At 40.5% G+C, this 144,179-nt stretch overlaps 1 protein-coding gene across 4 annotated transcripts; it reads left to right on the top strand.

Annotated features, from left to right (window-relative positions):
- The first annotated feature begins 46,582 nt into the window (after positions 1 to 46,582).
- On the top strand, positions 46,583 to 121,395 carry gask1a (golgi associated kinase 1A). Of its 4 annotated transcripts, XM_085422078.1 has the most exons (7): positions 46,583 to 46,911; positions 47,713 to 47,803; positions 79,749 to 80,858; positions 82,745 to 83,182; positions 107,337 to 107,459; positions 115,583 to 115,686; positions 120,229 to 121,395. In XM_085422078.1, exons 3-7 carry the CDS (start codon positions 79,827 to 79,829, stop codon positions 120,431 to 120,433), a joined length of 1,902 nt encoding a protein of 633 aa, XP_085278204.1. In that variant the 5' UTR covers positions 46,583 to 46,911; positions 47,713 to 47,803; positions 79,749 to 79,826; the 3' UTR covers positions 120,434 to 121,395. The 4 variants fall into 4 exon arrangements, with proteins under 4 accessions (XP_085278204.1, XP_085278203.1, XP_085278202.1 ...); XM_085422077.1 differs by lacking the exon at positions 47,713 to 47,803 and having other exon boundaries at positions 79,846 to 80,858; XM_085422076.1 differs by lacking the exon at positions 47,713 to 47,803.
- Positions 121,396 to 144,179: the final 22,784 nt, after the last annotated feature.

The following is a 144,179-nucleotide window of genomic DNA, read 5'->3' as shown; positions in this document are numbered from 1 at the left end:
TGTCAAAAATAAAACTATGAAGACACTCAAAATAAATTTCCTGTGGTGGGAAACTATTTTGTGCAACTTTTTTGTATTTACAGTTTTGAGGGATAAGCCTCTTAAATTTCTCTAACTAGAAATATATGTTATATGCTGATTCACTGATTACTTTTAAAAAACAGCTAAAAACACATCTTTTTAAAATTGCATTTTGTTAACTTTTGATTGTACTTCGTCTTTTTAATCTGTGTCTATACCTTGTAAAGCACTTTGTGATCCCTTATCTAGAAATGTGCTATATAAATAAAATTTTACTTACTTACTTACTTAAAAAAGCAAAAACGATTTTAAATTTTTTGTGGTTTATTGCACTTTTTTGCAATTTATGTAATTACTATGCACTTAATGCATACATATTATTAAAATCTGGGCTATAATTGTTTTATTGATGTATAGCAACTTGAAATGCTCCCAAAAATGGCACTACAGCATGTAAAAATATAATATAAGCTCTGGCGGACATGGTTCTATGGTAGGTCTTAAAGGGTTAAAGGGCAACCACTTGTTCTTGCAGGAATTATCAAGAATGCACTTCCATGTCCTGCAATGCACGTACCATAAACTTACATTAATAAACACACACACATTTTTTCTAACCCATTAGAAGGTGTCACGGTTCTGGGTCAGTTTGACCCAGTATTTTGAGTTGTTATGTTTTGGTGTGTTTTTGCATTTTGGATTATTTTCTTATGATGATGATGATGATGATTATGAATCTATGTTTCAGTTATTCTTGTTTAGGGATTAGTTCGTAGGTTTTGTGTTCTCATGTTTATTGCAGGTTTAGTTCTAGTTCCATGTGTCATTTTCTGTCTGTCTCTCAGTGTCGTGTTTGCGTCCTTGTGTAGTGTTTTCTTGTTTCCTGTTTTATTGTGAAGGTCTGCGTCTCATTTGAGTGTGTTCAGTTTTACCGCCCTTGTCTCGTCTTGTTAATTACTCCCAGCTGTGTCCACCACCTGTGTTTCTATGTGTGTATTTAAGTTGCGTCTTCTGTCATTGTAGTTGCTGGTCTGTCTGTGTATCCACCGTGCTCCTTCTGTGTGTTATCCCTGCTGTCATCCGTCGTCATTCTCCGCTGCTCATCCTCCTTCATGTTCATGTCCTGGTTTGTGTTCACTAGTTTAGTTGTTCTCAGTTTAGATAACCTTCTGTTCCTTTTTGCCGTTTGCCCATTTTTATTTTGTGTTTAATAAACCTCCCTCACACCTTTACAAGTACCTGTGTTTGGATCCTCCTTTTCTTTCTTCCACATGGCTCACTCAACTCGCCGTGACAGAAGGAGCCTGAGTTAGTGCTTGAGGGTGAGAGGTACCAACTAGATATAGTCGGGCTCGCCTCAAAGCACCACTTGGGCTCCAGAACCAGTCTCCTGGAGAGGGTCTGGACAAATGTTCCCTCTAAGCTGCGTAACGTAATTGCGCACTGCTGGCATGGTCTCTGCGCACAGAAAATCTGAGTTGCACACAAAAAAAAATCTAACCTGAATTGAAATTAAAATAAATACTTTAAGATGGCGCCGCCATTGCATGCAATAGGTCGGCAGCCTTATGAAATTTCCCCTTGTGGGACTAATAAAGGTATATCAAAAATAATTCTGTTTTGCAGTGTTAGTCAGTAAGTGACTGGCTGCTCCCGTATGGGATTAGAACAATGCCACCTTATCCCATAGTCCAGCCAATGATGGGATTCACATTTGTATATACGCAGCTAATCAACGTCGTTGACAGGCTATGACAGCGTCCTTATGTGCCGACACCGGTGTTTTAGCTAGCAAAGTGGCGTGGCTGATGTGGAGTGAAGCCAACCATTGGAGATGTGAGCAGGACAGACGGAACAATTGATGGGAAAAGTGTGGACTTTATACCAGTTTTTAAATTGTGTTGATAGGCCACGTAAAACCAGAGTTGTGATAAAAATATCTGCAGTGTTTGTTTTTCTTCCTGAATCCTATCATTGTTTATATTTACTGCGGGAAGAAACGGTAAAAACAGCGTTTTATAAGGAAAACGCTCCAAAACACTCTCCGCCTGTGAGCAAAACCAAAAAACCCCAGCCTTTCCTATTGGTCGAAAAATGTACCATGTCGACCAATCAATACTTCCAATAGTGTTAACATACTACACAGGTCATGAACAAGATTTTTTTTTTAATTTTCGTTGTAAGTGGTCTGGACTCTGTCTCAGTCTGGAGTTGCCCTTAGCGGCGGACTGGGGTGGTTATCTTAGTATCCCCTCGGGTTTCTACCTATATGTTGAGGTTTTCCCCTTGGACTAGAGGGTTTTTGTCCATTCGCCATTGGATGAGGGAATGGGACCTGACTGTCTATGCGCCGAACGACAGTTCAGATTACCTGGCCTTCTTGGAGTCCCTGAGTGGGTTGCTTGAGGGTGCTCCACCTGGGGACTCTGTCATCGGAGGCAGCTGATAGGTACCAACAGGGCAAGCGGAACATGGCTGAAGCATAAACTCGAGTGTGTGAGGAGTTCATAGAAAAAGACCTTTGGACTGTCTTGAAAAGATTCTGGCAAACCGTCAGGCACTTCAGGATAGGAAAGAGGTGCTCTATCTGCACTGTTTATAGTGCAGGTGGAGTGCTGCTGATTTCGACTGAGGATATTGTTGGGTGGTGCAAGGAATACTCCGAGTACCTTCTCAATTCCACTGACACGTCTTCCGTAGATGAAGCAAAGTCTGGGGTTGAGGGGGATGTCCATCTCCTGGGGTGAGGAAGTGTTGGGGAGTAACAGAATACATGTACCGCCGTTACGTATTTAAAATACAAAATATGAATAAATGTATTCCGTTAAAGTTATTGTTTAAAAAGGTGGTATTCAAAATACAATTACTTTGTTGAAATAAAGGAATTACACGGCAGGCTTTTCCTGTTTCATATGTTAGGCTATGCCCTCTCTATTTTAGGTAATTCCACGCCGGTGGAAACCCAAACAAAACACGCATTAAGAGGCTCCAATGCCTACAGTGGGGCAAAAAAGTATTTAGTCAGCCACCGATTGTGCAAGTTCCCCCACTTAAAATGATGACAGAGGTCAGTAATTTGCACCAGAGGTACACTTCAGCTGTGAGAGACAGAATGTGAAAAAAAAATCCATGAATCCACATGGTAGGATTTGTAAAGAATTTATTCGTAAATTAGGGTGGAAAATAAGTATTTGGTCACCTCAAACAAGGAAAATCTCTGGCTCTCACAGACCTGTAACGTCTTCTGTAAGAAGCTTTTCTGTCCCCCACTCGTTACCTGTATGAATGGCACCTGTTTGAACTCATCATCTGTATAAAAGACACCTGTCCACAGCCTCAAACAGTCAGACTCCAAACTCCGCCATGGCCAAGACCAAAGAGCTTTCGAAGGACACCAGGAAAAGTATTGTAGACCTGCACCAGACTGGGAAGAGTGAATCTACAATAGGCAAGCAGCTTGGTGTGAAAAAATCAACTGTGGGAGCAATCATCAGAAAATGGAAGACATACAAGACCACTGATAATCTCCCTCGATCTGGGGCCCCACGCAAGATCTCATCCCGTGGGGTCAAAATGATCATGAGAACGGTGAGCAAAGATCCCAGAACCACACGGGGGGACCTGGTGAATGACCTGCAGAGAGCTGGGACCAAAGTAACAAAGGTCACCATCAGTAACACACTACAATGGCAGGGAATCAAATCCCGCAGTGCCAGACGTGTTCCGCTGCTGAAGCCAGTGCTTGTCCAGGCCCGTCTGAAGTTTGCCAGAGAGCACATGGATGATACAGCAGAGGATTGGGAGAATGTCATGTGGTCAGATGAAACCAAAGTAGAACTTTTTGGTATAAACTCAACTCGTCGTGTTTGGAGGAAGAAGAATACTGAGTTGCATCCCAAGAACACCATACCTACTGTGAAGCATGGGGGTGGAAACATCATGCTATGGGGCTGTTTTTCTGCCAAGGGGACAGGAGGACTGATCCGTGTTAAGGACAGAATGAATGGGGCCATGTATCGTGAGATTTTGAGCCAAAACCTCCTTCCATCAGTGAGAACTTTGAAGAGGAAACGAGGCTGGGTCTTCCAACATGACAATGATCCAAAACACACCGCCCGGGCAACAAAGGAGTGGCTCCGTAAGAAGCATTTGAAAGTCCTGGAGTGGCCTAGCCAGTCTCCAGACCTCAACCCCATAGAAAATCTGTGGCGGGAGTTGAAAGTCCGTGTTGCTCGGCGACAGCCCCAAAACATCACTGCTCTCGAGAAGATCTGCATGGAGGAATGGGCCAAAATACCAGCTACTGTGTGTGCAAACCTGGTAAAGACCTATAGTAAACGTTTGACCTCTGTTATTGCCAACAAAGGTTATGTTACAAAGTATTGAGTTGTATTTTTGTTATTGACCAAATACTTATTTTCCACCCTGATTTACGAATAAATTCTTTACAAATCCTACCATGTGGATTCATGGATTTTTTTTTCACATTCTGTCTCTCACAGTTGAAGTGTACCTCTGGTGCAAATTACTGACCTCTGTCATCATTTTAGGTGGGGGAACTTGCACAATCGGTGGCTGACTAAATACTTTTTTGCCCCACTGTATGTCTCAATCAAAGTCACCTCTACTTGCGGCCCGCATAATGACATGAAGACATATTTTTTTAAATTATTGTTCAAAAAATGATTTAATATGAAGGCAATAGGCAGAGTTTTACAGGCATAGCCCTAAAGAATGTAGCCTCATGGGCAGTGTAGCCCAGTTGTAAGTAAGCTGTTAAGACTCGACTGTGTTCGTGTTTTCCTCCGAAACAATAAGTTCCGTTGGAGCAGCCTTTCAACGCCTCTTTCTGTCTCTCGCTACCAAAGTTGACCCAGACAACAAAGTAAAGCTAGTTTTTGGCTACGAGCCCGACATAGAACCCAGTGTATTAGCCAGAGGTCCCTTTACTACGGTTCAGAGCCGCGGACCTGTTTTATATACGCGTGGATTCATTTTCTATACGAGATCGCTGCAAAAAGTGCAGCCTCACCTAATGTCCACCCAACTGTTACTCATTTTATATTAAGATTTAAAAATCTAGTTGGTATTGGTATGGTGAGTAACCTTCAGTAATAGTAATAAATCACACAGCAATAGTACATTCATGTAGTTGTAAAAAGCTTGATAATGTATTAAGTAATCCAAAGTATTCAGAATACGTTACACTCATTGAGTAACGTAACGGAATACGTAACAAAATACATTTGGGGGCATGTATTCTGTAATCTGTAGTGGAATACATTTTAAAAGTAACCTTCCCAACAATGGGGTGAGGTCACTGAGGCAGTTAAACAACTCCTTGGTGGCAAGGGCCGCTGGGGTGGATGAGGTTTGCTCTAAGTTCCTGAAGGCTCTGGATGCTGTAGAGCTGTCTTGGTTGACGTACCTCTACAACATTGTGTGGTGATCACAATGGTGAGGGTGTGCTCAGCCTCCCTAGGAAAGTCTATGCCAGGGTGCTGGAAAGGAGAGTCTGTGTGTTAGTAGAACCTCGAATTCAGGAGAAACAAACAATGCTGTTTTTGTCCAAGTCGTGGAACACATATGTTTTGTGAACTTGGAAAAGGCATTCAACCGTGTCCCTCAGGATGTTCTATGGGAGGTGCTTTGGGAGCATGGAGTTTCTGGCTCCTTCAATTCTTGTACAACTCTTGCAAAAGCTTGGTCTGTATAGCCAGCAATAAATTGGACTTATTCCCAGTGGGCCTTGGACTCCGCCAGGGCTGCCCTTTGTTACTGATTCTGTTAATCATTTTTTATGGACAGAATTTCTGGGCTTAGTCAAGTGCAGGGCTGCCCAATCCCAGTCCTCGAGAGCTACTATCCTGCAGCTTTTAGATGCATCCCTACTCCAACACAGCTGAATCAAATGGTTTGATTACCTCTTCAGCATGCCATCATGTTTGGCAAAGGCCTGATAACAAGCCATTCATTTGATTCGGGTGTGTGGGAACAAGGATGCATCTAAAAGCTGCAGGACGGTAGCTCTCGAGGACTGGGATTGGGCACCCCTGGTCAAGTGGCTTCATCAGGTGGTATCCTCGAGCTCACACTAGAGCAGTTCGCAGCCAAGTGTAAAGTGGTATGAATGAGAATTAGTATCTCCAAGTCTGAGGCTATGGTCCTCAGCTGGAAAAGGGTGGAGTGCCCACTCAGGCTCAGAACGAGTTACTGCACCTAGTGGATTATTAAGTATCTCAGGGTCTTGTTTACAAGTGAGGGGAGCGGAAGTTCAACAGACGCATTGGTGCTGGGGCTGCAGTGAATCGGACACTCTAGAGGTCGGCTGAGAGTTAAAAGTGAAGCTCTCTACCCGTTGATTTATGTGCCAACCCTCACCTTTGATCACGAGCTTTGTATAGTGACCAAAAGAACGAGATCATGGATACAATTGCGGAAATTAACTTTCTCTGAAGGGTGGCTGGCCTCACCCTTAGTGTGGAGTTCAGCTATCTGGGAGGGGCTCATAATAGAGCTGCTACTCCTCCACATCGAAAAGAGCTAGTTGAGGTGGTTCAAGCATCTGACAAGGATGCCTCCTGGGCGCATTCTGAAGTGATCTGAGCATGTCCCACCAGGAAGAGGCCCTGGGGCAGACCCAGGACACACTGGAGAGATTGGGCTACATCTTATGCAGATGGTGCTATCTGAAGGAGATTATAGACTGCAACATGGTGGCAGGAGAGACTGTAGCTAGAAAGTGTTGGATGGTAGTCTGTAAGATAACTTTGGAACTCAAAAAGAGGTGTTGAGTGAAAGCAGAGGGCATGATTAAATGTTGGAAGTTGAAGAAGGAAAAATGTTTTACATAGGTTATAGAGGAATTGAAACAAACTGCGAGGTAGGCAAATGTTACAACATGACAGGGTAGGTACAGCTGAATTGGTGAAGGAAACTGCAAAGAAGCTGTTTGGTGCATCCTCTGGAGGGAGGAAAGAGGACCTGGGGAGATCTGATGGTAGAATCAGGAAGTACAGGGGCGAGGGGCTGCTCGAGCCGGGAGCGGCGGCGGTGGTAGCAGTAGTGACGGAGGAGTTGCGCAACGGGCTGCTCCAGCGGGGAGCGACGGCAATGACGGAGGGGCCACGTAAGGAGCCGGAGGTCCCCCGTGCTCGATTGGAGCTGGCGAGCTCGCAGTGGGGGAGTAGGTTCAGCTGAATGACTCCCCGGCCTCAATCGGGCGTGGTGGGGCGTGGTCTCCGGTGCCGTGCAGGGAGGGCGGACGCACCTGCACGGCATCCTTAATCACGCCCGCCTAGTTAAAAACACGGGGACTCAGGGGTTGGGGTGTGTTGTGTTGTGACGAGTATTGAATAAAATGGTTCAAACCTATGATCCCTGGACCCGCCGTGTCTCATTCACACCACAGGAACACACTGATTATGTGTTTTAAAAGTATCCTAAAAAGAGAAAGTGATTACACAAGACTGTTTGTGTTCGATAGTGTTGAAGAGTAAAAGAGAAGTAAATTAGAAACTCCTCCTGAAAAAGAAGTATCCTTCTATTTGTGTTGTTCTAATGTAAAAAGCCATTTGACATAATCTTTTTCTTCCTGCATTTCCCCTTCTAATTAATCACTTATCTGGGCTTTCCGGGCACGGATGCAGGAAAGAGAGACGTCAGCAACACAGGGCGTGGATTTGTTGGGAAAGACTGCGTGCTGTGGAGGGCTTTTGGGGATACAGAAAGTTTAGAGCATTAAGACTATATCACCAACAACAAAGAGGGAGGAAAGGAAAGCAAAGGAAAGGAAAGCAAAGGAAAGCAAAGGAAAGCAAAGGAAAGCGCATAGGCTATAAGTCATATGTGCAGCAAATATCTTCCCAGTGGCAGTCTATGTTGGTTAACCGTTTGACTCTTTGGTGCAGACTGAAAGTTTTGAACTGTTGGATAGTTTGGGGCTTATGTTATGACAGAATCCTCTGTGCGGAGAGTATTTTTAAGGAATCCAGTTTATATTCAGCTTGAAATTTTTTAATTTGCAGATTCAATTCAATGTTATTTATATAACATTGACTTGAGGTGACCACAGCAACAGTCACCTCAAGTCAAAGGGAAAAAATACCAGACTGTGGACCTGGAAAACTGGTGTTGACTCTCCCTCAAGTTTCATTTTCACTCCTTTTTTGAAAAGCATTGAGTCATAAACATTTAAATATATTCTCTTTCTGGTGTGCAGAGCCCATGTAGAGCGTTAACATGAAGCCTGTGCATTTTGCTTCTTGTCATGGTGGCATTACACTTCAAATTTCAACTGTTGAGGACTAATTTGCCAGCTTCGAGTTGAGTAGTTATATGAATGAACTCAGTGGAATTTTATATTTCTCTCTGCAGAGGTTTATAAGATATTTCTACTGATTAGCGCAATATGAATGTACCACAATGTAAGTGTGAGAACTGTGCCCTGTTGATTTAACTTTATGTTAGGTTTTGGTACAGTTTTTATTTTTTTCTAAGGGATGCACTGAATGTAGGTAAATAAAGAGAACTAGTTTTATTTTAATGCAAAAAAAACAAAACAGTGTTCCGTTTAGATAACAGCAATGAAAACATTTTCTGTCATCAAAATCAATGAATATTTGTGATCTCAATACTGAACAACACAACCATGATGATCATCCTGGTCATAACTGTGTAACCTCATAGGACATGCATTTTGTTGCATGTATCATATGCTGTTGATCACAGTTGTGATTCTCTTTGTTGCATTTGTTTTTGATATGTTAGCTCAGCAAATCTAGTTTTCTTAATCTTGTTGGAATGTGTGTATACAGTCTCTGAACATGGCAAAGTCTCTGAAGGTTCATTTATAAAAGTAAAAGGCCACATTAATGAGTCCTGATACTATTCAAAAATGATTATCTGATTACTATAAGACTGCAGTGATGATTTAGATTCAGCATAGCTGCACATTCAACCTCTGTCTGAGTCTTCCTGCCTTTTCTTTCTCCTCAGCAGAAGGCTGTGTGTCTGTGGTGTACCTCAGACATCAGATGTCACAGCTCATCTTAGCTTTTAGATGTTTGACCTTTCACCTCTGCGGTTTGGAGTCTTCAGGCTTTCACTCGTGAAGGGGGGAAGTGCATGTCATAATGGGCTGCATTCAGGATATAGTTCACTCAGTCACACACACACACACACACACACACACACACACACACACACACACACACACACACACACACACACACACACACACACACAAATGAATGTGCCTGCACATACATGTAGGCTGACACATACACAGACCACAAAACATCTGTGACCAGCCTGGTCCCAGCTCCACTGCTTGTGGTTTATACAGGCAGGGAAATTATGGAGAATCCAACTGGCAGACGTGTACAGCACTGTGTGAACGTTTTGGGCACATTAAATATTTGGATTATGATAACTGTTAATACTGATAACAATACTGATAACACAATTATCATATGACTTTTGACAGAGGACACAATTCCCCTGTAATTACATGGAATTTCAAACAGATTCATCTGAAATTACTAGAAAATTAAATGCACCTACAGACACATTGGGACACTAGAATAAGAGGATAACAAGTCAGGTTTTTTTAAAGGAAACAAAAATAAATATAGTGTAAGGACATTTAATTACTTAATTAAGTACCAATTACCTATGTATCTAGTGAGTAATTACTTAATCAGTTACTTTCCAAATAAGTAACAGAGTAAAGGAATTTTGCAAAAAAAAAAATGAAACAAGCAATATTTCCCCATCATGAATACACTGTACTTTTCAATGTGTGGCTGTATTATGGAGTTGTCCTGAATATATGTGATAGAGATTGTTCTCCCTGAGCAACTTACAATAAACTATTCTATACTATTAATATTTCCATCCCTATGCGACCCTATAATGATGAAGCCAGGTTTAACTTAACTTTACTTTTTCTTTCACAATTACTGTTAAGACCAAACTTTCAAGAGGAGTGTACAGAAAGTACCCAGAGGTTAGGCAAGGTTAAGCCACTCCATAATATGACCCACAACCCCAAAAATACAGCATACTTACAATGTAAGATGGAGAAATATTGTTTTTCCAGAAAATGACCAAGAAATCTTTTAAAAGCGCAGCACTTATTATGGAGTGCCCAAAATTACTTACAGTATAATTTGTGTCTCCTTTCCTGTAAAATACCTGGAATTTACAGCACTACTTAAAATTAGTTATGTATCACCTACTTTCCTGTAAAAGCCTGACTTATTAGACCCTTATTTAACTGTACCAACCTTTAAGTATTTATTGATAAAAATGATTACATTTTAATTAACAAAAACAGGATATTATAGCACAAATACCATTAAGGACAACAACAGTCTGACAAAAGGTTGTCGAAAATGGCCAAGAGCCAAGAGGCCCAGCATTATTGGTGAGAAGTGTGCACAGTGTAGTTAGTACATCATCTGGGTTCTCATGGTGCACTGGAGCCATATTCCTCAATGTGAGTGCTCTTAAAATAGCAAGTTTAAATACAGGCATATTGAAATTGATGCAATGACACAGCAAAGTCTTTGTTATTGTTGGTTAAAGGTTGTTGTTGGTTGTAGTGTTTTCTTTTAATACTGGAGGTTTGAAGCATGAGAACCAGTACATCTGTAGATGAAGAAGTAGCTGAAGCTATGATTGATGAAGAAAATTCAAAGTTATTCATTATTCTTTAAGATCATATAAATACTACTGCAATAAGACACCCAGCAAACATTGTGATGCTGAATGACCATCACATGACTTTCTTTTATGGACATCAAGTCTTGTTTGAAAAATACTTTCAAAATAAAGGTATTGTGGACAATGGAAACGCAACCTGGAACCTTCTGCTGGATGTCTTCCGTGATCATTGGACTTTCTACCAAAAGGGAAGTTTGTGTACAATTCTTTCTTTTATGATTTAGGAAAAAGAAGAAACAAAACATTATTGCGTGCCATGAAATACCAACATGTAACTAGTTCCCATAAGCTGATGTGGTCACATCTAGAACACAGCAGCATCACATCTTACAAAAGTTTTTTTTAATTGTTTGTTCATATTCAGAACCACTTTAGTTTTAAATCTGTTACAAAAATTCCAGAGATTCCTAAACTGTCCATCAGCACTCAACCACAAAGCAGTGGAGTGGAGTGCACTGTGCAATAACCACAAACACATGACTGTGATTAGTGGTCACTGTGGGGACTCACTGAGAATTTACAGCTAATGTGATAAGACAGTATAAACATATATAACTCTAAAAAGGAAGAAAAGGACTCATTTGTCTGACATGCACAAATGATTGGAAAACTACATATGATATTCTGAAAATGCCAAAGCTATTCTGAAGCTATTATGACAGATAATTAATAGAAGTGGAAGGATGGAATCAAGCCCTAAATCATTAGAATATTTAATTTCAAGTTTGAATAAATAATATTGCAAAAGCAGGTAGCTCTTGGTCTCATTCTGTCAGGGCTCTGTGTGCGGGCAGGCGGAGAGGAGGATCCAAACGCAGGACTCAGACACTAACGTGAAACTCAAAAACCTCAGCTTTATTGCTGGCAAGAAAACAAAACATGAAGTGACCACTGAAACCGGCGAACAGGAACACACAGGCATAATCTAAGGGTACAACGCAACACCAAGCATGGGAAAACACAGGGCTTATATACACAGGGTAGTAACGGGGGAATCGGCAACAGGAGGGAGACACAGCTGGGAGAGATCAGGGCTAACGAGACAGGGGGAACAAAGCTGCACACACTAACATAAGACAGACTTTCACAATAAAACAGGAAACATGAATCACAACTCAGAGACACGGACTCAACACAGAGACAGAAAATGACACATGGAACTGAACTATACATGATACCACAATTCCTAAAACATGGATAACAGAAACATGAAACTCTAATAATAATCATCATCACAACCACAAGAAAACAAGAAAACAATCCATGATGCAAAATTACACCAAAACATAATAAACTCAAAATACTGGGTCCAACGGACTCAGAACCGTGACACATTCAGTACATGTAATCACAATTAAAGAGAAGCCCATTGCACTCACAGTTGACCAGATGACAACTGTTGACATTCTCCACAAGCAAGGTAAGTCACAGAAGGTGGTCGCTGTTCACACAGTGCTGTATCAAAGCCCGTTAAAGAAAACTTGACTGGAAGCGAAGTGTGGTAAGGTGCAGATGCAGGAGGAATGACCACAGCCTGAGAAGATTGTCAAGGCAAGTTTGCTCAAGAACTCGTGAGACCTTCACAAGGAGTGGATTTAGGATAGTGAGAGTACAACATGGCCCATCGTGCACAGATGTCTTCGGGGCTACAGGCTTTTGGATTTCGTAAAATCAAACCGTTCCTGAACCAGAAACAGCTGAAACATCTTACCTGAGCTAAGGATGAAAAAAACTGGACTCAGATTCTCACTTGATGGTTCAAAGTCCTCTTTTCAGATGAAAGTAAATTTTGCATTTCATTTGGTAATCGTGGTCCTAGGTGGAAGAGCAGAGAGGGCATTGTGTTTTACGAAGTCCAAAGTCAGGATAGCAGTTTGTTGATCAATCTGTAGACAAGTTTTATGGAGATGCTGCTTTCCTTTTCCTTCTATAATGGTTGGTTAAACACTGACCATTAAATTATTAAAGATCCAATCTAAAAACTAAAGAATGTTGTTTCATTCAATAAAGGAAGCTGAAATGTACAGCATGAGTCAGGTAATGGAAGTACAACCACACAACTTGTAAAATGCTTCGTCTCATCACTCAAGATGGCAGAACGGGAGTTCACTGTGCTCCTCTGGCAAAGCCATCTCTCTCTCTCTCTCTCTGACACACACACACACGCGCACAAACACACACACACACACACACACACATCTGCTGAAACATTCACCCCCATCATGGTGGTAAGTGAAAATCAACAAAGATGTTTTGATCTGAGAGAAATACTACTGGAGGAGAGCATGAAATTCAGACTTTTTAAGTGAAGATCTGAAGAAAGAAGGATTAAGACGGAGATTTAAGAGTCCAAAAATGAGGGTAGAGCATAACAAGGAACACAGTAACAAGGTTCCAAAGTGTCATACTCTACACAGAAAGAAGCACATGCCAATGTTGCTTTCATGCAGTTGGGAGTGACTGGAGGAGCTGCAGGAAAGCAGGGGCTCATCAGTCAGCAGAACATGATATGTTCGCAGTGTCGCCTTGTGATTTCCCCACTGCTGTTGTTAATCTGCTTCCTAACCTCTCCATTTCTTTTTCTGCAGCCAGAACAAAACCCTGGAGATGGGTGGGGAGCAGGGGAGTGTTCTCCTGTCTTCAGCTTTATATAATTTGGATTTTATTTTCCTAAAATGTACAACGTTTCAGTTTGTTTTTAATTACTATTATTCTTGGTTGGATTTTCTTGAAGGATTTTGCTACAGCGGATCAGAGAAAGTAGTAAAACTTGTAACAGATCATCTGCTCAGGCAGTCCATTAACATGCCTTCACAAGCAACATTTAATTGGCAATTATTATAGGACAGAAGGAGTCACGCTAAAAGAGAGATGCTTATTTTCTTCAAAAGAGAAGAGTCCCCATGAAAGACAAAACAGATAATTGATGGTTTGTTTGTTTTTTTCACATTTTCTTTGCTTAAATTATTCGTGACAGTCTTCTGTTCACAATGTGTGTTCCTATTTTTATTGGTATTACTATAATTAAAGAGTGTCTGCATTTCTTTCTTCTTTTGAGGTTGGAGTGAAGAAAAAATAACATACCATGTTGATCTTTTAGACAAACTGCATATGAAAGGATAAAGCTGAAGTTTCTCTCTATTTTTCTTGTTGTTTACAAATCCTTTGAAATAATTCTGTTGCCAGACAAAGAATAGTCACATTAGATGTTTCTGCAAAACCCCAAATTACAGAGTACATTGTTGAAATTCTTTCTTTCTGCAACATCTGCACACAACAGTCACATCACTATAAAGGTTATAGGGAAATATAATAATAATGGAAAGTGACAGGCATACATTGACTTTATTCCTTCTGAAAATTTACTTGCTAACCTAAAATGCAAATGATTTCTAAGACAGAGCCATATGGGAAGTTAACCTTGGAAATTCTTTCAAGGACGACTTCCTACCAAAAAAAGGCTTCAGTGCATCTCTTTGATATTCTATTAATGAAGAAGAATCATGTATTTCTTATATAAATAATGCCGTAGAACCATCCTATCATCGCCTTGTTTTCCGTTATCGTCACACCTGAATTATAGTTGCCATAGTTGCAGTACAGGAAATTGACTTGTGTAAGATTTAAGGAACTTTACAAGATGAGTTGTCTGAAAAGACCACACTAACTATGCCAGGTTAGGCCCAAGCTTAATTTTTTTCAGATTACACATACATTATTGCTGAAAAACGTCTTCTTCTTCTTTCTTTCTTTTTTATCGTTATTGTCATTGTAAATACTTGAAGAAATACATGGAGGTGGCTTCCTTATGGTGACAGTCATGCACACAATACACATTGCACTTAACACGTGGCACTATTGCATGAGAACACCATCACATGTGTGGCATTATTGCACATCTTTTACAGTAATGGCTAGCGGACAGAAGTTAATCTTGGGGCCAGGGTGTGAGGAGTCTTTTAAAATGTTCTTGGCTTTCCTAAGGCAGCAGGATCTATGGAGTTCTTCAAAAGAGGGTAGAGGATAGCTGATGGTCTTCTGGGAAGTCTTGATGATTCTCTGGTGTGTTTCCCTCTGTGCTGCTGTGCAGCATGATAACCACACACAGAGGTACTAGAAAAAAGGATGCTCTTAATAGAGCATCTATAGAAGGACACCAGCTTTTTTTGAGAGATGCTGAGGACTCTTTTGCTGGGCCTTCTTTGTCAGCTCTCCCACCTTCGCATCTCAGCTCAAGTAGGGAGGTGGGAACCAGTGTTGGCTATGCTAAACATGCTAAACATATTACTAACGAGTAATCTGAGTATTTTAATGTTTTACTTTATTACACATTGTGCCAAACACAGGTCACAACTGCTAAACATATTGTGTCTTGTGTGTGTGACACACTACAAGCCACATCCGCTAGCAGTTACAATGCACAACATTAAACACAGACAGACTTATTTTTGATCCACTGAGTGATGTTCCATTCTGTTTACTCTGCTGTTGTAGAGCAAACACGAGTTTTGGCTCTCTTTGAAACACTGATATGTCATATATCACTACAAAGTCCAAGAGCAGCAGATTTACAGATGAATAACTGCGTGACTCAAAGTTTTCAACAGCAAAGTTAACATCTGCACATTTCAGAATGCATTCAGACCCGTTTACTTTTACTACATGTCATTTAGTTGTCGATTTGTTTTGAATGGATGAAACTAAATGTTTTCTCTTCAGTCAGTACTCCATAGCAAACACAAAGTGAAAACGTCAAAACCTGAAGTGTCTTATTACACACTTTAATACTTTATGAAACATAGACTTTATAGAAGTTACAGTTTCAAGTCTCTACAAGTGTCCACATCTGGATTTGAGCAATTTATTCCATTCTTTCTGGCAGATCCCATCCAGTGCTGTCAGACTAGATGGAAAGCGTATGTGAACAGGTCTCTCCACAGATATCCTGTGGGGCTTAAGGCTGGGCTTTGACTGAGCCCCTCAAAGACAGTCAGAGACTTTTGCTGAGATTTCCTAAGTGCTGTTTTGGCTGTATTCTTCCAGTGCTGTGTTGTGGCTGAATCATGGACCCAGTCTTAGTTTGCTGTGCTGTAAAATGTTTTCTTTTAGGACCTTTTTTGCTTTTAGCTGCACTCATCCTGCCTTCATTTCTGACCTGTCTCTTTTTCTGTTGCTGAGAAGCACTCACAAAGCATGAAGCATGATGCTGCCACCACCATGCTTCACTGCAGGGAGGGAGGACTAGATGGAAAGTTCGTACTTGTCATCTAACCATGTCGCAGCCCGGAGGATCAGCAGGTAGCTGATCAGTAGCATTACAGTTTCTCTCTCGCTCTCTCTTTCTCTTGCTCTCTCTCGCCAGGGTGGAACTCATTGTGGGTTCACGCCCTCGACCTACGCACCTGTGAAGTGGAAACACCTGGGCCTCATTATTGCTGTCAGCATTTAAGCCGAGGGATGGCAGCTACTCATCGCTGGATTGTTGTGTGACTAGCGTCAGTGTAGCCAAGCTCTCAAAGATTTCTGTATAGCTCTTGTTACTTCTTTGCCTTCGTGCATGTCCTGTTTATAGATTCCCTGCACCCGTCGCTGTGTTCCCTGAGAGGATTCCTTGTCGTGAGTGATTGGAGAGTGGCTGGCAGCGAGCAGTGAGTGACCGAACAGGAGCAAGTGTTTTCTCCTGTCCTCCCCACCTTGGATTCCCTGGAGCCCATACCCCTGTCACCTTGGTATGAAGCACTCTTCCCTGCACTGTCTGTTGGAGATTCCCGCGTGTCCTCAGTGAACCGTGACAAGCCAGGAATGGATTTTATTTCCATTTGGTGATCACACAATTATAGTATCTGTTGTATCATCTTTGAGAACAAACTGCAGCTAAACTGAATAAGGAAGATGTGTTCAAGGCTTCTTCACTGATTTAAAGAAACCCTGTTAATAATAAGGGTTTTGTTACCAAGTTATCAGAGTTCAGTTTCTCACAATTCACTGGATGAACTCATATCTTAAAGATAGAAAAAATGTATTTGAGTGAATAATAAAACTTTGACTTCGTGAATAACAGTTTATTCGAGCATGTTAATTAATGTGTGTTATCTGTCTTAAAAACAGAAACAATATAACTTTAAATCTCCCTGAGGGGCATATTATAAGGTTTAAGTTCAACAAAGCCATGCTTCTTTTGTATTAGCTGACAAAACTTGAACAAAAAACCCTCCGATTTCAAGTTCTGTCGCAAAACAGCGACACGTTAACTGTGACTGCAGAAGTTCCTGTATGAACTGAACAACTCTGAAAATCCAAGGAAAAGCTGAGTGTATCTTCTTTAGACCTCATCTGGAATTTGATGGATTACTATGCTGCATTCAGGACTTTATCACAATGGTATATGAAGAGTGGTACCACTAGAAAGTGTACACACAGTGTCTCACTTCATGCTTGCTCTTCACCAACCTCTGGTGTCACTTTGTAGTCACTTGTGTTGTAATTGTCTTATTTGTTGCAGAGGTTTTTGCTCGGGAAGTAACCGTGACCTCTTTATCAGAGGCTTTTCTAACATTTAATGCTTGTGAAAAATGTTTTTCTCCTTTACTTTAACAGCTAACAGCATTTTGAGCACAGTATAGACAACGGGTTGCACTGAGGATTTTGAACTATGGTCTGTTGTCACTGCTGAGGATTCGTGTACACAGATCCTTTTTCACTGAGCTGCTGTTTACAGTTTCAAAGTCTTCATCAGAACAAGCACTTCTAATTGTACTTTGCTCCTCACTGTCTTTGAAAAGCAAGAGCTGATAAAACAAATCCAGTAAATGCATTTTTATCTTGACGTTTGGTTTAGTAATCTGTCTTAATATATTTTGTGTTTTATTTATTATATGGGGAACAGGCTGTGGTCCTGTTCTAATAAACCCAAATTTCAGGAACACCTTTAGATCTGTTCAGTTTTATTCATATAGCACCAGTTAACAGTCAACAAATCTTGTCTTGGGTCATATTGTAAGGTAAAGACCCTACTGTGTTAACCAAAGTCAAATGTTCACTCTGATTCATTGATGAAGTGAATGCAAGTCAGTAATCAAAGGTGAGTTTTTGGCCATAACTCACTATAGTATATCATGAGTGGACAGACATGGATGTAAACCACACCTTAACGGTTTGGCTGAGCCAAAACAACCGCAGCAGTGATTCTAGCTACATTCTTTGTTTGTCAGGTGTCCTGTTTGGAGAAAACACTTTGAAGCCACTTGAATGTATAGGAACACAATTACATGAGGACAAACTGACTTCAAGAAAAATAAAAATGCTCAAATTGTAAAGTTTGTGAGTTATGCTGTCTTTATATTTTAGTATAGTTTTTGAGTTGAGGCAATAAAAGAATATTTAACATTAAATGCACCAATGTGCTTGTGTACTACTTGTGCACAGATCATTTTAAGAAGTTTTCATTTAGAAGCAAATAGTGTGTAAGCTTGTAAATGCATAGAAATGTGTGATTAAGGATATAAAAAAGTACATTTAATGGGTTAAAGTTAAAAGAAGTGACAGTAAATAAGAATAGAAACAGAATTTTCAGTTTTTCTATTAATGGAAAATATCCACTAATGATACAGAAACTATACCGTGAATATCTGTAAATAGTACAGAGAATATACTGTAAATCTACAGAATTTTACTGCTTATGGAAAAGTCTGTCAACTTCCATAAATAAAACAGAAAATGTACTGGCAAAAAACAATACCAGGACATTTTCTGTTTCTTTACGGAATTGGTTTTTACAGTAAAGGAGCAATTAGAGGAAGTACTTCAGTCTTGTCATCATGGGTACTGATAGAGGTTTTTGTGGTTAATGAACACTCCACGAAGCCTGTGTGCAACACGAGACAATAAAGAAATGCTGACAGAGTAGGGCAGGTTATTGTCAGTCCTCTTGTCTCTCTGTGGCACAGTTGCTACATTCTGTTACGGAAGGGCCCTCCCTACAGGAAAGAATAAATGTATTTCCCTGGCTGACCAGTGAGTGGCTTTGGGCAGTATTTGTGTTGGGTGGATCATCTCTTCCTAATGAAACTCAGCAGGCTGGAAATCCACAGAGAGGCAGAGGTGGTGTCAGCAATGATCCGTTTGGGTGGATTTCCTTAAAAATACCAAAAAAGGAAATGGTGCTATTAAATCACTGGAACAAGGACTACTTTTTGCAGTTTGACCCAAATCTAACACAGCGAGTGATCTAACAATCACCTGCTATGTTAGATTTGTTTGTTTCCTTTACACGCTCGTAATGACAAGCATGCAAGACTGTATTGTAAGGAAATGGAAAATAATTCAGCTGCTAGGTTTCTCTTAGTATATTCTGTCCAATATCACGCCTTGCTGGGAGTTCGTGTGCATATTAGTCCTCACGAAATACCCTTTTCTCCACATACTTCTACATGTTCTTCCAATCAGTGCTCAAGATTTTATTCCCATCCTCCCTCTGTGAGCGACTGTAGTTGCTGCGGAACAAACGGCATGTGCGTTTCATTGTGCAGCCCCTTTATATGTGCGTGTGTTTGTGTGTATCTTTTCTGGGGCAGTTATATGTCACTTTTGGTCAAGTGTTTTATGGAATTGACATGTGTTGCAAATTGTCTGCCAATGCAGTCACTGGAGTGTCTGCGAGCTCGAAAGAAAGACTGAGACAGTGAGCACACATGGGCATAATTCTTCAGAATGACGATGGGAGTGGACTTACGGAAAGTTGCCTCAGTATCATTTATCCTGCACGGCTAATGTGTTTTGTAGTCTGTGGTCTAGACAGTGCGAACACGCATTTCACAGAAATGAACGTGGTCATAATTATGAACAAATGTACTTGTTAATCACATGTTCTGCAAAAGAGAGAAAATAAACACATTTGGTACAAGCTGTGCTTTTTGGTCTGACAGTACAAATAACACATAAAAATCAAAGGATGTGAGCCAACATATGAAAGACACACAGATGTCATGGCATTCCAAAAATTGTCAGAAGTGATAGTAGTATCATCTGATCACTAATCACACTCCAACACTTGCTTACCATTCAGCTTACAGTTCAGGCCTTGTCCATAAACCCTTTGATGCAATGACAGGAGATGCTGGTGATTGAAATGCTAAGCAGGAATAAGTAAGTTTTCTCACTACAAACTTCCTGGTATAATAGTCTTAACTGGTTCTTGCCTTTCCACCAGATGTGTATAAGTGGTTGCCAGGATTTCCCCCTAAACAATAACAAGAGCTGCAGTGAGAGCCAACACTATTGCTGGGTAAGAACTGGCTCATTTCAAAGGTGTTTAATAGGAGGTTAAAACCATTGTTCTTTGCAACTGGCTTTCATTACAATTAGAGGAGTTTCAGACCTTGATTATATTGTGGATATGTTGACATGTACAGTGTTATGAAGAAATATTTGCCCCCTTCCTGATTTGTGATTTTGGTTTTGCATATTTGTCACACTACACCTACAGCTACAGGATGACTGTAGGTTAGCAAGTGACTGCTTAATCAGAAATGTGATGATTTGATCCTTTGGCGAGGTGCTGAACCACATGAATATGAATGTGTGTCAAAGTTAGACAGAAAGCACTCTCACTACACTACCGGTGTAGAAAAAAGTGCTTGGGTGAATGAAGCGCTTTGAAACCTCAAGTAGAATACAAAAGTGCTATATAAGAACCAGAGGCTTTTTCATGACTTATATATTATGGCATCAAGCACATTTCAGTATTATACAAAGCTGACCCGAGTCAATGCAAAATGCAGAGACATAGAGGGTTTTCAAGCATGAGCAGCCTTTTAAGGTCATGCCAACATATCTCAATCTGATCTAAGTCTGGATTTTGAATATGGCTGCTCTGAAACTTTTTCATGATTCAGAAGCTCTGGCAGTAATCAGGTCTGTTTGTGGATACTGAAATTTAACTCAGCTTTTACTTGCCAAGAAGGTTTGGATAACCATGTTATATTTTGTATTTAATCTTGTTATTTTGTTTAATATGAACATTTGTTTGATGATGTGAAACATGTAAGTGTGAGAAATATGCAAAAATGGGGCAAATACTTGTTTATAGCGCTGTTTGTGGACAGCTGTGGACATCACAGACAAGTAGTTGTTTCTTTTTGACTTGGTGGTATGGCTCTGTCTTGGACCTCCTCTTCTTTTTACTTGCCTACACAGAATTGAAAAGCCAGGCAGCATAGCAGCATGACCAATGTACAGAAGAAAGCAGGCATCAGTGAAAACAGGTATAACAGGGAGCAAGTCAAACAGAACATGAAAGGAAGAGCTGAGGTGGAGCTGGATATAAAACAGCTTGTAGCTTTGCAGCTTTGCAACAGTTAGGGGCAGGCTAAAGGAGCTTGAATAATATGGTTTATGTGATATTTGTCAATTGGATTTGAAGAAGGATATTAACTGAGTCATTAGATGATTTGAGCCGGAAATGAGATCATCTCTTCCAGGATTGTTGCTAAGTATATCTTCCTGGCCTGCCTGAATTGGCTCATTGTTTTTCAACTCCATTGGGAGTCAACCTGGAGGATGGTCTAAGGAGCTTGGAAAGAAAAGCATCTGGACTTCTTTAAGTTGCTTGAAGACGTTTCACCTCTCATCCGAGAAGCTTCTTCAGTTCTAGGGTCAAAATGGTGGAGAGTCCCAGATTTAAACCCCGTGGGTGTATCCCCCCAAACAGGGACAAAAGGACCCCCTGAGTATCCTCTGCTTTTTTAAAGAGACAAGCAGCTGATTGGTCAGTCTATGATGACAAAATTTATCACACAGACTCAACTGGTCCACCGTGATTATGGAACTCTATAACAGTGGCGTCACATTAAAACAGCAGGACAAGCACAGGTCCAAAGAAGCATCCTGAGAATAAAATCTGAACAGATCTTCAAGTAAGGAACACTTTCAGTACCATGATGATCCAACAATCATTGATGAGCCACAGTCAGAATGTTTTCTGCATTTTATACTTAAGTCTTTCGACCGTGGGGAGTATAATTCAATATGTGATACAGAATCTTATCAAAAAGGTCCATAAGAGGGCCTAAAAAAATCTAAAGCTTTTCCTGATATTAAATAATTGAATCTCCCATTTGAAGATGATCCTGTGATGATGATCTGTTCAGCCAATAATATGAGCTAAGCAGCTGTAGTGCAGCAGTAATCCTACTGTGTAGTGACCAGAGAAAATCAAGTACCATGCATATACATGTCTGTCTTTGTCTTGTTCTTCTGTATCTTTACCTAAATATGTCATACTGTGCATATGGATTAGGAACATTAGAGGTTTAGATTCATATTGGAGAACTCAACCTGCCAAGGAGTAACCAAGGAGGCCAGGTACAGTTTAAAGGCAAATGTAGATTCATTTTTTGTCTTTACTGCACTCTATTATTTGTTAATGGATATAATAAGAATACTTATATTATAGACGTATTATACTTAGTTAATCTTTGTATAGTGCTACAGCCAATCTGCAGCTCTAAATATCTTCAGTCTTACACAAACACAAGCAGCACAGTTACTATTCTAAAAACAACCCCCCCCCCAAAAAAAAACAACAATTAACACTATTTTAATTCTTCTCTCTATATATGTAAATTAATCATGCCTATAAGCTCAGCTTAGGCATCACCTCAGGTTCATCTGACCCAGAGCCTCTATCCTATTTGGCAGTGAGCTGTGACAGTGGTCAAAGGATTAATGGAGATCAAACACTCGCTTTAACATGAAAAGACAAACCAAAGCTCAATTAGCTGCGTGTACATAACCATCAGCTGACTCCAATCACGGCACAGGGCACTCTGAGCAGAGGAAGAGAGGTGAGACTAAGTCTTCTCTTCTCATTGTTGTAAATTGGGGATACTGTGAAATAGATCTGATTGATTGCCTGAAAGATTTTTTGTGTTATAAAAAGTTGGCAAACAGATCAGTACAATTTGTTTTGCTAACAAAACAAAGCCACGTGCTCCTGTCACTGCCCAGCTGTTTTAGGTACACAGAGGTTTTAATTAGTTATAAATATCAAAACAGAGATACTCTTGAGAACTCTTCATATCCAGTTTCATAGACGATGCTTGTAAAAACCACAATGACTGAGGCTTCATGGAGCCCACAAATGCACATTTCTTGAGGTAAGCAAAGAGGGGTGAGATAATATTGTTCAATTTGTTTATTATTAAGGGCGTTGATTATAGGAAAATACTTTCCTGTTTATTTTATGGATTTTTTGCCGCAACAAGACTCTAAATTTCTAGCAGCAGTCTCCTCTAAACCACTGCAACCAGCTGCTTCTTCTACAGACATGGAAGCTTTTGTTGTGGTTTAACTTTCAACTTTAGTTATAATCTGGAAACAGATTCCATTGTTTTGCAATGTATTACGTATCATCCAATTCAATTTTATTCATAGAGCGCCAAATCACAACATCAGTCGCCTCAAGGTGTTTTATATTGTCAGGCAGACCCTACAATAATATATACAAAGAAAAACCCAACAATCATATGACCCCCTATGAACAAGCACTTTGGCGACAGTAGGAAGGAAAAACTCCCTTTTAACAGGAAGAAACCTCCAGCAGAACCAGGCTCAGGGAGGGGCGGGGCCATCTGCTGCGACCGGTTGGGGTGAGAGAAGGAAGACAGGATAAAGACATGCTGTGGAAGAGAGACAGAGGTTAATAACAAGTAGCATGCAGTGCAGAGAGGTCTATTAACACACAGTGAGTGAGAAAAGGTGACTGAAAAAGAAAAACTCAATGCATCATAGGAATCTCCCAGCAGCCTACCTCTATTGCAGCATAACTAAGGGAGGATTCAGGGTTACCTGATCCAGTCCTAACTATATGTTTTAGCAAAAAGGAAAGTTTGAAGCTTAATCTTAAAAGCAGAAACAGTGTCTGTCTCCTGAATCCAAACTGGAAGCTGGTTCCATAGAAGAGGGGCCTGAAAACTGAAGGCTCTGCCTCCCATTCTACTTTTAAATACTCTACCAACAACAAGTAGGCCTGCAGTGTGAGAGCGAAGTGCTCTAATAGGGTGTTGTTAGAGCACTTCGCGCTCGCACTGCATCGTAAGCCCTCAACTGACCAATCAGCATGCAGTAGCAGCATTGTTTAGATAGTATAACAAAAAAGGAAAAAGAAGGACATTAGTGTTTTATTTTAAAATGGACATATTATCAATACTGTGTGTGAAATGAAATGAAAATGAAATGAGAATTTATTTATTTATTTTTGCTTTGTTTCATTTTGTTTTGCCTGAAAGCTATTGGAAATGATTCGGACACCACTGAATCCTGTAGATTGAGGACTTTTTAGCACCTTCTGCTGTGCCCCTGGCTGAATTGCTGACAATTTCTCTATAATGGGAGTAAAGGGAAGATGAATGGCTCGCCTAAATTGGTTCTGTTCTTTGTGCTGATGTGTCTTCCCCCAGGGCATGAGATCCAGCACACTACTGTACAAAAACAGGGTGAGAGTAATACTTAAAGGCAACACAATACACCTGTGTCAATCACATCCGCTCCCTGGCTCCATTCCCTAAACCACTTGTGCTATCTCTTCCTCCTGCAGCTTCTCTAACCAGAAGCACTACAACAACATTGTCAAGTTACCGTAACGTTTGACTTAAAGCCAGCTGTTCATGAACCAAGCCTCTGAGGTATTTAGTCTGTGTTTGTAATAGAAAACTATATAAAAAATGTATTTTATATATTAGTTTTATGTAAAAATATAAAAAATTATTAAGGGACATAATTAAATGGCAATTTTCACCAAGTCAAATTAAGTTATTCTACTGTTTTAATTATATTTTGGAAATGTAAAACTTCTTGCTAATGCCTTGTTCACATTTGAACTAATAAGTTGGCTTTTTTTGGTCTATGGAGCAGCCACTATGTTGTTATTATACAGGGAGTGCAGAATTATTAGGCAAGTTGTATTTTTGAGGAATAATTTTATTATTGAACAACAACCATGTTCTCAATGAAATCAAAAAACTCATTAATATCAAAGCTGAATGTTTTTGGAAGTAGTTTTTAGTTTGTTTTTAGTTTTAGCTATTTTAGGGGGATATCTGTGTGTGCAGGTGACTATTACTGTGCATAATTATTAGGCAACTTAACAAAAAACAAATATATACCCATTTCAATTATTTATTTTTACCAGTGAAACCAATATAACATCTCCACATTCACAAATATACATTTCTGACATTCAAAAACAAAACAAAAACAAATCAGCGACCAATATAGCCACCTTTCTTTGCAAGGACACTCAAAAGCCTGCCATCCATGGATTCTGTCAGTGTTTTGATCTGTTCACCATCAACATTGCGTGCAGCAGCAACCACAGCCTCCCAGACACTGTTCAGAGAGGTGTACTGTTTTCCCTCCTTGTAAATCTCACATTTGATGATGGACCACAGGTTCTCAATGGGGTTCAGATCAGGTGAACAAGGAGGCCATGTCATTAGTTTTTCTTCTTTTATACCCTTTCTTGCCAGCCACGCTGTGGAGTACTTGGACGCGTGTGATGGAGCATTGTCCTGCATGAAAATCATGTTTTTCCTTGTAGGATGCAGACTTCTTCCTGTACCACTGCTTGAAGAAGGTGTCTTCCAGAAACTGGCAGTAGGACTGGGAGTTGAGCTTGACTCCATCCTCAACCCGAAAAGGCCCCACAGGCTCATCTTTGATGATTCCAGCCCAAACCAGTACTCCACCTCCACCTTGCTGGCGTCTGAGTCGGACTGGAGCTCTCTGCCCTTTACCAATCCAGCCACGGGCCCATCCATCTGGCCCATCAAGACTCACTCTCATTTCATCAGTCCATAAAACCTTAGAAAAACCAGTCTTGAGATATTTCTTGGCCCAGTCTTGACGTTTCAGCTTGTGTGTCTTGTTCAGTGGTGGTCGTCTTTCAGCCTTTCTTACCTTGGCCATGTCTCTGAGTATTGCACACCTTGTGCTTTTGGGCACTCCAGTGATGTTGCAGCTCTGAAATATGGCCAAACTGGTGGCAAGTGGCATCTTGGCAGCTGCACGCTTGACTTTTCTCAGTTCATGGGCAGTTATTTGGCGCCTTGGTTTTTCCACACGCTTCTTGCGACCCTGTTGACTGTTTTGAATGAAACGCTTGATTGTTCGATGATCACGCTTCAGAAGCTTTGCAATTTTGAGACTGCTGCATCCCTCTGCAAGATATCTCACTATTTTTGACTTTTCTGAGCCTGTCAAGTCCTTCTTTTGACCCATTTTGCCAAAGGAAAGGACGTTGCCTAATAATTATGCACACCTGATATAGGGTGTTGATGTCATTAGACCACACCCCTTCTCATTACAGAGATGCACATCACCTAATATGCTTAATTGGTAGTAGGCTTTCGAGCCTATACAGCTTGGAGTAAGACAACATGCATGAAGAGGATGATGTGGACAAAATACCTAATAATTCTGCACTCCCTGTAGTAGAGGCTGAATGGATCAGTGGGAAATGTGGGATTGCTGGGGCTAATCAACCTGATCGCCCTGTGTTGGAAATGTGGGAGCAATTTCAGCTCCCAGCATAGACCATTTAAACTGTATTGTCCACCAGCTGAGGCACTTTCGCTCCCTCCTATGTCACAATTCTAGAAATTCAACTTTACCAATTATAAGTTGGATTTCAGAGTATTTAAAATGAAGTTATCATAAAATATTTTTGATTATTTTAGTAAACTTATTTTAGAGCCTACTAAAAAAACAAAGGGTGCAAGAAATACCACAATATTTAATGTAACTAAGTCATTTGGTTAATGTTGAAGCATAGAAAAGTTAAAAATGAACTTATTCTAAGATAAAGAAGAACAGAGCAGTAACTGTGAAGGACTGAATCAATCACCGCCTGCATATTAAAACTGACCTCACCGCTGGCTACAACAAAACATGAAACAGATTTTAATAAATTAATGTAAAAGTAGAAAAGTTCAAATTAGCTAATTTTTTCTGCATCAGCTGAAGAGGGCGAAAAAGGCAGGATAATTATTGTAATTTTATATTATTTTTGTCATCATTTTATGTTGAGTTGTTGGTTAGTTGTGTTTACTTCCACTTCCTCTTCCTGATCATTTTTTGCTAACGGTTTAAAATAACCCGGATTTTTCACTGACTGTGAATGTTGTTGTTTTGTTATCTTTTATTTTTACTTCAGTCATGAGCATGATACCATTAACATGGAGATTCCCAGTATTCATTTCCACAAATTTGGCAGCAGTTCGTCTGAGGACTGCTGTTGTACTGTCCTGAGTTTCTGTTGGCACTCACACTGGATGCTTTTTTTTTAAGACAAGGGTTCCTCTCCCTTTGAGATACAGTGCACTCATACTGTACTGTAACTCTTGTGTAATGTAAATATACTTTTTTTTTCATTTACACAGGACACATAGATATTTTATATTGTCTAAATACTCCTAATCTGTTCCATGTTTGAGCTGTGTTTGCCACACACTAATGAATTCCAGTGTTCTTTGGATGGTAAAACTTAGTCACTGCAACAGAGACTCTGTGTTATGTTGAAAACTTCCCAAACCAATGCATTTTTTTCTCAACACAGAATGCTAGGGAAAAATAGCAGGAAACAAAACAAGATGAAAATGTGTTTCCTGCTGTGCAAAACACTGTGAAATTGTCCCTTCATGTCATGATCACACCATGATTTATTAATTAGTGGCTGGGTGGTCAGCCATGAGGACCGTGTGATGTAACTGAACAATAATAGGCGGGATACTTCATTTAAATTTAAATTTTAATTGAATGAATGATCAGCGAATTCATCATCATCACTCTGGGACTGGGCAGAGGCATCTGGACGCAGACATGGAGACAGACGTTGGATGTCTTTCCATGGATCCAGTTGGGTGGGGTGGGTGGTACTGTATGCCATGGTTAAGAACTGGCAAAAAGGACAATGCACCAACCGACCCTGAGGAATGATGCATATTATTTATGCACCATTTGACAAAAAAATAGTTGTGACTCACGATAAGCATAACACACTTCATATGTTGCTATGTGTTTTTGGTTTGTTGTCTTTTGTTTAGTACATATTATACTGGATTACAATTTCAGCATAACTTTTTCCAACAAGCATTTCTCTCAACATCTGAAATAGATGAGAGAAAGAGTTACTGGGCACATAAACTGGTAGGTGGGAGATGTTTACCTTCTGGTATGTGTTTAGAGTTGTAAAAGGGTATATTTGAAACCAAATAACCCAAATCCCAAAATTTCAGGACTCAGCTTTGTTGCCTAAAAATAACCACATATTTCCTAAAGGCCAAGGCCTAACCTAAATAGTAACAAAAAGAGTAAAGTCACTCACACAAGTAAAATATAATTGGAAAAAGAAAGTCACCCAGTTAGACTTAAATGCTTGTCTCATATTTAGATTCATACCAGCCAACAAGAACTTTTCCCCCTCAATGTTTTTAAATTATACTAAAATGATGGTAAGGGGGAGACCCCTTTCATTAAAAGATGATGAAAAAAGGTTCCTCTTAAGTGTACCAACAAAATATTGCAAAATATAACTGAACTCCTAGTTTAATCACAGGTAGTGAACTACTAAACAACACCGCTCATTTAATTGTAGGAGACCTCTAACAGCTGTAATGAGTACATATTTTCTGCAATTTTGTCTTGAAGGTACAAATCTTGAACATTCACAAAATTAGAGGAGAGTCAGAGGACATATATAACTTCAGAGGCCTGTATCAAATAGGTTAACACATATTTGACCAGTTTTACTCAAATTCATTAATCAACTGATTGATTGATTCATATATTAAGCGCAGTACCCATCTTTTAGAAAGAATATATAAAGTAAGCAAGAATCAAATAGTCCACCTTATCAACTCTGACCTGACTGAGTGAGTTCCATGCTTTTCATTTAAAACCCTCATTGCGGAGCATGTTTTTGTAGCTGTCTGAAGTGTTGAACTATGCCTATAAACATATTGCAGTACTGTAATGATGAAAGAGAAGAGTTCTTCAGAATTGCTCTGTCAGAATTTTACAAAGTGCAATATACATCCACTGTGAGTCATGATTCATTAGAGGGTAGGGACAAGCCTTGTTGTCTTGGCAAATTCAGCTCGGGAATCCAAACTCCCAAGCATGGGTAGATACAATACATTCCTCTAATCTGCAACCCACACAGCAGACCTCCAGTTAATATTACTACTGTTCATCCACCCATCCATCAATCCTTGTGGCCAACATAGATCAACTCGTAAGCTACCTCCACAGTCAGCGCTCTCCAATACGATGTCTGTGCCACTTCTGTCATTGAGGAATACATAAAACAGAGACTCTCAAAGAGATCAAGTGTGCTTGTGCAGATTAAATTATTACCAAATGTGCCTACGATTAATGATTACAATGCAAAAAAAAAAAAAAAAAAAAAAAGCACATTCACACACACTGATTCCAGGGAAAAGAATTCCTGGAGGACCAATGCTTTATTCCAAGAGATGATTTAAATTCTCAGGTTTTCTCAGAATACAGAGTCCCTGAGTGGGTGAAAGAGATCAGAGGTATTTATATAAGTATAAAAGTATTTTAATCCGTATAATATTGATAGACTTGGTAGTAATGAGCACTAAAGATGGGTGTTCTTAATCAGACTCATACGTCACACTTGTTGTTTTAACTTTTACAGGCTTGAGTCTGTGGGCGTCCTAGTTTAGATTAGTAACTAATGACCACAGTCAGCAAACCCACATGGCAACGTACGCCCACATGGCTTGGCTGCATTAGTCCTACGTGCCTCATTCTTTAAGCCAACACAGCTGTTGTATAGACTGTAGAATAAACTGTGGCTTTACTCACTGCCTTTGTCATCACTCTGTGCTTCAAGTGTATCTCCGACCAGAACCCTTTCAGTGCACGCACAGCTCACAATTCAAGGCTTCGTACCGATGCATTACTTATTTCCAGGTTTGCGCATCGTTCAGGGAGTGGCACTAATATGATACACTTGTGTTACACTCCATATGCTGTATATGAAGATGGGCAGCCTGACAGCTCCTTGCAAGGATTCCAAAATAAAGGGATCATTCTCTGATGGCTCGCTGCAATATAGGCTCTCAGCGTTAGAGGTAATGTACCTAAACTAAATTTATTTGATGCTATAAAATCATAATCAGTGACAGCTGAGATTGACAGCTTCTTTGAATGAAATAGTTGGAGCGACACTGCAGACTTCTGTTCAGGGGCTGTACTGATGAATGTGGAGAAATCAGTGTTTTGTTGCATTGTTTATGGTTCGTTGAAGGCATCACTATAATACAAAACATTGTAAGCATGCTAATTTTGTACCCTGCAGACCCTTTAGATAGCTATTTCTACAGATTCAGTTTTTTCCTTGTTAAGAATAGAAAAGGCAGTTCAACATCAGCCTTTTTCATGCAACTAAACACGCTTCCCTTTTTATTGGTTCTGTCTCTAACGATGTCATTGTTCTGACAAGTAGCCCACTGGACTAATCTATGTTGCTCTTTCATTCTGGGACAGTTGATTTCAGAACACCCTCCCCCAACCCCCCGACCCTGTTGCCCCTCAGGCCTAACCATATGCCCTTTCACCTCTGCTATCCTCCAGTCCCCCATGTACTTCGTCATTACCCTGCTCACACGTCTGTTTACTTCTGTTGTTAGGGCTGTTCACATGGTGACCAATCTGGACTCTCAAACCAACGTCTGGGCTTGTGAACAAGTCTGGAGAGAAAGAGTGGAAAGGAAGAGGAGTGAGAGAATGAGAGAGGAAGCCAAAGAGAGAAAAAGAGACTCGATCTAAAACACTCTCCAGACATGGCAGAGGAAAGTACATCTATCTGGGAAAGCAAGTCCAGCGCTCCAGCTTTAATTATCTTTTAAGATGCACATGGGGCAGGGCAAACTATTCCAGAATGTAGCGACGAGTACAGAGGCCGGGCAGATTCATGCTGCAGATTCCTCTTTTTCCTCACAGCAGACAAACAAATGTAAATAGAAACCAAAAGTCGACAAGGAAGAAAACATTCACGGGGATGTAATGAGGGAGATAACTTATTATTTCAGCATTATTCTCTACCGGTTAAAGCTTCTAGAGGCCTTAAATGAACCTGCTGTGCAGAGCAGCATCTGTTTGCCAGAGAGCAAGCGAAGCCTCCACCCCGGACCAGACCAACACTGAGATCATTGTTGTTCCACAGCCCTCGCCGGGCTCTAGCAGTGGGGCTCTACTGTGGTAGGTCTTCCATAGACATTTAAAGTGTTTTCCAAACTCATTTCTGCTCTATTAGATAATGCACCTAAGAGAATGGCAGTTAGGCAGCAGGAAGATGTAACTGATGCATGAGGAACTAGGAAATCCAGAGGTCACGAGACAAAATCCTATGATGCTGCTCAATCACCTCACCATTTGCTCAAGGAGGAAAACCCTGACTGCAAACATTTTGTCTTTTTGTGGTGTTTTTTTTCCTTCTGGTTTAGTTTTTGCTGATCTTTTGTGGCTTATGTATGTCCCATTTTAGCTGTTTCTGTTTCTTTCATATTTTATAGGCATATAGCATATAAGCACACACTATATTGAATATACACACACCAGCCATTCCATTAGTTGTACCTGTTCAACTGCTCATTAATGCAAATGTTGAACTATCCAGTAGCATCAAGACACACATATATATATATATATATATATATATATATATATATATATATATATATATATATATATATATATATATATATATATTTGTGTGTCTGTGTGTGTCCATGGAGGGAAAAAAAAGCTTTTTAATGCCATAAAGTTGGGATTCTATGGGGATTCACTTTAACTTTCACTAAGCCCCCTTCCCACCTCTTGCACTGAAAGCAGAGGTGGGGGAGCTGACGTGCTCTCAGTTCAGATAGACGCGATGCATGGTTAATTCCATTTTAACCTTCACTAGGGAGTCTCACGTATGTTTGCTGTCTTTAACTTCAAATTATTTTCCTTTATTTATTTATATTTCTCCAAGCACCTTTTAGATGATTTCCTTAGCTGCTTTGCTGCTATATACACTGAACAAAAATATAAACGCAACACTTTTGTTTTTGCTCCCATTCCCCATGGGATGGACGTAGAGACCTAAAATTCATTCCAGATACACAATATAATCCCAAACAGTGGTCACAAATCAGTCCAAATGTGTGGTAGTGGGCACATCTGCTATATTGAGATAATCCATCCCACCTCACAGGTGTGCCACATCAGGATGCTGATCTGACATCATGAGTAGTGCACAGGTGTACCTCAGACTGCCCACAACAAAAGGCCACCCTGGAATGTGCAGGTTTTTGCGCTATTGGGGGTCTGGGGACCCAGAACCGGTCAGTATCTGGTGTGACCACCATTTGCCTCATGCAGTGCAACACATCGTCGCATGGAGTCTATAAGATTGTCAATTGTGGCCTGTGGAATGTTGGTCCACTCCACTTCAATGGCTGTGCGAGGTTGTTGGATATTCGTGGGAACTGGTACACGCTGTCGTATACGCCGGTCAAGCACATTCCGAACATGCTCAATGGGTGACATGTCCGGTGAGTATGCTGGCCATGCAAGAACTGGGACATTCTCAGCTGCCATCTGCCCTGAACAATGTGAACCATGATTCATCCGTGAAGCGCACACCTCTCCAACGTGCCAGACGCCATCGAATGTGAGCATTTGCCCACACAAGTCTGTTACGGCGACGAGCTGGAGTCAGGTCAAGACCCCGATGAGGACGACGGGCATGCAGTTGAGCATCCCTGAGACGGTTTCTGACAGTTTGTGCAGAAATTGTTTGGTTGTGCAAACCAATTGTTCCAGCAGCTGTCTGGGTGGCTGGTCTCAGACGATCTTGGAGGTGAACCTGCTGGATGTGGAGGTCCTGGGCTGGTGTGGTTACACGAGGTCTGCGGTTGTGAGGCCGGTTGGATGTGCTGCCATATTCTCTGAAACGCCTGTGGAGACGGCTTATGGTTGAGAAATGAACATTCAATGCACGGGCGACAGATCTGGTTGACATTCCTGCTGTCAGCATGCCAATTGCACGCTCCCTCATTGCTTGTGGCATCTGTGGCATTTTGCTGTGAGACAAAACTGCACATTCCAGGGTGGCCTTTTGTTGTGGGCAGTCTGAGGTACACCTGTGCACTACTCATGATGTCAGATCAGCATGTGGCACACCTGTGAGGTGGGATGGATTATTTCAATATAGCAGATGTGCCCACTACCACACATTTGGACTGATTTGTGACCACTGTTTGGGAGGGATGGTTATATTGTGTATCTGGAATGAATTTTAGGTCTCTACGTCCATCCCATGGGGAATGGGAGCAGTAACAAAGGTGTTGCGTTTATATTTTTGTTCAGTGTATGATATAACAGGGAACTGTGCTGTCCCCTCTTCTCTTCACCCTGTACACCTCTGACTTCTGCTACAACTCTGAATTATGCCATATTCAGAAGTTTGCAGATGACACGGCCATCATGGGGTGTATCTGGGATGATCAGGAAGAGGAGTACAGAAGTCTGGTGAGGAACTTTGTCGCATGGAGTCACACAAACCACCTGCAACTCAACACCTCAAAGACTAAGGAACTGGTTGTGGACTTCGGGAGGTCCAGAGAAGGTCCACTGCCGGTTCAGATAGAGGGGGAGGAGGTGGAGGTGGTCAACAAGTACAAGTACCTTGGGCTGTGGGTGGACAATAAACTGGACTGGTCATGCAACACAGAGCACCTGTATAAAAAAGCCCAAAGCCGACTGTACTTCCTCAGGAGGCTGAGGTCTTTTAACGTCTGCAGGAAGCTCCTGAGGATGTTTTACCAGTCAGTGGTTGCTGGAGTACTTTTCTATGCTGTGGTGTGCTGGGGGAGCAGCACAGCAAAGAAGGACTCATCCAGGCTGGAGAAACTGATCAGGAGGGCTAGCTCTGTGGTCGGCATGAAGCTGGACACTCTGGTGACAGTGGCAGAGAAAAGGACACTAAAAAAAACTGCTGGACATTATGAACAATGCTGGGCATCCTCTGCACACGGCCATAAACAACCAGAAGAGTCTGTTCAGTGACAGGTTGCTTCTCACAAAGACAAGAACCAACAGACTTAAAAACTCCTTTGTCCCACACGCCATCAAACTGTTTAACTCCTCTCTGGAGGGGAGAGGGAGGGGAAACAGGAGGACAAAGGAGGGGGGAACAACTAAGCTGTAGTGCCTCTTCACCTCACTGTGTAATACCTTTTGTGCAATACTTTTGTTAATAGTCAATGGTGCAATAGACCTCAATACTTGAAATGTGCAATTCACTTGTATTTTTATTCCTATTTATTCTATTTATCCACTTCATATATTTTATTTATATATGTCTCTGTATTTATGTGTGTATATGTATAATATTCTGTAACTGTAACTTCTGTCGGTGCTGTGCTTTTGGAAACCGAATTTCCCAAAGGAACCCACCCGAGGGATTAATAAAGTTTTATCTTATCTTATCACAGGCACCGATCACTGATAAGTCACAATACATCAACGCTGTTGCCAATCTTATTAATTGATCAACTGAAAATCCTTGTTTTGTCAAGCCACAAATGTTAGGCTCTGTGCCTTTACTGTATGTGTGAAAGCACTGATGATCACACAGTTCCTGAGTTTCAGTGTCCCACCTACTCCCTTTGTTTGGATAATGCTAAAAACAACTGTGGTAAATCCTATCCAAATACTGAAATCTGGCTTTCATTGCAGTGGAGGGAATCTCTCTTTAGCTCTCTCTCTCACACACACACACACACGGCTCATCCTGTTTTTTGTCCTCAGTGGAAGAGAGTTTGTAGCTGACAATTGTTAAAACTAATGACATCACTACTAGTGGACCAGAGGCCATGCTGAGTGTTGTCATTATTTCTTTGTAGCTATGATGTGATGCTCCTGTTTACAGTGGACATATTTTGGGTGTGTGGTTCCTATAATTTAGTGGTGATGTTACTGAATATTCAGTAACAGTGAGACAGGCGTGTGCTTCACATCACAGACACAAAATTAGAACCAAAATACCTAAATAATTTCAACAAAGTGCTGTATGTATGCACAATGTTAATCAACTACCCTTAACAGCATCAACATATACTATGAGGGCTATTCTGGGCCAGTTAAAAACATAACTGTTCCTTAACATTATAAAGATCCACCCAAAATACTTGCATTTCATGCCCCTGAATCACCTTTTAAAAAAAACATGCAGCGGAGGCATCAGATGTTTTCACTTCAACAACAGACTGCATTAGTCAGTCTGTTGTTGGGATGAGATGGCAGAAAGACAAAATAAGGCTGGTTAAAATCATCGGATTAGCTGGGAACATAATGATCATGGATGTAAACAGATGACTACTATTGTAGCTGTACTGAAAATTAAAAAAAAATATTTCTGGGTGCAATTCAAGGATCATTTGTGCCCATGTAAGTAAAAGTTGCTATCTTTTAACTTCATTTAATTGAAGTTTTTAAAGTATGTTTTTCATTACTTGTGTTAAATAATGCTACTCCCGCCTCTACATTTACTACAGGTCTGCACATCACCCTTGTTCCACGCATAGTCTCACTCTCCAGGATTGTGTTAAACAATCTAGGTAAAAAAATCCACTGCTCTTTTTTACACTCTTCATAGGTGTCCTCACTTCCTCCTTACTAATCCTCTGCACTTCCTGATTCATTAACTGTCCTCCATCCATCCTTCTCTCTCCATCATTTTCTTCATTCATTGCATGTCTCTCCTTTTTCACCCTGAGATGTGTAGAGGCACAGAGACGCTTCAGCTGTACTTCCCCAGTCATCAGGCAACTCTTCCTTACCACCAAGAGTCTATCACAGTTCTTTCCTGAACTCTGTTGAACGTTTATCCTTCTTCAACTTCCAGCATTTAATCCTCGCCTTTGCTTTCACTAGCTTCTTCTTGGTTTCTAAAGTCATCCTACAGAATACCATCCAATCCTTAAGATCCAGAGTCGTTCCTGACAACACCTTGTAGTCTCCGATCTTTTTCACATTTCACCTTCTGCATAAGATGCGTGCACCTTCCTGTGTTCCTGCCTCTTCTTGAAGTGCATGGTCACTGCAGCCATTTTTGATCTTTTTTGCAAAATCCACTATGATCATTTCTCTCCTCGACACCACACCTAGCCAACAACTCCTCGCCACCTCTGTTCCCCTCACTTACACGTCCGTTGAAGTCTGTACCAATCGCCAGTCTCTAGAGAGTGGAGACACACTCTACTACTTCATCCAGTGTATCAAAGAATTCTTCTCTTTTAACAGACCTACCTGCAGTAAAACCTCAGTTTTCACCTCTATAATACTATTCCCATACTCTTCCTTCGGGATTACTCCTACTTCATTTCACTTCCATACAGCTTGAATCCATCTACAATGCCTTGATTTCTACTCTAGTCCTATCAGTCAGATCTCTCTTTCACCATAGTCCCTGCATTTCAAGGCCTCTCCTTCTCTCTCACTGCCTTCTCGTGCCTTCCTCCTCTCCTCGTCGTTTGTCTTTAGCCAACAATAGCACAGTTTCACATAGCCCTGTTGGCCAACGGCACCGGAGGTGGTCATTTTTAACCTGGGCCTCAACCAAGGTCAGTAAATCCCAGGCTTTATGACTGCTATGTCCTCACATGAAAGCTAGTTGAAGAGGGTGGGGGACAGTAACAGTTGGATCCGGGTTAAAATGAAAAAACGCCAGGCAGAGGTATTTAACACAAAATATCTTTATCATCAATTAACTCAATATTCATATAAACAGTAACAACAAAACGAGACAGCAACGCTGCATTAATGATAAATCAGACAAGCCAACCCAAAGAGATGGTGACCACTTCAACAAAGAAAACAACTATAAGGCTTCAACAGAAAAAGACAGCAACGCTGCTATTAGCAATAACTAGGCAGGCCAAACAAAATAATGGAGGCCACCGACACTTAAGGAAAAGCACTGCTCAGTTAAGAGCTACGCACAAAGAGCCACGCAGGGTGGGGCTGGTCACACACAGCAGGCTTTTTCCACACCTAGACCAGTATCACACACTGACCAGCACAGAGGAAAACCACCAGAAGCCTCTCCCACTGCTCCTACCACTCCACACTGTAGGCAGGACAATCACACACCTAGCTCTCAAACCAGAGAACGCCACCCTCCCACATCCAGCCCATCCCCAGCTTATATGACCTCAGACAGGTGATTGCTGACTGGGCCCAGGTGGTAAATGAGGCCAATGAACAGCAGCTGTGTCCTGGGGAGAGAGAAGACCAAGAGAGGGACAGAGGGGTGGAGCAAGAGAGGAAGAGGCGGAGAGAAAACACCACACCCACACAAGGGCAGTTTCAGGAGGCCCAGCTAGGGCCGGAACAATGATCCACAAGTTTCATTTGGCAAAGTTTTATGCCCTGAATGCCCTACCTGACACAACTGCATTTACCTGAGCTTGGGACCGGACTAGAAGTGCACTGGCTTGTGTCCCTGTTCACGGCTTAATTATAACTACATTATGTCATATATTTATTGTCCTTTCATTTTTTTTATTTTTAGCTGTTTTAAGTATAAATTCATACATTTAAAACCACTTACTTGTTAGATGTAATTTAAACATCTGGTTATAAAAAACACTTTCAGCTGCTCCCTTGTTAAAACGGGTCCCCACAGCAGGAAGCTCTGCATGCTTAATTTGGTGAATGCCATTCGTGACGCAACCGCAACAGAGGATTTTGTCTCCTACAGTCTGAAGTGTTTATTGATTATTTTGACCATATTTAAATCATTTAGCTATCGCTTTGAAAAATATCCACAGACATTCATGCAGAATATGTAAAGTTGGCAGCGTAGTGAGAAAAAATGTAACTTAAAGAGTGTGAAACAAACTTTGATGTGTATAAAGTCTTTAGCTGGGTTTTCCCCATACCTATCAGATCTTTACCACTGCTGACTGAACATACAAGACAACTTATCTGATATGGTTTCAAATACACATTTGCGAAACAAGGCTCCGTTTGTTATCTCTGACTGTGAGTCATAATCTTGTAGGTTTATGGTGGCTGTCTCTGAGGGCATGCTTTGGGAGTTTCTGCAGATTTTAATGAAACTGACCCTGGCCGGCTGTGGATCCTGAAACGAGACAGTTATATAACCACTGCTGTGTTGACAAAGAGGTGTTTGATGTGTTTCTCATAGGTTTAAGACGTCTGGGTTTTTCACACAATCTGAACGAACAGCCAGGAGCTGTGAGACTCTCTTAGACATCACATTTTTACCTCTAAGCTATAGATTTTACAAAAACCTATCAGGAAATACATCATCTTTCTTTAGCTGAAATAACAATTCTCCAAGTACAACGGGGGATACATCTCTGCAGCTTAAATGATTATATAGATTACTGCTAATAATGTTCAGTAATGTAAAGTTAAAGGAATCTCATCGTGGAACAAAGCTCTCGCTGTGTGGCAGGGAAACATCTATGAGGCTCCCTGTGGTTTGGAAATAATCTAAATGCCATGGCAGCCTAAAAGAAAGGATTAATACAGTAGAAGATGGTTCACATATGCCCTGTAAATGCATACAGTTAACTGGGTGTGCACTCAGTTGCACAAAAAACCTGCCTTTGTTTTCTGTGCACACTGAGCTCCCTGTTTAACAGATCTTTTATTCAGCTGAAATGTCATGAAGCGTGAGCTGTAGGGGTCGTGTGGCCGGGAGGTTCAGAGGGAAGGGTCAGAGGCCAGTAGAGTCAGATGAAGCAGCTGATTGTATAATGGGACAGTACTGAACACCAGTGCTGAGTGAGTGGGTTGCCAGGCAGCCAGAAAGGTCAGAGAGCAGATGAGAACCATCAGCCTAGCTTTCTGCTATCACACTGTCGCTCACACACACTCTCCATATCGCTCTTCTTTTCTTTTTGTGGATCATTGCACTCACGCTTGGATAGATTAAAAATAAATAAATACATTAAAAAAAGTTTTAGTTTTTGATTTTTTGAGGTGAGTTAAGGTGTTGTCTAGAGAAGGAAATTTGTACATGCAGTACAAGTAGAATTTCTATAAAAGAAGCTAAAAGTTATGCTTAATAAAACTGATAACATTTAAGTTATGATTTCTCTTTCTTTTTACTTTTTACTGTCCAAGCTATTCTGCTCATAAATGTTAAATGTTTTCAGAGTACAAACAGTTCATTTATTTACTAAAATCTCAGGGAGCATTAACAATAAAACAATCACATCATTTTACCAGTTTAAGCTTAAGAGTTTCAAAACACAACAGTGTCACCATCTACAGGCTGTTGTATGTCAGCACATCTGAGAGCGGGATGAGGGTGACACCCATACAAGTACAGGCTTTTATTTTTCTAAGAGAATATAATTTTTTGGATCTCTTGGACAACTTAACCCTCCTCTCGTGTTAGGGTCGGCACCGACCCATTTTAAATTTCAAATGCATAAAAAAATCACATACATTTGTTTATTGTATCAAGGCTTTTTGACTTTGTCAGGAACCTCTATTTCTACAAAATAAAATAAAAAAAATTATTTTCACTAAATTATAAAATGCCCTAGTTGAAATTATGACCTTTGTGTTGTTAGGGTCGGTTTCGACCCAGGTATAATATTATGAGTATAAAGCAATAATTAAAGCCAAAACTGAAATCATAAGTGCACTGTCAGCTAAAACACTTACAGCAAGCGCCTCTCCTAATCATATGAGCTTTAGGGGATTCTTATTTTGCATGTTTTTTGCAGTATACCTGCACAAAAACAAAACAAAATAAACACGGGCATGTGAGGTGAATTCACTATTTGAGTGGCCATTTGACTTCCAGAGTGCACATTTACAATTTGCAGCATACAAAAAATGAGAAGAAGATTCACAGTGAGCTAAGTTCTGGATCATATTTTTGGTGAAAATGAAGGAGAGGACACAGAGCAGCATAGCGATTCAGATGGGCAGGTTTCTAAGGAGGAAGACAATGTGGACTATCATCCAGAAGACACAGACACATCTGATCAGAGGTGGAGGTCGCTGGTGCTGAAGCTACTCCTGCTGAAAGATTCAAGTCCAAAAATGGTAAGATCTTTTGGAGCTCAGTACCTCATGATGTACATGGCAGGGCAGCTGCTGCAAATGTCATCAAAATGACCCCTGGAATCACAAGGTTTGCTCTGACCAAAGTCAGTGACATCAAGAGATGTTTTGAGATATTTATGCCATTGTCACTAGAAAGAATCATCATTACTATGATAAACCTTGAAGGAAAAAAAGTCAATGGCGACATGATGAGGAATACCTGGATGCTTTCATTGTTCTTGCTGGAGTGTACAGATGCTGCAATGAGGCCACTGATCGTCTATGGGATGCATCGACAGGCAGAAACATTTTCTGGGCAACGATGTCACTTCACACATTTGATATCATTTTGATTCAAGAGTCCTCAGATTTGACAACAGAGAGACCAGACCGAGGTCTGACAAACTTGCTCCCATCAGGGATGTCTGGGAGAGATGGGTGCAGCTTCTTCCACTGATGTTCATCCCAGGGCCAGTGACAGTGGATGAATGTCTTGTCCACTTTTTGAGGAAAATGCCCCTTCCGGCAATATATACCCAGTAAGCAAGGGAAAAACGGCAGAAAAATCTGGGAAGCCTGTGATGCAAAAACCAACTATGCCTGGAATGTACAGATTTTCACAGTCAAAGCTGCGAGTGGCATCCCTGAGAAGAAACAATGAAAATGTGTGGTCCTCCATATGCCCACTGGACTGCAGGATCACAATATCAGCTGTGATATTTTATTTTATTTTATTTTTTACCAGATATGACCTTGGACAAGAACTTCACAAAGGAAACTGAGGTGAAGCTGTATCATTGGGAAGTGATAAAAAGCCCACAATTACCCACGGCTATAACCAAAACAAAGGAGGAGAGGACTTTTTCTTTTTTTCAGTTTATATTAAAGGTCTACTGCTGAAAAAAAACAAACTTTTTTTGTCTTTTCTTGATGTAAATGTCTATGGGTCGAAATTGACCCGTAACACCATCGATGTCATTTTAGTTATTAATCTTAAAATGAAAAAAATCAATAAAACAGATTTATTTAAGAGATGTGTCCTATACCCCTCAGTAATACTCAGGTAACACAGAAACCTTTTATTTATTAATATGATTCTCTTGAGGTTAATTTTACAATTTTTTTTTAATTGAAATCGAGGGGTATAGTGACAAAAAAAGACCCAGAGGCCCACACCAAAAGTATTAAAACCAACATTTTCATGGATAAGGAAGCCTAACAAGGTAACCAAGAGATGAGAAACAAATTGGATGATAACTTATTGTTTTTAGTATATTTTATAGCTGATTTAATTCACGGGTCAAAACCGACCCGCTAACATAAGAGATGATAACAGAAAGCTAACACGAGAGGAAGGTTAAGGATCATTTTCCCACACACCTGCTTATTTAATTTCAAATGGAAACTAGAAGGGCCCACAGAGTAGATCCTGCACTAAGGCCAGTTATTGTGCATCAATGTATAAATACTTTTTCCTTTTCCCAGCTCTCCACCGTGTTTAAGTGTGCCTTGGTCATTTTTTGCACAACCTTCTGATAGTCAGACAAACAATCAGCCTATCTGATACCTATGCGTCCTTGTTTACCTTCTCTGAGGAATCAAACATTCAAAATTTTATTTTTGCAAGCCATCAGAACTGCAGTTGTAAATGATAACATGCACAAATAAGCTGCTCTGTATGTCTAAAAACCAAGAATAATGTTCAACAGTCTGGAAATCCCTGTCCCTATACTGCCTTACAACTCATTACTAGTAAATAATGTTGTAACCATTAATAGGACCACTGATTAAAACTGTGTATTATTAGAACATGGTATCTATAAATGGTTGTTTCAAGTGATCAATCACATAATGGAAATATCTTTTTAATACTGAAATGTTCAGTGTTGTTTAAAGAAAAATCTACAAAGAAAAATAACATGCTTATGGAAAATTTTGTTGAATTATGTTTAATTTTTTGAATGAATGTAAAAAACACTTTAACCCTAAACAAGTGAAGTAAGACATTTCTTCTTCTTCTTCTTCTTCTTCTTCTTCTTCTTCTTGACAAACTTTCATTTCCAGGCTTCTTCAACCCAACACAAGTAAGACAAAAACCCTCATTGAACACAAGATGTCATCCTCAACCTTCCTCAAGATTAACACAGTACATCAGCCACAGCCCTGGCAGGGGTCATTTCTAACAGAAGCCGTAATTATCTGCGCCTGCTGACGAACTGGACCATCATCTTGGCCTGTCAGATCTCACAGCATCTAGATCTACTTGAATAAATGTTCATCAGATTACTGTAAATTTAAAAAGAGATACTCTTCTGAAAAGCTATGCATTAAGCTGTAAAAACTAATCTAATTTTAACATTTATCTTATCATGACAAATTAATGCTTTCAATTTTTTTTTGTCATCAACAATTTTTATTTATTTCATTTTAAACTTCAACAACAGAACTTAAGGATAACTACACAAATAAATAGTTTAAAAAACAAAAAAACAAAAACAAACAAAACACAACAACAAAACACAACAACAACAAAAAACCAAAACAAAGGAAGTTATCCTATTCTTTCTTCGCACACCAATCCCCACACCACCACTCTGTCATTACTCCTCTGTTCTTCAAGTTACAGAAAGCTTGTAAAGGGGGACCAAATACAATCATATTGATGCAATTTGTCTAATAAACCATAAGTCACTTTTTCGTAAGACGCCAACTTAGCCATTGTCTTTAACCACTCTTCATAGGGAGGGGGGATTCTTTTTCTGCCAATGTCTTAGCAGGACCCGTTTGGCTGTAGTAAGAGCCAGAATAATCCATCTTTTTGTATAACTGGAAAAATCTCCATCAGAAAGTTCTGCTTTCAAATTTTTCATTTAAATCTGCTTGTGATTTAAAAGTGAAAAGTACACTGCCCATAAATATAAGCAGTGTTTTGTATTTGTTTGTTTTTTTGTAGCTGACTGTTCTTATGATTGTGGCCTTGTTACTGAAGATTTTATAATGTTGTCTTGATAAATCATTTGTGCAGAACTTTTAAAATGTTGAGTCTTTAAATTTGGTGCAGTCTGTGTTTGGTCCTGCTCATAAACACACTGGATCTTGTCCTCTCATACAGTTTGGTATGCCCGTGTCAAACCTAGAGATTTGTGACACTATGTTCTCTGATCATATGTCTGTATCATATGAGGTTGGGTTGTCTTGTGCTATACTTACAAACCCGTGTTCGGCGCTGTCGGATGTTCAACCCTTTCACTGCTGATCAGTTCTCTGTTGTTTTTGATCTATTCTGTGGTGACTCTGTGAATCCAGAGGAGCTTAGTGCCTGGTTCACTTCCTCCTGCAAAACCATCTTAGACTCTGTGGTGCCACTAAAAATTAAACAACCAAAAGCTAGATCTGATAAACCTGGTTCAATGACGGGAGTGCCAAAGAGCTGAACGAAGGCAGAAGAAGGACAAGCTGCAGGTGTCCTTTCAAATCAAGATTGTTGGCGTCTGTATTAAATACCTTTAAACAGGCTAAAAGATGAGACAAAGATGACTGCAGCCAACTGTTATAACTCTCGCCTGCTGTTTAAAACTATTGACTACATTCTTAATGCCTTTATTTTGAAACCTCCCTTTTGTTATTGATAAGGTTGTCACCACCAGGGCTCTCATTTCAACCCCTGTTTTTGACCTCTAAGCCTCGGTCCCTTGTTCTGCTGTTTTTAACCAGTTTGAGCCTGTGTCTCTGTGTTCTTAGAGGATGTGGTTCATCACATTAAGCCCTCAGGTCCTCTGCATGATGCTGTTCCTCCTTAATTTTTAAAGAGGTTTTTCCCAGTATAGGGCAGTCAGTTTTTGCCATCATTAATAGTAGTCAGTCTTCTGGTGTAGTCCCTGGAAACTTAGAAACTGCAGTTGTGCAACGTTCAATTAAGAGATCTGATCTTGATCAAACTGTGTTAGCTAATTTTAGGCCTATCACTAAGCTGTCGTTACTTTTCCAAAAGATTGTTCATTATATTCAGTTGAAGTCTTTTTTGGAAAAGCAAGATATCTTGGGTCATAATCCCCCCCCCCCCCCCCCCCCTCGAAATTACACCCCTGCCCCCTGATAGAAACTCTTTCAAGGTTAAACTTTGTGCCCTCTCATTCCTCAAATATGCAGTCACAAAGTTATTGATCATTTTTCAGTATCAGTACCTTCACAAACACCTATCCTTTACACCACTCGTCAACATTTTGTAATACCTTACTAATAGCTAAAAAAAAAAAAACTATAAACATTTTAAATATTAACAAAGAGTAACACATAGCACTTTGAAACATAAAACAACAAACCTACTCAGTCCATTACAGACATGATGGGGAGTAAGGGATCTTGCTATAGCCTATAGCCTGCTGAGTCTGAGTCTGCAGAGGGTCCCAGTGATGTGGAAGACATCATGCCTCGTCCCTGTACCAAAGACGCCACGTCCCAGTGGCCCCCAGGATTACAGGCCTGTGGCACTGACCTGCCACATCATGAAGACCCTGGAAAGGCTCATCCTGGACCAGCTGCGACCCATAGTAAGACCACATCTGGATCCCCTTCAGTTCGCTTATCAGCCTCGTCTCGGAACTGAGGACGCCATCATCTACCTGCTCAATCGTGTCTACACCCATCTGGACCAGCCGGCGAGCACTGTGAGGGTCATGTTTTTTGACTTTTCTAGTGCTTTCACTGGGTGATAAGTTAGCAGCGATGCAGGTGGATGCGTCTCTGGTGTCCTGGATTGTTGATTACCTGACAGGAAGACCACAATATGTACGTCTCCCACAGTGTGTCTGACAAGGTAATCAGCAACACAGGGGCACCACAGGGGACTGTCCTCTCCCCCTTCCTCTTCACCCTCTACACCACAGACTTCAGCCACTGCACAGAGACATGCCATCTTCAGAAGTTTTCTGATGACTCTGCGGTGGTTGGATGCATCAGCAGGGATGATGAGACAGAGTACCGGGCTGTGGTCGACTCCTTTGTCACGTGGTGTGAGCAGAATCATCTGCAGCTCAACGTGGCAAAGACCAAGGAACTGATCGTGGACTTCAGGAAGACCAGGAAACACTTGACCCCTGTTTCAATCCAGGGGGTCAGTGTTGACATTGTGGAGGACTATAAATACCTTGGAGTACACATTGACAAGAAACTGGACTGGGCTAAAAACACCACAGCACTTTACAGGAAGGGCCAGAGTCGTCTCTATTTTTTGAGGCGACTGAGGTCCTTCAACATCTGCCAGAAAATGCTGAGGATTTTCTATGAGTCTGTTGTGGCCAGTGCGATCCTCTATGCTGTTGCATGCTGGGGGAGCAGGCTGAGGGTTGCAGATGCCAACAGACTCAATAAACTAATCCCTAAGGCCAGCAATGTTGTGGGGATGGAGCTGGACTCCCTCGAGGTGGTGTCGGAGAGGCGGATGCTGTCCAAAATAAAGACAATGTTGGATTACACCTCCCACCCACTCCTTGACATGCTGGTCAGTCACAGGAGCACGTTCAGTGAGAGACTGAGATTACCGAAAAGCACCACTGAACGACACAGGAAATCTTTCCTGCCTGTGGCCATCTCCCTGTACAACGCATCCACTTAACACACTGGTTACTGCTACAACTACACATGTTTCTTTTCCAGCTATTTATTAATGAGTGACTTATGTGTATATATATATATATATATATATATATATATATATATATATATATATATATATATATATATATATATATATATATATATATATATATATTGTACTATTGTTGGTTTATAATGGAGCACTGGAACAAAAACATAATTTCCCCCAGGGATCAATAAAGTATTCTGATTCTGATTCTATATTTACTGCGTTACTGCTGGGTACATGTGTATGTGATGTGTGCACCAGCATACACAAAGACGGCAAACTGGTGGAAGGAGTATGATTATCTTGGCAATACACGTTTGGGAAACCCTGTATTCACTATTCACATGGTCGATAATTTGCCACCTACTTAAAAAGTGTTGCAGGCAAGGAACATCTATCCATTAATTCATCAATACCTACAATCATGCATCCTCTTAACCATGTATCCAATTCAAGGGGGCTGAAGCCTATCAAAGGTGCTACTATAAGAGAGGCAGGGTACACCTTGAACAGTACCAGGAACATTAATTTGTGGCTCTGGTACTCTCTGCTACACAGGGATAGCAGTCTTGCTTTGTAATACAGACTTTAGATCTCACGAGCTGGCGTTGCGTTAGTGGCACACAAAGAGGATCACCAGCATGTAAGACTGTTCATAATTTTCATGTCTAGAGATTAAAATATTAATAATTTTAAAGAAAAACTATAGAAATGGTAAATGGAGTGGTATTTATATAGCGTTTTTTACTCTTTTACTCAACCCTATTGAGCCATAGCCGTTATCATGCTTGCTTTGTTTTGTAACAGTCAAGTTCCTGGTCACAGTTCTTGTTGCAGTTACAGGGGATTGTAGTCTGCCTTCTTCCTTTCTTGTTCCTATATCTGCCTTAAGCTGTCTGCCGGTTCGGAGACGCGTTGTTATGTTTTCAGGGAGAAATCATCTCAAATTTCACACTGAGCAGGCAGCCCCTCCTTAAACAGTACGGCTTTTACTTTGAAAAGTCATTTCCCAGACGCTCGCGTAGCAGCTGCGCGTTCCCCTGGGAGAGAGAACGGCGCTCGCGACACCCCGTAGACTCAGTTTTTTGAACTTTGCAGATACAAAATTAAGGACCTGGTTATGTAACTTCTGGAAAATGACATATTAGAAGCAAACACAGTTTTTAGTTAGCAAAGCAAGCAGTTTTCAGACTAGAAATTTCGTTGTCCGACTGGCCCGTGGCCGTTGCAACTTCAGGACCACCGGCTGTCTCATGCTTGTGTGGAGATTCAGCAACCTCCAGTCAAAGGGGATGTCTGTGTGATAAATGAGATAAGGGTAATGCGCTCGACCAGCGACACGCACCATGGTGAGAGTCTTCTTTTGTCTTCCTGCAGTTTTCCCTTCAGCCTTGCAGTCTGAGACAAGACGGAACACTTTGAAAGTTTTCAGCCAAGTGCTGAGTAGGCAGATCCACGAGTCTGTTTCAGAGAGTGCATAGTACAGTCGACCACATATTTCATATGTAAAATGAGTTTATAGCTAGTAGTGGAAAAAATATAGTTGTAGGTCCTAAATGTGGACTGTTTGTACATTGCAGAGCACCAGTCTCCATTGTAAAATGGAATCTTAGTGAGCAGAGCTCCCCACTCTATAAATAATAAGTATAAATAATAAGGACACTGCCATGTAAAAGTAGTGTAATGGAAGTGTGCATATTTAAAGACCACATACACAACAGACAGCTAAGCAGGTCCTCATGCATGTGTGTGATTACTGCTGTCGGCTGCTCCCTTCCTTTCTCAGCCCCAGTTGTTGTAATTCTGCCTTAAACACACTCTGCTGTGTGTTGGTTTCAGCTGCAGATGTTTTTTCTTTCATTTAATTGCCAGTTTATATTTTGTGCATGGTCTTGGTTCAGTGTGAAACCATCTAAAACTGCAGTTTTGCGCTGATAAAAAGGAATTTGGAAATGAGTACACACCAGCATATAGATAAATTATATGCACAACTGAAATTGTTACACTATGGTGTTTTAACTGAAATGCATCTGCGTTTTATTTATTTATTTTAAAACCGAAAACAAGGACATTGTTGGGTGACTCTTCAAGAGTGCTCTTTCTTCTGCTTTCTTTTGTGGTCTCTCTCTTCTGCTATGTTTTTCTCTCAGCACAAGCTGTTTTAAATTTCTGGGTGACTAATGGAGGAAACCTGGTGCAGATGGTGCTGTTGGCCTTGCACACGTGCATTTCTCATTGACCGTAAGTCATGACCACTGAGAAGTGCAGTCTCTTTGAATGCTCTTAACAAGGCAGCTATATTTGTGCAGCTACTTAGATAATTAGAGAGAATTCATGTATACAAATTAACTACTGAGGTAATAAACTGTGACTTTGCGTGACAGCTTACTTCTCAAACATAAAGTTTACAATGTCATTAGCTCCTTATTGATCTTGTCCCCACATTGGGGTTAATTTATCATCACTTACTACTGATGTGCTACTTTTTGGATGGATTCTGCCTTTGTGACGCAGCAGGTTTTCAATAAATTAAGAGAAGACTTCTCAGAACAGCTGGAAGCAACAACCTACCTTTAATCTTTTGTCAAAATGTATGTTGTAGTCATTAGAAGTGAGCCTAGTTTTTACAAACTTTCACATTTCTTTAATCTCAAGTTGTATTTTATAAAATTGTATTCTGTAAAAGATACTGTAGAGCAAAGCAAAAGACAGGGAATTCGCCATACATAAAAATGTATTTTAAAAATAAAAATAAACTTGTGGTGAGGAAATGTTTTTCATTTGATATTTATTACTAAACATGTGAACAGATTTTACCTAACAGTAAAATGAATGCTACACATGTGCCATATACACATAAATAAATAAAAAAAAAAAAATATGGGCAAAATTGTCAGGTATATTAAAATAGGTTTTAACAGAATAAAACACTTGTTTTCACTTCACGGTAAACTTCTAAAAGTATATTTATGTGAAAAAAAATGAATATATATAAAATACAATACTATACCCTTAAAAGTAAATACTGCCCAGAGAGTGAGCTGCCTTAATGGTGGTTTGTGCTTCTTGTACTTATATTAGTTTGGTATGTTTGTTTTTGCCGTATCTCACAGCGGGTAAGAATCCTTAGATTCTTAGATCCAGCTCCTGTGTCAGTTTGGCCCACCTCTGGTAAAATTTTGATGGAAATCTATCAATAAGTTTTTGATTAAGCTTCTTAACAGACAGATAATCCAACCATATAACTGCCATTAATCTCTCCTGTAAGTTACAGTCACAGCAAATGTAACCTTTGAAAGGAAAAAAGATGCACACAGCCTGAAACTCTCTGAGACGAGATATACAGGACCAGAAAACACAGTGTAACCTGATATATTTTGATACAAAATTTGAAAAGAGCTTGGTTGGCATTTACATACTTGTTTTTCTATCATCTGATTGGCAGTCATCCTTCTTTCAAGGAGTCCCTATAGTTTCACATTTCAAATTGGTTCCATGTGCAGAGCAGGCGCCTGGGTTTAAATTGCCACATGGAAACCACAAACCTCTTCTCTTCTCTTCTCTTCTCTTCTCTTCTCTTCTCTTCTCTTCTCTTCTCTTCTCTTCTCTTCTCTTCTCTTCTTCCTGCACTGCATGCTGGGAGTGTGAGTGAATGGGTGTGTGAAGGTGTTTGGTGAGTGCGTGGAGCTGCTGAGTGAGTTTGGGAGATTTGGACTGTTTTTTTCCAGAAAACTTTGGGCTTTATGGGTGGTTAACAGGTAAGGCACGTTTATTTCATTGTGTTGTGAAGTGAAGAATTTTAGTTAATTGGCCAGTTTTACCTTGAGTCATGGCGTCCCTCCCTAGTGAGGGTTCGCCTCCCCTGTCTGTTAGACATGGGGCCAGGGTGGTGGCACCCCAACAGTACACCGTGGAGCAGGTTTTGCTAGCTGTTGGTGAACAGGTGGGCCATGAGAACATAACTTATGGCGCTTGGATGAACAAGGCTGTGGTTGCCTTTCTCCGTGAGGAGCGCTTGGTTCACCTGTTAGTTGAAAGGGGGATCATTTTGGATGATTTGTTTGTGGCTGTTTCGCCACTGTTTGTGCCATCTATGCAGGTCACCGTGTCCGGGTCAGGGTTTGATTGACCTTCGCAGCTGCATCACAGCGTTCCGTCTTCAGACAGCATAGCAGTATCTTTATCGAAAGCAATAACCACTCTGGTTCAAGACTGCATCTATGCTGCTTCACTGAATAAAGGACCTTGCATATGACAAGCACCAGTTTCTTATTGACGTAACTGGCATAGACCTTTCGCAGACCTCTGTTTTTTACCAGTCTGTTTTGACTGCTTGGAAGACTGTTTTTAAAGTACAGAGAGACTGTTCTCAATTTTATGGTGATGTTGGTGAAGAGCCTCTTTTTTTTTTTTACAATCCCCTGATGCCAAGTAGGATGATCAGCACTACTAGTGTGCAGAGGTTCCTCGTAAATGCTGGTCTAACTAAGCTGGCGGGCCTCAGGATGGCAGGGCAGTGGAAAACGGCTGCCAAGCTGGCTCAGGAGACTGGAATCAGATCTCTGCGCTTTCTGGACAAGCTGGTGGAAGAAGTCATGGGTGGTCTTCCTGGACTTGTAAGGGCTGCGCTGGGGACTCTGCAGGTGGTCAACCGAGTTCAGCTGACTTTCTGTCGTTGCCTGTTTGTGCCGCAGTTGGGGAGCAGGATGAGGAGGGAGGCTCTCTACTTTCCTTTCGAACACCTGTTCTGGGTGACCTGTCAAAGATTTCACAGAAGGCTATATATGAGGTGGCTGTAAAGCTGCTGAACAGATTGTTGGCTGGTGTTCTGGAGTCGAGGTGGTCAGGTGTGTTGGCTCTGGGGTCATCTCCAAGGGGCAGCTGGAGGTCCCTGTACAAACCTCCCATAGAGAAACACAGTCCGGATCTCCAGTGGAGAATAGTGCATGGAGCCATGGCTGCGAACAGGCATGTGGCACATATGGATCCACGAACAGGGAACCACTGTCTTTTCTAACTGAGGAAACACTGCAGCACCTGTGGCTTGGCTGTCCCAGGCTAGCTGGCCTTTTTTCATTGCTGCGCCAGTGGCTTGCTGGCCTTAGGAGTGTTTTAGAGGAGGGTCTCTTTATCCTGGGTCCAAGGTACTCTGCACTGCAGCGTAGGAAGGTTTGCTTGATTATTTTTTAATAGGTCAGGCTAAGATGAGTATATGGCTCACAAGGAGGAACAAAATGAAGGGAACAGGATCTGTTAATTTAGGAATTATGTTTAAAGGGTTAGTAGGTGCACGTTTGAAAGTAGAGTTTGTTTATTACAAGATGGTGTCCAACATTGAAGAGTTTGTCTCTATTTGGGGTATTAATGGAGTTTTGTGTAAAATAACCGATGATAATTTAGTTCTGAATTTTTGAAAAAAACAGAATGGAGTGTCTTCTGTTTTTGTTTTCATTTTTGTGTTTATTGTATTTGGGTGGGGTTGATGGTTGTTCATATGTTGATTTGGCATTCATTTTCAGTTATGGTTGTAAGTTGAAGAATTGATATAACTGATAATATAATAAAGGTGTGTTAAAGGTCTTCTCTTCTCTTCTCTTCTCTTCTCGTAATGTAAATTATATAACTAGGTTTTTGCAGCAGATTGGATTCAGTGAAGGTGACAGACCTACCTAAATACAGACAGAACAACAACGCAGCCCTCTGCAGTGTTCTCAGCTGTGTGTTACTCCATGTCTGCATCTGTGTGAGAGACAGAAAGAAAAGCAGGTAGACACGCCTTTGCTGATTGCAGTGTATCAGTGGAGTGCATCCCTACTAAATATACTGTAACAGAAGTGTGGTTAAAGCACCAGTTATAATTTTGTCATGCACGCTACAACCATTTCAAAGTTAGACAGCACTGTAACTCAGAGATTTACACTTGCACCAAATTACCCATTACTATTCTACAATTACTGTACTGTCACTGGACCTGGAACTTAATTTTATGGAGAACCATATTCCTAAATGGCTGCTACACCAAACACACATATACACTGATAAGGCATAACACCCTGACCAATGACAGGTGAAGTAAATAATGATTATCTCTTCGTTGGGGCACCTGTTAGTGGGTGGGATATATTAGGGAGGAAGTGAACATTTTGACATCAAAGTTGATGTATTAGAAACTGGAGAAATGGGCAAGCAAGGGCCAAATTGTGATGATCTTCAACACTGCAGCTCTCGTGGAGAGTTTGTGGAGAGAGGTCAGTGGTCCATAGAAGGAACAGTGGTTACCTCATTGGAGGCCAAGGATCATTGATGCACAGCGGGAGTGAAGGCGGGTCCATGTATTCTGATCCAGTACACAAGCCACTGTAGCTCAAATTGCCAAAAACGTTTTAGCTTTACCTAACAGTAAACATACCTGAATTAATTTTAGTAAATAAAGTAATTAGCAGTGTAATGACAAACTCAGGATTCAGACCATAATTAATGATTCTCCATGTGGGAGTATACTGACCCTAATTACAAACATGAACTACTCTCACACTTGCTCACATTTATTATTCACATTGGTTTCTCTGTTGGAGTATATATGACCCAGAAAATCTCAGTGTATGTCCCCTGTAAATGTGCAAATGGCTAGAGGGCAACCAAACAAAAGGTTAATGAGGAGACTTGGATTCTTCTCTTGCACTAAGCATCCTCCTACTGTGTTGCATGTCAGGTGGAACAAACAGATGGAACAATGGAGTTGCGTAGCACTGCCAGCACTTCCTGCCATTTCTGTGCAGATACACTGTTTGTGATGAAAGGAGAGGGACATGAGAATATTTTTCCACTTCCAGCAGCTGGATATACTAGCATGGGAGCAGCAAATAATAGTTAACCTTGTTTGCCTACAGTGATGAATAATTTAGCCTAGCATAATTAGTGAGTATTGGATCAGTGGATGGCCATCAGTTAATCAAATGCTGTTTAAAAAGTTTATTTCTTCTATACTTTACACTTTATAGTTCTAACTCTTTTGAGCTCCTTTAAGGTGCTAATAAGTACTGTTAGTATTAGACAACTGAATGATAGTAAGATGTCTAGAAAGTGCACATACATAAAAATTTAAAAAAAATTCCCCGCTCGCCCCTGCGGGCATCTATCCCTCAAGCTTGGGTCCTCTACAAGAGGCCTGGGAGCTTGAGGGTCCTGTGCAGTAACTTGGCTATTCCTAGGACTGCGCTCTTCTGGACATAGATCTCTGATGTTGTTCCCGGGACCTCCTAGAGCCATTCGCCTAGCTTGGGAGTCACTGCACCTAGTGTTCCAATTACCACTGGGACCACTGGGACCTTCACCCAGTTACTGTTCATTGGAACTCTCTGTTTGAGGTCTAAAGAGATGTCAGTAGAAGTGAGGGAAGCCATTGTTGGACTGAAAAAACTAAATAAGATGTAAATAAATAATAAGAGGGACACGAAAACCTTTAGAAGTAGTAAATCAACAATATTGCACATTTTTAAAAAGCAGAAATGCACTGGCCAGCCGTTTGGTATGAAAAACACATCAGACAGCTCATAGTGCAAAAGCAACCCTAGAGTTTCTCAAACTGGGATATTATTCAATGGCTAAATCACTCAAGTGATCTCAATCCACTACAGCATGCTTTTAGTTACTGATGACAAAACAAAAGGGAGAGACATACAAACAATCTGCAAATGAAGGTGGCTGCAGCAAAAGCCAAGGAGAGCATTCCAAGGGAGGAAACGGCATGTGGTCATATCCATGGTTTCTAGACTTCAGGCAGCACACTGACTGCAAACAAGTTTCCTTCAAATCTTTATATTTTAAATTATGTTAGTTTGTTAGAGCCTCTGAAAATGTGTCTCTGTAAAAACTGTAATTCCTAAATAGTCACAGTTAATACAGTACTTTGAATTAAAGATGAAAGTCTACACTTCAGTGACGTCTTGATTGTTTTATTTATATATACCCACTGTAATGGTGCACAGAGACAAAATTAGAAAAAATTATGGACTTGACTGTATCTCTCCTCCACACTCCACCATGCCCTCTCCACAGTGTTTCACCAACAAACACACACTTACATTGAGTTTTAAAACTGAAAAAGCAGACAGAAATATCACCTTCAGTTTTTTCATTGCAGTGGTGATGGATCAGTGTAGCAGTGTAGAGGGCAGGAGTGCAAGCTTTAACTTTGTGTTTTGGGCACTGGTGTGTGCCCACACATCTGTGTTGCAAGTGCTGGTTATAAACCGGGATGCCTACATGAAACTAAGCCAGTAGGATTAAATCCAACATAAATTTAATCTTAATCATAATAATAATAATTTATTAAGTGATTATTAATTAGTAAAGAAGCTAAAACCAGTGACACTGCCCTGGATCAGCACAACCCATGAATTAAAGATGTTACTACTACTGTGCAAAAAGAAAATATCTGTGGTGCTGGTAGTGCTTTTATGCTAATTGATGCTAATTATCAGTGAGCAGTGGTTCTGTTCAGAGTTTGGAAATCGTAATTTGTGGTAACTAAACAGTTCCTCTAGACAGGATTATCAGGTGCTCAGAATTAATAATGTCAGATCTTTAACACTGACTTACTTTAAAGGAGTACAATTATATTTCAAGTTACTAATTATACCAGTGCTTTGTTTTTACACTGACACAAAGAAATCTTATCTTTAGTAATATGTTCCACGTCTGCAGAAACTTTACCCAACATTAGTGTCTTGGAATCTGGTCATCATAGCAGAGGCCAGCCCATCGCTGCTGTTCTCATAGTTAGTATTGCATTTTTAATTTCTCTTTGCTATTTGGGCTGATTGGGACATGATGAATGTAAAAACAAAGAATTACCAGATTTTTTATTTATTTATTTTTTTACCTGATTTTTGTTTCCACATATGAGGACATTCGCTTTAAATTTCAATAGAACAGTGGCAGGATAATGTCCTCATAAGTGGATATCAGGTACTTGTAGAGCACAATTTAGTATTTTGGTCTAGACAACCCGAAATGTGATGTCCACACATGTGGACGCCAGGTCCTAGAAGGTTAAAGCAGCATTATAACCCTGCATCAGTTGAATGCAACATTAAATTGGCCCTCACCCTGTCTGTCAAGCAGCCTTTCTGATAGAAAACCCTAATTATGGCTGTAGACTAGTTTGACTTATTTGCACCATGTTGAAGAAAGTGAGCAGCAGTGATGATGATGTAATCTCATGCAGTCTTACTAACTCTTGCATTTGTGTGCTTGCATAGATGATATGAGTTTCTGCAGTACATTGGTTTTGGTTGCTTTGGCTTTGCAGCGTAATGAAACTGGACAGGAAACAGAAGAAAGTGCAGTGAAAGTGACTTCAGAGGCGCCTTGCCTCCCACTCAATCTGTCGCGAGTACAACTCCAAGAGGGACGCTGTCCACACAGCCATCTGCTCTTCGTGTTTGTGTGGAGGTGGCTGGTGTATCGCTCAAAACTCATAATGATATGCATTGTGACTTGTTGGGTAAACCAAGTAGTAGGTGGTGAAAGGGAAAGACAGGCTGATGTAAGGAGATGGTAGAGAGTGGGGTGTTAGGAAGTAGTGACAGATGAAAAGCTATAATAGTTGTAGAAGTCGATAGAGTTTATAACCTCTGTTTATGGTGGATGTGTTATATTAGGCCAGTGCTAATAACCATTTGGTCTATGATACCTGATGGATTTGCATCAGCTGTGCTTCTGTCTCGTCACAGAACAAGGAGAGAGAATGCCACTCATTTTCTTTCTTGCTCTAATTTTCTACAGTTTATTGTAAAAATGAAACACTTGGCTGGGATGTCTAGCCATTAAAATGGACACCTGCGAGGGTCTTTGTTAAATATCTTTAAAGTCTTTAAAGACTTAAAGATTAACACGAAGAAATTAACAGAAATTGCAAATAACAGAAAGAGATACAACGGAGAAAATATCTATATGTAGTCATTATCTTAAGTAATTTGGCAAATGTGGCTTGCACGTAGTCTGGCCTGTGGTTGCCAATGTTTGTTCGTCCGTCTGTCAGCCAGTCCGTTTGTGACGCCCACGTCTTCCATCTGGGCATCTATCGATCAAACAGAGCAGTTTTTCCTGACACAATTTGCCACATTGCAGACTTTCCACCAGAAAATTGCCCAGCGGAGGTGGTGATCGGTGAGCAGCTGGTGTCAGTGTCAGGTCACATATATATTTGTAAATAAGAAGTATGTAATGCTGCTGGCCAGACAGCTATTAAAATCTTTCAGCCACACATACACTTCTCCAAGGACAAACTCACAAGGTTTCAGAGATTTATGCAACATAATGGTTTATATAATGAGCTGCTGCCAGTTTAGCAAATTAAAAGCACAAGGCTGTAAAGGTAAAGACAATTCTATACTTTCTGAAGCCTGTGAAAATCTCCTCTTTACAGAACTGTGGATGCATCCTAAACAGGCAGGGATGACTATTACAGCTGCATTTCTAGTGAAATGAGTACACATACACACACACACACACACACACACACACACACACACACACACACACACACACACACACACACACACAAACTGGCCTTTTAATGCCTTTTAGCTTGGCTGTTTTACCAAAGCTGTCGAGGATTACTTGAGATTGGATTAATTTTGAATCCAGTCTCAAGTGGCAAACCCAAGAACTGCACTTCCACATCCACTTTTCTTATCAGCCGTGGGGATTGCTGCTTGGTATTAGGACTGTGCCATCATTGGTATGAAGTTTTATGTCATATGAAAGTGTTTTATCACAGTATCATTGCTATAGCAAGGCAGTTTATGTTCCCTAGTGCAAATAACAAGACGAGCTCAGGCATCTCTGAGACCAAGAGCGGCATTTCAGTTTCCGATAGGGCCTAAAAAAGGATCTACTTCAACAAATTACAACATGTGCAAGAAAAATGTTTCTGTTAACGGTGCAGAGAACAACATGTTTCATCTCTGCTTGGTTTTAACACACATGGCAATTCAGGGAAATATGCATGGAGAACCCATTGGGATTGAAATGCACATTTAGGTATCTTCGCATGTGATCTGGGACAGGTACGTTTTTGTAAATCCTAACTAATCTAAAAACTGACATCAAATGTAATTGCATTTGATGTGTCCGTTAAAAAAAGCAAAGACCCAAGGATACTTGATACTGGAGTATCAAGATAATATATTCAGCCTTAGTAGTGACATTACTTTTTTATAATTTGTGTTTAATATAAGTATATATGACCTTTGAATAATTCAATTATGAATACTCCTTATTTATCTTATAGTGGTACTTTTTGCAGCCCACAGGGGATGCATTATCTGAATCAAAGCGGTTTTCACAGCCAGACCTGTGTATTTGAGACAGCCCATTTAGGGATCGACAACACACAGAGCCAGGAGTAAAAAAAGAGCTTCAAAGCAAAGTTTTTAAGCTCTTGAGATACTGGGTGCATCTACACATATTTGGAACCTTTGGTCATGTTTAATATTAGAATCTCCCTTTATGACAGCATACAGTGCTATGAAAAAGTATTTTCCTCCCTCCTGATTTCTTACTATATTTTTGTCAAGCTTGGAAATCATAAAACCGATTCGTCAAAAAATGTTTTAGTATGACTTTGATAAGCTACGAAGCCGCACTGCTTGATAAATTGCATTAAGGCTACCGTAGGCGGGAGCCTCGTGGAGGAATCTGGGTCCAAAATTCCGTCCGCTTCAGGTCCCAAAGTCAAACGAACACTGCGGCATTACTGAGAGTTAAAAACTGTCTACATTCTTTTATCTTTAATAAAATGATCAGTGTTGCTGCTTTACCAGGTGTAACAATTAAGTTTAACATCCATGAAAACAGAATTTATTAAATTTAACAGAGTTAAATGTTAGCAGGAAGTTAGCTCACTAGTTTCCACCTAAACATGACATACCACGTTCTGACTGAGAGATTTCTGAAAAAATTAAAATGTACAGCTCTGCTATCACTTCCAACACAAATGAAGACAGAAAACTAAACAGCAGTGACTTTTTTAGGGTTACTGAAGTTGGACCGGATATATATCGATGTGCTACGTGATCGCTAGCGACACAGCTATGTTAGCATAACATAAACACAGTGAAGGTGGAGGATGAATGCTAACTTTTTTACATTCGATAAAAGTTAGATTCATTCTCCACCTTCAATGCAAGAGTTCCCGATGGTTAGGGACAAATGCAATGGCAGGATGCTGTAAACAGACTAAACTTCAGTCAGGAGAACAACTGAGATAATTCATCCACAATACGAGGTTAGTCATTAATATACAGCAACAACACGGGAATAGAGCAGCTGCAAGAGAATTCAACATTAATGAATCAATGGTACGTAAGTGGAAAAACCAAGAAGAATGAGTTGAGTAAAGTTTGACTTATCTGACTGTTTTGTTTCACTTAATGAGCCTTATAATCCGGTGCACCTTATGTATGAAAACAGACCTTTTCATCGACAGTGCGCGTTATAATCCGGTGCGCCTCGTGGTCCAAAAAATACGGTATACATTTTTTAAATAATGAGTTCATCTATTAAGGAATAAAGCTTTCTAGACAAACCTGATCCTTCACTAGTCACATTCAGTGGCTAATGAAAGTAAAGGGCTTTTTAATGACTCAAATACCTCAAAACTATACAGGGCTTAGGTTAATGTACTTACATTTCACAAGTACAAATAAGCAGCCAGGGATGGTTTCCATTTGTAACCAGTTGGTCTACTGAAGCATTAGATTAAATGCATGGTGACACTAAGAAATATAGAGGAAGTCATCTACCATCACTCAAGCTATGTGACCATGGCAGGGTTGCTGTGTTCAGTCAATTGAGACAACATTTTTGTCATTTAAACAAGAATCACTATTTCTGCTTTAGTTTAATTTTGGCTTAAGTTGATGTAATTTGGCTGCAGCCCAAATGTAGTCTGTTTCTTGCGAGCCAGTAAATGATCCTGAAAAGTCAGCCTTCATTTTCTTCTTGCTACCACATCTTTCTGCAAAATTTGCTCTTATGCAGCCCCTTCCACTTAGGAGAATGGAATGTGCGTTGTGGAACAGACTCGACCACGTATGCACTCAGATCTCTTTGCAGCCATATGGAGGAAGGATTTTTGTGCCATAGAGTAATTACTTTCAGAGCTGTGATCTGATGTTTGGGCTTCATTCTACACACGGAGATGAAGAATATGAAGAAATGTATTCTTTATTCCTTTGCCAAAAGGGAGAAAAATCAGGTCTGTGCACTCACATAAAGCTTTTTAACAAAGTGAGATTGGTTTGGGATTCTGAACAAAAAGAGACGTTTTCTCAGTGCCTGTAGTATATATCTTATTAGGAGGTAGCTTTTAGAAAATGAGCAACTTTCAAAGGCAGATGGGGTTTTCTTGAAGCTTAAAAAAAACTTAAATTAATCAGCACATAAATCCCTAAAAGTCAGCACTCATTGAGTGTTTGCTTTTAACATGTCAGAAAAACTTGTGGTTTTAAGGAGTTGACTTGTCCTTATTGATTGTTATAATCAATGGGCAGGTTGCACAGTTGCTTCACTCTTTTGAAACTTGCATCTGTTCAACTTACTCATTTTATTAAACTGGACATGGCAGGAGTTCCCCTCCTCATAATCAAGGCTTTCATTAAAATGAGAATAAATTGAAGTGATTGTTTCCTTTCTAACGCTAGCTCTGTTTCAACAAATGCCCAGATGAGAACTTCTCAGAGCAGTGAAAGCAGAGCCAGCAGCAGCTTGTCTAGCATGCTGGTCTCCCATCAGTCTTCCGACAAAGACCAAAGGTTTAATGCGCATGTGTAGACAACCAGAAAAAAGTTACTGGTTTCTCGTTAATGAGACATAGACACAGACATGAGAACACCTACCCCATACACATTTCAGCTAATTTAGCAGCGCTAATTCTGCTTCCAGAGACAATAGCCAACTGTGGCCACAAGATGGCAATAATACAAGGGATATAAGTAAACAGACCAGGGGCCTATTTGATTCCTCTGTTGTTACTGAGCTGTTTGTCATTGTCTTGAATCTGGTTTCAGAGACCCTTTAAAGTAATCAGTTCTTTTGCGCTTTCTTTTATTTTTATTTTTCACTTGATGATTTTTTTCTTTTCAGTTGGTAGTGAGGGAGTGACAGATGCATCTAATGTCATAGCCCAGGGGATTCAGTGCACAGGCACCAAAAGATACGTTGTCAGCAGTTTTGAGAAATGGGCTGAGAACAGACTAAAACACTAGGACCCAGGGTTTCCTAGAAGACAGTTGCACTGTAAAGAGAGGATCAACTTTATTCACCTAATCAGAATCAGAATACTTTATTAATCCCTTACAGTTGCTCCAGTACAGTAACATTAACAGAAACAGACTGTACTATTTAACAATAAAATCTGTTACAGATTTAAGAAACTGCACAATATATACAAATCACTAAATAATAAATATCAAGGATTGACAGAGGTGATTATATATAAGTATCTAGAATATTGACAGCAACATTACTGAGTAGAAAAGAGTGTGTGCAAAAAGGGTGTAACTATTGCAGTGTTTACAGTGTATTAGATGGAGGAGTTATACAGGGAGATGGCCACAGGCAGGAATGATTTCCTGGTGCTTTTTGGTAATCTCAGTCTCTCACTGAACATGCTCCTGTGGCTAGCCAGAAAGTCATGGACTGGATGGAAGGTATTATCCAACATTGCCTTTATTTTGGACAACATCCGCCTCTCCGACACCACCTTAAGGGAGTCCAACTCCATCCCCACAACATTGCTGGCCTTGTAGATCAGTTTATTGAGTCTGTTGGTGTCTAGGGGCCTCAACCTGTTCCCCCAGCATGCAACAGCATAGAGAATAGCACGTGCCACAACAGACTCATAGAAAATCCTGAGCATTGTCTGACAGATGTTGATAGAATAGAGACGACTCTGGCCCTTCCGTTAAAGTGCAGTGGTGTTTTTAACCCAGTCCAGTTTATTGTCTATGTGTACTCCAAGGTTTTTATAGTCCTCCACAATGCCCACGTTGACCCCCTACATTAAAACACAGGTCAAGGTTTTCCTGGTCTTCCTAAAGTCCACAATCAGTTCCTTAGTCTTTGCCACGTTGAGCTGCAGATGATTCTGCTTGCACCACGTGACAAAGGAGTCGACCACAGCCCTGACTCATCACCCCTGCTGATACATCTAACCACCACAGAGTCATCAGAAAACTTCTGAGGATGGCAGATCTCTGTGCGGTGGCTGAAGTCTGTGGTGTAGAGGGTGAAGAGGAAGGGGTGGAGGACGGTCTCTTGTGGTGCCCATGTATTGCTGATTACCTTGTCAGACACACAATGTGGAAGGCGCACATATTGTGGTCTTCCTGTCAGGTAATCAACAATCCAGGACACCAGAGAAGCATCCACCTGCATCGCTGTTAGCTTATCATCCTTATCACAGTTTCTCTTGTGTGTGGCATAGTAAGTAAAAGCCACTTTTTTGATTGAAGTATTAATATAATAATTTAATTGATCAAATAGTCTTGAGATGAGCTTTGTCTGTCGTTTAGAGAAAATTAATATGTAAATAAAGAAAAGGCAGTGCAATTCTCTTCTATATTTAACAGTGATCCCCATTTCACATCTTGAGGTGTACATGTTAAAGAAAACTATTGCTTTCTCTAACATCAAATTAAAAACATCACTGTTGTTTTCAGTGTGCACATATGGAACAAGGCATGACATCTGGAACATTTTTAAACACAGGAATTTCAGTATTATAAATTATGAGCAATTTATATTAATCCCAGTTATGACGACAGGGCTGTTTCCAGGACAACCAGTACGTGGTCCGGCAGTGTACAGCTCAAAAGAATGACTGAATCGCTGTTCCTCACACACACAAACACAGCCTATGTGCACTTTAGAGGTATGCAAATTAAAGGATATGCAAAAACGTGCACGAGGCCACACACAGTCACACAGCACTTGGCCATCTGAAGGTCTTGTCAGCGAGAAGATTGCCAGATTGCCTGCTGTCACGCTCCACCTACTCAGCTGACACATAGTACGATGGCAGACAGGTCACCATGCAAAGAGACCACACAGTCACATCACAATGGATGACAGCAGGTTCCACACAAAGCAAACAGAGCACAAAAAGACATTTCTGGGTTTTTCCTGCTCACCATCTGTGAGGTATGTTACGGGATATACACAACTATAAAACTGCATCAGCTGAGTCTACATTTCCTGTTATAGGACAGCAAACACAGTACATCAGGTGCAGATTGCAGTTATCTGTGTACATGTAGTAATACTATTCCATTACAGAAATATTGCTCTACATTTAAAAATACTGGTGTTGGAACAAAAAGCTGCTCAGGAAATGACAGTACTTACTTTTTAATCATCTAGCAAACATAGTACTCTTAATGTTTAAAAAGGATTTGCAGCAGGTTAGGGTGATCAAGGACAGACATGGAAATGTGTTAATGACACTGTGTTTTGAGAAGATGGAAGGAGTAGGCCTGCTTTGAGAAGCTGACTAATGTGGAAAATGAGAGGAGGCTGGGTGGAGGACAGTTAGCGAATCAGGAAGTGCCGAGGATTGGTAATGAGAAAGGCAGGGCACCTATGAAGAGGATGAAGAGGGGAAAGGTGGTTGGTCCAGATGACATACATGTAGAGGTATGGAGATGTCTAGGAGAGAAAGCAGTGGACTTTTTAACCACATTGGTTTAACACAGTCTCTGAGAGTGAGAGGATGTCTGAGGAATGAAGAAGATGTGTACTTGAACCAATTTTCATGAACAAGGGTGATGTGCAGAGCTGTAGTAACTACAGAGGGATAAAGATGATGAGTCATACCATGAAGATATGGGAAGGAGTTGTTGAAGTGAGGCCAAGACTAGAGGTGTGAGCAGCTTCATGCCATGAAAGAGAACTCCAGATGAAATGTTTGCTTTGAGAGTGTTGATGGAGAAGTGTAGAGAATACAGAAAGAGTTTTGGATCCAGATACAGTCTAATCCAGACGGGCTCTAAAGAGGAAATGAGTATATCGCAGGGGCAGCTCAGAGTGAGTGGTTTGGCGAGGCGAGGCTGAGATGGTTTGGACATCTGCAGAGGAGGGAGCATGGATACATGTAAAGGATAACGGATATTGAAGATGGAGCTGCCAGGCAGGAGGAAAAGAGGAAGACAGTAGAGAAGATTCATGCATATAGTGAAGGAAAATATGTGGAGGGTTGTTGTGACGGGACAGGGTGAGGTGGAGGCAGATGATCTGCTGTGGCAGGCCTCATAGGGAGCTACTGGAAGAACACTAAGCGTTTGAAACAGGTTTTTAATGTTGTATTACTTATTTTTCAGTCATGTAATATAATGTGATTTATTGCTATGTTGAGAAATTAAAGCCATCTCCAGCTACAACATTTAAATGTTTTATGCATTAATTAATCGACATTTATGATTATTATATATTATAATATGTAAAACTAGAAGTGGGAATCACCAGAGACCCAGTGATACCATATTATCATGATAATTAACTCACAATATAGACATTAGTGTGATTTCAAACATTTAGTGATATGGTATTTGTGTTTTATTATAATAATATTGTGAATAATGCCACCAAACGTAAGCTTTGTCTGTTTTAGGCATTTAATTTGATTTGAGAAATTATTGGTCGCTTGCTCTCACCTAGCCATCACCACAGACCATAAATGTTATCTAAACTTTACAAACTGAACTCTTTGTGTTACGATCTAGTTCAAATTAACTGAATGCAGACGTGTGAACTGTAGTATTAAGATAATGAGCTGTTTTAGTCACATAGGACTCTATAGCCCATGACGTTCATAAGTTGTACAGTTAATTCCTCATAACCCCTCATCATACTTCATTTTCCACAGCATGTAACAAAAGTCCTGGTTTTCCACAGCACTGCATCAGTGGAGGCCTTTGCACATGAAGTGGGTGATGGTTTGTGCTTTTTTTTTCTTAGCTCACTTTGAATTGGAACAGTTTGTTTTAAGCTAGCTTTGCCATCATTGGCTGACTACATTTAAGGACACTCCTAGCAAATCACATATGTCACATTCATCTTTTTCATCTCATCCTTATTAACAAATCAAAAATAATTCCATACATTTGAATTTAACACAGATGGGTCTTTTATGATTTCATTCTCTGATGCCTCTGTCTTTGTTTTACTTAGTTCCTCCAGCATGGTGATCGTCACTTTTGCTAACACAACATTTCATTTGTTAATGTGAAATAATAACATGGAAAAAATGACCACCTGACCACAGGTCTCCACCTTTTACTCTGTATTTGTCTGATCTATTTACAAATAACTATGACTGTCGCTCCCAGGCCACAATCACTTGACCTGCATGCATTACAGTGGGGCAAAAAAGTATTTAGTCAGCCACCGACTGTGCAAGTTCCTCCACCTAAAATGATGACAGAGGTCAGTAATTTGCACCAGAGGTACACTTCAACTGTGAGAGACAGAATGTGAAAAAAAAATCCATGAATCCACATGGTAGGATTTGTAAAGAATTTATTCGTAAATCAGGGTGGAAAATAAGTGTTTGGTCAATAACAAAAATACAACTCAATACTTTGTAACATAACCTTTGTTGGCAATAACAGAGGTCAAACGTTTACTATAGGTCTTTACCAGGTTTGCACACACAGTAGCTGGTATTTTGGCCCATTCCTCCATGCAGATCTTCTCGAGAGCAGCGATGTTTTGGGGCTGTCGCCGAGCAACACGGACTTTAAACTCCCGCCACAGATTTTCTATGGGGTTGAGGTCTGGAGACTGGCTAGGCCACTCCAGGACTTTCAAATGCTTCTTACGGAGCCACTCCTTTGTTGCCCGGGCGGTGTGTTTTGGATCATTGTCATGTTGGAAGACCCAGCCTCGTTTCATCTTCAAAGTTCTCACTGATGGAAGGAGGTTTTGGCTCAAAATCTCACGATACATGGCCCCATTCATTCTGTCCTTAACACGGATCAGTCGTCCTGTCCCCTTGGCAGAAAAACAGCCCCATAGCATGATGTTTCCACCCCCATGCTTCACAGTAGGTATGGTGTTCTTGGGATGCAACTCAGTATTCTTCTTCCTCCAAACACGACGAGTTGAGTTTATACCAAAAAGTTCTACTTTGGTTTCATCTGACCACATGACATTCTCCCAATCCTCTGCTGTATCATCCATGTGCTCTCTGGCAAACTTCAGACGGGCCTGGACATGCACTGGCTTCAGCAGCGGAACACGTCTGGCACTGCGGGATTTGATTCCCTGCCGTTGTAGTGTGTTACTGATGGTGACCTTTGTTACTTTGGTCCCAGCTCTCTGCAGGTCATTCACCAGGTCCCCCCGTGTGGTTCTGGGATCTTTGCTCACCGTTCTCATGATCATTTTGACCCCACGGGATGAGATCTTGCGTGGAGCCCCAGATCGAGGGAGATTATCAGTGGTCTTGTATGTCTTCCATTTTCTGATGATTGCTCCCACAGTTGATTTTTTTCACACCAAGCTGCTTGCCTATTGTAGATTCACTCTTCCCAGTCTGGTGCAGGTCTACAATACTTTTCCTGGTGTCCTTCGAAAGCTCTTTGGTCTTGGCCATGGCGGAGTTTGGAGTCTGACTGTTTGAGGCTGTGGACAGGTGTCTTTTATACAGATGATGAGTTCAAACAGGTGCCATTCATACAGGTAACGAGTGGGGGACAGAAAAGCTTCTTACAGAAGACGTTACAGGTCTGTGAGAGCCAGAGATTTTCCTTGTTTGAGGTGACCAAATACTTATTTTCCACCCTAATTTACAAATAAATGCTTTACAAATCCTACCATGTGGATTCATGGATTTTTTTTTCACATTCTGTCTCTCACAGTTGAAGTGTACCTCTGGTGCAAATTACTGACCTCTGTCATCATTTTAAGTGGGGGAACTTGCACAATCGGTGGCTGACTAAATACTTTTTTGCCCCACTGTATATCTGAGCTGTAAGCAAATAGCCAAGTTTGCAATTTCCTGGAAATGTTTGAATGAAGCTTTATGCTATATGGCTTATGTCTGACAGGCGTTTGACAGAATACGGTGACTTTAAGAAAACTGAGGCCAGTCGTTTTAAGTATTTCATGTCTGGAAAGAGGAAAACGGATTTTCAGTAGATTGATATGTTGTTTCATCAGCCATCCCATTAACTTTGAAAAGTGTAGAGTAGAGATTTGGTTGTTTATTACTTCACAGATGGAAAATATCGAAGCAGTTTTATGGAGTCAACCTTACACAAATATCCACTATAGAAACATTTATTTTTAGTGTCTATGTGTGTTTCTGTGTGTGTAAATCTTTTCTAAAATCATATTTGAAAATACACTCTCTTTAAGACCAAATAATGGGGGGGGGGATACCCGTCATAGGTGATGTTATACTTCATAAAAATGATATGGAGTGGACCTGGCACCTGATTTAAAGTGCTGTTCCTGGGCTCTTGCCTGTTTTGCTTGGCTGATAGTCTAACCTTGGTAATTACTTGTCCTCCAGACGTTGCTCTTCATTAGAAACAGCTAACCATCCTTTAAAAAGGCAAAAGGATTTTCCAGGATGATTAAATACACTTCAGGTTTCACCGTTTGTCAATTGGATCCAACGCCTGCTTTCCGGAAGAAAAAGTTGCTGACAGGAGAGCAGGATAGAACAGTACTCATATTTCAAACTCCAGGAAAAGCAGGGGTTAGTTTTCTTCTCGAAAGAGGATCTCTGTGGGAATATTTAGATTTATGCTTATTCAAAGGCCTGAACTGAAGTGCGTTATTCACTGTGCTCTAGCTTCGGAAAGATATGGGAGCACATGCAGGGTGGAGTTCATACTTTATGAACGCACAAATGCATTTTCTTGTGCACGTGTGTAGCTGCCTTCATGGATTAGTTCCTGCTGTGTGAACATTCATCCCTCTGACTGTGCAAGCTCATATCAAGATACCAAAAACATCGGTTTGCATTACATCAGCAATTCCATAGCCCACTGATGTATCCAATGCCTCAGGCTTGTGTGCCCTTGAGCTGAGGTGTTACATATACCAATATTATTGCTTACTTCCATTTCTGTGCACTGTATGTCATATGGTATCAACCATTTCTTTCTGTGCTATATACGACCATTTCTAAAGTATCATTTTGAGCCCTACTGTTGTGGGCGAACTGTGGAATTCATTATGCTGTATTGTGCATCACTGGATAGGATGGTGCAGCAAAATCCGAGCTCTATGCCAAAGACTCAGCACAAGGCAAGCTGATGACTTGAGCTGACTAAAACTGTGTCTCTGGCCCAATGACCAGTCTAGTTGGAGATGCAGTGTTACAGACTGGAGTAGCTGTTTCTGACTGACTGGTAGTTGCATCAAGTAGAGCTTTTTCACCTTACTGTGCGTTGCTTGGCTTCACACTACTCTTTGTTCAGCTTTGATGCTACAGGGATGGACCTATCAAACTATTTCCAGCTCTAAGATGATATTGATACCTTTGGGTGGGGCAGAAATAATTATTAATATTAATAATATTATTGCAATATTTTGCATTGTATTGATACAGGGACACCAAGTAGCAATATTCTAATAAAATAAAAAGCAAGCTCATGCCCCAGCATCCTGAGATAAAGTTAACCGAGCAAACTTACATTAAATCGGCTTAACTGAAAAACCAACCAATGCTGGGCACACTGAGCTTGGCAAAGCTACCTCTGAATTCAGAGCAAGCTAATGGCTCTGTAAAAGGAGTAAAAATAGGACAACAACCATCTAGCATCTACTAAAAAAAAAAAAATCAATGGCGACTGCATTTAATTTTTTCCACCTTCTGTGACCAATTGCAACTTTCAGTGCGTTTCAGTGTCCATAGTTGAGGTTGCACACTCACAGCCACTTTTGACTGTGAGGCAATTGCACAGATTGTCCAATAAGACAGATACATTCTGACTTGGACTGACTATAATCACTCTTGAAAAGATTATTCTCTAATTTATGAATATGTTGCCATCATTTTAATTGCTGTACCATCAGAAATGATTGCATGACATTTCCAACTTGACCCCAGTCAAGCAGACTGACTCCATCATTTTGAAACATTTATGGCAGGGTTTAGTATTGGTATGCTTGATAATTGAATTGGCAAATTTTAGGTCTGATGACATTATTTGCGACTGAATAAATGTGATAAACACACATGTTAAATGTTATTGAAATTATCTGTGTAACACTAAGTGCAGCCACAGTAGAAAAAATGTTTTTATCCTCTGTTTCAAAAATGAAATTGAAAATAACCAATATTTAAATAATCTGAACTCTTTCTCCCTCATCTCCTCTTTCTATAGTTGCTTTGTTCCCATTATTTTCTGGGTAGAAAAATACACTGATATCAGGCTGTAATCTCAAAAGTCATTTATTTTTCATCTTTCATGTGTTGTCATCATCCTCAGACTCAGATGCATCAGAAAGTGAAGCGAGCAGTTGCTGAATGCATTTTGTGCCTTGGTACATCACTTTGCTTTTGTTGCATTGCTTTTGCATTTCTTTCATCTTCCTGCCATCCTTTCTCACACGCTCTTCCTTATTCATGTGCATGTCAGAGAAAAAGAGGATCTGACCACTTTCATTAAGGTCTGCTGTCGACAGCTGAGAGACACACACACACACACACACACACACACACACACACACACACACACACACACACACACTTCATCTCTCCTATAGAATTCCTCAGATGCGCTTTTGTCCTCCTTTTCTTCTCTTTGCTTTTTTGCACCTTTCCTTTTCGGTTGTTCGGCTGTCATTTTTCAGTTGTTTTCGACTCAGTAAATGACTCTGGGGTTTTCCTCTAAACAAAAACAGCAGACTGGACATGCTAAAAACATTCAAAGTCTCAGCTGGTTTTAAACTACATATAGTCTGTCACGGCATGCTGTTCTTCATCACCACTTGGGCAGGGTTTTTATATGAGATGTCCTGAGTCAGTCATAAGTTGAAATCAACACTTATCCAGCCATATTTTAATGGATCATTATTGAATAAAGTAAAGCTGAGCCAAATCCAATTCTTTTCTCTGTAAGATCTACAATCTGAACTTCTTTTTATCATTAGAGTCTAAGGTCATACAGTAGTACAGCAGCACAGCAGTACAGGAGCACAGGTAGAGGCCAGCAGCCTTCGATGTGGTATTGCATGTTGTAGGCTAATTTAACCTACCTTACCAGTAACACAATAAGACATTCCCGGTTAAATAAAGGTTAATTATTCAAATTATAACATTTCTTTTCATTTATTTATTGTCATTCATTTTATTCATTAATTCGTTATCATTTATCTCATCCATTTAAAAAAAGCTAGTACTCGTAGCTTTAATTCTCCCAACCTGCACAGAATTGAAAACTGTGTTTCTTCTGAAAATATCTAATGTTAAATCTAATGGTCTTAGGGCGTTCTTGGACCACTGTCCACTCACCTTGTTTGGCGAAGTCAGAGTAGCTATGTAGGTGAGAGCTGTAATGATTTGGGCTTCCGTGATTAGTGATCATCAGTCGAACAAAGTAAACTGTGTCCCAACATTGGTTATGATACTGCTTACATTTTTTAAATTAACTTCTTTTAAATCCTGTTTTAGTTCTTCTGACTCATTCAGGCTGTTTGTATTTTTGCAGAGGTAATCAACACTAACTTTGAGGTAACATTTGTGTTTTGTGAGCCAAAATACAAAATTCTTTGATGCTTCGTCCAAGTCAGGTATGAGTTTAGTCATGGATTTATTCAGGCAACCGTTTGGAAAGGATGACACAAAGTTCAAAACCAGCTACAGATAGAATGAGAATTGTTAAACAATGTTTGGCAACACCTTAGAATTTGTCAGCAGACAGCAAAGTTGAAGAACCCTGACTGCTGTGGCTGAACGCATACTGAATTAAGCTTTGAAATGGCTAGTGATAAATGCAGGTCTCTGTTTTTGATTGTTGGTGAATTGAGGCTGTTTCATGTCTTTCGTAGCAGAGATCACTCAGGCTTTCTAATATCCTATCTGTGAAACTAAACTTAGGTATTTTATAAATTAATTTTATCCTCACTGTTTATCCTGCAGCAGCAACCTGTACAGATAATCGTGTTCTTGTTGGGAATCAGCCAGTGATGTGTATTTGCTTGTAAAGGTGAACTCTTTGTAAGAGCATTGCACAAATGTAATTGGCCTCTGAACGCACATCCAATTAATTTAACACTGATATTAAAGGATACCAGTCCAAACCGGGTGTTATGAAGTGGCAAGCTGTATCTTTTGTGTTGACGCTTGGCTGTTAGTTAGTTGATGTTGCACATAAACACGCGCGGTATATCTGTGTCTCTGAAGATTTGATGTCTCTCTGATTGAATTAATCCAGATTGAATTAACTCGTTATTTTTTTTTAGTCTCTCCATCCACTTTGATCCAGACGGGGAGTTATTCTTTGCTTGTGTGTGTGTTTGTGTGTGTGTGTGTGTGTGTTTATGAGGGGATGATGTGTGTATTCGTGTGTGTTTTTGGTTTTTCTTTTCTTTTCTTTCTTATAATTGAAGCTGGCACAGACAGAGACCTTCTGACCTCATAAATTTCAAACATAATTCCAGCTTTGATAGCTCTATTAAACCAATCTCAGATGCTGGCTCATTCAAACTCTCTAAAGCCCTGATGCCAGCTTCTTATCATTCATACGCTGTTAAACCTTCTTTTCCCGTTAGTATCACTTCATTATACAACAACATCATAGAGTTGCTTCTTTCTGTACTTCTCTATATAAATGTTTAATTGCTAGACTATAACACTAATGATTAATGAAGACTTCAGCTCTGTTGTACATTTAAATCAAAGTGCACTCAGCTTTACTTAATTCCACACTCCGTTTGACCTTGAAGCACCACATTTGGAATAAAACAGCTCAACAGAATGGAATGAAGATAGTAGCAGTAAAAAATTTCAAGTACTCATGCAGCTTAAACAGCTGGGATAACAATTATCAAATAACTTGGATGTATATTGGTAGATATGTTTTATAGATGTTGACTTTTATTCTTTTTTGGTTGTTTAGATATATATATACGTATATAAAAATTGTGCTTTGCATCTCTCCCGACCTTTGATCCCACCTTACTCTGCAGGGACTGAAATGCCATTTGTTCAAGACATGAAATCTTTGAGGATGAATCCTTATACCTCCTTATACCTCTTTTTCGCCATGGTGTTGCCGTTTGTAGTTCAAAGTCAAGAGCTTAATAACTAATAATAAAGTCCCCAATGAGGATTTCAGAGCCTTAGTTAATTACGGCCTCGAGCCACATTTACTTTCCCTAATTTGTAGCATTTGTAATTTTTGATCTTGATTTCCGTCAGTTATTTTATACTAGTGCTAGCCAAACGGTCAATCAAACAGGACTAGCATTGGTTGCCTTGCTTTGTTTACTACAGAGGGCTGCAGTCACCTGTAGTTTGCACAGTTATGTGGCAACACCTATGTGTGCAAACCGATTCACTTTTGGATCCGTTTGCAGCAACCCTCACTGGTTCATTTGACTGCATGACTAACTTAACAGTCAACTCCAAACCGTTTTTTGTTTTTCATTTTTCACTTAATTTTTCAGGTTCAGCAGTGATTCTAATTCTAATGTAATAGAGTTTTAAGTTAATTCTAAATCTGTCCCTTTTTACTGTGAAGCACTCGTTTTATCTGTTTCATAATAAGCACAACCATTGCCTTCACAGCATTGCTGTGTTTCCCCTTCTTAAAAGCTGAAGCTAGGAGCTGTTTGGTGCAGTCTGAGTAAAAATGAATGAAAGAGAGCTTAGCCCAGACTCACAAGGTGAGCGTGTGAAAGGATTATGAACAGTTTGTGCTTTTGACTCTTGACTTTGAGACTTTGTTGCTTGCCCCAAGGTACTGTGCTAGTCTGCTGTTGCTGGGGGGGCTCTCTTCGTCCCTGTCTGCAGAAATCTTGCAGTGAAGGCTTGTGCATGACTGACTTAGCAGTCAACTCCAAACTGTTTTTTGTATTTTTCATTTGAATAATATTTTAAGTTTAAGAAAATCCTCTGTGAAGAATAAATAAACTAGTAACTGAATGATGTAACTGAAAGAGTTCTATTAAAACTGTGATACTGATCAAACATGTGGACGGTAACACAAGAGGACCTTCCTGCTTTGGGTATGATTTGACTGGTGTATGTCCAGTAAGGTGGTCATTTCTGGCTAATTTTTCCCTTTTATAGCACTAAGTCCAAATATACCCCTCCTTACCCTCATTAGGTGTAACAGAAGTGTACTGAGTCTACCCTTCTGTTAGTAAATCACAAAGTGTATTTGTTTTGAGCCATGTCACACTAACTACAGCACAGATGGTTAGCTAATGCTCTTCCAACCTGATGGCCAGTTTCCGTTTGTTAATGTGAGGACATCCATCTGGTATGTTAGAGTTTACCTGTAATTGCACTGTTCTGCTGACTTTGTCTCACAGTTAAACACACTTTTGGAAACAGCACATCCACTTCTGCCAGCACACTGCTCTGTCAAGACTTTTATTCTGTTGTGTCTTGCCCTGTCTCTTTAAACACACTGATAAAAGGTGCCATAGAGAAGACGGTGAAATGAGACAGGTTTCTGGGTCCAGACATTCTCACCTCCTTTCTTCTCCATTCTCTCCTGAGGCTGGCTGGCTGCAGCACCTGTTGCGTGTCTTGACCTAATGCTGCATACCTCGCTGTCAGCTTTGAGCAGGAAGAGAAGAAAAGAAGTGATATTAAAAAGAAAAGAAAGGGGAAATGAGCCAGGAGCTGTCAGATAGTGGCACACCTGGCCTGTCAGAGCAGGTAAGAGGTATACATACATGTGGAGGGTTAGATATGAAGCTGCCAGATATTAAATAAACAACATATCATCTTTTAGTCACAAATCTACTTAGAGGGGACTAATTATTCTTCATCATCATCATCATCATCATCATCATCATCATCAACAACAACAACAACAACAACAACAACAACAACAACTTTGCCACAGTCTTTATTCCTGGACTTTACTAGACCAGCTTTTCATGATTAAGACTTCAAAATGATTCATCTTCTTAGTTCATCCTTTGTAATAAGCTTTTTTGAGTTTCCTTTCCCGTCCCCAGTTATAATCTGATTGGCTGCCTCTCACAAACACAAAGTTTGAACATCAGGTTTTATAGGTTTTCTGTGCTCAGTGCCTGAGATGACCATAACAGCGACATCCTCTCTGTATTACATCACATAGAGCCAAGAACAAAAATAGCTGTCTGAAACAGAGTTTTAGGAGAAGTCCAAATCCTGAGCTTTTGGCTCACAGGGATTACTTGGACTTTATTTGAAACTCTGGCCATGTTTCATATGAACATCCACCAGTGTTGCAGGATATAACAGAAAAATCAAAAGCATAATATGTCCGCTAAACCATGATATCATTCTGCAAACACACATGCAGATGCAGAACACTTTGTAGTGCTTTAATACAGATGACTCCAGTTTACATTAGCGATAAACTCTTAGCAGATAAGAGAGATGAAACATGATGAATTCGCTGTTCTCTAAATTCCCCCCTTTGTGCGTTGTGCTAAAAGATGACTCCCTTTGTATTGCTGTCCTCTAGTAGGTGAAAACCACAAAATTATTTAGTTTCATTTGGATATATTGCAGACAGGTTGATAGGATTGGGCAGTAGGGGTAGGCCATATTATACCTTTCACGGTAATTCTGGTACAATGTTAGGCAATGATAAGAAAATGAAATATCGCAACAGAATATGGGTAAAATGCGCATGCGCAGTACCTTTCGTACACACATCTCAGAAAAAGCATGGCAGCGACAGAGAAAAGGGCGAAAGCGGATCGTTGAATGAAACAGATGAACCAGAACTGGTTTGTAAAAATTGTGCAACTTCAGTGGTGTGAAGTGGTTTGGTTTTCTTCCGTCAGATACCCACCAAAGCACAATTTTTTGTAGAACAAGCAAGCAGGCCGTCGTAGCGAAGGGAGGAAACACCGCAAGCCTATTTCATCATTTGAAGCAGAAGCACTTGTTGGAGTACAACAAAGCTGCTAAAGCATGTGAAAAGGCGTCCGCTTCAACTAGCGAGGTGGTGAGACCAAAGAAGCGGACTCAACAAACAATCGGCGTACTTTAAATAGCTGCACGCCTTATGACAAAAGCAGCAAATGCTGGGGGGAACTAACTAATGAACTAAACTAATATAAATAGCTGCTTGGTTTTTTTTGCACTAACAAAGTTGTGGAGTTGTAAAGCATTTTGTCTTGCGTCAATTATAGTGTCAGTCATATCGTTTCGCAAATCTTCAAATATATATCGTGATAAATATTTTTGGCCATATTGCCCTGCCCTATTGGGCAGCATATCTTCATTATATCATCTGAACGTTTTATTGATGCTTGCAGGCAACTGCATTTATAAGTGTAAATAAATAAAGGGCCAGTCTTTTCCAATGACCGACTTTCAGTGATGACACAATGATATGAAATGATAATCTATTGACACAAGGTGCCACAGCAGTATTGCAGTGCAATAGTAATGACACAGCATAAGTCAACTATATGGACAAAAGCCGTGCAGGCAGTTTTTTGCATACAAGTATAAAATATCTGCTTAACACTTAATTTGAAGTGAAGTAAACTAAACTTGTATCTCATTTCAGGAGCTTCACAAATATCGTCACTCAAAAATATTTTAATTGGATGGAAATCAGTCATTTTCATCCACTGTTTACTTTTCCTGTTCTAAGAAGTGCATTTACGAGAATAGCTAGCAATGCTTGTTAGAGTCATTTCTTTACATCTGTGCCGCACATCACCAGAGGCTAGCATCTCCTCCTTCATAGCCTGGTTTGACTTGACAGGGTGTCGAACATGTTTGTTGTTTCCATATTTTGAAAGGGTCTATTCTTTATCAGATGATGTTGAAGTTTTGAAAAACAAAAGCCTGAGCCGATAGCAGCATACCTAAGGAATGGTTCAGGGTAATTTAAAACGTCATCACAAAGGAAAATTTGAAGTTTCCTCATTAGACTGAAATATCTCTAAACTGCTTTCACTGCTTCCCACCATGCTTTAATGCATTAAATCCACGTTGCATGCTGCTTTGTGCCTGCACCTGGTGACCTGTTTTGAATCTACGGGAGCTATGCGTACCTGAACTCTGGTAACCGTGGACACCGGTTTCATTTCATTTGTAGTGGAGAGAGAAACTGCTGGCCCTAGGGCTGCTGTCAAAGCAGCGGAGGAAGAAGAGTGGAGCCAGACAAAGAGGCAGGACTGCAGACACAAATAACCTGTCAGAGAAAAAAGAAAACTGGGAAGATAACAAGTGTAAAATATCTTTAGCTTGGCAGTAATAGTGTCATTTTTCTCTTTGAAAGCACAAACAAAACGCTACATTGAGTTAGACTCTATAACCTCAGGTCTTTAGGGGTTTGTGATTCTTATCGCGGCAGAAAAGGCTTACATACGCATGTGAGTGTGTGTGTGTGTGCGTGGCTTCTCACCACTCTGTATATTTATTCATTGTGTTTTTCCAGTTCTTTCTTTCAAAGTATTTATTCTGTGGGTCAAAGTGCATGACAGCACAGTCAAAAGTACAGCCAACCACATCACGTGACTCATGCAGTGAGTTTTCCCTCCCCTCTCATTCTAAACATTTAAAAAGCCTGGCATCTTTGGATGCTATAGAGAGGTGCTGAAGGCAACAGCACACTCCACTGTTGGCATATTCACATCAAGCTATGCTAGGCTGCACACGAATGGACACTAATTAGCAAATCTCAGCCAAAGTAACTGCTAACGCAGAGGAGTGTGTGTGTGTGTGTGTTGTGTGGGGCTGTAGTATTGCATATGGAATGCTATCACCTTGTGTCTTCAATGCAAGGTCATAATTTGAGCTATAATTTGAAACACAAAGTTTAAAGTCACTGCAGAGCCAGGTTGATTGTATTAAATAAGAATCCTGTAAACTGTTAGCAGTTAAAAATTTGTCTTGATGGTGGCAGTGTCGTGTGAGTCTTACAGTGGCTAAAATGAAATTCAATGATAAAGACATTTTTCAGCTTGACCTGCCACAATAACAGGATGGCACTTGTGACTACTATACTGCTTTTCCTTGGTGGGGGAGTTGTCACTGATGAGTTAATGCAGGCTGTTGGTGGGATATTTCATTGGACTACAATGAAAACACATTAGAAATTATTATTATTAGGAAACACTATGTGCATAAGAAGAAAGTACAATTTTAAACTGACCAAAATGTATTGTGTTTGTATTATGTGTGAAGTGCATTAAAAGATTAGTAATGGCTTACATGACTAGAAACAGTAAGAGTATTTTCACTTAGTGGCACACTCACTGCAAATGATTATCTCTCTCAGTTCCCGGTTTGGTTTTTTATAGTCTGAAGTCTACTGTCGGTATCACACTGAGCACTTTTTCACAGACTTAATTTCTTCAAAGCAGCAGGCAACTTTTTTCTGTGAAAAAGCTTCAAACGGCCACGGTACAGTACACTACCTGCTCAGCACAGCAGACAGGCTGAAGAATTAGGAAGGAAAAAGAGCCACATACTTTCTTCAGTAGCGGAAGAAGACCAAGGTGGAACTAAATTAAAAATCAATGTTGAACTTGAATAAAGTTCATTTATATGGTACTATGAAGGTATCATGTTAGATTTAATAGTTCAGTATTATAATCAAATTCAGTCATTAGCTGAAAAACTGACTTTGTGCAGTTTAGCTTCATAAATTGTATACAGGAGTGGGGATGGGAACTGGGAACGTCACTTATTAATTTGATTCTCAATGGATTGTCACTGGCTCCACTTGAGAGTCACCACCATCACTAAGCAGCACATCAATGACAACACGGCATGTAATAAATCTGCATGAATGTAATGTCTAATGTTGGGAGTATTTCACCTATTTGTTGTGGTCAGTGTTGGGGTTGTTACTCAAAAAAACGAATGTATTACACAGAACACTTTCCTAAAAAATTATGTCGTACTTTACTGAAACCTGAAACACACTGTCTCATAATTACCATTTGACAATATAAACCGATAGGCTACAGTTACACACACCATTACAAATCCTTATCCTAATGAGGTCACGTGTGATCTTTCTCTTTAGTATTTAGGGTAAGAACACAAAGCCGACAGCACAAATCAAAGATGAAAACGAGCACAAAGAGACTTTAAAGTAAAGTGATTTTACTTGAGAAAAATGTACAGTTAGAAACAGTCGTTGCTTTGGTTACCTGTTTAAGTTCAGGGTCTGGTTGCTGCTGGGGTCAGCAGACACTCAGTTTTATCATCACTCTGTGTAGGTGCTTGCAAAGAGTTGTTGTAGCAGCAGAATGCAGTTGTCTTCTGGATGCGCTCTCGTCTTTTGACCAAAAAAAAGTTTTGTTTGTTAGCAGGTTAACGGCCACAGTTGTGAAGGTATGTTCACATTTTATGTGATGTAGATACCAGTGATAGGTTGAACTAAGATGAAAATCCGGCCAAGGTCCCACCAAATTTGAAAATCAATAAAAACTTTATCCATCCATTCATTTGCTTCTGCTTATCCTTTTTCACGGTCGCGCGGGGTTGGAGTCCTCCCAGCTGTCTTAGAGCGAGTGGCCAGGTACACCCTGAACAGGCCGCCAGTCTGTCGCAGGGCAAACATATAGACACAGACAACCCTTTGCACTCACAACCATTTAGAGTTTCCAATTAACAAATCCCCACCAACTGCATGTCTTTGGACAGTGGGGATAGGTTAAAAACTATATATTACCCATAATATTTTATTGATCATCTTCAAACTTAAAAATAGACTAGGCCGCGAGGGACATACCTAGGTACCTAGGTTGGCTAAACATTTGACCTTGACCTTCATTGGTACTGCCCTAAGGTCAAAGTTGACCTTGAAAAGAATTTCAAGAAACCATATTGAGTAACGTATTAAAGTGCTGTGCAATCTGTCACCCGACAACATCACAATGATGCCATAAAGATTCGCAAAATCACAGACTACATGAATATATCTTAAAATCTCAAGTTTTTACAGCTTATAGACGCCAAAGATTTCAACCAGTTCTGTGTAAGTTAAAAATAATATAATGCACCATCTTGGTATGTCATACATCTGTATTGTGTATTTAAAAACATCATAGAACATTGGAGTTGAATGAATTTGAACATTTCAGATAAGCTATTTCTGTATTACTTGAGGATTTGTATTAATAGTTAAAATATTATGATTGTGAATTTCTTAATATTTTTTGATATTTTTAAGCTATCTAACAATTGACCAACCAGTTAAAGATTAAAGTGTTAGTGGGACTGCAAATAGCAGTAGCATCTGATTGGTTAAATAAACATTTCAGATAATAAATGGATGGATAAAGGATCTGTATTATTGACTTGGAGTAACTATTTAAACCTCTTTACAACGAAGGTTAAGGTGAGTTTTCAGTCAGAGCAGTCCTGCTCGAAAGTGTCTGAGGCAGGCGAGCTGCAGATTTGCTGTGAAATCCAATCCATTAGCGTGAAATATAAAAAGGCATTAAGAGGTCAGTAAACGCTGCCAGTCTGCTCAGTAATGATCTCATTTATTTAAAGTAATTCAGCAGAGTCTCACACTAATGATTCAGTGACATTCAATTTCTCCATGTAGCACATTTGATCAATTCTGGACTGAATGTGTGGCTACTATAATATACTGTAGTCTCTTTAACACTGTTAACTACAGCATTAAAAATTGTCTTTGAGCGGTAGATGAATATATCTATATAAGTCTGACGCTCCAAGTCTCACACTGGTACTGTTGGGTAGTTTGTACAGGCTCTGTCAGCACAGGCAGCCTGATTCAGGCCGTCCAGTCCAGGAGAAGAATAATGGAACCCTTTCACAGGTGGAGGAATCTGGGCATGTTGTTAAGAGGCTTTGAGATGAGGAAGAGATCTCAAGGGTCTGAAACATTCCTTCACCTGAATGCAGAAAAAAATGAAGGTGATGCAAAGGGAGGGAGCGAGCGAGAGAGCAGGCAGGGACAGAGCAGTTATCTGGGTCAACCTGGCAGCATTCACATATGGCTTTACTTACAGGTGGGGGGAAAGTGTGGTATTCAGATGGAGCTGTGTGGTTAATCCAACAGTTGCAGGAAGTTTTGCTGATGGGAAAAGTGCTGTATGCATCCTCTGCCACTTAGCTTCTTAATATTTCCACTGGTAGGCCATCCTGTCTGCAGAGGAGCTACCATCCTGTTCTCAAACAATTTTATTTCGAGTTTCAGCTCAGATCTGTCAAATAAAACAAATGCTGCTACAGAGACTTCTTGCAACACAACCCCTTGAAAAATTGGACGATAAATCATTGGAAGGGCCAATTCCAGCTCTATTATTTGAATGTCAGCGTCATGGAGTTATAGTTTTGCTGTTTAAAAGCAAATAGAAGGAGTGCAGTCTACAGTAAATAAAGGGCTAGCACCTCTGCGACAAAATCACTTTGACAGAGCCTTCAGCAAGAACACCACAAGTCGTACTGGGGCAGTGAGAGCACATTGTGAGGAATACGGCTTTTCCATCCTTGCTGGGCACAGGCAATGGGCATGCCACAGCTGTATTGGTCTCAGCTGGATAGGTCCAATGCAATTGTAAGCTACTGGAAAAATGCAGCCGCCTGACACGAGCTTTATATTCTTTATATTCTGCTCCTCACACATTCATGTTTGTGCAGCATGCACAGGACGTTTCAGTGCTGATGGCTCTGTGCTACAAAATTCCAGATTATTCCTCTCACGTAAACTGATGACTCAGAGGTCACTATTCTGATCTCATGCAACCGACCCGAGCTGTGTGCCCACATCAGATTGTTTTTCAGCTTTCCCTTGTAGAGTTTGTTTTCTACATGCCAGGAGAAAGACCCCGCAGGAGCACTGAGCACTCCAGTCTGTTTATTGCAGATGCTATCTTTGATTTTTATGTTCCCTCTCCATTATAATCATTGGTCTCTCACTCTCCCTCTAACTTCTGTTTCTTTTTATCTGTTTTTGTGTTTGGTTTTGTTTTTTAACCACAGGCCTGGCGAGTGTGGTCCAAACTCTGGTGTGGTCACAAATGGATCCTACTTCTTACCCCTCTTTTCCTTCTCTTCCTCATGATCTTTGTGATGACAGTCACCCTGCCACTCCCTTCACCACCCGCTCACATCGCCTGGAGGTCGTCCCGGGCCCTGAGTTCTACGGGGGAGTTCAGGTCCAGGAACAGGATTGTGGAGACCCTTCCAGCTGCTGGCTTCCAGCAGCCACTCACTCACATGTACAGCAGGAGCTTGAGAAGCAGCAGTAGAAGAGAGACATCTAAACATTCTGTGCCACTTAAACCTTTCGGGGACGCTGCTGGCAATGACAAAAACAGCATCAAAGAGAGACGTCGCGCTGACATACAAAGAAATAAACACAAAAGCAAAGGCATTGCCTCCAAGAGAAAAGAGCTGGCAGGCGTCAGCCAGCCAGCCAGTCATCACCGTCCCCATCCAGAGTTTAAGGACAACAACATGCTGCCAAAGCACAGAATTAAACCAAGCAACCACAGTGCTGTGGCAACGCAAGCTACACAAACATATATTTATCTTGAAAAGAATGCTTCAGCAGATCCCATAGAAAGTGAGACAGGAGCTGCAGATAGACAGGCAGCCAAATTTTGGTTTAGACACACAAACAGGAATGCAGACAAACAGATACATGGCAGCCATACAAGTGCAAAGATAGCACAACAACACCTGGGTTTAAAAAAACACAAACAACCAACAAAACGCAATCTGAAATCAGACAATGTGCAGGCTGTTAAAAAGCCCGCTGGATATTTCATAAAACACCGTAATCTCTCTGAGGATCCCTCAGATGCGAAAAAGATCCCGGGATCACTGGCCAACAGAAAGGCTTTGTCCAAACCAGAGGTCGCTGTGATGGAAGATGACATCGACTGGTGTCAAAGCTTTACAGAGCAGGACTTCCCAGACAGCGACCGCAGAAGGATCAGGGCCGACTTGCACCGCCTTCCCTGGTTCAGCAGGGAAGACATCCAGAAGATGGAGTTCCTCGCTAAGGGCGAGGTGGTTAGCAAGACCAGGATGCCGGGACACGGACAGGTGCTCCAAGTGGCACTGGATGCTCCAGCAGACCAGCAGGTGTGTTGTATTGCTGACTGTAATTTTAAGTTGAAAACACTTCTCAATGTTAAAAAGCTGTTTCCTACTTTTTCAATCACATAATGCAGACGCCTCACAGACTGACACAGATGAGGTGAAAGCAGGTGAAAGAGCGCTGCTCTGATATGACCATAACAAGCCAAAGGTGTAATTTGGCAATGTAAGCTGAATACTGCTTGAGATTGTCAGCCTGTATTGTGTTGGCCTTGAATATTGTGCCATCCTTGTCACACTTCCTGAGACACACAGGGTCAGTGGTGACGACATGCCTGGGTGACAGGATGAGATGCTGAATTCTGCAAAAACCAACAGTGAATGCATCTTAGCGCTGTGCATGTGTAATCGAAGCCGGATACTGTGTGAGGCATGTTATTCTGCACCAAAGAGCAGCTATTCTTCTCTAGAACTATTTAAAACAGCACTCCTGCTGCTGCACTTCATTCTCTGAACACACACACTGTGGTATATTTTGACTCAGTCTCACAGTCGCAGTCATCTCACTGGAAAAACTCATTATTGCACCAAATGTGGATGAATTGGTTAGACTTTATAATCCTATTACTGCATAAAATGTTTGTAATATAGTTACGCACTATGAAGCATTAGTAATCAGTAAATACTTATTTGAAGACCTTTCTACTTTCTAAACATGGTTTATTTTGAATTAATAAGCTCATATATAATGGAAATAATGCCAGCACTGTTATACTTATAAATGATGGATTAACTGTAAAATATTACAGTAAGTACTACAAGTTATTTATTTATTTATTTAATGGTTTGTGCTGTCATTTAGAAAGTCCATGTAAGTGATACAAAAAGTATTTTGCTCATTCATGCAAAAAAATATGATAAAGACATGAATTCATTGTTTGTGTGGTGAAAGCGGTTTTATAAATACTTATTTCATATTTTAATTCAGTTGATTACTAGTTGTTAGTTTAGTATTTTGTGTGACTGCCTCAGCCTTACAAAGCAGAAAGTATAAATAAAACTGAAAGGTCAGCAGGACGCTGCCTTCACAACAGAAAAGAAACAGAAGCATAACGTGACAGAGAACACATGCAAACAGAATACTGAAATATGTGCCAGACCACAGTCTGAGTTTGTAGAGGATTTAAGACATGCTGAGCAATCAAACATAATAACATTATCACAAAACAATAGAGAATATTTCACAAAGCTTCACAAACAAGTGTAGATACCATAAATTGTCCACCATATTAAACAGTTATATTCAAGTCTAGCGTGTTAATAAAACCTTCACAAATATGTTGAGTATTACTCAAAGCTGCCCATCTTCACTCGGGGGAAACTACCTGTCTCAGGGTTGCTTGTTTTATACCCAGTCGTGTTATTGACTTGTCAGTTTTGTCAGTTTAATTCCAGAATGAAGGTGTTGGAATAACATATTGTTGTTTCAGTCTTTTCATGGGATTTGTGGCCAAAACCAAAAATCTAGAGTAACAGCAGTTTCATCGATTAATCTGGATTGTCATGCAGTGACAGTGTGACACAACTAAGAGCTGATGGTTGTGCTCACAAGTCAAGCAGGTTTTTGAGTCTGATAATGGATTCCTGCTGTTTATGGAAAAGGAGAGAAAAATATATTACATTTGAAAGAATTCAACAATATTATTATGTATACTCTAGCTCCACCTTTGGCACATTTATATATGAAAGATGTTAAAAGGTCCCATCCTTTAATTACTGGATAAAAAGTCATAATCTGCTAGTTGAATAAATATTCAGTTTGTCGTAAATGAAGTCCTTACAATTAAATATACATGGCTATAGGATCATAATGGGTGCATGGTCTTAGAGTAAAGTGAACAGCATTATCTAACTGTATTCATCCATCACAGAAGCCATCCGTGATGAAAAACTCACATCAGCACGGAGAAGGACGTGGACGTTCAACTACCCACAGTGAGCGCTGTCAGCAGGGCTGCTGCGCCCTGGTCAAGCGCACTGATGACTGGATTGAAGTGTTCGCCTTCCACCTGGACAGAGTGCTGGGACTCAACAGAAGTCTCCCCGCAGTTCTGAGGACCTTTCATAGCCACGTGCTGCCCAACAGGTACATTAATGGCACCCCCAGACCTGCAGTGTGGTGGGACCCAGATATTCACCACCTTTCTGATGAAGACAATGACCAGAACTCAATACAGCTCAGCTGGGTTCACTACCAGAAACTGCTAAAAGCTCGCTGTGGGAGTGAAACAGACCTGAGGTCAGCCCCCTGCGTGGGAGTGCAGCACTCAGAGTGGGGAAGCCTAGCTCTTTTTGACTTCCTGCTGCAGGTAAGAGAAGTGATTTTGTCCATTTTCCTGTGGCTTCCTACTGTAGTAATATTAAACTGTCTATATACATCTCCAAAAATTGGTTCTGCTCATCTGGATGTAGCGTTTTGTGGGAGAAACGTTTCGTCACTCATCCAAGTGACTTCTTCAGTCTCAGCTGACTGCAGGGAGGAACGCTGGTTTGAGCGCGGAGTATAGGAGGCCATTTACGTGAAAAGGGAAAGACCATCTCTGAATCGAGGAGGGGGCCTAAGGGTACATCTTTCGCCATCTTACAATGCTGTGATTGCAGCCATTCCCGAACTCTCTGTGAATGGTACTCATGGTCTTTGATCAGTGGGTTTTGATCAGTGGTTGTTGATCAATGGTTATGAGAATTTGTATAATTAAGATTAAGGAACTGACCTCCCAGCCCATTGTTCCCTCAGTGGGCTGGTTTCAGTCATAATGTAAATGTACTGTTTATAAGGTTGGGGAAACCTGCAGTCAGCTGAGACTGAAGAAGTCACTTGGATGAGTGACGAAACGTTTCTCCCACAAAACGCTACGTCCAGATGAACAGAATCAACTTTTGGAGATTTACTTTCCTGGATGATTGAGAATGCATCAAGATGTGTATATACAGTTCAGCAGGACAATTTCTTTAGATCAAAAAAGCTGACATGCACTATTAAAGTTATCCAGAAGACACAGGACAATGAATGGAGTTTGCTACTACTACTGATAATAACAATAATAACAATAATAATAATGATGACATGATGACAATGAGTGAAAGGCACGTTTTTTTAAAAGCATCAACCTACCCACAAACCCAGAAAAAAACAGCTAGGTCATGTGACCCTCACCTTGTGGGTTGTAGTGTAGTAACTTCCCAAGCTAGTTAACATTGATACAACCTAAATTTCATTACGTGCTAGCTAGCTAAATTGCTAACTAGACAATAAGTTAATAGAGTTCATCACAGACACTCAGATCTTGACTTTTCTGTTTATCAGTTTGTTAAAAGTTTTATTTTTTTAAACAAGCAAAACACTGCAGTGTCAATGTCTGCTTTGGATTCTCCGCTCTCTTGAAGGTTACCAGTGTCAGGCTGACGTGCTGTTGGTCAGCTGCTTTATTTAGGCATGCATTTCAGACCTAAATACAGTTGAATCCAAGTTTTAAATTACTTGCATGCACAAGTCAAATGTTATTTTATGAGATCAGTCATGAGCTATTTTACATTATATGGAGGAGGCTGAGTGATGCCTTTCAGCTTTAAAAGGTGGAACATCTTGTATCTTGTATGTAGACAAACATGGGCTTTTTGATCGGCCTTAATATCGAAACATTAATTCTGGCTAATATTCATACATGAATCTAGCATGAAATGTCTTATTCCTTGTACAACATTGAAAAGCCAACATTTGTTTCAACCAGGTTCCAACACTGAGGGTCAGTCATGTGCAGCCTGGGTTTCCTCCTCTTTTTAAAGCTTTCCCAGTCATGGTTCTGACATTGATTTCTGCTTTGCTGGATAAAAGCAATAAAAAGACCTGTTGTTGTTATTACTCTGACATTTGCTTCACAAGTTACACAAAGCACATAGTTGTATAAGCATGTGCTTTCATTGGCTCGTGGATTGGGAAAAAAAGACATTTATGGAGTGAGATTGATGAATGTCTGCTCTCAGACACAAAAACCCACACTGGCCAAACTGTTACATTTAGGAGGTAATTAAAGATGCAGCGTTATGTGTAAGAAGCCATCTGGTCACACCTTGTAACTAACGCAAAGCTGTTTGTAGTAATGTTCCCACCAAGAAGAAAGTCGCCTAAACATTTTTCCTAAGAGGATTACAAGCCACAGATCACTTGTAAAGTATAAAGCTGAAGTGGTGATGTACTAGAATAATATAATGTCATGTTATGGGTAACTTTAATCTGAAACACCTGGTTCATGCTGAGTTGGATTTAATGAGCTTTTATAATAAATGTTTCATGTACATAGTGTACAAAACTAATCTCTGCACACTTTATGCCTGTGGGGAAAAAAAGGTTTCCACTGGACAGAAAATTATACCGTGTGAAGACTATTATATATTCAACAAGTATAATTTGTAGCATTTTTTTGTATTAAAAGCTTATTATTGCCAATATGAACTCTTACCCGACTTATACATGACATAGCAGATACAACAGAGGAGCATAGCAGTACAGGGCAGTCTGCTGTATGTCTGATTGCACTTAAGTTGATGGCTGTGCCATTTCTAATGTTTTTCCTAACCAGACAATTTTCAAGGAGATAAATAATCTGGAAAAACTTATCATTGTGACTGCACTGAATTTGAATTGTATTCTTTCTAACTTCATTCATTTAGTCAAAGTGACACCCAAGCATATTATGGGCTATTATAAAGTCCACTGATGTGGTCATTTCGTGTTTATTGTATTTCTGGCTGTTCATCAAATTCCCAGTTTTATGCAGTTTTCCTGGTAATCACATTCATCCTGCATAGAGATTTTCTCATCAGTACAATCGCAGCCCAGGAGTCCAGTGGAGGGGGTGTGATGTGGGGCTGTCAACGTTAGCTATAATATGTACTGCCATCACTATAAGGATTGGTTTATGTATTCCAGTGATACTGCGAGCTAATATGTACTTTCACTGTAAGTGATGTCCAGCCATCTGTGATCGGGATGATCTTTCCCTACAAATATTTTTTCTAATTTTGTCTGTAGTGGTATATTAAATAACTCTGTGTGTGGCTACAAATGTAATATGTGGGTTAAAGTTCATAAATGAAATCTTTAAACCTGTTGTTACTGGCTCTCAAATCTTTTCAGTGTCAGTTTGGCTGCAGTAGCAACTGCTGAAGCTGGTAAGCTCCTTGGATGAGAAGAGGGAGGCAAAAAGAGTTAATTGTAGTTGGCCTGAGCTGCAGTTCCTGTCAGACTTTAGCTTGCCTAATGAGCCAAGTGCACTGTCATGTTGCTTTTTGTCAGCCACACTTAGGAGAATTAATGCAGTTATAAAAAAAGTTTACATTGCAGATTACGGTGTGAAATTTTAAACCAGTGGTATTTTTTTCTGTTTGTTCACATTTTAACCCTCTCGAGGCAGGCGTTGCCAATTTGCAACAGTTAAAAACTAACAACCTGATTACCCCACATACATATTCTATGAGGTTTTTTTTACTCAGAAGTACCACTGCAGGACTTGGTTGTGCATTAGCAACAAAAAGTTTCATTTGAGCCTGAGAGGGTGAAAGATAGATGAACAAAAAGTGCTACAGACGTGCTGCTAGACTGATTTATTTGGTTTGAGGGGTTGTGACATCAGTAATGTAATTAGAAAATAGACTGCACTTGCACAGTAGTTCATTTTGTTGGTGAAATACAATTATGAATATATCCATTTTAATCCAGTTTATAAGTAACCCCCCAAACGTTCCAGGGCCTCCACCATTTCTGCTGAAAAGGATGTGTGCTTCCATTAATGTAATTTCCAGGTTTTTCCACCTGGACGGGAAAAACATGACCTTTATGGTTTTCCCTTCCAGAGACTGGATCACATCCTCATTTTCTTTAAAAGACACTGAAACGTTCCCAAGCAGACATAGGAGTATTACCTTTTTCTGTACTAAGACGTTCTTACTTACATACTGCCGACATTTGAATTCTCAAACATAACATTGCCTACATAACATTTACATTTGGGACAGCTGAGGTCCCAAATTGTAATTCTGGATGGCAATTGCAAAACCTTGTCCCAAACATCACTGTCTATTACAACATTTGAGCAAAATATACCAGGATGTTCTTAGCCGTGCAGGGAATTGAGGGTCGGGGGAGCAATCAAACACACATCACAGGTTCTGCAAACGTGTGTTCTGGTTGTTCAACAGGTGTTTGATAAATTGCTTGTATTGTCTCCCTTACTGTTGGATCATGTTGCACCTATGATTACAAGAACTGGAGTCACTTACTTGAGAAAAACACAATCTGAAGTCTGTTATATTTTCTCCACAGTGGCCTCTGTTCTGGTGTGTGTGTGTGTGTGTGTGTGTGTGTGTGTGTGTGTGTGTGTGTGTGTGTGTGTGTGTGTGTGTGTGTGTGTGTCAGGGGTAGAGTTTCATCCTCAGCCAGACAGTAACCAACAGAGTATGAGAGATTTCCTGAAATAGTTGCCTTTATTTCTCATTCCCTTTTTATTCTAAGTGTGATGCCTAATTCTCCTCTCCCTTCCTCTGTTCAAGTCACTGAGTTATGCTGTGCACTGTGGTGACTCACACCTGAGAGGAATTGCTAGGCTAGTTCCAGCTTTTGTCAGCAGTCCTTTATGCAGACAATAAGAAGAGCATCACTCTGATTAGGATTTATCCATTACGCCCCTGGGATAGCGCTCAGTTCTATGACCCACTGTGTGCACCTTCGCTAATCTAATATAAATTGCTGTTTCTCAGCAAGTACTCTTTGTGCGTGGGTTTTTTTTCATGTGTAGATGACATCACAGGCCATTTTCAGAGATCCTAGTTTTAACTGACCAAGGTTTTTATTTGATCACTTAAGGAAAGTTTTGGGTTTCTTGTGCGACTAACAGGGACACAAACCTCATGTTATGCTTGGGGTTGGTACTATTTTCTCCTTTATTTGTCATCCTGGAGGAGCTGGACTAGTTACAGGATGTTATCAAAAACCAAACCTAAAGAAAAATCCATTTAGCAGAGGGTTTTGGAGAGGATAACTTAGTTGGTCTGTGGAAACCCCCGGTTTGGGGATTTCTCTTCCAGTGCTCCATTTGTCATGTTCATCTACACCAACGCAGGTTAAATTGATTCTCAGTGGTTTAAGCTTCCTCACTGGATAGTGTGGGCTCCCTGAAGATTAATGTGTTTTTACACTTTGCTGATCAAGTGCATTTAATGTCTGTTCATCTCATTTTTTTTCAGTAATCTACTGTGACAAATTGTGACAAAGTTCCCACCCACTGCATTTCTTTTATCTTCTGGAAGGCATCACCACTACTGAGTTGAAATCCATACAGCTACTCACTGAGTTTATTAGATTTTAAAAGAAACAATCAGTACTTTAAAAACTATGTTTCTGACTTTTTTCTTTAAGAAGTTGGAGAGCAGAGAAATTAGCTTCTATATGGACAGTGTGTGGAAAGCAGATGTTTATCTCCACTTTTTTAAATTGGACTAACATGACGAATAACTTGTAGCATGTTGAATTTTGGGTAATGTAGGTTTTGACAGAGAAGAAAAACGTGGATTAATGCATTGGATTTAACAGACGGTGAGCTTTTTTTAGTGGAGTAAGATGATCTAATAAGACTACAGTCTTTCAAATGTGGGAGGAAACCTGAGCATTAGTATTAAATTCATACAAGCGTTTAAACACCACACATGCATGTCTTTGCCAGCAAGGTCATCAGAGGCAGATGCATTTAAGCTTTTTTATGATCCAAGCACTGCATCCATGTTCCCGCAAACACAATAGCCTCCTTCTCTTCCTAATGCAGCAGATGTTTAACTATGTTTTCCTTTTATATCTATTCCAGTTTTTTTTCTTAACAGCAAATAACACAGTCAGGTTGGCAAGTTTTTCCCCAGAGAAAACTCACAAATGTGTGGTGTTTATATTATGCTAGAAAGAATCTGTTGTGTAATGTCACTGCTTGCAGTAAGAATTCACAGGAGCCAATATATTTTACATACAATGTACCATATGTACAGTAATTTTTGAAAGTACATTTTGTGTTAGTGACTCACTATAATTTGTAGCAGTGCAGTAATTGCCAAGTTAAGAATCACCAGACTGTTGGCATGTTGTATGAAGCACCTCGAGTTACTTTTAATACTTTGATGAAGGAGCTAAAATAAAATTGAGTGTTTCTGGTTAAAAAAATAAATAAATAAAAGCAGTGCATCTCTTTTAGCGACAGGCTGAACATCGTATAAGTAACGAGTAGCAAACTGTGCAGATGGGATTTATGTGCATGTCACTGCCAGTACGCTTAAGCTCTGGAGACGAGAAGTACTGCAGTTTTCCTGGATTTATCACTGGAGACATTTCCAGCACCCGTCAGTGCTTCCCCTGTGAGAAAACAATGACGGACATCTTTGCAAATGGAAACATGAACAAAATGAAACAAATGCAACAGCAGTGATAACACATTATAACGCATTTTATTTAAAATTCTAGATTCAACTGATTTTTGGTGTGACTTTGAATCCAGCCCTCACAGGGTGGGTGGTTTTGGTTTCCACTGAGCATTAATACGCCAGTAAAGATGTTATAATTTAATATTTCTTTCAAGATCTGATGTGTGAGTTAAATCATCCCTTAATTAATAATTGTACCATCGGTTCAATTAAAAATCCAATATAGCTCCCGGTGTGTATGTGCACTTTTGGTTCTCAGGGTCTGTGTCTTTGGGTTTGCAATTTTAGTGGAGCTCGTTTAAAAAGTGTTAGCTGCTAATGATCCTGTCAGAGCTGCTGTTTCTGTGCTAAACGACAGCCTGCGAGTAGAGTGGAAACTTGACAATGATAGGTAGTTACTTTGTAGTATATGGGAATACTACACTAATGATTGGGAGTCATTCAGTGTGGATATTTACAACATTTATTAGTGCACTGATGAGAAACCAAATCAAATGGAAGCACTAAAGGATTCAGAGGTACAAATGCAATAAGTAAAAGCAGTAAGCTGCAATGAATCCCCCCAGGAACATCACTGAGCTGTGAGGGTAGTCCGGGGGCCACGATCGATTAGGATCTTTTCATGTAATTTGGCCACAAGTCTCCAGCATCCTGAAATTACTCACTTTGAACAGAGACAGTATGAAGGAAACACGGCAGTCTGAGAGTCCTGGTCTGAGCTCAATGTTCCCTACATCTTCCTCACTGACTCACAGAACTGTGTATCATGAAGAGTGATGAGTAAATGTCCTTCAGAACTGAGTGAAAATGCTGGAGACATGCGTAACTTATCTGATTACCCGTAGTGTGTGGGAAGAGGCTTTGCTCACAGCCCTATTCTCTCTATTCCACTATTACCCTGTGGGATGGTTGCCCCCTCTCTTTATCTGATGCTTAATTTCTTTAATTAACGAAGAAAAAAAACATACATTTGAAATGTGTAATTTTGTAATTTATGTTATATTTTTAGCTTGTAATTTGAGTTTTCCATAAAAAGGCGATGACAAGGCTTTAGATTTGAAAATCATATAGGAGAAACAGAAATACAATGTTAATAAGAATGAATAAGAAAACAGCAACAATGTTCATGATTGTACTGTTTCAGCTACAAAAATAAAAGGATCTTTTACTGCTTTTACATTTGCAGTTAGAAATAGGCATTTATTGGAGATTATGTATGGGAATTTCAGGAGTGGGACCACGCCTCCAAACACCCTCCTTCCGGTTGTCATCTATATAGGTTCACCCAGTTCTGCAAGCTGTTCATTCTCGTTTACGTGCCCCACCCTCCCTCTCTCCTTGTTCTCAATTCTTTAACTTCTTCACTCCTATTTAGTACATGGGGATCTGCCAGGCCTGGGAGCCGTCGCCAGTCCCCTTCCAGCCCTTTCCCCAACCGCAGCTCAATTCATGTCCAAGCATTCACCTTTAACTACTAACCTAAAATGAGAACGTCGGCCCAGCTAGTGAATTTCAATTTACTGTGCTGTTGCTGAGGCAACCAGCACCATATAAGTTTAAGGTTCATTTTTCTTACATTTTACCATAAAGCATAAGTGTACAGTTACCATTAGCTTAAATTAAGCAGAATGTGAATCTGCCATTTCCTCATTTGCAGAAATAAAGTGGTGAAACATTTTTATGTTGCGCTCCAGCAGCACTGCACATGTGGCTCTATGCATTAGAGGCATTAGTTGTGTTTCATGCCAAGTTTTTTCTCTTTATGTTTTTAGGGGAGTTTAGAGTAGCAAGAAAATCCAAATTCAAAACTCAAAGACTAATTCCTGTGCCAGTTTGCAAATGTTTGCAAATATCTGGATATTTATGCAGTTAGAAAAGCTGAGATATTTTTTTGCTTGATTTGGTCAAATGCCTTTCGTGGTAAGTTGGCAATGCAGCCCGTGATCAGCACACCGTCACTGTGAATGATAACAAACATTAGAGGTAGGAATCATGACATTATCACTTCACTCACAATACTTTTTTCAACTGTAAATCACGTCTGTGCCCCAGTATTTGTGTTTCAGGTCCTGGATTAATATTCTTTGATTTAGTGTTATTCATGTTTTCCCTATTCGTCTCTGTGTGTTATATGCGTAGTTTCTAGTCTCTAGTTTTCTGCCTTCCCTGTGTTCCACGGTTAGTTCCTCTTGTCTCCATGTTTCATGTTCCCTCTGTTCCCCTAGTCATCGTGTCTCCATGTCACAGTGTCAAGTCTGCGTCTTTGTAAAAGTCTTATGTTTCCTTTTTTATTTTGATAGTTCCTTGTCCTCTGTTCGGTGTATTCAGTTTTGCTTCCTGTCTGATTAGTCCTGTGTTTTCCTCTGTGCGTTGTCGCGTCGTACTCCCTCATTGCTGTCGTTTTTCTCTGTCTTGCCTGAGATCTTCTGGTGCTGTGTTTTTCTAGTTTCCTAGTTTCCAGTGTCGGTTTTGTTTTTCTCTGTTGTAATATTCCGAGTTTTTGTCACAGCAAATAAAGCTGTCTTTTTCAGTTCGACCTTTTGTTTGGGTCCTAATCCTGCGTGCCACAGCTGTAATATGACAGGGAGACCTTCCTGCATCCTTCCTGTCTCTACTGCTGCTTGGTCTCCACAGTTGGTTGTGGTCACTTCAGGTTTCTGTGGCCATGTGGACTCTGTGTTGTGATGTTTGTACTCTGGTGATTTGGGTGATTTTGGTGGCAGTGGAAGTGTCCTCACTGCTGTCTGTTTCTGCTTGGTTCTTTATCCTTTTTTCGCTGTTTGGTTTCTGGCTTTCATTGTGATACATTTTGCTGCAGATTGGATAGTGAGGAATATCACAATGATGTCTTCACAAATTTGCAACAAAACCAAAAAACAATGTTGCATCAGAGGTATACTAGGTTATCTTACTTCAGTTTTTCTTAGTAACCAACACTGTTACTAAACCCTGCCATAATTTGGAGATAGTGTGTTATCAGTTTGTGACTGAATGGGGTCAGGTTAGCAATTACGTGCAGTCTGTTTCTGATAATACAGCAATTAACTGTGATGAACTGTCAAAAATCTCCATAGACAGAAATTCGCAATTAATTATTACATTTGCACTCAGTGACCTTCCTGTTCTTTAGGAGTATAACCAGAATACAACCAGCAGGGCAGCACGGTGGTTAGCACTGTTGCCGCACAGCAAGAAGATCCCGAGTTCAATTCCAACATCAGGCCGGGGTCTTTCTGTGTGGAGTTTGCATGTTCTCCCCGTGTTTGCGTGGGTTCCCTCCGGGTACTCCGGCTTCCTCCCACCGTCCAAAGACATGCAGCTTGTGGGGATAGGTTAATTGGAAAATCCAAATTGCCATTAGGTGTAAATGTGCGAGTGAATGTGAGGGCGAATGGTTGTCTGTCCCTGTGTGTTGGCCCTGCGACAGACTGGTGACCTGTCCAGGGTGTACCCCGCCTCTCGCCCTATGACAGCTGGGATAGGCTCCAGCGACCCTGAAAAGGAGAAGCGGAAGCGAATGGATGGATGGATGGACAACCAGCTGGCACCCAGTTGCTTCCAGTTCCCTTGTGCTAAATGGGACTTTGTCAAGCTAAGTGTGTCAGGTGGTTTTTTGGTTGAGCTGATTTATAGTAAGTTTGCTCGCCTAACATTATCTCGATATTTAGTGTCCCTGTTTCGGTACATGCAAAACATACTAAAATACTAAAAATTAAATACTATGCTCTATCAGTTAATTCTCACAACCCTAATGAACATAAGGTGACAGTATACTCGGTATACTCGGTCTCGGTAAATCGACTGACTCAAACACACTGTCCTTTATTCTGTGCCTTTAAGCATTTTCTACCTACCGCGCACAGAGACACTATGACAGCTGCGTCTGGAGCATTTTGGGTTTCAGTGCCTTGCCCAAGGACACTTTGAATGTGCCAGGGATTGAACACACATTTCAATTGGGTTGAGAGGAGCCTTTTATCAGTGGCTGTCTTGGAACTCAACAGGCCTTTTTTTAATGAGGCTGCAACACTGACAGTAAAGATAAATGTAACATTTACCCCCTCATTATTCTCAACTGCCATCTGGCTCTTAAAACAAACAGTTTGATAAGCCAGTAAGTTTGCCTGCTGGTGACATTAGACATTAAATAAAGGTTCAGTGTATTGTACCTGTTGTTTCAATTGAAAGTGTTTTGTTCATTGAGTCAAGGGCATGCTAGTCAGCTAGATGTTTAAGTGCTGCAGGTGCATGTGGACCTGTGAACCTGCAAGGAACGAGAGCTATTGCTGTTTGCTAATCTTAGCCATACTGGTTTACAGAATGTGATTAATGGTTCGTAACGGCTAACAATAAATGTTTATATAGATAATGTGTGACATTTTCAGCTCTCTTTTCACAACACAGAACCAAATGAAATGTTTTACTTTAAGAGCTTAAGAAAATGTCTCGTGACTACAGATACAGTACTGGTGCATTGGTGACTTGCAGTATACATTTACAAGGTACTGGCTACATTTCTGTTTGTTTACTGTTTGATTAAGAAGGTGGGATTCAGTTGGCCATATCTTGGTATGTTTACACACACACTTCAAAGCAACGACTGCAAATAAAGCCTGGCTCCTTAGATTAGAGCTGCCCACAGTAATCCTGTTTACACCACTGGAAGTACGCTTGAGATTATCCAGAGAAAATTATGTTTCTACTAAATTAAAGGAAAAAAGCATGCTTTTGACAGCTTTGATGGTGCTCAGGGTGACAATAAATGTGAAATCTGGGTAATTGTTCTAGGCTGGAGTTGGATTTGCAGTTTGTGTGCCAAGATTTTTAGACTGGTGGAGTTAAGGATCATACATTCAAAAACACCTACACATACTGACACTGACCTTACTTATGTTCACTTAATGAAGACATCTGCTAGCAATACAGTTGTCCAGACTCACTAGCCAGTTAAGTGTGCATCTTGCTAGTGCTGGGTTGGACCCAGTTTTGCATTGAGAACCGTCTTAATGCTTCATAGCACAGATTCGACAAAGTGCTGAAAACACTCGTCAGAGATTTTGGTCCTTACAGACCTGAACAGCATCACACACTTGCTGCAGATTTGGAAAATCTCTTTTTCAGTCTATTCTCTGTAAATCATAGAGACGATTATACTGGAAAATCTGGGAGGACCAGCAGTTCCTGATATACTCAGAACACCCATGCCACATTCAAAGTCACTAAATCACTTTTCTTCCTCAGTCTTGACCATACTTACATGCCTAAATGGATTGATTTCCTGCCATGTGAGTGGCTTTTTAGATATTGTGTTAACGACGCAAGTAACAAATTGCCTGGTTAGTGTTTTTAAAGGTATTTTTCCCAAAGGGCGGTGGGATCTATGATTGTTACTAGAATTTTCAATTTGTATTTTAAATACCGTTACAAATACAAAAAAATACAAACAATTATGTTATGCAAACAAAGTATTTTGCAGCTTGTTTACCTAAAAATGCAGCAAAGGCGGTTTTTTTAAATAAACATTTCAAACTATTTACAGAACAATCAGCTGTTCTGCATCAAATTTGATGCCACACAAATTATTTGTGCCACTCCTAAAAAAAAATTTCTGTCCACTATGAGATAAAGGAGAACATCAGCCTGATACCTGCAGGCCTGACACCAGGAGATGTATCACTCCTGTAACACCTGTAACATTCAGCAGTCGCCTCATTGTTCTGACACACACAACAAAACTACTGACTACACACTAACTACACAAGATTTGCGCTAAACGTCGCAAATCTCTCACATCTCAAAACACCGCCGTCACTCCTAAAACTTCCCCCTTCCTAAACAATTGGTCATGTTGGCCATGTTGTCATATCATTTTTTGATTGGTCGACATGGTACATTTTTCGACCAATAGGAAAGGGTGTTTTTTTTGGTTTTGGTTTTGCTCACAGGCTTTCGAGCGTTTTCCTTATAAAACGCAGTTTTTACCGTTTCTTCCCGCAGTAAATATAAACAACGATAGGATTCAGGAAGAAAACCAAACATTGCAGATATTTTTATCATAACTCTGGTTTTACGTGGCTTATCAACACAATTTAAAAACTGGTGTGAAGTCCACACTTGTTCCATCTGTCCTGCTCACGTCTCCAATGGTTGTACACGTTGTTATTAACATGGCTTCACTCCACATCAGCCACGCTGTCATAGCCTGTCAACGACGTTGATTAGCTGCGTATATACGAATGTGAATCGCATCATTGGATGGACTATGGGATAAGGTGGCATCATTCTAAACACATACGGGAGCAGCCAGTCACTCACTGACTAACACTGCAAAACAGAATTGTTAAAGTTTTAATTTTAATTTCAATTCAGGTTAGTTTTTTTTTTGTGCACAATGCAGATTTTCTGTGCGCAGAGACCGTGCCAGCAGTGCGCAATTGCGCACGCGCACAGCTTAGAGGGAACATTGGGTGCTGTGCTTCTGGTGACTGGCTCCATACTTTGCTGATCAAACAGAGTTGGTAAGATAGGCAGCCGCTGTTTCTCTCTAGTTGATGTTAGACTTTTCTCAGCTTCAGACTAGAGCCCTAGTTTCGCTGGACGATAAGTTATACTATTTTAACTCAAACACACAGCTTGATGCTGCTCCAGGTCAGTCGGATCCTTGACAGTTGGTCCCAACTCTGTCAACAAGAGCTCAAACTGCCAGCTGGCATCCTGAAATATGTACAAAAGTGGTCGTGACACAGCTTCAACTTCTGGATCAAACCATGAAACTCTCCCTGCTGCTGGTTGCTCGTGAGAACTGGATGAACCCAGAATCTCCATTTCTTTCTTTTCTTGTTTAGAAACATCAGGAATAGCTCATCATCATTTGATGCTGACTTAATTTTTTCACAGTGTGTTTTTTGAGGAGAGATTTTCTGCAGAAGCGCTTTCAGTATACATACACGACAAGTTCATATCCAAGAAATTCTGAATTTTCTGTTGCTTTTTCACAGCGTTTTAGTTGCAGGACTGATAAGATTTGCTGCCTCATGGCAACCATAATGTTATTGTTTTATTATGAGCCATAGCCTTTAGCTTATGATAAGACACAGCACCGAGAAGGTGACATGAAAAGAATGCTATTTGATAAAGTTATTTTCAACTACTCATCCTTTGCAGGATGAGCTAGCTGACACCACTCTTCAGTACCTTGTGACTGTTGTGCAAATGCTAATAGTTGGGTGGCTAACACTGACGCGCACAGTGAGGCTAACATTTATGATAAGTGTTCAATACTTGAGGGGAGGGGCTGTGTGTCAACCGGAGTAGGCAAAGATGATTCTGTTGCCATTAGTACTGTTACAAATGAGTATCTAATCCCACAGTAATTTTTAATATTGATTAGTATCAATATTATAAGTTTTGTCTTATGTTATGTCCTCCAAGCAGAAGCAATACAAGAACGCAACACTAATGGCTAGAAAAGAAACTAAACTGTTTGCCTAATACAGACCAAGGGACAAAATATTCCCTGTGGTTTCATGTATGATGGGAAATAATAAACATGCACATTACGCAGAAGAAACAAAACAGCATACATCTGCAAACCACAGCTGTCGGATTTGCCTAAGAATTCTTATATTTTTTACTTCTTTTCTAGCGTCATCATTAGCTGACAGTTGTCTGTGCATAAACGGGTATAAACAGGAACTTCTTAGAATTAAACCTGCACGATTTTATTTGCAGCAATTCTACAAATCTACCTGTATGTTAGTGCTAGAATGCAGGAGAGAGAAATATATCAAAGATAACGTTCTGTGGACAGGATTAACTGAACATGACATCTGTTGAAGAACAGGTGGTGATTTTAAGTTGTAATTATTCCTCTAGCAGTTCTGAAAACCAGCTCACAGATGTACTACACAGTAAATTATTAAGCGCCCAGTTAGGCGAGGTAATATTAGATACCTCTGTTTTTTCATACCTTGACATTTTTCACTGAGGTGTATCGCAGCGTTTGTAAAAACGAAAAGAAAAAGAACAGAAAGGTGCAGAGCAGCTGGTGATGGAAGGCACTCATGCAATGAATGTGAACAAACAAACAAGTTAATGTCTGATTTAACTTTGCTTCCCTCACTACAAACTAGAAACACTCATTTGGATGCCTGTAGTCCATGTTGTCTTGACAGCTGTCCACCCTTCTGGGCTAATAAAAGCATTAGGATACTAGCTACAGTGGTTTCTTTGTACTAGACCAGTTGGTTAGTCTAACGTATTGTTTAAGTAAGTATTATGTAGGGAATCCTAACCTTATTCCACAGATTCCTACAGGACGACTTGATGACATTACTGAGTCCACTGCAGCAGCAAAGGGTTACTCTCTTTAACTAGAGGCGATGCTCATGTTATCAGTTATCAGTGGGACTAAACCCACAACATTTGCAAACAGTTCTCTAGTTCGACATTGTTTTCTACTTCTTGTCTCCATCTTTCAAAGCTCACTGAAATTAACTGGCTGTTTACTACTACATATCACATATGGTATCTTCATGCAGTGCATAGGGTCACACGACTGAATTCAGAGACATTATAGAAGAGGGACATGGCACTCAAATACAAATGAATAAAAATATATATGCAAATGACACAATGGGAAAGATGGTGTGCACCTGTTCATCTATTCATAACAAATGGAGGGTGCTACGTTACTGTAGTAAAATGTTGAGCATTTACTTTTATTTGGGTCATTTATATCATCCATCCATCCATTCGCTTCCGCTCATCCTTTTCAGGGGGCGCTGGAGCCTATCCCAGCTGTCATAGGGCAAGAGGCAGGGTACACCCTGGACAGGTTGTCAGTCTGTCATAGGGCCAACACACAGAGACAGACAACCATTCGCACTCACATTCACTCCCGCATTCACACCTATGGGCAATTTGGATTAATCAATTAACCTAGCCCCACAAACCCCTACATTTATATCTGCAGAAATTAAAAAAAAAAATAGAAAAAAACAGAAAATAACCAAGAGGGTGTAAGTTGAAGCTACAGCTTATATAACACCAACCTGATGCAAGAAACTCAACGTATAAGGAAAATTAGAACAGTGACAGTTTTAATCTCCCACTTAAAAAAGGAATCACGACAGAGAAGAAAAAGAAAGAAAAGGTAGACCGTTCACGTCAAACCCAGCTATAGATGAACTCTTTGTATACAGAGCGTCTTCACACTGAATATTTAACACAGTACTGAATAATTACGTTCAGTTCTTTTCATGTCACCTTCTCGGTGTCAGGCTTGTCGCGACATGCGCTGCTTGCACTGTGGCGACTGCACCCTGCCGCTAATTTTACAACGTCCAATAGACATTTGGACCTGCTTCGTTCTGTCCACACTCTCAGATGGAATGTGTATCTAACACCCATCTACAGTGTGTGTGTGGGATGGAATATGAATAACCCATGAGGCTGCTCTCTCCCCCTCTAGATGTCAATCCCTGTAATAGGGCCAAGCTCTAATAGCCTCCTATTGATTTGCTGAGAGCCGATGAGGGCGCCTCTGAACACTTGTTTCTACCTTCTCCCTTAACACCTCCCTTGACTCTGATAGCAGGGAACCAAACACCAAAGGCGCAGGAAGAATAGTGTGAAGGACACATATTCTCACACACATACAATGGCAGTGAAGAACACCCTGGGTAGGATAAGGGAACTGAGGCTAAGGTAACAATTTGAGTGTAGGTTTAAAAAATGAAAGGTACACTGTTTCAGACTGCTACCTAGCTGTTTGTGCTACAGCTGCAAGGAAAGAAATCGACCAAAGCTTAGCACGCTCAGCATGTTTCTGATGGGCTCGGATTATATTCTGAAATCGTTTCACAGTGTGATCAAACCAGCCTGAAGCCAGTCACTCAAGTCTGATACCCAGAGAGCAGTCCTTGCTGAAGATAAACAGCTTGGTGATTTTCTTATTTTCTGAGATTTATTAAAATGTGAACATAGATTTTAATGACATGAGGTTAAAATTTTGGGTTGTCTGTCTATTCAGTTTGTGGAAATGTTGAGTTCTCCTCAAGCTGGCACTAAAGAAAATTGTGTGAATCTTCAGCACCAGCGTAAGCTTTCACCACTTCCAAAAAAGGGGTTGTCCCCTCTCCACCACCTTTAAAGGGCTTTGATTCCGTAAATGCACCTCAAGGAGAGAGGTGGCTTATGGAAGACCTTACGAGTGAAGTAACACCAGTGTGTTCTAGCCTTTTTTATTAATTATTGTGAGATGCAAATTTGTCTCAGTACAGCAATCTAACCTCTTTACCAGCACTGAACTGCAGAGTATTTTCCTCCAACAGAAGGAGACATTTTGCAATAGAGATCCAATATCTGATTTACCAATTGACGACTTAGATCTAAACTTTAAATTTTCAGTTACTGCCTTTATGCTTGCTCCTTTTCTGTAGTGCTAGCTAGATGCTAACTTAGCCTTACTTACCATAACTTATGAACATTTGCACTCATTCCAGTGTCGTGCCAATTTTAAAAAAATATTATATGGTTTTGCGGCTTTCATCTTATTCATCTCTGAAATAATAACTCTCCCTAAATATACTGAACAAGTCTGTTTTGAAAATGTTATAATAATGATGGGTTGGATTTATATAGCGCTTTTCAAGGCACCTAAAGTGCTTTACAATGCCACTATTCATTCACACACTGGTGGAGGCAAGCTACGGTTGTAGCCACAGCTGCCCTGGGGCAGACTGACAGAAGCGAGGCTGCCATATCGCGCCATCGACCCCTCTGGCCATCACCAGTAGGCGGTAGGGTAAAGTGTCTTGCCCAAGGACACAACGACCAGGACAGAGAGCCCGGGGATCGAACCAGCGACCTTCCGGTTACAGATACGCTTCCCAACCCCCTGAGCCACGGTCGCCCATGGTTACTTGTTAAGAGTAGAAAGTATAAAGATAGTGTAGAAAAAAGTCAAAAAAATAAATATTCAAGGTATGTGTACTTCCCACCTCTGGTGATGTATAAACTTCACTGTGTTTTTATTGTAGTGTTATTGGTGTGACTCAGATAATGTTATAGGACACTTACATATATTATTTGTATATCGTTCGTATGGTATTTTGGTACCTGTAGTTCATTTACTCTTGTCCGAATCAGTTGATGAGTTTGTAAACTTGTCAGCTTGTTTGTAACTTGTTTTCACACAGAGTTTGTTTTCACATAAACTCCGAGCGAACCAAAATATGTTCAGTCCGCTCAATGGCCAGATGTGTCTGGTAGTTGGTTCAAATTGAGGTCGGATAATGTTCATAACAGAAACGAACCGATCTGGAGTTTGTTTGGAGCTTACAGCAGCACCTCCTCCCAGGGGTCTTGGTGCGTTTGTTTTGGTCTGCACCCAAGTGTAATTACTGTGTTCACACCCGCACATATTAATCACAGCAAGGGGGGAAGACCAGAATTCGATATAAATGGGCTAAACGGGGGTTTGACAACACCCTCAAAAATCTAATAGACAGTATTTAATAAGTGTAAACGAAGAAATCATAATAACCCCATGCAAGAGATAATGAACACATTTAAGAATAATGGTCTCTTTTAGTTTTTAGGCCATAACAGCAATAGCTCTTTAACAGGTGGGTACAAATGCCTTCCAGGTGAAGTTTATCAGGTCGACCAACTGAGAAGAGACCCTGTGACAGACCCAGGACATGTTGGAGAGGCTATGCGTCTACTGGGGGCTACCAGGAGAGGGATGTAGCTCTGCTTATACTCCTACCCCATGATGAGTAATGCAGAAAAAAGTAATACCCACCTTGAGACATTTTCTTTTTCAATCCAAACCTTCAGACTACTCATTCCCCAGTCTGGAAATCTTGATGCAACTTTTATCACACTAGGTTCCCCTTTGATTCTTAAGATACAACTAGTTATTCAAAATGCATTTCCTGGCCTTCACTCTATCACATTTGAATTTGTTATTTACAATCCAATATAACTTTCATGGTGTCTAATCTGTTCTCTGCTCTGAGTGACTGATGATGCATGTAACAGCATTATGCATAGCCTTTTTTTCAATTAGCAATTATAAACCTGTGCAGTCATTTTAAGAACAAATGATATGGTAATTCATGCGCATAGATTTCCTCATCCATTTTTTACTACAATGACCCCAATGCACTGCGCAAATGTGCTCGATAAGTTTCATAGCAGTTGAGCATGTAATAGGCAGAAAGCTGGCTTTAAAATAATCTTAGTGCTAATTTTCCTCCTCTGCATATACTTTATTTGCAAAGTACTTTGTTACAAATACATTACTGAGCAATATAATCAAGATTTCTCTCTAGTAAGACTCAGCCTGTGGATGAAGTCCACCATCTGGAGCAGCAGTTGGCTGTAGTCCCTCTTGACTGCAGCACTTGTGATCTTGGCATAATGGTGCATGAAACAGTTCTCCACCTGTTGCAGGTTCCAGTTAGAGTGGCCCTCCAGCTGTCAACAGCTGCAGTACAAGAACTGTGGAGCTGGAGTTTATCTCACAGCTGGTTAGCTGGTTAGACTCAAGCTAGCACAAAGTGAGAGACTATTAACACTGAACAGAGCTTAAGAGCAGAAGCCACTAACAGGGAAGCCTGATGACCACCGCAGGGGTGAAGATGAGCTGGTGAAACCCACCGTTGTCAACTCCCAAAAAAAACATGGCAACAAAAAAATAGAAAACACCCTTGCCTTGACACAACCACAATGGCTGCACCCTGCAAACGGACCACTAAAAAACCGCTGTGATTCCTGGACAGACCTCTTTTCATTATATATGAGGCGAACCTAGACAATCTTAGGAAGGTGGTTTTAATGTTATGCTTGTACATTGTATCTCCACAGGGTGCCAAATAGTAAATAGCATAGAAGAAATACATATATTGAAATTATTTTTGAAAAGCAGTCTGCTCCCTGGGATTCTGCTTTGAAACATTTTGATTGTGTGCAAAAAATGCTAAGTGCTCTCCTGATAATTTAGCATTCATATTTTTGCCATCCAGCCTATCTGAAAAACTATTAGATGGACTTCCATGAGATTCGGTTTCTTAGTGTTTCGACCATATTCAATTCAATTCAATTTTATTTATATAGCGCCAAATCACAACAACAGTCACCTCAAGGTGCTTTATATTGCAAGGTACACCCTGCAATAATACATACAGAGAAAAACCCAACAGCCATATGACCCCCTATGAGCAAGCACTTTTGCAACAGTGGGAAGGAAAAACTCCCTTTTAACAGGAAGAAACCTCCGGCAGAACCAGGCTCAGGGAGGGGCGGGGCCATCTGCTGCGACCGGCTGAGGTGAGGGAAGGAAGACAGCATAGAATATGCACAGAATTATGAAGTCTGCTTAGTATTAATATGTAGTTGGAGTTGTGAAACCATAATAAGTGGATTGAAAGCAGAGGAAAGAGCAACACCTACACAAAGTCTGATTTCATTAGAGTGAAAAAAGTAAGGAGCAATACACGCTGCCCACACTGAGACTGAACGCTGAAAAGTTGAAAGAAGAAAGATAGAAATGGCACCAGAGGAAAGTGTTAATGGGGATAAATGGAAAATAAGGTCTGATTGCCATGTTAAATAGGTTGCTGAACACGTGATAATGCAGTGTATTACTCTGTTCCAAATGGACACACGCAGTGGAAAAATAGATTTGAGTAAATCATACTCCCCAGATGCACTTTACAATTTGTTCCACTTTAATATTGTGTTGACTCTGACCGCAGAAAGCTGTCTCACTCTGAGGCTTGCTGGTGTTCAGTGGCAGTGTAAGTCAATATTGGCTTAGTCTCCACAAAGCTGCTGGACTGTGCTCAAAATCACTATATTCCAGTGTGGGAGTGAAATGTGGCAACGGGGTGAGAAGTCTCCTCAAAGAAGCACACAAGTGAGAAGAAACAGCAGAGGTGCATCTTTAGTACACAACAAAACACACAATCACCTCTCACACATTCTCACCTACTGTTGACTTGAGGGCAATAGGGTCATGTGAGTCATACACCCTTGAACACGTACACAAACCTTCCTTACTACATATACACACAAACCCTTGCAGTTGACCTGAAGGCAGATCTCATCAAGGTTGTATCTGTTTGTTTCTCACTCTGTCAGTCTCTGCCTTCAACACCAGGGAGTAAATTACACTCTTACACTGAGCTTTCTCTCATATTGTTAATCATTTTACCAGTTCCTCTGGGAAATTCGGTAAGGCAAGTAGGCAAGTAATATCTGTTTCAGGTTTTTTCATCACACTTTTTGCCCTTTAGTTAGCTAGTGATTGTCTTCCATACTAATTGCAACCACAGCAATCTGCTAGCAATTGAAGCAAACACAAGGAGATGTGGCACCCTCTTTATGACTGATTTCACCTGTGTACAGCCAGCAGCTACTTGCCAACACACTGGAGAAAATACATTTTTCCCTACCAACAAGAGGTTGCCAGGAGGTCCCTGACTTATCTCTGTGTCCGTGGGATTGAGACCTTAGGTACATATGTCTCTTATCTAGTACTTTATATCACATTAATGCCATGAAACAGATTTAAAACTAACTTTTGACCCTCTGTGGATTAGAGAATAATATATTCAAACTTATCCTCCCAATTCAGTCAATAAAAATATATACTGTACAATCATTCCATCCTGGAAAAAGAGAAGTTCAAAGAAAGAAATAAAAGCCCAAAATTGCAGTAACATTCATGCCCATGATGAGTGGATGTAAACTACTGACCACAACTATGTAGTGGGGTTGGAGGTTCAGTCCTTAATCTCTCTGCGTGGTCAGATGTTCTTAGTAAAGACACTGAATCCCCCAAGGTTGCAACTGATAGCAGCCACTGTGGAAGGGAGCTCCACAGCCACTGGTGTGTTTGAATGTGTAAATGAGAAACACACTCTAAAGCACTTATCTGGCCAAGATTAAAAGGCGTTAAAGTCCACATTATTTAAAATTTCATGAAGGATGTCATCCCTGATCTTGCTAGGCTTAGATTACAGGAAGTAAAAGAGACTTGGCAGCAGGTAAAAAATAGCCAAGAGAACCTTTTGTTCCATGGAAAGTTCCATGATCACTTGAGTAAATTGCCCAGTTACCTCAGCTATTTGAGTTAAATATAGGACTTAGAATATCAGGTCACAGGCAGTTCTCACAGTAGTTACACCGTTTTTTCACACTGAAATGTAAAAGCTGTGTTCAAATACTTTGCTGCATAGAAATAGAATGAACTTCAAAATATATGAAACCACATTCTCTCGTTTCACTAGAACATTAAAAGGTTCTATTAATTCATCTGCAGTCGCACTTGTACATGCTTTCATTTTTCAATATGTATGGTTTCAATGACTATATCTTATATACAACTGTGCACAGACGTGCTTGTTTGGAGTGCAGTCCTGTCCTGTATACATGTAACATGACGTTATCTGCAACTATTCTTTTTTCAGTTGTGTTAAATCCATTGTCTGAAGTCAACACAACAGAAGTATAATACCAAACACTGGCCTGGTATGTCAGTAGAATTTAAATTCACTTAAACAGCTGTCACATTAGGTTGGACATTTCCCAAATATCAGGCATAGTCTGAGTTGTTCATAACACCAAATGTGTTTGCATATTTTTTGGCAGCGATCACTGAGTATGCGGTGTAGAATATTCATGTCTCATAACCAAAGCTATGAATTTCACTTTTAGCCCTAATCAGTACTTCTCTTGTTTTGAACACAGATACTAAATGTGAGTCTATTTTTTTTTTAACTCCATGAGATTATCTGTCAGGCCAGCAGCCAGAAGCAGATAAGTGACTGGGGTGATGAGCAAGCAGGACTAACCCAAAGCTCCATGTCTTTTCCTTTGTAAGCATTGATCTTTATTCCAAATCATTTGGCCAAAAACAGTAAGATGTAAAATAACAGACTATAAGGAGAGCAGAATGAAGTCAGAGATTCTTCTTTTATATGCGTTATTTGAACTTTTTTTTTTGCTCTCATACTGTTTAGAGATCTACTCCATAGTAATCATAGTACCAAACAGAGATGGGCAGTAACGCGTTACTGTAATCTGATTACTTTTTTCAAGTAACGCGTAAAGTAAGGGATTACTATTGCAAAAACGGTAATTAGATTACCGTTACTTTCCCGTAGGAACGCTGCGTTACTGCGTTACTAAAACTGTGATTTATTTTGCGAGAATGTCTCATGACAGTGACGTAAGCGAGTGCGACGTATGTGACAACAGCTGTGTGCAGATCAACAATGGATCATATATCGAGTGCGGGAGAGAGTATGACCGTGCAGCGTTTAAAGCGTGGAAGTACTGACCTTACTTTGAGTTTGATTCCATAAAAAGTGACAAAAACATTAGCGTCCATTAGCATGGTGCGTGGGAAGAAAACTTCTTTTTACAGCGAAAAAACCCCCTAAACTTCCAACAAGCACCGAGTGCGCAACGACGTAATGGGAAATTCACAGAGAAACTCGCGGATTCTTCAACTGACCGCTGCGGCACACCTGCACCAGGGTAAACCTCCGCCTACCCTGCTCCTGCTATACAGGTGAAAATAGAGCAAAAGGACCGCTAGTCTTTGATTTTATTTATTTTCTGCTGTGTTTTACTTGCATCTATTTGAAAGAGTGAGTGTAAACACACAAAAAAAATATTTTATGTGCTGGAATGTGCAGAAAATAGGTTTGAATATTAAACAAATATCTTCCAGTCAGAGAATGTTGCATATAATTAAATTTTTGCTTGATGCATAAAGTTAAAAGATTAAAACTAATAAAACAAGTTTTAAAAAGAGACTTTTCCATTTGATTACATTTTGTATGATGGATTATGCAGAAAAAGCAGAATTGGGCTGAAAGATCTATTGCTTTATCACCTATTCAGGTTGTAAATCGTGTTTTTAAAAAGTAACTAAGTAACTAAGTAATTAATTACTTTTGAAAATAAGTAATCAGTAAAGTAACGGGATTACTTTTTGGGGGAAGTAATCAGTAATTAGTTACTGATTACTTTTTTCAAGTAACTTGACCAACACTGGTACCAAATGCTTTGGGCTTTTAATAAAGATTTTAGTACTGGTTTGGTTTTATTACTGGTTACTTCCTCCCTACCATTGCTAGATGTTGCTCATAGGGTCTATATCTTACAGTATAAAGTGACCTGAGAAAGCTGTTGTTCGATACCGGTGCTGTAACTAAATTGAACTGAAAAATAATTCTTAACAAATTAGTAAACATTGTAATTTCAATTGTTTGTAACCAGTAAATAACTGTTAGCAGAGTTTTATTCACTATCAATTAATAATCATTCAATTGTGTTACATTAAATCTGATATTGATAATTCTACAGCTAAAGCCTCCACTCAGTGTTGATTTACTGTGTCATAAATAAATATGTATTTGTTTTAAATCATATTTTATTTGATAAATTACAATTAAAAGATCAAAGTGGAAATTTGCATGTATTACACAGTGCCCTTGTATTAATTCCTGAATTACAAATCACTTGTCTTGAATCACTGCAATATTTAATATGTTTAAATATTAATATTTAATATGTTTAAATATTAAATATTATTCTATATAGTTTTCATCCTAAAAAAAACTATATTAGTGCGACTGTTTGTATTTCTGTCTTAGCCAAGCTTCATTATTGCAGCACTAAGTCTGAGGGGCACTCTTGGAGCAACTATTTTAGAGACGTGCTTCCTTTGCATACACTCGACCTTTCTACTGAGTATCACAAAGTGCAGCCTGGTAGCTTTTGCACAAACATGTTGACAGACAAACAGAAAGGCAAACAAATGCCCCTGAAAACTTTCTGCCGATGCATGTCCGCATAACAGCAGTTTGAGAATTCTTGCATTGCTAACTTTCTGCTAATTTACAGATCAAGGCTCTGCAGCAGAGGTCAGTTAGTAACCTCTAGGTCAATTATTATCATTGCATGTTCTTTGTTTTGCAGGTAAACGACCGGCTGGACAGGTACTGCTGTGGATTCATACCTGATCCCGCAGAACTCTGCGTGGAGAACCGGCTTTATGGAAAGTGTGCCAACACCAAAGACCTGCTGCTGGTTCACATCCTGGTACGTATCACAGCCTGCCCTAATGCTTTTTCATCCTGTCTAGTCGCTGCAGACAGTAGACCCTTACGTTTCCTCTTTGTTCCATTATCAAAGTAATTTATGTCCCGAGACACTACAAGGCAAACATTAATCAGTTATCTTCAGTCAGCAGACCACTTCACTGGTCACTGTTTGATGGATGTGATAGCAAACAATGCTTTTCTCTTGCCATTCTAAATTGTTATTTAATCAAAAAAATATTTAAGTGTCGGTTTTCTGTTGTTGCCAGATCATTATTCATTATATCAGTGGGAATGTACTGAATAAAAACCACCTTGGCTCCCCAGTTTTCGTTACACAACAATTTGTTGCTGTCATTCTTCTGTGGAAAGACAATGGTTCTATATTTAAATGATACAGCAGGAGTGGATATTAAACTCTCCGAGTGTTGATGTATGTGTATTCACAGACAGAAAATGAGTTCAGAGCCTGGCAGATGTTACCGAGCTGGAGCTGATTATGCTGCATGTGCTTCATATTGTTTATAAGAATAGATAAAAGCTCACAGCATTTCCTGCAGGAAACAAGCTCTGCAGAGAGAGTCTTGACACATCTTAGCAGCACAAAAGAAGCAACGTTAGGTACATTGGAACTTCACAGAAATTTAGACTCTTGAACAATATAAAGACAATAAAAACACCATGACGGCCCGTCAGTCCAAGTTAGTCCAGGTGTGTTGTTTTTGTACAAGCAGTCGGGTTGTGTGCTTTTGTGCTTTCTCTGGGTTAGCTGAACATCTTTGCACGCTCCGAGTGACACACAGCAGTCTGTTTCTAACATCTGTTTGTTTGTACGTCTGATACAGTGGAGGGGTTTCTGGGCTGCATGTTCTCAAGTTGCAGTCAGACAGTTCTGTGACATAAAAAAGTGAAACATACCACGTTTGTATTTGGCCAGTCTCCCTTTTTTATGAACCCTTGGGCAGCACTGTTGATATTTTAAGATTACAGGTGCACAACTGCACTTTCATCTCAAACACCAACTTCTATGTCAAGCCAACTTGACCTTCATTATCAGGGATAATCGCTGGTGATGAAATCTACATCTGCAGGTATGACCTAACAAGGGAATCGTCATTTAAAGGGGCCAAGACACCAGGAGCATGCATGTCATTTTCTTTACAGGTCACAGGATTGTGCACTTGTTCTTCCTGTGGAGTCTGAGGGAGAATGGTCAGGCTGCCTGTGTATGATCAATACTAAAAAAATCAACATGAGCACAAAAGCTGAAATGGTAAATGGACTGATTCTTATATAGCGCTTTTCTACTCTCCCGGAGTACTCAAAGCGCTCTATACAACATGCCACATTCACCCAATCACACCGAATCTCACAAGCACTTTCTCTAATCCGAGTGCTTTCTAATGACATTTACACACAGTCATACTCTCTTGGATGCATCGGAGAGCAACTTGGGTTTAGTATCTTGCCCAAGGATACTTGACATGCAGGCTGGAGAAGCCAGGGATCAAACCACCAACCTTCCGATCAGTTGGTGACCTGCTCTACCTCCTGAGCTACAGCCACCCCAACCCCATCATTTTGGAATTAAGTGGATTCTTAATTCCAAAATGATGTTCCATGTAAATGGTAAATGGCCTGCATTTGTATAGCGCTTTTCTAGTCCATAGGACCCCAAAGCGCTTTACACTACATTCAGTCATCCACCCATTCACACACACATTCACACACTGGCGATAGCAAGCTACATTGTAGCCACAGCTGCCCTGGGGCGCACTGACAGAGGCGAGGCTGCCGGACACAGGCACCACCGGGCCCTCTGACCACCACCAGTAGGCAAACACGGGGTTAGTATCTTGCCCAAGGATATTTGGCATGCAGCCAGGATGCAGCCTGGGATCGAACCACCGACCTTCTGATTAGTGGCTGACCTGCTCTGCCACCTGAGCTACAGCCACCCCAATAAACGTGCACCAATGATCAACCATAAAGACTCTGATTAATGACTGTGTGAGAGCATCACTGGCTTTATTTCCAGACTGCAGAGTGTACACAATGCATATGTCCAGGTGGGGATGATGTGTATGTGTGTGACTGGAGAAGGCAGATTGTGTTTCAGCTTTCTCGGGTGTGCGCTGTGCTCCTGACAGTGATCATGTTCACTGCAGAGATTTCACACACATAAGCTAAATGAGAGCTATCACCACGATCAATCACTTTGACGCTCTGTTCTGAAATTCTTTAATTCCCGGTGATGCTATCCTGGATATTAACCACTCATGATCTTCCTTAATGTGATGAGGAAGACTCACTACATTCATATTTGGGAAAGGTGCCCCAGACTTTTTCCTCATCCTGCCACATGCTGTCATTATCCTGTTAGCTGCTGTGAGCTACTCACCGTGAGTGTCGGTGTCAACAGTCCGACCCTCTGCTACGTTCTCCAGGAGTGTGGAAGTTGATTGTGAAACACTGAGCGGACGTTGAAATTTAATTTGGCTCACTGATACTGAAGTAACACTGCTGACATGAATGTTTATCATAAAATTAATGTTTTTCACGAAGTCTGCAAACCCAGTGCCAAAAGAGTTGGCACACTGTATAAAATGTCAGTAAAGAAAGAATGCAACGATAGAACATACAAAATATATCAGATGTTTGAAATATTTTCTCATTGTGAATTTAATGAAAGGAACACATCAGCCGGAGGAACATTTTGCACATAAGTCAGTAAGATAGGCAGCTGGTCAGTAATGTGATGGGCATAAAAAAGACTTTGGATATTTCATCATCAAAATATCCTGGGAGGCTGGAGCAATGACTCAGCGCAAAGGACAACACCAAATATTAATATTGGATCCCTGAGATCTTTGGGCTCTGCATGAAAAACAGACATGAATCTGGCATGGAAATCAGAGCAGGGCTCAGAAACGTTTCAGAAATAACTGTCTGTGAACACGTTTTGCTGTGCCATCCACAAATGGAGGTTAAAAAAGAAGCTGTATGTGAGCATGATCCAGAACCCTGGCTGTCTCCTCTGGACCAAAGCTCATCTAAAATGGACCGAGGCAAAGTGAAAAACCGCTCTGTGACTAGACAAATTGAAATTTGAATTTCTTTTTGGAAAATACGGACGCTGCATCCTCTGAACTAATAAGGAGAGTTACCATTCAGGTTGTAATCAGCACTCATTTCCAAAGCTGATATGGGGGTGCATTAGTGTCTGCAGCCTGGTCATCTGGAAAGGCACAGCCAGTGCATCTATAACAAGAGCATGGCTTTGTAGTACGAGAGTCTGGGTCCTGGCCTGCCTGTACTTTAGACCTTCTGGCACATCATGAACTGAAAAATATAGTTAGTTAAGACCCAAGATTGCTGAGGAGCTAGAGTCCTATATCAGACAAAAATAACAACATTCTTCTCCAAAAAGTTTAGCAGCTGCTCTCTTTCAGTTTCCAGATGTTTATGGACGAAGAGGGAAGCTACACAGTGGTGAATGTGGCCCTGTCCTGGCTTTTTTCAGATGTGTTGTTGTCATCAAATTCAAGCACTATTTCTATACTCTAAATATACCATAATATTACCTAGTAAAAGATGCTAGACTACAGTTAAATCCATATTATGATCATTCTGCACCACTCCAAAACCTTCTTTTGCCACGGAAAAGCAAACGTTCTATTTTGTAACTGAAATGCATGGACACTGTTATTCTGTGGCTAGCTTTATTGGAATGTGCATTTTATGGAGGAGAGTATTTGAATTGACGGTCAAACTAATCATCTTACTCTGCAGCTCTTGTGGCTGATACAGATGCTGTGTATCAGCCACAGCATCTGTATCATTTATTTGAAAGTCAGAGATGTTGTGAGGACAAGCAACGGCCTTGGATGGCTCAAAGCTATGATGTTTTGGCTCTGTCCCGTAACTCCTTAATGAGTTCCCCTGTCCCACATATTTCTGGTCCTTAATGATAGAGGTATTTTGATAAACAAAGCAGACTTAATTTACTTTGAAGCATCAGGGGGAAGAGGAGACTCCCAAAACAGCACAGTGAGGCAGACGAGTTTTTACAGTGAGTGATGCGCTATTAAAAAAGAAGAAAAAATGACAAACCTAAAAATATGTCAATCAACATCATTCAGTAGCTTTTTGGGTTTTCTCAACTTTTGCCTGTTGTTGTTGTTGTGAGCTTTACTAAGATTTGCATGTTTAGATAACAGCTTTGGCAACTTTAATTTTCTTTGTCACTAAATTATGTGCATGTGAGGTTAACAATACTAGCTTCAATTACATGTTCAGAAAATTTTGCTTGTAACCAAAAAATTGAGTTGACATATTTGGTTTGGCATTGATTTTTATGCCAGGCCTGGAACCAGCCGGGGTTTTACATCAGCTTGTGATTTGGTTGAGTTGGTTGTTACAATAAAAAATGTCAGTTAAATATATTTAACTGACATTTTTTATTGTAACAACCAACGATTTATACAGGAAAATAATGACTATTAACAAGGTTGCCCAAACGTTTGCATCCCACTGTATCTGCCAAAATGCAGCTACTAATGGGACTCACACAAATCTAAAGTGTATTTTATTATCTGAATGTTACAATGTGTAATATTGGCTTTGATAAATGCTGGCAAGTTTATATGGCATGTAGCAAATCACAAGCAACCCACACAGGTGGCACAGTAGCTAATTTCCTTATCATGTGGACGGATCAGGATGGGATATTAACAATGTATTGTCTTTTCCACAACCACATTGATTGAGTCGCACATTGATTTATCCAGAAAAGTTTTTCATTATTATAAAGTATTCCATCAAATAATGTTCTGTAATGCTGGGATTACACTGTGTGATTTTTTTTTTTTTTGCTCATTTTGAGCCGATTTTTCAGTCGTGCGACCGTTTTGGTGATCGGCCCGAGTTTGGCCTTCATCGTGTGTCATGCATCGTGTAGTATACGTGGGGTAACAAGAAGCGATTAACACCTCACGACCAGCTCCCGATCATCAATCACTTGGTCGTAAGAAAATCAAACGTGTTTGAAATCCTGTCGGCCGTCGTGAGGGTGTCACCGTAGACTCTCACACTGCGCACACGCAAACACAGAAATGAAAGTGAAAAGATGGAGCAGCACAGCGGTGCAGCGTATGATCTGGACACAAGCGATGGAGGCACAACTTGTAGAACTTTGGCAAGCTCATCTGAGCCTTTTCGATGTGGCCTCACAAAATTTTCATGACCACAACAACCGTGAAAATAATTGGATGGACATTGCTGCTCAGTCACAGCTGCCTGATCATGTTTTTCATTAGCAATTTAGCAAAGTTGATGGTGGCGCGTCTGTGTGAGTGAAAAACAGAGAGGGAGAGAAAGGGAGAGCGAGCGACAGATTTTCTGTTATAACCTTCATGTTATGGACGCACAGTGTGAGCACTCAGGTCGCATCAGAGTATCGGGCCGTATAGTGTGAGACCCTGCATCATCACCTATGAAATTCTAACCCCTGTGAGTCAATCGTACAGTTCGAGCAGGGGCTGAATAACGCGACTGAAAAAAATTGCACAGTGTATGCCCAGCTTAACTGAATTGATTTATCCAGATTGCTGATACAACATCCAAGACCCCACCCAGTTTCTAGTATTTTCTAACAGTAGAGTCTGTCTTAATAGAAAATATCAGTTCTCATTGTTTGGCTGTTTCACTGCCATACTAATTTGCTAAGGGTACAGGGGAGGTCGTTAAATGTTTTGTTTATGAAGCGAAGAGTTCATGTCTGAAAAAGCCACTTGGGTTAATGTGAGAATGAAATACTGAAATGCTTAGAATGCAGTTTGACACGGTCCAAGTGGACTGTCGTGTGTCTTTCAATCTGTGTAATGGTGACACACTATTTAAAGAAACTGTTAAAGGTGAACTGTGGTTTCACTTATCTTTTTTATTTAGGGACACACATAATGTATTTTTGTAAAGAAACTGCACAAAATTATATAAATCTGTTGTCACAATCTGGGTGAAGCAGACTGTGTGGAGTGAGGACCCAAGTGCTGACACTGACAGTGCTGAAACAGTACAAAACAAAAGGGTGAAACTAAACTATAACAAAAACTGTATGATCTAACGCTAACAAAAACAAACCTGGAACATGAACATTAAAACCTGGCATGAAATACCTGGACCATGAAGGCTTGACATGAATACGTGAAATCCCCCCAGACTGGACAAGGAATGAATGAAAACTCAGAGACTAAATAATAATGGATTGGATTGATATAGCGCTTTTCAAGGCACCCAAAGCGCTTTACAATGCCACTATTCATTCACTCTCACATTCATACACTGGTGGAGGCAAGCTACGGTTGTAGCCACAGCTGCCCTGGGGCAGACTGACAGAAGCGAGGCTGCCATATCGCGCCATCGGCCCCTCTGGCCAAGACCAGTAGGCAAGTAGGGTAAAGTGTCTTGCCCAGGGACACAACGACCAGGACAGAGAGCCCTGGGATCGAACCGGCGACCTTCCGGTTACAGATGCGATTCCCAACCCCCTGAGCCACGGCCACAGGAGGTGATATGGTGAAGTGGAAACACATGGGGAAGCAATGGTTTTACTTAACATAATGACGACACAGGGGAAGTGAAACTAAACACACTGAGCACAGAACACCAGAGCATTTCAAAATAAAACAGGAAACATAATGGGAGGCAGACATGGCACACATGATAGACTAAGGTTGTGTCCACATTCATGGGCTGCATCCTCCTGAGGACCCGTCCTTCGCGGTCTACGTGGGCCGGGTCCTCAGAAGGTCAGGTAGGCGGGAAGTAAACAGCTGTGAAATTGGACGGTCTAGCCTTCAGATTTGCGTCACCGCTGTCTCGGTGGAGTTTAGTAAACTCAGCCGTCTGCTCCTTGCTATCTAAAATATAACAGGACACTGGTGTAAATTCTCGACCATCTCACACTTCTGTTTAATCAGTTTTCTGTTTGACGTTTATTCAGATGTGTGAAAACCACACAGCTAGTTTTATTTTATCTAATCTAATCTAATAATTTTAATCTCAGCCAAACCGATTTACTCACGAACAAATAAAACACTGAAAAAAGCCAAACAATAACATTTTTAGGTTATGTAAGTGACTTTTATATCACGTTTAACCTGAGTAGCGAAAGACCGCGGTGATCTGAAAATGATGCGCCGGGAGTTTGACGTTCTCGCCGGCTCTAGTGACCCTCGAGCTCCCAGCTAGCTATCGAGCTGGTGGATAACAGACGTTTCCGAAAACGTCGGAGCACTTTTGCAAATATGTGGTATCTTGATAAACCGAGCAGATATTTGAAGTTTACACAGCTGCATTCTCGCCTGAAAATATGTTTATTTTGTGACCCAGAAAGAGTAATAAGAGTAATATTAAAAACTTAGCAGCGGCCACCATTGTTGGAAACTGGAACTGGCTGGGCCGCGCTATGAATTCTGGGATATGGTGGGCCACGAAGGACACACCCGACCCATCCTTCAAATTCGGGGAAAAAGAGGACACATTTGTCGGCTGCATTCGGAGGAGTCTACGAATTTGAACAGCCTGCGTTGCGTCACTGTGATGTAATCGGCCTTCAAATGCGTCCTCAGGAGAATACAGCCCATTAATTTGGACACGACCTAAGACACACGGACACAGAGGAAGAAGGAAACTGGAGATGAGACATGGAAATAACTAAGCACAAACAGACCATGATAACTGGGAGGAAAAGGAATGGTTCACAAGGGGAATACGTGTAAGCAAGGGGGAGATGGCAGACAAAAACATTACTGAAACGCATTAAACACAAGGGGGTGAAGACACTAGGGGGACTCTAATAAACAGAACCTAGGCAAAATAGAAATGAGCTTAAGATAACTAAATGAGACTTAAATATAAACCGTAAACATCAAAATATAAGAAAACAAAAAACACTGTGTCAAACAACCCAGGATCGTGACGTCTGTAGTTTATCAGCTTTATTTATTCCTGTTAATATTGTATTACGTTTAATGTTACTCACTTCCAATCGGTGCACACTTCCTTCTTGGTGAGCAAACAGTAGGCTCTGTGTTGACTGTGTATGTTTGTGTGTATTCTCAGGTGAGGAAGACGGATCCCTCCACACTGGTGTTTATAGATAATGCAGGGAGACCACAACAGTCCACAGACAACCTCAACTTCAAACTGGTTGAGGGCATTGATGAGTGAGTATAAAACATTATGTCAGAGAAGAAGCAGGCAAATGAGATTTTTTTTTTGTGTGCGTGTCCTTCAGTCTAGCAGTGAGGTTCAACAAATTACACCATGCCGATTGAGAAACTCATTTTAGCTCACAGCGGGTAGAAACAATGATGTAAGGAAATGTTCCAGGAAAAAATAAAACACATCCAACAACATATTTCCCTGGTGACGTTTCTGATTTGAACAGCTTTCAAATCAGCAGCACAGAAACGTCCACTGGAAGCTTGTTAGATTTTTGTTACAATGTCTGTCTGATTAGATTAGCGTGCTTTCAATTAGCCTGCTATTCAGTATACTGAATGAATCAGCTCTGATAGAAATTCCCCTTTGTCTGTCACTTAGGATTACTAAGCTCTTCCATAAAATTCTCTTAAATATCTTAAGCCTGGACTTGGAGCTGAATGAAAATAGAATGTTAAAGTCACATATTATTTCTCATGACTGAAGATTAAAGAGAAACTTGTTAGTTTTCAGAGGTGTTACAGGACAAATTTTATTGTATTTATTTATTGTATTTATTGTATTTAATGCTTGCTGTATTTAATTAATATAATTACATTTTAATATACATTCATTTTCACATGATAGTTATTCTTCCTTTTTTGTACACTTTATTGGGTTGAAGGTTTAATTTGAATTTATAAAATAAATTGTTTTTGTCAATAAATATGTCATTACTATACTGTTAAATTGTTCATGCTCATAATAAACATAGTGTGAAATATTGAAGTTAAATTAAGCCCAAAGCTCAGGCTTCAAACTTTGCTCTTTATGAGCAAAGAGTAGAAGAAAACTTTCAGAGATTGAGCGTTTAGCAGAGTGCTCTTTAAGAGCAAAGAGTAGATTTGCTCATAAAGAGCTGGATTTGAGCTGACCTCTAGGTCAGTCATACAAACAAAGCTCAAAACTTACATCTTCTTTTATACACATATCATCTTTTTTTTTGTCCACAACAGCTGCAGCAGTGTCGGTCTACTGGAATTAGATTGAATTTCTTGGCTGATGAATAAAAAACATTAAACTAAACTACTAGAAAGATTTAGGTTCCAAAAGTTGTTTTTGTGTTTTTCTTTCTCTTTTTTTCTTTTTAGTGTGGTGATTTGTTGAGCTTTGCTGCTCTTGCAGCACTAGAGAATGGCTAATATTGATGTCTCTAAAGCTTTTTGCTTATGACTTATTGATTCAGGAAGCTTGAATCACCAAATGGCTTTCCAACCTGACAGAAGTCTGCACTGCATTATCACAAAAATCTAGTATGGCACAGCACTGTAAAATAAAAAAGTAATAATAATAATGTATGGCCTCCCTTTTCCTTGTTTGTGAAAATCTTCATTACAAAATCTCCCTGTATGATTATTGATCTGTTTGTGAAAAATCACGCAGAGACTCAGAGGCAGAGAACTATGGACAAAACAAAATTAACTTCAGATAAACTGCAGACAGAACAAAAGGCACAAATATTTAAAGGCAACAACAGGAAATCTGGCTTTGTTTAACCCGAAGAGCCAACAAAACTGAATTAAAGAGCAGATTACAAACAATAAGTTAAACGCCATCCTTCCAGCAGAAAGAAGCGAACATGTAGTATGAACACTCACATGCACGACATCTCCTATACAGGAGTATAGTACTCTGTGTGAAAGCATGAACACAACAAATCAGAAAAGTCCAGAACACCATTATTTCAATTCAGTTCAAAAGATACAACAGCAATCAGTGCTTTTTGTGAGTCTGCCAGTGTCAGGGTTTTTATTGAAAAAATGACATATTCTTTCGATACAAAAACATGTTCATGCCTTTTTAATTTGTCATTTATTAAAGTTCTAAATATATATTTTACCTCAAAAGTACAGTTTTTAAATGTAATGTTACTGAAACAAAAAAATAATTAAAAAAAATAAAAATCTATCTGATCGAGAAATCCCTCATCTTTGGAAAAGAGAGTTTATTACAGAGAAATGTCTCTTTCCAAAATAAAAGCTATACTATCCGCTTCTTCTGGGCTATATTCTCAGCAGCATATTAAACATATCAGGTCCCCATAAGGAGAATCATGTGCTAATGACTCGGGTAAAGTTTGTAGCATGCATGCTTGTTGTTTTTGTCTGCTTCCACTTGTCTTTGCACTAGGATGATGTCGGCGTAAATGTGCAGTCATATTCATTGTGTTCCCACTAGTGCTGTCAGCGTTAATCTCGTTAAAATGACATTAACGCCATAACGCAGCAAATCTCCGTTAACGAGTTACCGCAGATCGCCCCGTGCGTGGGGCTGGACGGCGTCAACACGTTGATGAGCTAACTGCGCTAACGCACTGCGTGGCACATCTAACATACTGTTTTACTTTTGTCCATGATGCGCTTACCTTCAGGGTCATGCTTGACATGAAAACCAAAATAGTTCCAAACGCCAGATCTGAATGAGGGTGGGGGAGGTTTAATTTTGGCTAGCGTTGAGGCAGTTGCCATGTTGCAACGAGCTTAGCTTCTGTCTTGCTAGCTTGCTCAGTGGATCTGCGCTCGACAGTGCAGCCTAGGCGGAGTATTTGAACGCAGATCCACTGAGTGCTCAACACAGACAGCATCGTCAGAAGAAAAGTTTGACACAACTTTTCTTCTGACGAAGAAAATTGTTTGATACATTTGCGTACCGAACCGAAAGCACTGTATCGAACGGTTCAATACCGATACGAGTATTGTTGCACCCCTAATTTATATATATATATATATATATATATATATATATATATATATATATATATACATATATATATAGAGGCTGGGGTCTATCACACCAGGCAAGACCCCAGGTGCAGGCTGTGTAAAGATGCCCCAGAGACAATCCAGCACATAACAGCAGGGTGCAAGATGCTAGCAGGCAAGGCATACATGGAACGCCATAACCAAGTGGCCGGCATAGTGTACAGGAACATCTGTGCCGAGTATAACCTGGAAGTCCCGAGGTCAAAATGGGAGATGCCCCCAAGGGTGGTGGAGAATGACCGAGCTAAGATCCTGTGGGACTTCCAGATACAGACGGACAAAATGGTGGTGGCTAACCAACCGGACATAGTGGTGGTAGATAAACAGAAGAAGACGGCCGTAGTGATCGATGTAGCGGTTCCGAATGACAGCAATATCAGGAAGAAGGAACACGAGAAGCTGGAGAAATACCAAGGGCTCAGAGAAGAGCTCGAGAGGATGTGGAGGGTGAAGGTAACGGTGGTCCCCGTGGTAATCGGAGCACTAGGTGCGGTGACTCCCAAGCTAGGCGAGTGGCTCCAGCAGATCCCGGGAACAACATCAGAGAGGCTCTGTCCAGAAGAGCGCAGTCCTGGGAACAGCTAAGATACTGCGCAGGACCCTCAAGCTCCCAGGCCTCTGGTAGAGGACCCGAGCTTGAAGGATAAACCGCCCGCAGGGGCGTGCTGGGTGTTTTTTTTTTATATATATATGTGTGTGTGTATATATATATATGTATATATATATATATATATATATATATATATATAAAATCAACAGTGAGTTCTGTTGATTTTATTTGTGAACACATGTCCATAAACATGGCTTGCCCATAAAAATATAACCGCACATCCGAGGATAAGAGTCAACCTTGAGGTGACTTTTAAAAATGCAGTTTTTAAAAGATTGTGTTGTATAGAATGCATCTTGTGTAATAATTAAACAACAGTCTCTTACACATCCTTAAGTTGAATTTCACCTTTGCAGAGTAAAGGGTATGTTATGCAGTGGGATGCATACAGTATGAAGGGCGGTAGAGTTTTCAAAACTTTATTTATATTTACACAAACTCAAAGAGAAGGACAACATGTTTTTTAATTGCTGTGTAGTTGTTGCTTTTTGATTTTTTAGAAGAAGCTGAAATGGGGCTGTTAAGCCACGCCCCTGAGAGGTAATGAAGAAAAGTGTCAGCTTCCTTTTAATGAATCAGCCAGGTTCAAAAACTAATGATGGCTGAGGGAGTATCTGCTGTGTAATAATCACTATCAACATGAATTCTTCTTGTGGCACAGAGTGACTCCACCTCTAGCTCCGTCACCAAGTCTAAAAGTGTACTCGTATATTAAAAATATACAGTTTGTGTGTAACCTCAACATTGAAGTAGAAGAGCATCCCAGCAGAATGAACCTTTTTTTGATAATCCACAAGTTTTCTTCTTATGCCACCCTCAGGCTAAGATGTCAGCCTTCAGTAGCCTTGTAGCCTTTATTCTAGCAGCATGCTCAGGGCAATTTTTTGAACTTTTCATGGTAAAGCATTTTCTTCTTTTAAAGTGTTCTGTACAAATCAGGCTTGTCGCCATTGTTTCATCCCTGGCACTGCTAAAACCTAAATCATGAGCAGGTTCTTTGTTTTTTCCTATATTGTGACGAATAAAGAACATGACGATCTTTAGAGTCTGCACACAAATATTTTAGTTTTCTAGTCTGTGAAACAGCCATTAAAGCTACAACATATCAAAACCAATGTTATGTCTTTTGTCAGATTTCCAGAGAAAGCTGTGTCTGTGCTGCGCTCAGGCTGTCTGGAAAGTCTTCTGCTACGCTCCCTTTACACAGACAGGGAATTCTGGGACAGCCACGGCGGGTCCAGCGGTCTCGGGCCTCTCATCCACATGGTGGAGCAGAGAGGAAGAATTCTCCTGCAGCACATCAGGGACAAAAAGCTTCAGCTCAAGAGGGATCTGTGACTGACCTGATCAGGCCAGCCTGGATTATAAAGTAGATGCAAACTGCATCTATTAGCTGTCGTCAAAGAGAGCAAGAGTCTCTGGAAGAAAAGAAGCCTGCAGCAATGAAATGCATTGTATAATTTAAAGCACAAAAGTCATTAAGATTGAAAAGTGCCCCGAGGCACAATGAAAACAGATTTAGAATGGTTTTTGCAGTGCAGAGTCATCCAGGGCTTGCATGGTGGAATAAAATATTTAAATGTGTGCAAACAGATCAACAAAGCAACAAAGTGGACTGAAACACTGGGAGCTAAGTGCACTGTCTGGCAGCCCGAGCCCAGCAATTCATGAACATGTTTGACTTTTTCACTTCATAATACGCTTTTCATTCTTCGTTGGTTAGTCTTAGTGTTCTGTAGTATTGGCTGTACAGCAGATACAGTATTTTTAAAAGGTGCAACTGCTTTTAGGTCAGCTGGAGAGATGGACCCCTGTGCTCTTGCATTCTGGTCTGCACTTTGTAAAGATGCTAAAGGGCCCTCTAGACTGACCAAATGTCAGCATGTGGTGCTCTTAGAGTAAGATTGAGTTGATACAAAGCACTCTGAAACTTTCTAAAGGTATATTGCAATTTGCGTTATTTCACCAAGTCCTACCACAAAAGACAGTTCTGTTTTCACTTAAAGTTTGATGTCTAGGCTTCAAGCTCATCACTCCCACCACATATGATTCACACAGAAACTAGGGAGTGATGACTAAACATCCTCCCTGGAGCCTACAGGTTGATGGAGGTAGAGACCCCGGACAGCAGAGCCATTAATATGTCAGAGGGAGAAATGGGAAATTCGGGAATGAAGGAAGACCGCTAAGGTTTCGGCAGGTATATGACATAAGGAGAGATAGTGTGTATGACTTACCAGCCTGAGCTCACAAGCTTCACTCCATTTAATTCATTACAAAATAAAGTGTGTTGTCATGTCTCTGCTTTAGCCATTTTTATTGTTATTATTCAGGAAACAGATTCAAAACTAAACCTGAAGATGTGTCATTGTGTGTACCCCGTTAAAAAAAGAGCCAGCAGTCCTAAATTTGATTGACTCAAATTAGGGCTGGGCGATATGACCCAAAATTCATATCTTGATATTTTTTAGCTGGATGGTGATATACGATATATATCTCGATAATTTTTTTTTTAAAGCCATGATGTAAGAACAAAAAGAGAGTTGTTAGCCAAAGCTGTGGCCCAGATGTCACACAGGCACTTTTAGTAACATACAGCGTAGATGTACATGAAGAAATTACTCAAAAATAAATTATCAGCATTTATTAAATCAGTGGTTCCCAAACTTTTTTTGCTAGGCCCCCCTTTGTTTTACAAGAAAAATGTTTATATTCAGCTATGCTCCATCTCCTGTGCCCCCCCCTGCAATGGCTCTGCGCCCCCCCCCCCCAGGGGGCGGGCCCACACTTTGGAAAGGTCTGCCAGCGCCGTGTTCCTCTGCGGACAGTGTACTCCCGAACCATCTGGTCCATCACATCCACGCCACACTTTGTTTTGTTGTAAAGGGTGACAGTGTTTGGCTTCCTTTTGGTGGTGTTATCAGTCTGAACCACGCTGTGCATGCTGCTAAGAATATAGACTGTCTTCTTCCGTTTGGCCGCATACGCCGTCAGCGTGGCAGCAGAGGTTGAAAACACCTAAGAAATAAGATAAATTGTTATTTCCATAGCCCTTTTACACACAATGAAACACATAAACATAGAACCACAAAAGACCTGCAACATACCTGAGTGGTGAATTCATTGCGATCTGTCTGTCTAGTGGATTGAGGAATTTTCCTGCGAATCTTGTTGACTGTGCCGAGGATGGTGGTTTTCCGTCTAAGAAGTTTTTGCGCAAGTGAAAGCAATGTGAAAAAATTGTCCGTGGTAACATTTCTGCCCTTGTCTAGGAATGGTTCCATCAGCCTCATTACTACATTTTCAGAAAGTCTCTCCCCAGTGGGACGATTGGGGTCCTTGCCAAGATATGGGAAGACATTGCAAATGTACTTGGATTTTAGGTCGCAAGCCACCCAAAACTTGATCCCAAACTTGTCAGGTTTACTTGCAATATTCTGCAGGAAACAGCACTGAGTCTTTGATGGGAAAAGCTGTTCATCAACGGTGATATGTAGACCAGGGTTGTAGCACGTGATGCAGTTGGTGACAAATGATCCCCACACACTGGAAATTGCAGCAAACTTATCAGTCTTTGCTCGATTTGCTCCATTGTGGCATCAATCAGACCACTGGTATAATGTTGAAATGTACTCACTCACTTTTTATTATTATTTGTAAATATGTGTACAAATGGTTGGTTTTTTTGTACTGTTTTTATCAATAAATCTCAGCAACAAAGGAAATACACCCATGTGTGTTGATTTCTCCCTAAGATGGCAAACTGAAACACTCCAAGTTGGTGACTTTTGGAGATTTATTTCCCTGGATGATTGAGAATGCATCAAGATGAAACACAAAAGGAAGTTCACAGCTTTTAGCAGCTCCCCCAACCCCTCAATCACACACCCCCACTCCCCTCCCTCCAGAATTCCCAGGTAACAACCCAATTTACATATGAATGACTAGCCAATTTAGCTTCCACTTGGCTGAAGCTAAAGCTTAGCTAAAAGCCATTTGGCTGCTCTCCCGGGTTTTAAAGGTAGAAAAAGCCAAATGGCAGTCCGTGGGGGTTTAAGTGTTAAATAATAATGCTCCATAAATAAAAGAAAACAATGTTGTTTTTGTGGATAACAAAAAGCTCACAATTGTGCAGTCAAAATGTAAACTAAAAGACGATGAGCATAATAACAAAGACAGACAGATTTCACAGCTGCTCTGTTCCCAAGTTCTACTACTGCGTGACTGACAGCCTTGAGTTTGAAATCCTCTTCGTAACCATGTCTCTTAACAGGTGCCATTTATGGCCCTTATACACACACAATACAGTAATATTACGTTGAAGCACAGTATGTATCACTCCACGAGGCTAAAGACTACGGTAGCCGTAATGCTCCGACAATCCATAAGCGGTGCTGCTCCGTAGCTTACCAAAGTCGTACTAAAACATTTTTTTGACAGATTGCTGAGCGTCGTGTACCACATAAAAACGGTTCGCGGTCATTAAGCACAACCAGAATTCATACATAAGGCGCACTGTCGATTTTTGAGAAAATGAAAGGATTTTAGCGCGGTTAGATCGCTAACACGTTGACGCCGTCCAGCCCCACGCACGGAGCGATCTGTGGTAACTCGTTAACGGAGATTTGCTGTGTTCATCTTGTCGTTGCCTGCAGGTGAAGCTATGGGTGAGGGGGAGTTGTGTTCAGTGAAGGAGAGGCGAGGCCAAGTAACGTTGCGTAGAGACAAAAGTGGACGAAAGAGGCAAACTTGCGGCTCCACAAGTATAATTATAACGTAACATATACTATATCGATATAAACGGTATTGTCACATCTTATATCTCGTATGAAAATATATAGATTTTTTTTTTTTAAAAACTTGATATATCGCCCAGCCCTAACTCAAATGGTTTGATCATCTGCAGAATATGCAATACCGCTGTAGCTCCGTCTGTTCTTCAGGGCGCCTGTCACTGCTTTTCATTGAAGCCTCCCATCTGCACTCAGTAGCTTCTCCCCAAATGTCGCCTCATTGAAGGGAAATGTGAGACAAATTATCCCCCGTTTCCTCACTCTGTTTTAATATTACAGAGAGCTAGCAGCAGATCGAGTGATTGATTTGGAAATCTGCTTTTGTGAGATAAGCTTTTAATCGAGGGATTAAAACTGGCTGCCAGCAAATAGCTTCTGGAGCAGATCCTGGAAGCTTTTTGATTTATAAAAAATTACTAAATATATTTAGATATTTTTTTTCTATTGCAAACTGGCTGAACTTGTACATTGTATAATACAAATAGTGAATCTAAAGTTGAAAGAAAATTTTATAAAAATCAAATACCATTAGTGAAGGAACCGAGCTGTGGTCTTTCTGTTTGAGCAGCACGTATTTTAAGCTTCACTGTCAGAAAAAATCCCTTTTGGTATGTTGCTATTGTGAGATGCACAGATGATATCAGTTGAAGCTGTTTTATGTTTGACCCGTTCTGAATTAAAATTCCAGGCATATTCAATTCACAGATTAATGACATTTTCTATGGCTCCCTCTTTCATCACTGAATAAATGGCTGTAATGAGAAATGATTCAGATGTGTGATCCTCTCTTCATCACCACTCGGTCTCTTTTACATTAAATATTTTTCCTTTTTTTTTCTCAGTTTTTTTCTTTTTTCAGTCCGCTAACTGTGCTGGCTGCTGTTGGATTTTGCTATTTTTACATCGGTTCGGTCCAGCTCATTAAGCCCCATCTGGATTATGCCATACTTAATGCTTTCAGACATAAATAGTAAATCCTTCATACTGTACTGCTGAAGGACGGCAGTTCAAATACCAGAACACTGGGACTAAAGAAAGGCAACAAAATGAAGAAAGTGGTCACAGTCAGATAGATGAGTGTTTACAATACCAGGATTAAAGCTGCAAGCAGTGTTATGAGGGCCATCGCACCCCGTTGCATCGAGCCACGCCCAACACCTACACCCAGCATGTTAGATCTGATGTCACATTGATGGAATTCATGTGTAGAACCACCAGGTAAAATTTCATGTGAATCAGTGATGATTATAGTCATCCCACTAGGTGGCGCTCTAACCATCGCTTATCAAACATTTCTGAGCTTGACTCTTGACTCATGCCTGCGTCGTTTGGGTGAGATTGGACATTGTGTTTTTGAGTGACAGCAGATTACTGCTTTTTGGCGAATGATTGAAACTCCACGTGCCGCCCTGACCATCCCGTTTCCCTAAACATAAAAAGCTTTGCAATTTAACATCACAGAGGTCTTTAGATTCCATGCATTGGAGATCACGTCGTTCTGATGAAATCCCTCTGAGGAGTTCGTCAAGGTACGAGGCCTGAAAAGACGGAAAAATTAAGCCAAAATTACATGTTCAATTCAAAATGGATGACTTCCGGTTGGTTTTGGAATATTGCTCCAAGAGACTTTTTTGTACATCTTGATATCTTACATAAGCTTACCAGGTTTCAGACTCATAGATGAAACACAGAGCAGGGGCTGAAATTTTGTTGGGGGCGCTGTGGAGCCATTTTACAATATTCCATTAAAATGATCACATAACAAGAAAACCTTCAACACATTCGAGGTGTGGACCAAATTTCAAGAGTTTTTAAACTTTCCAAGCCCCTCAACAGCCACTTCATCTTTCATGGTGAACCGCCATGCCACCAGGGTTCACCATTCCGTTTAAACTCACAATTTTCTCACTGAAGCATCATCAGGGGCTGATGTTAATATTCACTGCTTTTGAGGTGGACCTGATGAACCTGTGAAAATCAGTATATCAAAGTGAAAGACATGACATTTTCTGTTCCCACTAGGTGGCGCTCTCCGTATTCCTGACAATGAGCGTATCAATCTGTTCAGGGCAGGTCTGTCATCATATCTGTAAAGTCTGGTACTGATCAGACTGGCTTTCTTTTAGTTACACTAATTTGTTTCTTCATGGCGAGACATCAATGTTCGCCATGCTGCTCACACCGTTTCGTGAAAACTCACACTTTTCACTGTAACCCAAGACCAACTCCTTAAGGCTTTCCTGGAGAAATCTGAGGCAGCGCGGGTTACCCATCACTAGGGATGGGTATCGTTTAGGTTTTATCCGATACCGGTGCCAAACCGGTACTTTTGAAACGGTGCCGGTGCTTCTTGAGAGTAAAAGCGATATGCGCTTTCACGTCTTTTTTTAGCGACTTTTTTTAGAGAAAAAGTCGCTAAGGGGTCTGAAAACTCGCTAAATATAGCGACAAAGTCGCTAAGTTGGCAACACTGTGTGGGATACTTTTTGCCCGTGATTTGAAGAGCCCAGCGCGGCTCCCGACGCAGGGAAAACCAATTCTGTAGGGGAGACCTACCTGGCACTTGTGCAGGTAAAACCAAAGGGAAGTTATGCTTCACCATATTTTCTAGTCTTTGGCTTGAATGAAGTTGGTTTGGAAACATATTCAGCTGCTTCACCTCCTGCTTGCGTTTGTGTGGGCGCCCCGTGCTTGCAGTGTCCAAAGTGTGGGGCCCGGGAAGCTCTGAATTATGGTAAGTAAAAAAATGCTTACATTCTAGAAAAATAAACTTTGTGCCAAAAAACCAAACATAAACAGAACTTCAGTGGGTGGGTTCTTGGCCCATCTCTGAATTCTTGACAACTATGGGATTGACTGGCTCAATATTTGATAAAAGTTGGGCTTCATCACTTCAAATTTCAGTGCGGTTATAAACCCATAATATAATAAATGCATTTAGAAAGATAGCAAATCACATCATTCTGAGTGAAGAATGAAAAATGCTCACATGCTCTCCACATCAGTATAGGTGCTCTCTTTTAATTCATTGATTTAGCACAGTGGTTCTTAACCTGGGTTCGATCGAACCCTAGGGGTTCGGTGAGTTGGTCTCAGGGGTTCGGCAGAGCCTCCACCGCGGAGGTCGCAGAGGTCCAGCCACACCCGAATTATCGTGTAAATTTGTGATTTGCAACGCCAAGTTGAGCAACTCTAGTCTTGCACCGGCAAAACTAAAAGAACACTTCTTGAAGCTGCATGGAGACGGGGAACACAAGAACACAACACTTGCTGAATTCAAGGTGAAGAGAGTCAGATTCGATGAAAGGCCCACTCTGCCTGCTCTTGGATTTCTACCCGTTAACAAACCAGTCCTCACAGCATCGTACAAAGTTGCTTAGCAGGGTGCAAAGCAGGGCAAGCCACACACCATTGGTGAAACACTCGTGAAACCAGCCGCGTTAAAGATGGCAAATCTGATACTCGGAACAGCGGCCGAAGGTAAATTATCACAAATTCCTCTTTCAAATGACACCGTCAGTGACAGAATAGAAGACATGAGTAAAGACATCTTGGCTCAAGTAGTCGCCGATCTGATTTCAAGCCCGGCAAAATTCAGCCTTCAGCTCGATGAGAGCACAGATGTTGCTAATCTAAGCCAGCTTACTGTTTTTGTGCGCTATGTGAAACATGACATGATAAAAGAAGATTTTTTATTTTGTAAGCCTCTTACAACAACAACTAAGGTAGCCGATGTGAAGAAGCTTGTGGATGACTTCTTCAGAGACAACAATCTTTCATGGGACATGGTTTCTGCAGTTTGTACGGACGGAGCTCCAGTCATGCTGGGAAGAAACTCTGGTTTTGGTGCGCTAGTAAAAGCCGATGCACCACACATCATTGTGGCTCATTGTATTTTGCACAGGCGTGCATTGGCAACAAAAACCTTGCCTCCAAAAATGGCAGAAGTATTAAAAACCGTGGTGGAATGTGTGAACTATGTGCGAAATAGTGCTCTGAGGCACCGCATCTTCAGTGAGCTCTGTAAAGAAATGGGCTCTGAATTCGAGGTACTTCTGTACCATTCTAATGTTCGGTGGTTATCCCGGGGACAGGTGCTGAATCGTGTTTTTGCCATGCGTGTAGAATTAGCCCTGTTTTTGCAAGAGCACCAACACTGTCATGCAGATTGCTTCAAAAATCCCGAGTTCATTCTCATTTTAGCGTACATGGCTGATATATTCGCAGCTCTCAATCATCTCAATCAGCAGATGCAGGGTGGTGGAGTCAATATCATAGAAGCGGAAGAACACCTGAAGGCTTTTCAAAAAAAGCTAACGTTATGGAAACGACGAATAGAGAACAACAACTTTGCAAACTTCCCCCTTCTGGACAACTGTGTAAGTAAGGTCGAAGATGTGTCTGGAATCGGAGATGTTTCTGTATCCACGGAACTGAAGCAAACAATTGCAACGCACTTAGATGAGCTTGCAAAGTCTCTCGACAGATATTTCCCTACAAGAGAGTCATATCCAGCATGGGTGAGACAGCCGTTCACGTTTGCTGTTGAGACAGCAGATGTCAATGATGAATACCTTGACGAAATCATTGAAATTCAGCAGAGCCAGGTTCAACAGCAACTCTTCAGAACAACAACGCTCTCAACGTTTTGGTGTTGACAAATGGACAAGTATCCAATTATTGCTAAGAAAGCCCTGGATTTTTTTATACCATTTGTTACAACATATCTTTGCGAGTGTAAAATTATGATATTATTTTATGCCATGTTATACCCCTAATTAAAGATTGTGAATTATTATGTAGTTTTAGTTTGCATTATTCTCCTGAATTAGAAGAAGCTGATAACTATTGCATTAGTTAAACTGATTTGCATTACATTAAATTGCTGACTTGTTGTGAATGAATGATATTGTTTTATGATGCATTATATTGCTGAGTTATAAGAAATACTGTTCGCAGAAGGTTATTGTCTAATTTGTCTGAGTAGAAGAGAACAGAGTGTGCTGGAGTTTTCTGCCCCATTTCAGCAGGAGCAGATAAACAGGGAGCCAAGGTCGTAGCTTAGGCGCTGTGTGAGAGAGAGCATGTGAATGTTTAGGCTTTTTATGATAAGGTGGAGGCACCAGAGGTTATAAAAGTCTGAGCAATGCTCCACCATTTTGAGATTTTGAGGCTGTCTGCATCAGTGTCCATCTCCCACGTGTGTGATCATTAAATCATCGTTTGACTCAACCCGACCGGACCAGTGTTGTTATTGTGGTTTTTCTCTTGTCTCCATCCCCAATATTTTGAACCTTAACATTTTGGGGGCTCGTCCTGTGGTATTGGGGTGGAATTTAAAAGTTTGGACGGTCCGAGGTTGTCGAACGGACAGGCACGAGCCAGTGGTCTGATGTGAGTGGACAAAAGCCGGCTTATCTAAAGGTAAGGCACTACCTGTTGAATTATTTCCAAAGTGTGCCAAATTGGATATGACTAAATTAAAGTCTACTCACTGAAATTACTGGTAGAGTGTCTGTTTTGATTTTGATGAGAATCACCGTGTGGTATGCAGTTAAAGTTGCTTAAGAGTATTTAATGAAGTTGAAGAAATATGAAACTGTTCCCAGAAGTAACAGAGAATGTTGGGTTTGAGTCCCTGGATATTGAGCTGAAGGCTCAGGTAGTTTGGTAGGGAAATTAGGACAGAAACTGTTCCCAGAAGTAACAGAGACTGGTTAATAGTTTTACAAATTAGGTCAGAAACTGTTCCCAGAAGTAACAGAGACTGTTTAATTGGTCGTAAAAAAGTTATCTTTCTTCGGTGAGACCCGTTATGGTAAAATTTCTCAAAATCGGTTAGGTGAAAATTATTATAGGACGGCAGCCCAGAAGTCTGCTAAGAAGCACATAGCCCGGGGGTTACGCCCCCTCCTGGCCGTGGACGCGCGGTCTTGACCTGTCGGCGAACAGGGGTAGTTCAGTTTGGCTTTAACTGTGGGGTACAGGGCATCCCGAAATAAGCTAGGAGTTAGAATCTCCTCACCGTTTTAAATGGTGTCATGTGCTTGTTTGGACAAAGTTAAATTGAGTTAGGGATTTAGAAGTTAGGTCAGAAACTGTTCCCAGAAGTAACAGATACTGTTTGATTGACTACAAAAAAGTTGGACTTTCTTCGGTGAGACCCGTTATTTTAAATTTGTCGAAATTTGTTAGGTGCTGAATCTGTCAGGCCTGTCAGTGATTGTGAATATAAGACGTCTTTGTAATATAAAATAAAAGAGTTTTGTCTGAGCTTTGTGTGACCCTGTGTGTGACGACAGCGCACTGCAGCGCTGCGAGCTATTTTTAGACGGTGTGTGAACATGCAAATGAGCTGTGACGCGCACAGAGGACTTTGCTTCCTGTTTAGCGTGTTTTTGAGTTTTATAATTTTGATTTGCAAACAATGATACATGCCTGTAATTAAAACGCTGATTTTGCTGATTATGATACTACAAATAAGGTTTTGAATGACTAGGGTGTGAATGAGGTTGGAGTTTAAAGCTGAAACTCAGAGAGGAGTGTGTTGGGAGACTGGCATGTAGTCTGCAGTGCAAAGGTGGGCGTCTTGCCTGCTAGTCTATTTAACAGTGATGAAGATGATATTAAATAAATCTCTCAGTGTGTTGATACAGGTGGCTATGGGGCTGGACCAACTGCCCCCACAAGCACGGCGGCCGAAGCAAAATTATAGTAATGGAAACCAAACTCAGCAAGAATCAGCAGCTGTGGAAAAGACAGCAGCTAGCAGAGAATTAAAGGAGAAATTAAGAGAAGTTTTACACATAAAATTGCGGCCAACAGACTTGTGGAGGTTGGGAAGGCGCCTGGAGCATCACAACAAGAAGGTGAAACAAAAACACACAAGCAGAGAAATGTGAGAGAGAGGCACGTGCTAGAGAAATGCCTCGTTTGAGAAAAAACGTTAAATTAGCCCATGTACAAACGCACATACACGCAATGAAGAAACAGCTTACACCCATGAACACGTGAAGATTTTCCAGCAAGTTTAAAGCAGTGAAACTTAACATACACCCGCCGTTACACAATAAAGTTTATCCACTACTAACAAATAAACCCTCTGGGTTGCAGGACAACAACTTAACTTCAAAAAAAAATCACAACCAGTGATAACACGACAAATTTAGTGGTTAATAAAAGTCAAATTGTGACATGTTTTCTTCTGATTGATTAATACAAGTGATTACTGAATGAAAGAAAATTCCATTTTTGTGCTTTAAACATGATCTTAAGAATTTTAACATGTACCTGTGTTGTCCTGTCAGCTTGGTGGGTTATGAGAGGATTATATGGTGAGAAAAAACAAAAAAAGGGGGAGAGAAGGCTGACACAGGGCCTGGTCCCGTTGTTTTTCCCCTCTCTGAGTAACACAGCCAATACAACATGATTTTCCTGTTCGTTTGTTTTTGTTTTTGTTTTGTTTTGTTTTTTCTCTTTATGCTTGATTACAGGCTGCTTTGTCGGCCCGGAAAAGCCGAGGCTGACCCTGGACTCCTGCTCTCCCCTCTACCATCTTTGCTCTCTCCTCTACCATCTTTGATGTGACCCTGACCAAATGCTAAAGCAGCTGAACCCGCAACAACAACTTGAAAATGTCAACAGTGCTGCAGGAAAATGATCTCATGCAGCAGAGACGGAGAGCGGTAATCCAAGGCCCGTTTCACTACACGGGGAGATTTCTGTCAGCGTCTTTTCTTTCTGAGAAGACTGAGAAAGGCCCGGCTCCCACCACCGATTCTGAACACCTTATATAAAGGAATTATTGAGAGCATCCTGAGCAGCTATATCACTGTCTGGTTCGGGAACAGCACCATGCCGGACAGACAAGCACTACAGAGGGTTGTGCAATCAGCTGAGCGCACCATCCGCTCCGAGCACCCTGACCTGCACTCAATCTATAGCAGGCGGTGCTGGACCAAGACCAGGAAGATCGTGAAGGAGCTCAGCCATCCCAACAACAGACTGTTCTCTCTGTTGCTGTGTACGTGACAAATAAACATCTGGATTTGGAAAACGAGGCACTCGCAAAGCCACCAGCATTGTGCCTGATCGGACACACCCCTCTCACACACTCTTTACATTCTTGCCATATGGAAAAAGACAGCTTCAGCTGACAGAGCTGTGACGAGACGCCCATTAAGCCCAGAGGAAAAGTGAGGCCGAGCAAAACCATGCTGACCTTAACAACTCTGCATTAAAACTGTGCAGGACAGTGACGGACCAACAATGACCATCGGGCAGCAAAAAGGGCGTGCCAGAGACAGGAGGAGTAACTGAGGTCAGGAGGCACCTCAGAATGGACAAAACACCAGGAGAAAATAAGCTGAAGGCACAGGTGTCGGGGCTCGGCCAGGAGCTGACCTCTGAGAAGAGCCGAACAGCAGAGCCGCAAAAGGCCGTGGAGCAAAGCAAGGAAAACATCAATGGACTTAAATCTGATTTCTACGGAAAAGACTCTGAGGTTTCTGCCCTCAATAAGACCTCGAGGCATCAGAGCAGAAACTGAGCATGGCCCAGGAGGAGCTAGCTGAAAATCGAACCCATCAGGCTTGGAGTCCAAGACACTGGACTTGAAATCAGGCCGGAGCATCCTGGAGCTAGATGAGCAGTGTGATTTGTCCAGTCTGCTATGGAGCGAACGTTAGGGGGATGGCTTCCTGTCGCCTCTGCCGTCCTCCGATCGCTCAGCGTCCTGGGCTGCCCAGCTCTGGACTGAACGCTCGGGCCGAGACACCCAAACAACCATGGACTCCATTCCCCTGGAATGGGACCACGACTACGACCTGAGCCGTGGGCTTGAGAGTGCAAGCAGGGATCCCAGAGAGCCTTGAGGCCTGTGTTAAACTAACAGAACAAAGATTGAGGTCTTCCACTGGGGAGGTGGAAGCTGCAGACTCTCCTATACACCTTCTGGATGTCAGCCGTTCCACCTGCAAACAAACGGACAGCAGTCGCACTTCTGCAAGCAACAAACGGACATCCAGACAATTGAGCTGCGTATCAAAACCCTGAAGGAAGACCGAAGCAAAAGGGTCAAGTTAAAGGAGGAGCGAAATAAGGAGAAGATGCTGGACACTGGAGAAAAGGACTGCCTCAATTGGGGCCAGAACCAGTATGGACAGAACTCTGAGCAGCAGCACCAATGGATGCAAACAGACTGAAAAGGAGGAGGGCAGGACCCAGGGCACGCTTCAGGCCGTGGTTTACCCAGAACACTACAACAGGAAAGTGATGAACACAAACACCCACACAAACACACACATCTACATGCACCGACTCAGAGTGAAAAGAAACATACATATGAACATATGCACTCGTTGATTGAGGGAGAAATGACACACACACACACACAAATTAAAATGTTGATTCAATGAACTGAGAAGTGATCCACACACACACACGCTGATGCAATGAAGAATGCTTTACTAACAAATGCTGCACACAAACATCCAAATACGGAGTTGGTTACAACAGCAAGAACTGATTGATTATTTATTGCTTAAATGTATTTCATGCCACGCAGAGGGCATTTGTGTAGATTTAGAGGACATGGTCTGAAGCACTTTGATAATGAAAACAATGTCTGTGCGTGATGTCTGTTTATGGCTCAAAGCCTCCACTGAATTGTTTACTGTGCTTCACACAGTCTAACAAGGAGCAGTGGTACAGAGCGAAAATGATGAATGAATGGTGTGAGTTTTATTTCGAAGAGATTATGAAAAGGTTGTGTTGATTCAACTTAGTTGTTTACGTTTTTGCCAAGGTAAAGAGTTGGTGTGTAACTAGTGTCCACTATTGAGTCAAGTAAATCCAACATGTTTTGTTGGTGCAAAAAGGAGTTTTGGTTGATCTTTGGGTTTTGTTTGACACTAGGTTGATTCTATCAGTGAGGTTTGGATTGTTCTCTTTCTCTAAGAGAGAGAAAGATGGTTTGAACTTTGGACATGTTTGCAATGGGCCCCAGTATCTGTTATTATATGAGTGTTTTATTGTTTACGTTTGTTTTTACTTTTGTTACAGTGCACTGAGATAAGAACATCTGAGAGGTGTGATCCACCGGTGGTGATATTTTGGTATTTTGTGAGTTCCTGATTTAACAAATCAGCTCTTTAATCCAGGCCTGAGAGATTGAACTTTAAAGCGCTATAAAATATTCTTATTGAAAACAGTCGCAAAGTATTTTTTCTCCATGATTATAATGAGCTTGGGAGAAAATTCACTTATATGGGACACTGATCCTGAAGCCTAAAAGGATTGCAGCGAGTCAATCCAGTCCAAAGAAGGAAAAACAAACAAGGAGCTGTTTCCTTTAAAATGATGACGTCATCTTGCTGGTGATGGAGCCTCGAATAGGCTGCGCGTGAGACTCCATTATCAGCAACTTTTGGTATGAATGTGTGTGGATGTATGCATGTGACTGACGACTAAAAGTCATGGACTGACGACTAAAAGTTTAACTGACTTGATACTGAGACAAAAACGGTGCTGACTTTAGGATTATTAAATGTCCACAGACAATTCACCCAGCCTGTAAAAGAAGGGTGGATGTTTTGTTTTGTTTTGTTTTGTCTGCAAGAACAGAAGAATGACAGAGACTAAAGAGCTGTAGCTTCACAGCAGTGTGAACTGCAGACTGAACCCTTTGGTTGCTAATTTTGAGCTACTGATGTTTGCATTAAGGAAATTGTGTTTTAGTAGCTGTGTTTTAATTAAGGTATTACATTATATTGTTGGGAATATTAAATGCTATAGTGAAGAAAAGGTTTGATCCCACTCATGACTGAGCATGTTATTATTAACCATAGTGGGTCACTATAGAGAGTCAATTAATTTTAGAAAAAAAACAAACAAACAAAAAAACCCTCCACCGAGGTCTATGAATAAGAGGGGAATGATAGACAGCCACACTCAAAATGGAGATATGTAATGATAAACACTGGTCCCCGTCTTTTGGGCGCTCTCTTGAAGTAGTCAACAATTTAAAAGTAAGATAAAATAACAGGGGCATGTGCTGAGGGGTGGTGCTGCACAAGAACAAGAGTAAAATAAAGAAAATATTGTTTTTAAGAAGTGCAAATTAAAATGTACCATTACACTCAGAGGATCAATATGAAGCTTGATATTTGTTAATTTTGAATGAAGTACATGACTGGTGACTGTTCTGTCCTGAGCTTTTGTTTTTACAGCACCCGCTTGATCACACCAACAGTTTCTCGCCACCGAAGAGGGGTACTTGAAAAAATAAAGAACGGGGAGGAATATCATCAAAACTGGAAAAAGGTAATCCCCAAAGGGGGTGATAATGCCATAACTTTCACTATGGTCAAATTCTCAAAATTTGACCCTCAAAAATTCTTCAAACATTTATAATGTCGTAAACCACATAAGCATGTAGTATTTGATTCAATAACATGGTGAAATAACAAGCAGCAAAAGGTTGATCATGTTAATGGTGTTTATTCAAGGGTGCAGAGGAGATTATTATTATTATTATTAAAGACAACAAATGAAATAACGAAAAGTAGAAGTGGAAAGAATTTGCGTTAACGGTAATAAAATCAAAACAAAAAGGAATACTAACTAAAACTGTACTGAATGTTCACAAAACTAACTAAAATTAACTGGATTTATAGCAAAATGTGTTTGGTTGCATTGATGTGTGCGTGCCCTGCTATAGTGAAATTAAGGTAGTACGTTAGTCGAGTCGTCTGTGTTGCTGCTCCGTTCACGCGCAGAATCAGGTCAGGAAAAGTCGGGAGACAGCGCCAGAATAGAATTGAGGATGATTTTAATATGACTTTTTTGTAGACATAACAAGAGTCTTGTAGTGGAGAGGGACGTAATGTCCTCCTGAGACCCAGAGAATAAGAAAAAACAGGGAGAAAATATTTTCGTTTTTTCTTTTTTCTTTTTTTTCTTTTTTCTTTTAAATGAATCAAGTGTTATTAAAATAACAATCTCATAAGATGAAGATCAGGGACCAACCCAGAAGTCACTGACACTTCACTAGCTGTAAACTATTGGTTTAGGAATAAGTGATGGCACTGAACTTTCTATTTCACAAAAGTCAATTTATTTAGGATATCTGAGGAAGTACTGATTTTATTTGGAGACACAAAGGAACATTTGGCACTTCCCTCATCTCACATCTGTTTCATTGTTGTACCCAATCATTCTACAACTGAAATGCCTTGGACTGCTAACCATTTCGGGCAAGTGGAGTGAACCATATTTTGCTAGATTCTCATCAGATTGGGGCTTCCTTTTATTGATCTTTGGAGAGAAGTCTTCATTACTGGTATTATTCAGGTCTTGTTCACATGTTTGTCCCAGGTTTCTCAGCCAAGAGGAGCTTAAACCCCAGATACTGTGAGTTCTTTCACACGTTGAGATCACTGATAACTCTCAGCAACGACGTGATCTCGTAGAAACAATTAGGTGTTATGGATTCAACTATAATTGCGACTCTTATTTTTTCTTTACTGGAAAACATTTCTGCATTTTACCCATATTTTATTTTTAACTCAAAATCAAAATTCCAGATTCTACTACATGTTGGTTTTGCACCAGATAGGACGACAGATTCCAGGTGGCCCTGTGTCTTTCTCTATTACATCTGCCACTGCATCTCGATAATCTTCTCTGTGGCTTTTAGTGGGTCCTGACCCTCTCATATTTTGAAAAATCTATGTTTGAATCTCCCTTAATAATTGGGTTAAGAATTCTCTCCGCCTTTGTCAAAAGTTGGGTATTAGGAAAAAGTGAAATAAATATAAATATAAAGTCCCAATGTGTAGAGCACACATTAATAAATTAGTCATGTTCCCTGTGAAAGTAAATGAGCCTAATTCTTAAAGACCCCTGAAATTATTTACCAGATGTTTATTTTTTGAATAAAATAAAAATCTGAGTTTAACAAAACATTTTAAATGTAAATATCAAGCTTACCTTTCTTTCTTCCATAAAATGTGCTTGTGGGCACGCCAGCCATTTTGAAAAGGTGGGAAAAACAATTGGCAAGGCCACACCCCCACACATGGGATATAATTTTAAAGGTTCTGTTGTCCTCTCTAAGAAACATCAGGACTTAGAGGAGTGGCAAGTAGAGTATGAGAGCTACAAGCAAAAAACTAAATGTGTACTACAGTGCGCAAAAATGAATTACTGGGTCATCAGGGGGTCTTGAGGGACATTTATAAAACAAAAAATCCCACAAACCTTAAAAGTGCACTTGAAAAGCTCACACAAGAAGGTTAACCTAGCTTACCTAGAAGACCTCATCAGGGGGAGCACGCTCCCCCTCGTTGAAGAGCTCACCCACTTAACTCGCATCCCAAGAAAATAGCTAACCCCAGATAAGGCAGCGTGATGTATCCCGAGATAACAGGACTGGGACATCTAAATAAAGGTGTGAAACAATCGCCTTCAAAAGGTTATCAATTCACTTCAACCAAAATTAGGACCACTCGGTGCGGCAAGAGTTAATAGTTATTAGTCTCAACACCCAAGGATAATTAGAAGAGCATGACGGATATGATGGAACTGAGATTTTGTTACACTTAACTTTTGCAAAACACAAATAAAACTAAATTGAAACTAAGGATTTTCAGAAAATAAAAACTAGACTAAACTAGCAAAGAATTGGTAAAAACTAATTACAACTGGCAAAAAATTGAAAATCTGGAGTCGAAACTAGATAAAAGATAAAACCTAATGAAAATGGCGAAACGTTTAAAACTCTGGTGCAGAGATTGGCAAATCTGACCAGGAACGTTATAAAATGGATTGTCAGAACAGTCAGCGTTAAAGCCACATTTGACAGTCCATACTAGGGTGGCATTGGACATCTTGGGGGTGGAAAGGGGTTGGTGTGACCAAGGTGTGGTTTGGCTTGTCGTATGTATATTTGAGATCATATGGCTCTGGATGGACCGGTTACCAGGGCATGGAAGGAGGACAGACTCATTAAAGGAGGAGAAGGAACTTGCTGGGATTGGAGATCCTCTGGGTGAGTGGTTGATTAAAAGCATGCATAAAATAGAAGTTATCTGTTGTTATTGATTGGTAATAGATTGATAATTGGCCACATTTACAGCTGTATTGACTTGTTGTGGACGTAGTCGACTTCAGGTTTAAACACTCTAATTAACAGGTTGAAAATAGTGACATTAAAGGAAGAGTATGCAGCACCACCCTGTCAGACGCCAGTGATGGTGGAGCTCACTGATGAATCAGGTGAGCTGGATTCATGGCTGATTCAAAACTAAGATCCCCCTGCTGTGGTCAGTAAGGGGAGAAAAGGGGGAAATAAAATCAAGAATTAAAGAGGCATTTATAAACGTTTAGGTGTCAAGTGAAACGGGACAAAAGGGGGTGTTATACTGTGATTTTCAATGTCAGCATTATTATTGTATGAGAATCATGCAACAAGCATTGCATCGATGATCATTTATTGAAGCTTTTGACCTTATACTAACATCTGTGTTCCTGTGATTGTTATAACCTCTGATGAATCTTCCATTTACAGGTGTTAGGATAATGATATAATTTTTCATTGCAGGTGTAACCATGATCATTTTTATACATATCGCAACTTGTTGCTCATTGTAGAGTTGTGCTCAAGTTAATAAGGGTTAAAAGCTACAGTCAGCGCGAATGTCTGATTGATCTATTGAGGGGAAAGGCTTCGAGCATAGAAGGCCGCACGCGCTTACAAAACACTGATATCATGTTATTCTTTGTGATCTTTTCTTCAATTATGTCTTTAAGGTTAGTTTAAATAGTGGCAGTTAATTAAACGACATTTATTAAAATATTAAATACCTGAGTCAGAACGTTACACGCAGATCACCTTAAGAGTCTGGGAAACTTTGTAGCTGCCTAACTTTTTTTTGAATGTTCTAGCTCCGTTGATTTGACACATTGGAATGTGTCAAAAAGGGGGGGAAGGTTGAGCTTTAACATCAAACCAGGATTATTTGAACATTTTATAACTTCATTTGTGTCTTTAATAATTTAGGAATGGTAAAGCTTAAGCTAATAGCGGTCCGAGAAGACGGACCTTTTAGAGAATCAGTGAAAAAGCATAAACTATCACTTTCATGTTTAATCATTACTCATTGAAATGAACTGAATAGCGTTTAGAAGATTTGTTAATTTTTTGTCTTTTGTCAAAAAGAGGGGTTTCAATAATTTTCAGACACACCTTGCAAATGTGCTTATAACGAGTTGGCACTCGGCCTTTTGAAGGTCAGAAGCTTCGTTCGGCGTGACTGTCCGGACTGATAAAGTGTAGGAAATGCCTTGAGTGCAGAGGGCTAAATGCAAACACTGCTTACACACACATAAGATATGATTAGAATAAGTCCCTGGGACATTCTGAATGTTTTAGACCAATTTTGAATCACTAGAAGGTCAGTAGATAAGAACATTAGATTATTAGGGTTAGGAAGAGAGGTGTTTTGGTTTTCTGTCTCTTACAGAGAAAGGAACAGACACCAGACGAGGTCACAGAGATGCGAGGACCCTCCGTAGCAGAGTCAGACACAGTGACTGCCGAGACATCAACTGGGTCCAAGGGTCATGGCGTTTGGGCTCCAGCTAGTCACCACAAAAGGATGGATCCCATAAACACAGCAATAACCATGAAGGGGTTGGCGGAAATCCGGGAACACCAGACCAACGAAGTTCGAGAGGCTTTTGGGCAAAAAGGGGACACCTTCCTGTTCCTTTTTCTGGAGAATACACAGATCGTTGTTTGAAATCGGAGCAGAATAATCCCCTGATCTGTGTTACGACTGAAGGGTTGTCTAACCCCTAAGGTTGAAGAATTAAGAGCAGAGGATCACCCAACTGGACGACACTGGTAGCTGCAGCAATAAAATAAAGGTTAAGAGCTCTTCGGACAGAGGTTCTAGTCTACGTCTGAATGGTATAAGGGAACACCAAATAAAGCTGTGGGAGAACAGGGGAGTGTCATCTGGACCTGCTATCCTTGTAGTAATAGTTTGTCTTGCACCTGACTTGCGCAAACACAGAGATCATCTTACATATGGTTTGCCCGTCAGGGGGACAAAGGACCTCAGGAGTGAGAAGAGATGAACCCGGCCACACTGGGCTACAGGGTGTTTGTGAGGTCATTATTCTAATGACCTCATCAGGGGGAATTGTAAAATTATGATATTATTTTATGCCATGTTATACCCCTAATTAAAGATTGTGAATTATTATGTAGTTTTAGTTTGCATTATTCTCCTGAATTAGAAGAAGCTGATAACTATTGCATTAGTTAAACTGATTTGCATTACATTAAATTGCTGACTTGTTGTGAATGAATGATATTGTTTTATGATGCATTATATTGCTGAGTTATAAGAAATACTGTTCGCAGAAGGTTATTGTCTAATTTGTCTGAGTAGAAGAGAACAGAGTGTGCTGGAGTTTTCTGCCCCATTTCAGCAGGAGCAGATAAACAGGGAGCCAAGGTCGTAGCTTAGGCGCTGTGTGAGAGAGAGCATGTGAATGTTTAGGCTTTTTATGATAAGGTGGAGGCACCAGAGGTTATAAAAGTCTGAGCAATGCTCCACCATTTTGAGATTTTGAGGCTGTCTGCATCAGTGTCCATCTCCCACGTGTGTGATCATTAAATCATCGTTTGACTCAACCCGACCGGACCAGTGTTGTTATTGTGGTTTTTCTCTTGTCTCCATCCCCAATATTTTGAACCTTAACACGAGCAATCCTTTTCGACGATGCTGGACATAAAAACGAAGAAAAGGAACAGAATTTTCTGTGAAAATGACATGAGACTGGCACTTGCCAAGGTGAAGCCACACATATCTGAACTGGTCTCTCAAAGGCAACGGCAGAAGTCACACTGATTTGCAGGTATGTAATTTGGTGTAAGTTCATGCATTGTGTTGGTTTTGTTCTTTGAACAAGGTGATGTTCATGCACGGCTCATTTTGTGCACCAGTAAAAAACATATCTATGTCTTGAATTTGAAAAAAAAAATATATATATATATATTTTTTTTTAACTTAAGAAGGGTTCGGTGAATGCGCATATGAAACTGGTGGGGTTCAGTACCTCCAACAAGGTTAAGAACCACTGATTTAGCAGTATCCACAGACCCCTTCTCAGTGTAATGTGCCATTTCTGTTCATCTTGTGAATAAAGCTATTTACCAACTTTACTGAATGAAATTAGTTTGCTTCCCTCCCTCCTAGCAGAGCGTGGTTTTAACACGTAATGTCCTTTCTGTTAGCCTCAGCTGTCTCCTCTCGACTGCACAGTTCTATTTATGATCACCAAAAACTGCTACGGTAGCATAGCTACTGTAAATTATTAACATTTAAACTTTTCAATTGGTAAAAACTGCCGGCTGCATCTACACCTACCTGTGTCCTGCCACATCTTGAGACTGAACTAACTGCACCAGCCAGGGGATCCAAATCCTTGGCTTCGATTCAAACTATGCAACATATTCTTAGAAATACAAATTCATGTTTTTTTTTTCAACTTACTCTTTCCAAATCCTGAACAGGTGTCGAGTCAAACTGGTAAACCTGTAAACTGTAATTTTTCCTTTGTTTATTCAGTGACTGGACATTAGATTTTAGCCCAGATTTAGCCATTGTGATGTAAATGTTACCTCACATAAAAGATTTAAATAACCCCCCTCTTTAAATAAAAAATGACAACGGGTAGTGAGAGCAGCGGAGAGGATTGTGGGGACCTCTCTTGTCTCCCTCCCCAGGAGATCTACTGCGCCTGCCTCATCCGGAAGGTCCTCTCCATTACAGGTGACTCCAGTCATCCCTTCAACAGCTTCTTCAGTTTGCTGCCATCAGGAAGGATATTGAAGAGCCTCCGGGCCAGAACCCGCAGACTGAGAGACAGCTTTGTCCATCAAGTTCCATCAAGCTGTCAGGATGCTGACCATCTCTGAATCGAGAAGGGGGGCCCAAGGGTACATCTTTCGCCATCTTACAATGCTGTGATTGCAGCCATTCCCCAACTCTCTGTGAATGGTACTCATGGCCATTCGAGAATCTGTGTCTTTGATTAGTAGTCGTTGAGCAATGGTCATAAGAATTTGCATACGATAACAATCATGGAACTAACCCCCCAGCCCATTGTTCATTCAGTGCTGCTAGTTTCCTTCACTATGCAAATGTACTGTTTATAAGGTTGGGGAAACCTGCAGTCAGCTGAGAATGAAGAAGTCACTTGGATGAGTGACAAAACGTTTCTCCCACTGAAAATGTCCGGATGAACAGAATCAACCTTTTGGAATTTACTTACCTGGATGATTGAGCAGGCATCAGGACATTATTTTATTAATATTTTTTAAATGATAGCAGCACAAATGAATTTTTTTTCAACCAGCGCAAACGTAGCACAAATGTTTGACATCAAATTAGTTTGATTTGGGTAATGTGGGGGGGCTGGTTGACCTTTTGACCTTTACATTTTCATTAATATCTTTAAAACAGATGCAGCACAAATGACAATTTTAGCAGCACAAACCAGCACAAACACAGCATAGTTGATTGACACCAGTTTTGTTTGATTCCATTAATGTGGGGGGGCTGGTTGACCTCTGATGACCTCTAGAAATTTTCTTGAATATCTTTAAAATGATAGCAGCACAAACGAAAATTTTTGCAGCACTGGAGCATTGGAGCACTTTTTTGCCACATGTATCGCAAACCACGTCTCAGCTGTTTGTGGAGGTAAAGTAAGTCCGCACATGACTCCAATTACGCTCAGCCATTGTTGTGAGTGCGCACGCCAGCGGCTGCGAGACATTTATGCAGCCGTATTTCGCACGTAACTATGAAAGGTGGAAGAGGAAGTAGTTCCTTTGAATGTAGACAATCCGAATGTTATAGTTTCTTTCCACTGTGTTCCTGTTAATGATAAACTACAAATTTACTCTAAATTACTAAAATATCGATATTTTAATGTGAGAATCGATTCTAGAACATTGGTATCGGAGGAATCGATATTTCACGATCGATCCGCGCATCACTAATATTGTCCACTGACTACTTCTCTGATCTCCAGAGTGCAAGTGAGTGCTACTGTCATTATCATTTAAAGTAATGCACCTCAGATGTAAATTATATCTGGTGTAAGGCACGCAGTGTACCGCAGAATCATATTAGCCTTGTTCCTGTTTGCAGTGATTTCCATTAAATAAATGTATGCCTCCCATACATGCTCATAAAAACCCCAAATGTGTTAATGCATTTTTAAGACAGAGAAAGCAGAGGAGACAGAGAGATATAGACGGCAAACATAAACAACCAGTCAACCATGACTCATCCATAAAAAGCTATCATCATGGAGCAGTATGGTGAAGGTCATTATCTGGTGCAGTGCAAAAAGAATGGGCTATTATGAGATGCTGAGGCGAGCTGCAGGCCTGATGTGGTGCCTTGAAGCTGTGATGTGAATCAGACTACTGCACTTTGGAAAAAGGAGGCCGTGCAGGTAATGAGGATATTTTTTCTCCCTCATTAGCATGATATCAAATTTTACATTAGCTTCATTTTCAATGCTATTACAGTGAGCCCATTTATCCAGAGTTTATAAATGGACACAGCTACTGCATTTATCAAATTGCCGCTGTGCATTCTTGACACAGAACCAGAAATGTATTTTCACCCAGGTCAGGTCCAGGTCAAATACAATTAAAACATCCAAATGTTTTAACTATGAAAGTCACAGGTTGTCATGCATAGTTTTGACCAGTTCTGAACAACTGGTCTGCATCGTGTTCAGGCTCCACTGACAATAGCTAGAAACAGTAAAAATAATAATAATAATAATAATAAAGATGGATGCAGCTGCTGTGACAAATGGCAGGTGTATCTGACTGCAAAAGTGCACAGTCACTGGCTAATGACTACACAATCACAGGTGAGCAAGCAACGAGCATACACTGCATAATCTATCTTTCCCAAAGCTAGACTGAACATCGGAACAGATGTTCAGTATATATATATATATATATATATATATATATATATATATATATATATATATATATATATAAATTAAACAAATCTAATTATACAAGTGGTTCTGACAAGAGCCGCTGAAAGAGCAGAAGAAGAATGGACCTTGTAAGAGAGTGGACCGTGTTAGTTGTGTGTGTGTGTGTGTGTGTGTGTGTGTGTGTGTGTGTGTGTGTGTGTGTGTGTGTGTGTGTGTGTGTGTGTGTGTGTAGACGCATTAAA

Source organism: Rhamphochromis longiceps, linkage group LG11 (assembly GCF_057381845.1).
Source record: "Rhamphochromis longiceps isolate RC_006_pf linkage group LG11, R_longiceps_female_GT1.1, whole genome shotgun sequence".
In the NCBI taxonomy this organism is placed as follows: domain Eukaryota; kingdom Metazoa; phylum Chordata; class Actinopteri; order Cichliformes; family Cichlidae; genus Rhamphochromis; species Rhamphochromis longiceps.
Note: the sequence above shows the minus strand (reverse complement) of the source record. Positions and strands in the feature narration are given on the sequence as shown.

Bases quoted from the DNA above. Each gene is read 5' to 3' on its own strand.
- gask1a (XM_085422076.1), top strand. The intron at 83,183-107,336 runs GTAAGAGAAGTG...TTTGTTTTGCAG, and splicing joins TTTTTGACTTCCTGCTGCAG to GTAAACGACCGGCTGGACAG. The intron at 115,687-120,228 runs GTGAGTATAAAA...GTCTTTTGTCAG, and splicing joins CTGGTTGAGGGCATTGATGA to ATTTCCAGAGAAAGCTGTGT.